The sequence below is a fragment of the Hyperolius riggenbachi genome, chromosome 3 (assembly GCF_040937935.1).
Source record: "Hyperolius riggenbachi isolate aHypRig1 chromosome 3, aHypRig1.pri, whole genome shotgun sequence".
Lineage (NCBI taxonomy): Eukaryota > Metazoa > Chordata > Amphibia > Anura > Hyperoliidae > Hyperolius > Hyperolius riggenbachi.
In genome coordinates, this window is record NC_090648.1 from 249,137,950 (window position 1) to 249,262,482 (window position 124,533).

The window sequence follows — 124,533 nt, forward strand, 5'->3', positions numbered from 1 at the left end:
ATGTGCGCGTGTGACGTGTGCTGCCAGCTGGCCGGCAGCCTATCAGAGAGGCTGCCGGACCAGTGCAGGGCTTCGGGCGGCCATTTTCCCGTAGCCCTGCAGTGTAGTGCAGGCAGAACGTGACGTCGGAAGGAAGAGGAGCCGAGGGAGTTGCGTGCCACAAGGAGGTCGGGACAGGAGGAGATCGTGACAGGAGGAGATCGTGACAGTTCTTCTGACTAGGTGAGTAAATGGGTTTTTCTTTTCAGATCTGCTTAAGGATTTGTGCATATTGGGGTCATATCTGCATATTGGGGACATATCTGCTAACGATTTGTGCATATTGGGGTCATATCTGCATATTGGGGTCATATCTGCTACCGATTTGTGCATATTGGGGTCATATCTGCTACCGATTTGTGCATATTGGGGTCATATCTGCTAATGATTTGTGCATATTGGGGACATATCTGCATATTGGGGTCATATCTGCTAACGATTTGTGCATATTGGGGTCATATCTGCTAATGATTTGTGCATATTGGGGTCATATCTGCTAACGATTTGTGCATATTGGGGACATACAGTGGAGGAAATAATTATTTGACCCCTCACTGATTTTGTAAGTTTGTCCAATGACAATGAAATGAAAAGTCTCAAAACAGTATCATTTCAATTGTAGGTTTATTTTAACAGTGGCAGATAGCACATCAAAAGGAAAATCGAAAAAATAACCTTAAATAAAAGATAGCAACTGATTTGCATTTCATTGAGTGAAATAAGTTTTTGAACCCTCTAACAATAAAAGACTTAATACTTAGTGGAAAAACCCTTGTTTGCAAGCACAGAGGTCAAACGTTTCTTGTAATTGATGACCAAGTTTGCACTTATTTTAGGAGGAATGTTGGTCCACTCCTCTTTGCAGATCATCTCTAAATCCCTAAGGTTTCGAGGCTGTCTCTGTGCAACTCTGAGCTTGAGCTCCCTCCATAGGTTTTCTATTGGATTAAGGTCCGGAGACTGACTAGGCCACTCCATGGCCTTAATGTGCTTCTTCTTGAGCCACTCCTTTGTTGCCTTTGCTGTATGTTTTGGGTCATTGTCGTGCTGGAACACACATCCACGACCCATTTTCAGTTTCCTGGCAGAGGGAAGGAGGTTGTCGTTCAGGATTTCACGATACATGGCTCCGTCCATTTTCCCGTTAATGTGATTAAGTTGTCCTGTGCCCTTAGCAGAAAAACACCCCCAAAGCAAAATGTTTCCACCCCCATGCTTGACGGTGGGGACGGTGTTTTGGGGGTTATAGGCAGCATTTTTCTTCCTCCAAACACAGCGAGTTGAGTTAATGCCAAAGAGCTCTATTTTGGTCTCATCTGACCACAGCACCTTCTCCCAGTCACTCACAGAATCATTCAGGTGTTCATTGGCAAACTTCAGACAGGCCTGCACATGTGCCTTCTTGAGCAGGGGGACCTTGCAAGCCCTGCAGGATTTTAATCCATTGCAGTGTAATGTGTTTCCAATGGTTTTCTTGGTGACTGTGGTCCCTGCTAATTTGAGGTCATTCACTAACTCCTCCCGTGTAGTTCTAGGATGCTTTTTCACCTTTCTCAGAACCATTGACACCCCACGAGGTGAGATCTTGCGTGGAGCCCCAGAGCGAGGTCGATTGATGGTCATTTTGTGCTCCTTCCATTTTCGAACAATCGCACCAACAGTTGTCACCTTCTCTCCCAGCTTCTTGCTAATGGTTTTGTAGCCCATTCCAGCCTTGTGCAGGTCTACAATTTTGTCTCTGACATCCTTGGACAGCTGTTTGGTCTTTCCCATGTTGGAGAGTTTGGAGTCTGCTTGATTGATTGATTCTGTGGACAGGTGTCTTTTATACAGGTGACTAGTTAAGACAGGTGTCCTTAATGAGGGTGACTAATTGAGTAGAAGTGTCTAACCACTCTGTTGGAGCCAGAACTCTTAATGGTTGGTAGGGGTTCAAAAACTTATTTCACTCAATGAAATGCAAATCAGTTGCTATCTTTTATTTAAGGTTATTTTTTCGATTTTCCTTTTGATGTGCTATCTGCCACTGTTAAAATAAACCTACCATTGAAATGATACTGTTCTGAGACTTTTCATTTCTTTGTCATTGGACAAACTTACAAAATCAGTGAGGGGTCAAATAATTATTTCCTCCACTGTATCTGCTAACGATTTGTGCATATTGGGGTCATATCTAACGATTTGTGCATATTGGGGTCATATCTAACGATTTGTGCATATTGGGGTCATATCTGCTAACGATTTGTGCATATTGGGGACATATCTGCATATTGGGGTCATATCTGCTAATGATTTGTGCATATTGGGGTCATATCTGCTAACGATTTGTGCATATTGGGGACATATCTGCTAACGATTTGTTCATATTGGGGTCATATCTGCTAACGATTTGTGCATATTGGGGTCATATCTAACGATTTGTGCATATTGGGGTCATATCTGCTAACGATTTGTGCATATTGGGGACATATCTGCATATTGGGGTCATATCTGCTAACGATTTGTGCATATTGGGGTCATATCTGCTAATGATTTGTGCATATTGGGGTCATATCTGCTAACGATTTGTGCATATTGGGGACATATCTTCTAACGATTTGTGCATATTGGGGTCATATCTGCTAACGATTTGTGCATATTGGGGTCATATCTAACGATTTGTGCATATTGGGGTCATATCTGCTAACGATTTGTGCATATTGGGGACATATCTGCATATTGGGGTCATATCTGCTAACGATTTGTGCATATTGGGGACATATCTGCATATTGGGGTCATATCTGCTAACGATTTGTGCATATTAGGATCATATCTGTTTTATAATGGTTTTGCGGCTCCCAGTTTTTTTTCTCTTTTCGGAAACGGGTCCAAGTGGCTCTTTTATTCTTAAAGGTTGCAGACCCCTGCTATAGGATAATTCAGGCAGTTCTTAGTTTTCGTCAGCCATTAAAAAAATAAAAATTAACAAAAGAAGAAGAATAAATGAACACCTACCTGTAACTGTACTTGGAAGCTGATTTTAGCATCGGTGTCTATGGTGGCTGACACATTTTCTTCTGTCTCCTCTTTGGGAGCAATAGGCACTATGTGCAGCTCCACACTGGGAGGTTCAGTCACGTCTACCGTTTTGTTTTCAGGGGTTTCTGCATGCTGGACAAATAAAAGTTCAATCAACAACACTATTCAAAAGCAGGAATATTGGTGGCTAGCTGCAAAATGCAAAGTATGAACAACAGCTGCCTGCTGAGATCACTCTCTGCCCTCAGTGAAGGCTACTGAGTCAAGCCAGCAAAGCGAGGCACAGAGGAGTCCAAGTGACGGGGTAGTGACTTACAGTGCTGCCCATAATTATTCATACCCCTGGCAAAATTTGACTTAAAGTTGCTTTTATTCAACCAGCAAGTAATTTTTTGATGGGAAATGACATAGGTGTCTCCCAAAAGATAATAAGACTATGTACAAGAGGCATTATTGTGGGGAAACAACATTTCTCAGCTTTTATTTACATTTGAGCAAAAAGTGCCCAGTCCAAAATTATTCATACCTTTCACAAATTGTCAGTCTGTGGGAAAATCCAAAGTTCTATACCATTCCAAATAGTCCAAGCTGTTCTAAAGCATCCTAATTACCCTAATTGGAAACAGCTGTTTTAATTAACTCAATAGGTGAAAAACAGCAGCTCTCTGCAGTTGGTTTGCTGACAGAGGAGTTGGCTAAGACAGAGAAGCTCAGTGAGGACCTGCAGCTGCACATTGTGGCTGCTCAAAGGTCAGGAAAGAGCTACAAGGCCATTTCTAAATATTTTCAAGTTCCAGTGGCTACAGTGCAAAGTATTATTAAAGAAAACCCTGTTACTCTTACCGTTAGCGGTATTTCTTCGAGTCTCTCAGGATGGCCACACGAGAGATTCCATGTCCCCCCCCAAAGGAAATACAAGCCCAAATTAAGAAAAAGACACCAAGAGCCCAATATGGTGTAGTATGTTTAGAACAATAGTGAATAATGTAATGTGAGAAGGTTATACTCACAAACAAGGGTGTGAGTATAACACTGAATGCAGGTGAGGAGATTAGACCTGTCCTCACTCAGGGTTAAGAAGTCGCTCTCTGTAGATAGAAGGTAGGGGTGGGTCCCCCTTCCAAGGGTGGACACTATAATGACTTTGAAGAACAGAGGTGCCAGCAGAATAAAAACAATTAAAAGTTTTAAAATATGCTGGGGAGGAAGTGGGGACTTACCTCCGCAAGCAGATTAGACTACTTGTCTGACATAAACACTTTATACTAATAATAAAGTATTTATTTACGTCAGACAAGTAGTCTAGTCTGGTTTTGGAGGTAAGTCCACCACCATATTTTAAAACTTTTAATTGTTTTTATTCTGCTGGTGCCTCTGTTCATCAAAGTCACAAGCCCAAATTGTTTAAATAGCCCCTCCCCTTCCTTTACCTTCAGTTATAAAAAAACAAAGAACCACCCAGTAAATACATGAACATAAAAATAAATATGCAAATATTAAACAACATCACTTAAAGCAGAATATAACCCTGCATTTCAACTTTGCTCTAAAACATTATTTACAGTATATTATATGCAACCAGCATTTTTTTTTTACTAGACCAGCATTGGAAGGGTTACACAGGGCTTTAAAGTCCCTGGAGATTTCTGCAGACACATCCGAACTTGAGTTAGATACTTTTTGTTTACATAAATGTATCTAAGTGTTGAATGTGACTCATCTCTCTCACTGAGAAGGAGTTGGAGGACAGCCAAAGAGTGTGTAACATTTCTAAATATATACATATAACTAAATAGAATGTAACTATCTGAACGTCTGCACGGAACTTAAAACCTCTGTGTTTAACCCTTCCAATGCTGGTCTAGTAAAAAAAAAATGCTTTTTGCATATAATATGCTGTAAATAATGTTTTAGAGCAAAGTTGAAATGCAGGGTTATATTCCGCTTTAAATAAAATCATACTGCACTAATTGGGTGGGAAAATATAGGCCATCCTGAGGGACTCGAAGAAATATCGCTAATGGTAAGAGTAACAGGGTTTTTCTTCCAAACGTCCCTCAGGATGGCCAGACGAGAGACAAGCGAGAAACTCTTACCCCTAAGGTGGGACAACAGCTTGAAGCACTTTTCTTCCGAACGCTTGATCTTGATTAGACAAGATGTCACTCTATAGTGCTTAATAAATGTATTAGGAGAAGACCAGGTTGCCGCCCTACAGATCTGATCAACAGTTGTGCCTGCCGATTCTGCCCAAGACGTAGAAAGAGACCTTGTAGAATGTGCTGTGACTTTATGCATAAGCGTATGTCCTGATTCCCTGTAAGCCAATATAATAGCTACCCTAATCCAACGTGAAATTGTTGCCTTGGATGCTTGCAAACCTTTATTCGGCCCCGCAAACAGAACAAACAAATGATTAGATCTTCTGAAGGATTTAACTCTTTCCAAATAAGATAGAATAGCTCTTCTCACATCCAAACAGTGCAGAACTTTTTATTTAGTATTTTTTCAGAGAACTGCAAAAAGGTGGCAAAACAATCTCCTGGGATCTATGAAAACTGGAATTGACTTTGGGAAGATACCGTATATTCCGGCGTATAAGACGACTGGGTGTATAAGACGACCCCCCAACTTTTTCAGTTAAAATATAGAGCTTGGGATATACTCGGCGTATAAGACTACCCCTCTTCCAACGTACACCAAATTTAAAAAAAAATCATATACTGGTGCTGTACTGTATGTGGTACTCAGTATATAACAGTATATAGTCAATTGACTAGATTGGCCAGCTCTCGTTCTCCCTCAGTGGATTGGTCAGCTCTCCTTGTCTACCTGTTTATCAGAGCAGTATGGAAGAATAGATCGTGCTGTGCCCATAAAATATGCTTCTTTCACCCGTCTGGCCCACCCTTGTATCCTATTTACCTCCCTCTCTGCCTCTCAGAGCTCGCACATATGCGCCTGTGCCGCTTCACTACAGTCCTCAGCAGCAAGATCTGAGAGGCGGTAACAGACTAGGGCGTATCACCCAGCATCAATGATACCTGGCGTATAAGACGACCCCCAACTTTTCAGAAGATTTTCAAGGGTTAAAAAGTAGTCTTATACGCAGGAATATACAGTAAGTCAGATCAGGCTTCAAATTTTTTTTATCTTCCAGCACGGTCATCAAAGGATCTTTTACTGATAAGGCATGTAGATCACTGATCCTCCTTGCAGGTGTGATTGCAACTAGGAAAACAACTTTGAATGTCAAAAGATTTAATGAAATTTTATCCAATGGCTCGAAAGGAACGTTCATCAAGGTTTGTAACACCAGCGGAAGATCCCATGGTGGAACAACTTTCTCCGGCACAAGTTTATCTGATTTAACAACCTTCATAAACCTCACAATCAAGAGGTCTAAGGCCAACCTCTTATCAAGAAAAACAAAGACGCTATTTGAACCTTAATAGTCCCAGGTGCAAGGCCAATGTCAACTCCTTTCTGTAGAAATTCTAAAATATCTGGTAAAGAATTTCCTCTTTTTGTCTTCTTTCTCCAAGCTTCAAAAGGTTTTCCAGACTCTGAAATAAATCCTTCTAGTAAATGGTTTCCTACTTCTCAATAGAGTATTTATCACTTTATCAGAGATTCCCTTTTTTCTCAACAATTCCCTCTCAGGATCCAGGCAGACAGTTGTAACCACTCTGGTTTGGGATATCGAGCTTGTCCTTGAATCAACAGATCCTGACGTAGAGGCAGAATGAAGATTTCGTCTATTGATGTATCCTTCAGCAGAGGAAACCAACATCTCTTCGGCCACCAAGGTGCTACTAATATCACATGAGCCTTTTCTCTTGCAATCTTGCAAAGAACCTTTTGGACCAGCTTGAACAGAGGGAATGTACACATCAGTCCCTTCCCCCAGAAAATTGAAAAAGCATCCAGCCGATCTGGAGGTGTTCCTGCTTGTATAGAAGAAAAATCTCGAGTTTTTGCATTCTGTGTTGACGCGAATAGGTCCAGAATTGGACGACCCCAACGAGTCACTATCATTTCAAACACCTCCTGATTCAATTCCCATTCGCTTTCCAAAATTATTTGGCGACTCAACACATCTGCCCAAACGTTCAGTTGTCCCTTGTGTACCGCCACTACTGAAATCAAGTATTCTGACCATAGAAGAATTTCCTGGGCTGGCTTCATCAAGGATTCTGACCATATTCCCCCGTTTGTTCAGATACGACACTGTTACCATGTTGTCTGAGAACAGGAGCACCTCCTTCTGAAACACATTGTCCTGGAAATGTATCAACGCCAACTTTACAGCTAGTAATTCTCTGAAATTCGATGACTTCTTTGAAATCTGATTTGACCGTTGTCCCTGAGCTTGCAGGCACTGGCATCTGTTGTGATCTTTATTGGGTTTTCCTGTCTTCATTTTCTTCCCATGAAAAAATTGTTTAAATTCTTCCACCATTCTAGAGATATTTTCACTTCCTTGCTCACATTGATGGATTGGTCTATTGAATATGGTGACTTGTCCCAATTTCTCAGAACATGCCACTGGAATGTCCTTGAATGAAACTGAGCCCATTCTACTGCCGGAATTGCTGACGTCATAAGACCGAGTACTAACATCAACCTTCCGTTTGACAACACGTCTGCTCCTTGTACCTGCTCTGCCGTAGTCTTCAATTTTAGAATCTTTTCCTGTATGAGGGAAATGGTTTCCATTCCTGTATTTATCACATAACCCAAAAATTTCATTTTTCTTGTTGGGGACAGTTCCGACTTTTCCTTGTTCACTATCCATCCAAGAGATTCCATGATCTGGATGCACTAAGAACAGCCTTTCACCAATAAATCCTTGTCCAGGTTCATAATTAGGAAATTGTCCAAATATGGAATGACTCTCAAATTTTTCAGATGCATGTATTGAATCATTTCTGCAACTACTTTTGTAAAAATCCGAGGAGTCGAGGTTAGTCCAAATGGGAGCGCTCTGAATTGGTAATGGGCAAATGACGCTCCCTTTCTGATTGCAAACCGTAGGTATTTTTGATGACTCACATGAATGGGCAGATGCAGATAGGCATCTTGAAGATCTATAGATGTCATGAACAGATTCTTTATTAGTACATTCCTCACAGAGTAGATGCTTTCCATCCGAAATTTCTTTTCTTTTATGAGCTGATTCAATATCATTCTGCGACCTCCCAAAGCTTTTTGAACTAGAAAGACATGGGGAAAAAAAATCCCCTGTTTTCCTAACCCGGAGGCACTCTGCACACAACTTGTTGATCAATTTTGCTATGGCTTCCCATAAAAAAATTGCCTTTTTTCTGTCTGAGGCTAGATTTGTAATTAGTCTTGAATTTGGGGGCAGGGATTGAAACTCCAATCGATAACCTTCTTCGATTAGATTCAAAATAAACCTGTTTTTTAAAATAAGTGACCATTGGTCCACAAACCTCTGAAGTTTGCCCCCTACTGGACCTTGGTTGTCACTTTTCCTCAGTAGGTTTGGGATTTCCTGGCCTAATTGGCCCAGAAAATCCTCTTCCTCTACCACGAGAAAAAGTCCCTCTACCTCTAACTGACGCCTGGGCTCCTCTTCCTCTACCTCTGACAAAAAAAACTCGATTTGCCACGAAAAAGCTTTTCAGTGACAATTTTCTTCTTTTTATCTGGCAACCCTTTACCTTTTTCAGCGGATCTCGTTAAAACTGATTCAAGCTCTTTGCCAAAAAAGAAGTTCCCCCTCAAATTGCATGGCGCACAACCTCTGTTTAGATGTTAGGGCACCTTCCCATGTTTTCAACCAAATAGACCTTTGGGTAGCATTTTCAATTGCCTCTGCTTTAGCTGAATAGCGGAGAGCTTCAGCTGCTGCATCAGCAAGGAACACCACGGCTTTATAAACTAAAGGGATAGCCTGGAGAATAGTTTAATGGAGGTACTCTCTTAACAAGATCCTCCTCTATAGCTTCAATCCAAGACATGAGATTGCGTGCTACACAAATTGAAGACATTTCAGGTTTAAAGCAGAATGTAGTAGCTTCCCAAGCTCTATTAATAAGTACATCTGATTTTTTTGCCCATAGGATCTTTCAAAAGACCAGAGTCTTCAAAGGAAAGATCCGATTCTTTTGAATACTGGGAAATGGCCGCATTGATTTAAGGACATTTAGCCCTTGGTGCTTCGTCTAACTCAGTGAAGGGAAACCGTGGCTTAAAGGGAACCTAAACAGAGGGATATGGATGTTTCCTTTTAAACCAAACCAGTTGCCTGGCTGTCCTGCTGACATCTTTCACTGCAGTAGTGGTTGAATCACAGACCTGAAACAAGCATGCAGCTAATCCAGTCTGACTTCAGTCAGAGCACCTGATCTGCATGCTTGTTCAGGGGTTGTGGCTAAAAGTATTAGAGACACAGGATAGGCAGGAGAGTCAGGCAACTGGTATTATTTTAAAAGGAAAAATCCACGTCCTTCTCAGTTTAGGTTCCCTTTAAAAGAGTTTGGGATAAACGGTCTATGTTCTGGGTCTTTCCATAGATCCATTACAATCTTTCAGTGAGGAGTGTACTGGAAAAGACCTGCATGGTTGTACTTTCAGACCTTTATAGATCTTATCGTTGGCTAAAAGGACTGGATCTGAAATTTGTATGCCCTCGTTCTCATCCACTAGATCCTTTACCACTGATGTATTAGAATCTACCGAGGCAACACAATCTTTACAAATCTTATTTTTCCATGTAGAAGATAATTTTACACCACAAACATCACATCTTCTAGATTTGTCAGATCTCTTAGCTGAAGTCACTGATTTTTATTGTTTAGAACGATTTGATCCCTTAGATCGATCCTTCTCAACATCATCCACTTTAGATACACCAGACTCCTCCAAAACATTCCCCTATGCTTGTTCCTGGATGAGTTTATTCCTTTCTCTGGATATTTATTCTGAAAAACACCAGAAGAAAAGAATAATCAAAAACAATCTACATAGAAAAGAAACATGCAATCGAGCAAAAGTGAGTGCACCTTATGTTACCTGGGCTGTCGACAGAGGAGAGCTCTGGGCGCTCTGTGCAGCATCAGTAATCTGAGACCTATCAAGGGAAACACCAGCCTGCTCTATAATACACAATTGCCATAGAGTGTCCTGGAGCATTGAGAACAAAATATCCTTAAATACAAAAAGCTCCACCTCCCTAATCCCCACATAATAAACAGTTTCACCTGGAGACAAATTTGCTCTGTCCACTCGCTGAATTGTATTCATCACCGTCGCCACCCGGAGGACGCCAAGAGCACGAGGGAGGTATCGAACAGAAACCACCAACCGGAGCTTCCTGAAACCATCCACCGGAAGTTCCGGTATGACGTCACCTGATGCGCCCGAAAGCGCGCTTTAGACAAACTTCCGGCCAATTCGCGGAGATCACCACTGCGCTCCCTGACGCCGCTTAGACCGGCTAACTCTCCACGTTTGCCGCAATCTTCACCCAGAGACCAGGGGAAAATAAGAAGGGGAGCCCGGGTCCCGCCAGAACCTCCGGACCAAACTATCAAAAAAACTAAACGTGGGCTGCAAGATGGACTTGTGCACCCGGGTGGTCCGGGAAACACAAAATAACTGAAGGTAAAGGAAAGGGAGAGGCTATTTAAACAATTTGGGCTTGGGCGCATGCGCGGCGCGAACGGAGCATGAAGTAGTTCCTGTAGCTCCGCTTTCAGGCTGCCACTCTTCAGCTAATAGCAGCATCCAACTAGCGACTGGACACCCCAAAATTGGTGTAGAGCACCCCTGTTATGTCGCGGAGAGGAAAGGCGAAGAAGGAGCAAGAAAACCTCTCTCACTCGGCAGCTACACCTAAAACAAAGACGGCGGCGCCGCGCGCCACAAAAACCAAGATGGCCGACGGATCTCCGGCATTCCCTAAGCAATCCTCGCCCAAGACGGCCACTCTCCCGCAATCTCCTGCTAACATGGCGGCAAGCGACTCGGGCCCTGCTCAGACCCCATCCCAGGACACTCTACTCGCAGACATAATGCGGGTCTTCAGAGCGGAGCTAAAAGAGGCCGTCCGAGACTTCACTATACAAATCAGAGAGCTGGGCGGTCGTGTGGCAGACCTTGAGAAACAAACAGACGCCATCACTGATGCCCTTGAGGAGGATAAGAACGTCATAGATGACCAATCAGCTCAAATCGAAACCCTCGAACTAAAACTGGAGGATATGGAAAATAGAAGCAGGCGGGCGAACATAAGGATCCGCGGCCTGCCAGAATCCATAGAAGACCTGAAGCCGACCGCCTTAAATCTCTTTGGAGCTCTCCTTCCACAAATGGATCCCGCATCCTTTTGCATGGTGAGGATACACAGAACGATGGCTAGACCGCGCAATAAAGACCTTCCCCGCGATGTTATTTTGAAATTCCAATACGAGGAAGTACGGGACATAGTCCTAGAAGCATCCCGCAACCTCACAGCCTTACCGGGAGTCCCCAACTCGGTCCAACTATATGCCGACTTGGCCCCCACCACCATACAGCGGCGGAGAGCACTTAGGCCAATTATCGCATCACTCCAGAAGGCCTCTATCAAATACCGGTGGGGATTTCCCTTCTCGCTCAACTTCACCCACAGGGAGAAACTTTACACCGCTCGTAACCTGGAGGAAGGCCGCAGACACCTGGAGACTGCTGGGATCCCGATTGAGCCCGTTGCCCAAGATCCACTTCCACAAAGCGCCCCACGGCCTACTCGGGTTTGGTCCACTCAAAGCTCGAGAAAGCGAACATCGCAGGCCTCCTCCTCGGACGCATAATTCCAACGGAAACTACATCATGACTGTTGCCGGCGCCATATTGGCGTGAGTATGATACACAATTCCTGGAACATCCCGCACTATTAGATAAACTCTGCATCCCTTTTTTACCTCTATGGTTCAGGCTCATACTTATATCTCTACCCCACAAATACATATATTCCAATAGAGCATATACTGGACCCCGCAGACTTAACCTGAATAGCAGCGTATCCCTTAATACACTCACTAGCAGGGATTGGTCCTGCCCTTGAGGAAAAGCCCCATGAAGACCAAGCCTTATACCCCTACAATGAAAGGGGAGGATTAAACAAACTGCACCTAATTGCATACTACTCCAATCGGACACATGTCCTTTAACCTGAACTGGGGATACCCCTTATCTCTTAGTCATTTTTTCCTACCTATACAAAACTGGCAAAATAACATTGCGGATACCTCATGCCACTTGCCTAGCAACTAATTGCATTTGTAGTTTCCTTCTGTTTTAAGAATTGGCTATCTTGCCCACTAGGTAGTGCCGTTGCACTTCATATGTTATATTAACAATTATCCTGAATGTCTTCATAATATGTAAAAAGGTTTAGAGTGGTAGCCTGAAATACCCAAAGTGCTGACCCCCACTCGATGGAATGCACACTCAGAGCCTTAATAACTCTGTCTATGCAATCCATACCTGTAGGCGTTTTGCCTAAATTCGAGAACCAAGTGTTTTCGAAATGTTATGATTTAGTTAATTTTCTCTTTTGTTGTTGTTATATGTTTGGTACTACATGCATCACTACTGATATGCCTACACTCTGTGGTAACCCTTCAAGTCATACAGCCCTAATTTACTCTCTGCAACTCTGCCCGGGCCGGAGAGGTACAATGGCGCTGACAAAAAGATTAAACTACCTTAAAGAGAACCCGAGGTGGGAATTACTTTTACTATTGGGGCACAGAGGCTGGTTGTGCGCACTAAGACCAGCCTCTGTTGCCCCATCGTGTGCCTCCATGTCCCCCCTGCTCGCCGCTATACCCCCCGCATTGCTGGCTGTGTCGCCAGCTCAATGTTTACCTTGCGCTGTCAGTCAGCGCCGCTCCCCCGCCTCCTCCGCATCGGCGCCACCCGCCGCGTCACTTCCCTCCTATCAGCGGGAGGGAAGGGACACGGGCGGGTGCGCTGATGCGGAGGAGGCAGGGGAGCAGCGCTGACTGACAGCGCAAGGTAAACATTGAGCTGGCGACACGCTGCGTGTCGCCAGCAATGCGGGGGGTATAGCGGCGAGCAGGGGGGACATGGAGGCACACGATGGGGCAACAGAGGCTGGTCTTAGTGCGCACAACCAGCCTCTGTGCCCCAATAGTAAAAGTAATTCCCACCTCGGGTTCTCTTTAAATCCAATGTCCTCCTTTAGAATACTATCCCACAATGTCAAAGGGCTCAATTCGCCAATAAAACGGAGAAAAGCATTCAAAGACTATCAAAAATGCTCTCCGGACATTATCTGTCTCCAAGAGACCCATTTTACTAAAACTTCCCACCCTAAATACTTCCACAACCACTTTCAGCGCTATTTTGCCTCATCAGCCTCCACTAAGCATAGAGGTGTAATCACCCTCCTACATAACTCCCTACCCTTCAGAGTAGATAAAACGATAACAGACGATGATGGGACTTATATGATTCTTTATGGATATATCCAAAACAGCGAAATCTGTATAGTCAATTCATACTCCCCTCCCGAATCGCCTGTTGCTACTATTAAAACAATCCTCAATAAACTTGAAGAATACCCCAGAGCCCAAATAATCTGGGCTGGGGACTTCAACATAGCCCCTAACCCTGTACTAGATAGATCAACCTCCTCTTCTACTCATAGACAAACCCAGCATTCAAAAACCCTTCAAACCCTCATGGCTTCGCTCCATTTAGTGGACACTTGGAGAGAGTACAACCCTCACTCTAGATCCTACACTTTCTTTTCACATGCCCATAAAACATACTCGCGTATAGATGCAATATACGTTACTTCATCCCTTATACCTAACCTGATTTACTCAAGAACACACATAAGCTCATGGTCAGACCACGATATGGTGGTGACCGCGTGCACCTCCCTCTCAGTGCCCTTGACACGACCGCCATGGAGACTGAACGAAAGCTTACTAACCTCTCCTGAAAACGAACTAGACATTGAAGAAAAAATATCAGACTACTTTAGAATCAACGACCTACCGTCAATCAGACCTTCAACAGTGTGGTTTGCACATAAGGCAACAATTAGGGGACAACTAATAAGACTAGCAGCACAACACAAACAACATAAGCTCGAACAACAGTCCAACCTGGAATTCAAACTCACTAAACTAAAAATAGCTCATGCCCGTACCCCAACTACATACCTGCAGAGACAGATCGAATCGACCTTGGCCCAACTAAATATTAATCTTTCCTCGCGAACTGAAAAGGCGCTTAGATGGACGAGATCCAAATTATATGCTCAATATAATAAACCTAACTCCTGGCTGGCCAAAAAACTCAGAGAAACCCAATACCTCAATAAAGTCCTCCAAATTAGAACCAAACAAGGCTCTACCACCTCAGACCCCCTAAAAATTCACCAACAATTTGCTGAATACTACACTAGCCTCTACGCCCAAAAACCCCCCACTTTACCTCACACATCACCAGCTGCCTACTTACAACAACTACCACTTCCTTTCCTTAGACCTGAAAAAGCACAAGAACTTAACTACCCTATTAATGAACATGAGATAAGAAATGCAATTAAGCGCCTTAAAAATGGCAAGGCCCCTGGGCCAGATGGCTATATATTATACGAAATTTAAAAACCACCTCGTCCCACACCTCCTTAAATTTTTTAATTCTATCCTCCAGGGCAACACTCCCCCGTCTGAATTTCTCCAGTCAATGATTACGGTAATCCCTAAACCCAATAGGGACCCCCTCGATGTAAAAAATTATCGCACCATCTCACTCCTCAACTTAGATTACAAACTTTTTACGTCCATTCTCGTCACTAGATTAGACAAATTTTTGTCTCCACTAATTCATAAGGATCAGGTGGGGTTCATTCCCTTCAGGCAAGCGCCAGATAATGTGAGAAAAGTCGTGGACCTTCTTCATGTCACTAAAAAATGAAAAGAACCTGTGGCACTAGCTGCGCTAGACATGGAGAAGGCCTTTGACACCATAGACTGGGACTACATGCTACAATCTCTACAGAGAGCGGGTATTGGCGGAAATTTTCTGCAAGCAATCCAGGGGCTATACTCATGCCCTACGGCTCAGCTGAAGTTACCATCTACCTCTGCTATTAGCATACCAATTAGAAGAGGCACAAGACAGGGATGCCCGCTCTCACCGGCGCTGTTTGCACTGGTGATTGAGCCTCTGGCAGAAGAAATGAGACAATCTCCCGATATACAGGGCATAAAAATAGCGAACAAGACCTACAAAGCAAACCTTTTTGCAGATGACTTGTGTTATAATTTAAGTAGGCCTCAGTTATTTGGACTGAGTTAGTCAAAAAGGCTTGGAGTGCAAATCAGCCCTTTAAGGGGATTTTCTCTGAGAGAGAAAATCTGCAGTTCTGTCAGCAGAACTAGAACATACCAAGAAGCTGTTCTAGTACAAGGCCGCAGGTCTCCCTGACCTGCGCATGTACCGCCACTAGAACAATAAACATCAGCCATGTTATGTAAATATCTACATTCCTGCATATAGGTCAGAAGCCTCATTGATTATCAATCAAGTAGGTGTGTATGATGACACCACGAGTGGGTCCACCAATAGTCTGATCTAGGGGGTGGCGAAGATGATGTCATATTTAACTCTTTCCTAGTCAGTATTAAAGGCTGAGGGAGCTATGGGAGCTCATTCTGCTCTTTACTTTCGCAATAGCTTGCAAGGCTGACTGGGACCTCTAAGTATGTTTTTCCTTTCTGTAATCTGATATAATGTATGCTGTACATAGGTAGTCTAGATGTAACATAGAGTAGATACAAGAAGACCTGGGTATCTTCAGCAGGAAGGTACTCAAGCAGCTGTAACGCAACATGGAAGTCTGCTTTGCCAGGAGATGATAAACTGTATCTATCTGTATTTCTGTTACTTGAATAAATAACGTAAACATTGAAGAAGCCTGAGGAAGTCTATCTCCTACTTGCTGTGTGGAGAGTCAAGTGATCTCACCGTCTGTGAGACGTAACTGTAAGAAGTTACTGGTGTCGAAGCAAGGTGATATAGAAGCAGGTTCTAACAACTTGCTCCTCACACTGACCTCCCCACACACATCAATCCCCAATCTACTGACTTTAGTAAAAAACTTTGGAACCATCTCGGGTCTCCAACTTAACGTAGCCAAAACAGAAATTCTGTTTGCTAACTTTCCACGCGCCCAAGCTGAACACTTGACATCCGCCCTGGGTCTCACCCTCCAACGCAAATATATCACATACCTAGGCATTAAAATCTCCACTAATCCAAATGACCTATACAACCTGAACTATAAGCCTATGATCTCACAGCTCCTTAGAGATTTAGCGAAATGGAACCTCCCAATTATCTCCTGGACTGGTAGAATACAGGCAGTCCGCATGAACCTTCTCCCCCGCTTACTATATTTATTTCGTACCCTTCCACTCCTAGTTACCCAGCAAAAACTTAAAGACCTATAAAATGCAATCTTTAAATTTATCAATAACAAAAGAAGTCGCATAAACCAAACACTAATGTACCTCAATAGGACAAGGGGTGGACTTGGTGTCCCTAAGCTTGTGTTATATTACAGAGCAGCCCAGATCGCACAACTTGCGCAAATACACTCAAAATTTAACGCACCACTATGGGCACAACTTGAATCTGACCTTTTGCAACCGTTCACCCTGCCAGCACTACAATGGTCCCTGATACCTCTACCCACCTCAGTAAAACAAAAATCTCCTTTATCAGCTCACTCCCTATCTATATGGCGATCTGTTAGATACAAAAAAGAACTACAAACAAGGGTTCCCCTATCCCTCCCACTGTTTGGCAACCCTATGTTCCTTCCAGGATTAAACCCTAAAGCCTTCAGATGGTGGAAAGCGAAAGAAATTACCCATCTAAAGCACCTAATAGTGAATGACAAGATCCCCACATGGGAGCAATTTAAGTCTAAGCTTGAACCACCCCCGTCTGAGTACTTTGCTGCAATGCAGCTATACCACTTCCTAACATCTGTGGGCTTAAAGGGGACTCCTGTCCCCCAGCGTTCGCCATATGAGGCATGGTGCGACCTTAGACCTTTAGAAGGAGGCCTTATATCTCTATTATATTCCATCCTATCACAACCCCCACAGCCCCTGAAACTCAAAACTATGATAGCCTGGGAATCAGACCTAGGAGTTACTCTTACTCCAGAAAGATGGTCAAACTGCTGTACTACTCTATCCAAGGGAAGTAACTACTACTCCCACATCGAAACAAACTATAAACTCTTTCACCGTGCATACATCACCCCCTCCAGAATGCATGACATTGATACTTCTAAATCAAATCTCTGTTTTAGAAAATGTGGGAGAGTTGGTGATATGGCGCACATATGGTGGTACTGCCCAAAGGTCCAGAACTTCTGGGCCAGAATCAATACTGCGCTAGAAACATCTTTAAGCCCTGACCCAGCCCTTCTCCTGTTTGGAGACAAACCCCCGAAATGGAAACATCCTCCACACCGACTAGCCCAGCACATTGCTAAAGCCGCCAGATCGCATATTGCCCGCCAATGGCAGCAACCAACCCTTTCAGTCCAAATGGTAGACAAAATTCTATTAGATATCATAACTTCCGAACGACTACTTGCTATCACTAATGACACCTTTGACACCTTTATGAAAACATGGCAGCCCTGGATGAGCGTCTCCACACTATTAGGACTCCGCTCCTGTGCATTCTCAATTTAAATTATACACTATCTGCTGCCCTTATCCCTGCCTGGGCTACCTTATTCTCTATGTATAATTATAATGTAAGTGCATTGTATATGTAGTACCAATATCTCTGTTTACAACATATTCTGTTATCTCCAGCATTTAGCCCCTCTAGGGGCAATATTTCAAAGCTGTATGATGTTCTCAATTTTATTTCAATAAAAATTTTGAAACTAAACAATTTGGGCTTGTGTTTCCTTTGGGGGAGGGACATGGAATCTCTCGTTTGGCCATCCTGAGGGACGTTTGGAAGAAATACTAGTTATTTCACACCATGGAAAATCTCAGAGGATGTGGTCGGAAGCCAAAAGTGACGCCGTGCTGGCCATTTGAAATAGGTACTTGAGAGCATGCAAGCAAGAGCAGGGACGAAGATTCCTGGATAAGACAGGGGCGGCCTAGATGACCCCAAAGCGCTGTTAACCCGCCCTTGCAGAGGGTCTATGAAAAGTGTGAGTGCCCCTTCTTACAGGGTGAGGTGGTGGTATCATGTTAAGGCCTAAAGACCACCCCTTGAAGTTGTCTGTCTGGAGTTGATCAGCACCACGCTTGTGATATAGCAGACTCATACACTTTTTCACTTGGTTTTTACTGCTGTTTGGATAATAGAAATGCACCACCATTCAATTGTATTATATACCCTTTAATATATGCTACATGTCAGCGCAGTATTGCACTTTGTAGTTTATATAAAATGTCGTAACTACTCAGAACACCAAATACAGTATATCCTGATATTCAGTATCAATTTAAGTTGAACTTTACATTCTTAGAACTGTAAAACAAAGATAAGCAATTACTGTTCTGCACCTTTACACAGTTTGCAGGTCAAAAAACTGAATTATGTGGCTCTTCATATACCTGTACATCTTCTGGGAAGTTAAAGATACTGGGTATGACATCATCTCTTAGTCTTTTTGTCTGCCCGGTAGTGTCAAAGCAACTCTGCTGGAAGTGGAGGCTGCACAACCTCTGGTACCTGGATGGCATCCATAACTCCCCTGTGCTTGTGGCTCTTCTCATTGCACGACACCATTTATCTAATAAGGCAGGATTTGACCTGGGAAATCTGTGATAATATACTGAATATTAATTATAATAGATAAAGGGCACTGTGATACATGTGAAAAAATGTAGCAAAGAAAAACTGTAATATGCTATTCAACAATTCAGCAAGCATGCATATTTAAGAGGAATCATTTGAATGGAGAGTTCCGAGACATAGCCTGGTGAATGCAATAAGAACCCCCCGTATTCTAAAGTAAATGGGGCATGTACTGAGATTTTAAAACAGGAGGAAAATGAAATGCCTACTCAGTGTCTGGCAAACCTGAAGAGGTATTACATCTGTTATTGGGTAGCAAAAATTTCCAATAAAAACATACTGAAGAGTCAGAAATTAGCAGTAAAGCAGCTGCAGTCGTTAACCGCACTCGCAAGAGAACTTATTTTTAAGGCTGTCCTAAAGTTATTAAAAGGACATCAGTCACTAATATAAAAATAATAATAAAGTGTATAATATAAATAGCAATGAAAAAAGTAGTAAATAGAATTTTAAAGTAATAAATGGTCTTCATAAAATGTAATTAGAACGTCAATGTAAGATAACAGAGTTGCCAGTACCAGGTGAAAGTGGAGCATGAAACAACTTTGGATATTTTTTTTTTTTTTTTTCAAATAAAGTGCTTCAGACCTGTGGAGGATGGTACATCCCCGGCTCTTGTGAGACACTGCTAACTTGCCATTATTTCTAACTTTTGTAGGCTGAGAGCTGTTACACACTGGCAGAGATTTTGCCGGGATTGCAATTCCAAAAGCACAGCATGCAACATTTCAGGAGCGATCGTGGCAAAATCTCAGCTTTTCAATGTGAAACAGCCCTGAATCAAAAAGTAATCTGTGGGAGATCCTCACAGAGAGGACCCCTCAGATTGTTACAGACAAACATCGGGCATTCGCACTGACAAGAGAGCTCTCATTTATCTGTGCAGCTATGCCACACACTGCCAGGGATACGCAGACCCATGGCAACGATGCACATGTGCACTGCGTGTAACTATCTGCGGGGTCTTCCATTAGGATCTCCTACAGATTACTTCCTGATTCAGTCTGCGGGGGCTGCTACTGAGCCGTTATGTTGATTCAGAGAAAAACAGTTTTACAAACCCGGCAAGCCAGGTAACAAAAAAAAAAAAAAAAGAAAAAGAAATGCAGAAATGAGTTTTAAGCAATTCCAAACACTTTGTCACTACAAATGATACATTTCCCACAATACGATTTTAAAAATAAAAACTAGGGCTTCCGCAGCAGAATGTTGATGAAAAAAAAACACTTCAAGTTTGCTAGATTACTTAGGATATTCCTACTGGAGATTCCAGTAGATTAGGCCCAATGGGCCTGACTGATGCATGTGACTGCAACTGAAGGCCACTGAGGTTTATCATTTGTAATCTTGCTATGTTTACTATATACACAAAATATTTTAAACAATGTTCGAAACTGAACCTGTTATATAGGAAAACAGTTGTATGTGAAATAAATTATGAAAGATATTAATACCTGTGAAAGGTAATTCCTTTCTCTCTTGCCTCCAAAGTATATCGTGATTTGCAACCTGAGGCAGCACAAGACACCGGCATCTTGATATTCTCCTGTAAAATAAATAAGCATACTTGTAAATGAGACTGTACACAGTTAACTACTGACTGTACACATACTACTTTGTGAACTACCAACTAACAGACTGGTACTTCTCCAATCTGTGCTGAACTCAGCTGCTCGTCTCATTCATCTCTCTTCTCATTCTTCCTCTGCTGCCCCTCTATGTCAAGCTTTTCATTGGCTACCAATTAACCAGAGGATCCAGTTTAAATTGTTAATCCTAACCTTCAAAGCTCTCCACAATCTTTCTCCCCTGTACATCTCCTCACTAGTTTCCAACCCAATCGTAATCTCAGATCTGCACATGACCTGCTGTTGTCCTCCTCTAGAATTACCTCCACTCATTGACTGTTACAAGATTTTGCACATGCTTCACCCTTCCTCTGAAATGCCCTCTCACAATACATCTGCCACTCTTCAACCTTTGTTACCTTTAAATGGTCTCTAAAAACTCACTTGTTCCGATAAGCATACACTCTACCTTAGACCTCTTCCCCTTGTCCTAAGGCCTACTAGATATCCTAAAACACACTGCCTCGAAGTAGGTTTATTATATACTATCCTACCTTTTGTTCCCCCCTATTCCTTTAGATTGTAAGCTCGCAAGGGCAGGGCTCTCTTCCCCTTTTGTGTCTTGAAACTGATTGTACATTTTATTCATCATTTTACTTTAGTCACTGTCATTAGCATTTCTGTATTTAGTATCAATTCTGTATTTTGTATATTGGTGTATTCCATTTGTCTGTATTATTATGTATCCAATGTTGGTTTCTTACTTTGTACAGCACCACAGAACATGTCGGTATGTTATAAATCAATAATAATAATAATAATAATGTATGTGGTCTTGTTTCTGTAGAGAATGTCAGAAACTGCAGTTTGCTATCTGGACACAAGATGTCCTCAAAACCAACATTTGTACTATATAAGCAAATATTTGGCTGTGTTTTAGCTAACATTAGGGCAGGTTACCATTACAGTGCTGCATCCATTTCTGAATCAGTTGCAACACCCATGCAGAGTTTCCCCGTCTGGCTCGCATGCGGGGAACCGCTGCGTATACGGAAATAGTGGAAATGTGCCCATAGTGTGCACTAAAACCCTCGCAGCTCCCCACTGTGTTATTGCACACAGCACGTGTGTGAATGATGATATAAAAAAAGTCTATGGACTTTCAATATGTCCGTGCAGAATGCACCATGGGCAGCAGCGCACATGTGTGAATGAGCCCTTTGTGGCACAGCCAAACCTAGGGCTCCAGGTTGCTATTCAAAGCAAGTTGAAAAACTTTCAGAAGCCTTGTGTTATAATTATTATTTATATAGCACCACGTATATTATTGTCTTGTCACTTAACTGTCCCTCAAAGGGGCTCACAATCTAATCCCTACCATAGTCATATGTCTATGTACATATCGTGTAGTGTATGTATGGTAGTCTAGGGCCTATTTGGGGGATGCCAATTAACTTATCTGTATGTTTTTGAGGTGTGAGAGGAAACCTGAGTGCCTGGAGGAAACCCATGCAGACATGGGGAGAACATACAAACTCCTTGCAGATAGTGCCCTGGCTGGGAATTGAACCGAGGACCCAGCACTGCAAGGCGAGAGTGCTAAACACTACGCCACTGTGCTGCCCACACACTAGCCCGCAGTCAGGACGGCCTCTACCGAGAATCGAGCATGTTTACGGCAGCCTAGCAAAACATCCTTCCTCTCTGATTACCTTGTCCAAGTACAGGCCAACGCTACTGTTCTACTCCTTATCCCTTCTGCTCCATTATGCGCCACACCATGTTCCCTCACCTCCTTCCATAGCAACAGAATTTGTTGCTAGTTAGAATCTACTAATTGAAGACTGTTGCTCACTATCCAATCATCAATATCACATGACTAGAGATAGTGACTCGCTATGGAAGTCGCTTATTGGGGAAGGAATGGACAGGCACAATTTACAAGTCCGCATGAAGTCTCTCTCCCTAAACATTTTATCACGGGTTCACCTTAAGTATAGGGCAACAGTACTTTGTTTAGAGAATTGAGATTGCTTATTTTATAGTCAAACAGACAAATTGGAAAACAATACAGCAATCCTGCGTGCTTATATCTTCCATCATCAGGTATCTTCCCTTCTCCTGTGGAAAAATTCTAGCACAGTCTCTCCTGCAAGGAAAACTCATGAACAAGCACATAACTCATTTATTACAATTTGTACATTCCTGTTTAGCCGCCCCAGGTTAGCCTGCATAGGGAGCATAACTGAGATATCAACTAGCCAAACAGTCTTAAATACTCCTATTAGACCTACCGGTAATGGAGTTTCTAAGCGTCTTCCGGGACAACAGGAGATCCGGTCCCTCCTCCGGATCTGGGAAACGATCAATCAAGAAGCATTAAAAGCCCCCGCCCACCCTCATTCCTCAGTGCATCCATAAGTAAAACCTACTAGAAACCACCAGAAATGAAGATAGCAGAAAAATATATACACCCAACAGTGATTCCTCTAACTAGTATAGGGCGAAAAATAGAAAGGTGTACCCAGCAAGGGCCGGGTTATAGGCGTTGTCCCGGAAGACGCTTAGAAACTCCATTACCGGTAGGTCTAATAGGAGTATTTCTCTAACCGTCATCCGGGACAACAGGAGAGATAGACAAGAAGTCTTTTTTAAAAGACAAAAACTCTCACCTAGGGAGGGACAACTGCTTGGAGCACCTTTCTGCCAAACGACTGGTCTTGCTGAGATAGCACATCCACTCTATAATGCTTGATGAATGTGGATGTCGTCGACCAGGTTGCTGCTTGACAGATCTGCTGTATAGTTGCCCCTGCTCTTTCAGCCCAAGATGTGGATAAGGAACGTGTGGAATGGGCTTTGACATTGGTAGGTACTGGACAGTTACTAGTCTGATAGGCCAAGATTATAGTCTGCCTAATCCATCTAGCTATAGTTTGTTTTGATGCTTGCTGCCCCTTCTTTTTACCTGTATATAGTATAAATAAATTATTCGACTTCCTGAACTCCCTGGTCCTAGTCAGGTATGCTACAAGAGTGCGTTTCGCATCCAAACAATGAAACTCCCTTTCCCTGTCGTTGGAAGGTCTATCACAAAAAGAGGGCAAAACAATCTCCTGAGTACGATGAAACTCCGAAGAAACCTTCGGAATATAAGATGGGTCTAATCTTAACCGAACACAATCTGGACATATTACCAAAAAGGGATCTTTAATTGACAATGCTTGTAGGTCCCCTAGTCTCCTTGCCGATGTTATAGCTATCAAAAAAGCTAATTTAAAGGAAAGGAGCTTAATGTCAATTTTGTCGATAGGCTCAAAAGGAGGCCTAACGAGATGATTGAGAACTAAGGGCAAATCCCATTGAGGAAAAATCTTTTGTCTAACCGGAGTCGATCTTTGAATCGCTTTAAAAAATTGTTTTACTAACTCCTCCTGAGCTAGATGCCTGTCTAATAAGATAGACAGCGCTGAGCATTGGACCTTCAGGGTACTGGGTGCCAGCTTCATCTCGAACCCATCATGAAGGAAATCTAGAACTGAACTAGTCAGACTACAATCCTTGTCTTTAGAAGTACACCATGATAAAAAAAATTTCCAGACTTTCCGATAAATCTTCTGAGTTACTGGCTTCCTACACTTCATGAGAATTTCAATAACCTTCTCTGAAATACCCTTCTTTCTCAGAATTACCCTCTCAGGATCCAGGCTGCCAGTTTGAATAACTGGGGCTTGGGATGATACAGAGGACCCTGCCTCAACAGGTCCTGTCGATCTGGAAGAGGAAAAGGATCTCTCTCCGACAACCTCAACAGGGTCGCATACCAGGGTCTTTTTGGCCATCTTGGGGCCACTAAGACCAATCTCACCTTTTCTTTTTGTAGTTTTACCAAAACCTGAGGTATTAAAAATAGTGGAGGGAAGGCATAACATAGATTGTATTGCCATGGGAGACTGAGTGCGTCCAATCCCAGAGATCCTGGGCTACTGTGCAGGGAGAAAAATTGATCCACCTTTGCATTCTCTGAAGTCGCAAAGAGATCTATTTCTGGCGTGCCGAATAACTCCGAGATCGAATGAAACACCTCCGGATGGAGACTCCATTCTGACTGGATTATCTGTTGCCGACTCAAAAAATCTGCTTCCAGATTCAACGTACCCTTTATATGGACTGCAGACAAAGATAGTATCCTGTGTTCTACCCAGCCGAAGATTTGTGAGGAAAGAAACATCAGGTCCCTGGACCTGGTTCCTCCCTGTTTTGCCAAAAAGGTCACCGTCGTAATATTGTCGGAAAAAATTAACACATGGTTCCCTTCTATCATTTCTCGAAATGCTAGAAGTGCTTCCCAGGCCGCCCTGAGTTCTCTGAAATTGGACGATTTTACTCTTATGTCCTGAGGCCAGGAGCCTTGTGCATGTTGTCCCAGAGCTGTTGCACCCCAGCCCCAAGAACTCGCATCTGTGAAAATCTTTATTGGATTTCTTTGTCTCCACCATCTCCCCCTTTGCAGATTTTCCTGCTGTAACCACCATTCCAGACTGGTCTTCACTGGATCTGGAATGGAAATCCGCAGATCCAGAGAATCCTGGGACTTGTCCCAATTTGTCAACAGAACCTCCTGTAACAGCCTGCCGTGAAACTGAGCCCAAACAACAGCCGGAATTGTGGCTGTGAACAGACCCAGAAGTCTCATAATGAGACGCAGAGAGCACTCCTCCAGCCCCAACATCTGTTCTACCTGTGACTGGATCTTCAGCACTTTCTCCTGAGGCAAAAAAATCTTTTGTAATTTGGAGTCTATCTGGTATCCTAAAAAGGTAATCCTTTGAACAGGGGTCAAAGCTGACTTGGCATAATTTATTATCCAACCCACACGCGTCAGAGTGGATAAAACGATTTCCCTGTGTGCCAGAATCAAGTCTTCTGTCTGTGCAAACACCAGGAGATCGTCCAAATAAGGGACTACTGAAATCCCCTGCAGTCTTAGCTCCTTCATCACCTCGGCAAGTACCTTGGTGAAAATTCGAGGGGCTGATGCAATGCCGAAAGGTAGAGCTTGAAACTGAAAGTGTCGAATCCGAAATTGGTCTCGGATTGCAAACCTTAAATATTTCTGATGGCCTGAAAAAATCGGTATGTGCAGGTATGCGTCCTGAAGATCTATTGAAATAAAAAATTCGTTGCCCTGGAGGAGAGCCCTCACAGAGTAAATGCTCTCCATCCTGAACCTTTTGTACACTAAGAGCGGATTGAGAGATTTTAGATTCAGAATGAAACGAAAATTTCCGTTTGCTTTCTTTACTAGAAAAACGTGTGAATAATAACCCTGGAACTCCTCTATCTGAGGAACCTGAATTATTACTTTCTTCAACAAAAAACTTGAAATTTCTGAATCTAGACCCAGAGCCTTTCCAGGGTCTCTTGGAATCTGGTTCACAAATTTTCTGTGGGGGGGGGGGGGGGGAACTGAAAATTGAAGACGGTAACCCCGCTTGATGATTTGCAAAACAAAGGGATCGGGAGATAATCTCTCCCATTCTGTCAGAAAAAACTTTAACCTGCCCCCCACTGGCAGAACGTCATTTGTTCTGTTTAGTAGGGTTGGAATTTCCAAGAGTAAAGGTGCCTTTCCCTTTACCCTTAGGAAAGGACCATTTACGCTGCACCGTCCGATTTTTATTAGGCCCTGAACTTGAATCGCTGGCTGTCTTTTTGGCTACAAAGGGTCTTTTACCCTTAAAGACCTTCTTTTTATTAGGGAATTGTTTCCCCTTCTCTGCAGAACGAGATAAAACATTATCTAATTCCGCTCCAAACAGAAGATTACCCTCAAAGGGAATAGAACATAGTCTATTCTTGGAAGTCAAGTCCCCCTCCCAGGTTTTCAGCCATATCGCTCTTCTAGCAGAATTAATAAGAGCCGTCGTGCGAGCTGTGATACGAACCATCTCAGTAATTGCGTCCGCCAAAAAAGCAACTGCCCTGAGAACAACCGGCAAAGAGGCCGTATAATCCTTAGGCGGGGCCCCTTTCTCAATCTGAGAAATCAAATAATCCATCCAGATTCTTAAATTACGAGAAATACACGTGGCTGAAATCCCAGGAAGGAAACCGAAGGCTGCTGACTCCCAAGCCTTTTTAAGAAGACCCTCCACCCTTTTATCCATAGGGTCCTTTAGGGTCCCTGCATCCTCAAATGACAAATCTGAATCTTTTGAATATTTTGCCAATGCAGCATCTAATTTGGGACATTTGATCCACTTATCAATGTCCGATTGAGAGAAAGGATATTTCCTTTTAGAAGACTTGGGAATAAACAATCTTTTCTCCGGGTTTTCCCATTGAGAGGAAATGATTTCCTGTAATGATTTGTGAATAGGGAACACCCTCCCTGCGGGCCTAGCTAAACCCGAATAAACCCGATCTTGCGGAGTTAGTTCAGCCACTGTCTCTTTAATTTGCTCCGTAGCATAAACTGCTTTAAGTAACTCAGAAGATTCATCGGGTGAAAACAGAAATCTCGGAGTTTTAAGTAAATGTTCAGACTCAGAATCAGACTCTGGGTGTTCCCCCTCTTCAAGGGATATCACCTCTGACTGCCCCTCCCCCTCTTCTTCCCCCTCTTCAATTTCTTCCCCCTCCTCAGCTCCTAAAATATCCGATAAGGAAGACTGCTGAGAAGAACACCCAAAAGGGCCCGGGAAAAAAGTCGAGGAAGAACCAGGTAAAGGTTCAGGGGTAGGAGGAACAAAAGATTCTTTAAACTTATCCAATGTTTCCTGCATTCTAACATTTACAGATTCCATAACCCCTTTCAAAATATTAGAAGTTTCTGAAGCCACTAATGTATCTATACAAGCCTGACAGGCATTTTTAGGAGCTTCCAATGGAATCTTAATGCTACAAAAACCACATCTCTTATATTTCCTCTCTGGGGCTGTAGCAGAAGTTTTGGGCTCAGCTTTTGCCTATAATAAAATATATAAAAGGCAATTGTAAAAGCACTTACTCAGACCGAAAATGAAGACAAACCACCTCCAGAACGGAGGACTCACCCCACCGGAAGCTGCCGCTTGGGTCTGGGTCTGTCCAGAAGGCTTTGCCGCTGCTTGGCCTTCCATGCCGGTCTGTGTGTGTGTGTGCGGAGGACGCCAGGACTCACTTCCTCCTTCCTGGTCCTCCGCTTTATCCTCCCCTTTCCGCCGCGCCACGGATGACGTCAGTGCGCCCGTCCCTCCTCCTGCGGCTGACGTCAGAAACCCGGAACTACTGCGGCGGTGATAGACGCTAGAGCTATAGCCGTGAGCCGGCGTCTAAAAGGCAGGAGGGGGAAAAAGCGCTGTTCACCTCCACCAAAGCGCATTTCTCCCAAAAGAAAGACAGGCCCCACAGGAATCCTCCTCCGGAAAATCGACCAGGCCTGTCCCTCGGAAAACCACCTCACCCTCCGGTAAGGTAATAAAAATAATAAACGGGAGCTGCTTCTTGAAGGTGTTTCCTGGAGGGAAACACAGATGAACTGAGGAATGAGGGTGGGCGGGGGCTTTTAATGCTTCTTGATTGATCGTTTCCCAGATCCGGAGGAGGGACCGGATCTCCTGTTGTCCCGGATGACGGTTAGAGAAAAATGGATGCCCTGATAATAAAATTGACATCTGTGGGGTAGAGATAATACCAGGCCCAAAGGGATAAGGTTTAGAATTTGAACTTGCATGGGGAGCCAACAGAAACCCTGAAGCCTACCATGTATGGGGTCCCCAAACATTTTATGGATTCTAGTGACAATCCTACTTGATCAATAGAGCATGTGCTACCCCATGATTTTTCCTTGCATTTGAAGTTCTCCTAGAAAAACGGATCCACCAGACTAGATTTTCCCATACTCAAGCTACTCCACTTTTTCAAACTAGGAGTTCCTCTGCCTCATCCCTTCATAAAGATAAACAAGCATACGTGGCCAAGCCCAGCTACCTGTTCATATGCTTGTCTGGCATGATGTTGGCCATCCAGAGTTAGAATAGAACTACAGTCTGACGCAGCACATTGTAAAAACCTGTCTCCCACCTCTTTATTGACTAAATAGAAGTATAGTCCCGTGTTAGTCACGGAGTAGATACCTTGACTTCAAACCAACAAATAGTGATTCAAATAATAACTTTTTTGACTTTATGACTAATGTGCATAGTTAATGCAAGTTTTTCAAGCTTAGGTACAGTTCTGATCCAGTCTGGTCCTTGCCTAAAGAAGAAACAACGTTTTGAAAGCTTGCAATAGACTATGTACAGTTAGCCATTAAATAATTACCAGAATCCTTTGTTGGTTTAATGTTGGGATGGCTGTATAAAAACATAAATTTGTGTGCCTTCTCTTGAATTCATAAGACCAACCCAGCTGATACTCAATTTTCTATTTCATGGATTCGGCAAAATAGGTTCTTAAAATAGGTTCCGTTTTGTTTTTGGGGGGACCACAGATATATCTAAAAAGTACTGGAAATGAACATAGCATATCATATTAGCTGTTCTATCTATGAATGCATCTTCTTGGCAAAAGCATACTAAATGGAAGGAGTGGTTGCAGCCAAGAACAAACCATGGGGGGGAAAAAAAGCATTATTTCCAATATGGAAACTGTCCATGACAAGGCACTCATGGATGAACAAGCACTCCCTTACAATAATCCTTCTTCACAGCTGTATTATTTATTTGAGTCCTTAAAAATACAATTTTATTGTGTACTTTATGTGTGGTAATACTGTTTACCAATGTATTAGCAATACTATAACCAAACTACAATACAGTACTACTAGCTAATCACTATGATATTGGTGTTCTAAGTTTTGTGTAAAGAACAATGTTACATGTTTGTTCAGGAGTCTTTATTGATTTCCATGTCTCCTTATTTGCTTCCGACATACTGTTTTGACCATTTTTTTCAATAAACATACTGTTTAACCACCAGGGCCAGATTAAGCGGCATTGGGGAGTCAAACGCACCCTCCCCCCCTGATAGTCTCCCTCCCCCCCCCCAACTGCTTCCCATAGCCGCTACACAATTTGTGGCTTCATTGTAACTTACCTGTCAAATGGCACTGCTCCAGTCTTCATCCCTGCTGCCTGCCTCTATTCCATGCGGTGCGTGTTATGTGTAAATAGCCTGCATCAGGCCATACATCAGGCCATAAAGAAGAGGCAGGCAGTGGGGCTGAAAAAGGAGCAGCAAGCTGGGACTGTAGAGTTACAATGCAGTTACAAATCATGCAGAGGACCCAGGAAACAGTCAGGGGCAGACCACCTGGGGGGGGGGGGGGTTAGAACAAGTAGTGTGCAATGTTGGCAAGATAGAAGACTCATGCAGGGAGCTGTTACAGCCAAGCTCTGTAAACTGTTCAATGAGGAGAGGGGACCATGGTGCAGCGCATGAGCGGCTTCCAAAGGCCAGGATAAGGAGGGGAGCACTGCACTTGTCTGTCAATGTAGTTTAAAGATCCAGTTTGCCAGAATTTTAATTGAGGTCATGGGGCAGCCGTACATGTACTAAATTCTCAGCTGACATGGCCTGAACTGCCACATCAGCTGAGTTTCACCACTTAGTGGACCAATGAAAATCCTCCCTGGGGAGAGAGAACTCCCCTTGGTCTGTTTCATCCCAATGGGGAGCCTCGGCAGTTATGCACTTGCTGGGGCTCCCATCGTTAACCTGCCACTTGTTCCCAGTGGCTGTGGATCAGAGCGGTGGAGGCAGAGGCGGATACAGCGGGTAGTGTGAACGAGTTGACACACATTGCTATGGGCACAGTGTATCCACACAGAATATGCTGTGCATCTTGAGTAGTGTGGACCATGCCTTACTTTGTCTCTGTCTTCTGTAGGCCTGCTGACAGTCTACAGGCAGAAAGTAGTAATATCTGAGGAAAGAGACCCAAACAGCAGTATGTAGCTACTCAAATATCAGATGATAACATACAAACATTATCTTACACCTTTTAATAAAAAAACAAACAAACAAACAAAAAAAGACATCCAGAGATCAGGTACCCACCAAAGTAATAAAAAAAACAAAAAAACTAAAAACCTTGGTTCATCTTATGATCCCCAAGAAGGTTAATCTAGCTTACCAAAGCTGATCTTTGGCTGCGAAGAACTGTGGTGTGGATATTAGACTCTAAGCTTCTTTTATATACCCTAAATTACTTATTTTCTGTTCTTGATTAGTGGCTAATTCCAACAGCAGAATATCTGTAATGTTTACCAATATTCTACTATCGCCTAACCTAAAGCCTGGTACAGACTTTCAATTATGATTGGCCAATCACTGACCAATTTTGCCACTGCCATGTAGTATGAGGTTTTACCTACACAATCTGCTCATAGTTATTAATACCTGCTGACCTTCATACTACATGGAGAGGGTAAAATCGGTCAGTGATTGGCCAATCATAATTGAAAGTGTGTACCAGGCTTTAGCCGCCTACCTAACACTAACCAACTCCCCTGTCGCAATCTACTGATATTTTACCACTAAACCTAATCTCTCACTAAGGGTGCATACACACATCCAATTTTGATTGGCCACTCACTGGCCAATTGTACTACCTCCCTGTATTATGAGGATCAACACATTTTGAAAACTATGAACAGATTGGGCTCTATTCACAAAGAGCCAAATTTTCCGCAAAATTTTACCGCTATATTCCCGCCAGCGGTAAACTACGCATTTTTTCCACATTCACTAATATTTTCCGCATGTTTTCCGCATGCGGGAAAAAAAGATGCGGAAACAGCCATTATTCATGCGGGAATCATGCGGTAAAAAGGTCGCATGAAAAAGTGTTTAAAAAAAAAAAGTTAAAGTCCAGCAAGCACAGCCCTTAATGGGATGCGGAATATATCACCTACTACTTGTAGGTGATAAAAAAAATCGGTAATTAACGACGAAATGGTGCGCCTGAACATTTTTGAGAATTGATCTTTTATTGCGGAAAATACCGACTTTTGCGGAAATTTTTCCGCATGAATCCCGCACTTTTACCACACTTTTTCCGCATGCGGAAAAAACATGCGGAACCTTTTGAGAATTTTAATGTGGCGGTGTTTTGGTCGGTAACTTCCCGCATGCACTTTACCGCATGCGGGAAGTCTTTGAGAATAGAGCCCATAGTGTAGGTAAGCTCTCATATTGCATGGAAGTAGTAACATTGGCTGTGCAGATCAGGCTAAACCCTCCCTCTACCAATGCCTAACACTAACCTATGCCCAAGCAAAAATCTCCGCCAGTATAGTGCTACCTTCGCTGCTAAGAACTCCCTCTATTTTTTTGCTGGCTACTGCCAATATTGCTCAGGCACCACCTATGCCTAAGCACTGTATAAAAATTAAATAAATTAAATTAGTGTGCAGAATAAATGCACGCACGCGCGCGCGCACACACACACACACACACACACACACACACACACACACACACACACACACACACACACACACACACACACACACACACACACACACACACACACACACACACACACACACACACACACACACACACACACACACACACACACACACACACACACACACACACACACACACACACACACACGTTGTGCATCATAAAACATAAATCTGGTCTCCAAATGCAGAAGATGTTAAATACTTTTCCCCAGACTGCTATGCCCAGGTGATCATTTGTGCAGATTGCCCAAACAATGTCCATCCAACTTCCCACCATACTTCTAGGAGATGATTTTAATGGCATTCTTTCATACTTTATGCAATAACAGACATACATTTTCAGCCTGTATTTCACAGTTTCATTGCATACTCATTTCTACAGTCTCACTAATACCTGTACTGACAGTTGTTAGGCTTATAGCAGAGAAATACTGTCTGTAGTCCCAGCAAATTTACCGCAAACAACTCCCTGTATCTCGCACACTACATCTCTCTCTCTCTCTCCCCCCAGTACACATGACAAAACAAACATAAATCGTTTTCAAAACAGACCTTGAATAAGAGATTCAAGATGTTACCAACCAAAAGATGGCCGCCGTTCTCCGCGTACAGGGAGGGCAGCTTGCCTTAACGCAAACCATTTCACGGCTTCCTGCCAGCAGTAAACATGGCGCTCGTTACGTCACCGCAGCCAATCGTTTCTATTACTTGTGCCTAATCATGCTTATAACATTCATCATATTAATGTAAGAGGCAGGTGACATACGATGTATTACTGGGAGGTTGTCACTCATTGCTGGCTAGTCTTGGATAGAAATGCAATATTCATTACATTTTGCGCTAGAACTTATCACAAGTCTGCAGACTGGCGCCAAGAAAGATGACGCACTGGTTGTGGGCGGAGTTTTCGTTGAACGTTTGGCGGGTGTTCTGTGGGGTCATTTTGCTGGGAATACGGAGCTGGGCATGAGAGCGGGAATTTCAGTGGGTTCTGTGCTGCGGACAGAGTTCGTTGCCAAGTGACAGTCCCTCTGAACGCCCACTGGTACCGGGGAGCTGCAGCCTGCACGGATTACTGGGTAAGGCGCGTTCACACACCATGCCACACAACAAGGGGTTGATTGATGGGGTAGTTATTAATAGAGGAATACATAGGGATGATTGTCAAGCTTAGTGCAACTGTAGTAATTGTACAAAACCAGATGAAATCCACTTATGTGTTGCAAACATATAATGGTATGTTCCCTGCCTGAGCTCGTCACAGGGACCATGCTAGGTACACCCCATACCATTTTTGTGTTAGATAGATGGTTCGATAAGTCTGTGAGACTGGCCACAGTATACGTGGTGCGATGGAAGTGCTTCGATCAACGCAGACTCTGCAGTGTGTTGCTGAGCTGTATGGGTGGTACTGCACAGTACATGATTGCACTGGAGTCAATAGCACTGCAACCAGCTTCAAAGATTATAGCGGTGCGCATAACAGCGAAGTTGCGTGACACACCTAAGGTAGCCATACATCTAGTGATGTATGGGCAGATTCGGCCAAGAGACAAATCTCTCTAATCGAATCTGGTAAGAGAGAGATCTGTCAGCTGCTGCTGAAATCGATCTAAAATTGGCCCTATGCGCTGCCTCACTGCTGTCCTCCTAATGCCCGCCGTGCCAAAGTGTATATAGTGTATATACATTACGCTGAGTGGATCGTTCAGAAACAGCCTTATCAGTCTGCAGATAGACTGTACACACGCACTACTGTCGGGAGAACGACCGCCCAGCAGGAGGGTCTGACGGACCCGTCGTTCTCTTTAGTAGTGCGTGTGTACGCACCTTAACACATAGTAAGAATTGATACTTATCCAGTGCTTCTTCCAGCCCCATAAACGCATGTGAGTCCCTCGCCGTCCTCCTGCGGTCTTCCGATCAGCCGTGCTAACAGGCTCAGTCGTGTCCAGTCTAGGTTTGATGCGCATAAGGCACTGACTGACGTGACTGAGCCTGTTAGCGCTGCCGATCGTTGCTAGACTGCGGGAGGACGGCGAGTCACAGGTGGTTATGGGGCTGGAGGAAGGGCCGGGTAGGTATAAATTTTTACTATGTCTTAGTTTCTGGTTTACTTTAAGGGTACCTGAGGCATATTGGGGAAATAAGAGATACTTAGGAAGATGGCAGCCTGTGGATCCTGCAGATGTTTCCCATATAATCCTGGCCCCTATGGTTGCTGCGCGTGGACCCTTAGAACATATCCAACAAGTGCTTGTCTGATATGTTCTCATGGCCACACTCCCGGCGTGAGTGTAGCTGTACTACAGTACAGCTATGCAGTAAGCCGGAGCTGCTTGTCCGCGTGCGGCTCTGTGCTACTGCACAGACTCAACCGTCTCTCATGCAGGATGGCCGAACTTGTGCACAAAGAGTAGCGTGACCACAAGCTTCTAAAGGGTCCTAGTGAGCAATGGTGGGGGCGATGAGGAAACGGGAAGCCTCTGGAAGGTGACTGCACTGTGCTGACTTGAGGAATTCCATTTTTGACCTGGAATGGTCCCTCTATCTCAGGGGTCCCCAAACGTTTTGGGTCGAGGGCCGGATCAACATACTTCAGATTGCTGGGGGGCCGGAGTATACATAAAATGATGTAGAAGTCTTTTCGGGACAGACAGTAAAGCATACCCAGGTGACAACCTGCAGTCCAATTGGACATTAGTGTCACCTGATGTGGAATTTGGAAACCAGCGAATTATTGCTTTATATCTTCCATGTGGATGGGTGGTGCCAGCATTTCTATTGTATATGCGGACCACCAATATTTAAAGATGTAGCTGACCACATCTATAAGTAATACATTTTGTGTGTGGGGGCCAGTAAAAAAAGCCTCAGGGGGCCACATTCGGCCCACGGGCCTTAGTTTGAGGACCACTGCTCTATCTGTATGCTGGGTTTGCCCTTTCTTCCCTGTGTACAAACAGGCAAGCTTATCAGCATCTTCTGTGAAAAAAACCTAACCCCCTTCCTCCTCCCCTCTGACTCTGAAATCTCAGGCTAGTAATACCTCCCCCTCCTACTGCTCAGACTGAGCTCCCATGAGCCCTTGCTACTGCCAAGGCTCTCTGAAAAACTGTGGGCGAGGCTTGTTTAGTTTATAGGGAATTAGAGTAATAAAACAAAAAAGTATTTGGCTTGAGGAATGCCATATAAACAATAGGAAAGAAACACAATTATGCAATGAGTAAAAGTTCACCTCGGATCATGCACACCAAAACCGCTAGCAGATCGTCAAAACGCTAGTGGTTTTGGGAGCAGAGAGCCGATATTTGCCGGGTGCACACCGAGCGGATTTTGTATGTGATCCGCCATCTGCATCCGCGTGGCTAATGTATCTCTATGGGCTGGTGCACACCGGCGGTTTGAGGTTTTAAGCAAACCGCAAACGTGCAGCAAGAGGCACGTTTGCGGCTTGCTTAAAACCTCAAACCGCCGATGTGCACCAGCCCATAGAGATACATTAGCCACGCAGATTTTCAAGCGGATGCGGCCGGCGGATCCGCCCAGTGTGCACTGGGCCTCAGACTGGCTTCTGTCTAAAGCAGTGGTTCCCAACCCATGTGTCGCGGCAGCTTCAGGTATGTGTCGCGGCTCTCTCGGAGGGCAGCAGCGCAGTGGAGGGAGAGCTGTGGGCAGCGGCAGAGAAGGGGGCCATCTCACCCCCTTCTCTCACCTTAGGGTGCTCTGCCTCCCTCGCTCTCCCCTCCGATACAGTGTGGCGGCGCTTGGCAGCGGGCAGGACTTGCCTTCCGTGTCGCTCCAAGCGCCGGCTGGAAGTTCTGGTTCTGCAGCCGCTGCTCTGGTCTGGATCAGGCCAGAGTAGTGGCAAATCATCCCGTGACGAGACCAGACGGGACAGAGACACGGAAGGTAAGTTCCGCCCCTCTGCCAGCCACCGCACTTCGTTCCGGAGGAGGGAGGGAGAGCACCCTGAGGTCCCGCTCTCCTTCCCTCGCTTTCTCCTCCTGGGGGGTAGGGGGCACCTGGCTACATATACTGGGGACATCTACACCTGACTACATATACTGGGGACATCTACACCTGCCTACATATACTGGGGACATATACCCCTGCCTACATATACTGGGGACATATACCCCTGCCTACATATACTGGGGACATATACCCCTGCCTACATATACTGGGGACATATACCCCTGCCTACATATACTGGGGACATATACCCCTGCCTACATATACTGGGGACATATACCCCTGCCTACATATACTGGGGACATATACCCCTGCCTACATATACTGGGGACATATACCCCTGCCTACATATACTGGGGACATATACCCCTGCCTACATATACTGGGGACATATACCCCTGCCTACATATACTGGGGACATATACCCCTGCCTACATATACTGGGGACATATACCCCTGCCTACATATACTGGGGACATATACCCCTGCCTACATATACTGGGGACATATACCCCTGCCTACATATACTGGGGACATATACCCCTGCCTACATATACTGGGGACATATACCCCTGCCTACATATACTGGGGACATATACCCCTGCCTACATATACTGGGGACATATACCCCTGCCTACATATACTGGGGGCATATACCCCTGCCTACATATACTGGGGGCATATACCCCTGCCTACATATACTGGGGGCATATACCCCTGCCTACATATACTGGGGGCATATACCCCTGCCTACATATACTGGGGACAACTGGCTGTTTGTCATTATGTGCATTTACTGGTGAAAAGCTGTCTCTTATGTGCATTTACTGGTGAAAAGCTGTCTCTTATGTGCATTTACTGGTGAAAAGCTGTCTGTCATTACATGCATTTAGTCTACATGTCACGGAGATCTCCAAAAAGTTGGGAACCACTGGTCTAAAGGAATACACTTTCCAGTATAGCTGCCTATTGCACACATGCTAGGGCCACTGTGGTCAGTTTATATATAGGAGGTCACCCACACAAATACATAAACATTTATGCTTGGTGGTATTTGATCCAGAACTTTAGGAGTGCCAACTAGAGATGGTCAATGAAATGCAAATCCGGCCTGCGTGCAAATCATATCCAGCTTAAAGAGACTCCGTAACAAAAATTGCATCCTGTTTTTTTATCATCCTACAAGTTCAAAAAGCTATTCTAATGTGTTCTGGCTTACTTCAGCACTTTATACTATCACTGTCTCTGTAATAAATCAATGTATCTTTCCCCTGTCAGACTTGTCGTCCTGTGTCTGGAAGGCTGCCAAGTTCTTCAGTGTTGTGGTTCTGCTATGAACTCCCCCTTCCAGGCCCCTCTATGCACACTGCCTGTGTGTTATTTAGATTAGGGCAGCTTCTCTCTTCTCTCTTATCTTTTACAAGCTGGATAAATCGTCCTCTGAGCTGGCTGGGCTTTCACATACTGAAGAATTACAGACAAGGGCAAAGCTGTTTGCAGGAAGAAACAAGCAGCCTGAAACTTCAGTGCATGAGAACAGGGGGAAAGAAACACACAAATGATCTCTTGAGATTAAAAAGGAAGGCTGTATACAGCCTGCTTGTGTATGGATGTATTTTCTATGTGTGGACATACTGTACATCAACCTACTTCCTGTTTTGGTGGCCATTTTGTTTGTTTATAAACAAACTTTTTAAAACTGTTTTTAACCACTTTTAATGCGGCGAGGATCGGCGAAATTGTGTCAGAGGGTAATAGGAGATGTCCCCTAACGCACTGGTATGTTTACTTTTGTGCGTTTTTTTTTTTTTTTTTTTTTTTACAATACAGATTCTCTTTAAGATGGTCCGATTAGATCTTCATCACCTTCTTTCAGTTTTGATTGGTCCAGTTCCAAGCTGCATACAATGTACATTAAATTAGTATGCAAGCTAAAAGGATACCTGGGGGGGATTAGATTCACAGTCTATCAGGTCCCTCGCTGTAGTTGAGCTGCCTTTCATGGGTGCTGCTGTCGTCCACTTTGAAGGATCGCTGACCACAGCTGTGGTCGTGGTCTACTGCACATGCATTTGTGCTTCCATGTGCCTCTCTCCATCGTACTCCTGTAGCTGGAAGCGTTCTGCGCTTGTACAGTTAATAAGGACACAAATTGTGCAATAGCAGAATACTCAAGGCCAAGGGACTGCAATCGAGAGAGGCATGCACAGTTTTATCAGCTGTTATCTTTTATTTGTCTGCAATTAAGATAGGTCAGCAGATTGCAATTTGTGAGGTTTTTTTTAAATTGATTTGTTTAAATATAACTGGAGATCTGCTTCCACATTCATATATCTGATTTATTGTTATGCTGTTTCTTTGATGTTCTAAGTATTTACATCTCTTTATTACTTATTAGATTTCAAGCTTGGTGAAGACCCAAACTCCAAAGTCATGGAAGGTAAGCGCTCTCAAACTTGGTATTTTGGTAATATTTGTTTTTCAGACTCTACAAAAGGGAATCTGAATTCTGTACCCCAACAGTCTATGGATACAATTGCGGGGAGAATGGGGGATGAAGCTTGAAGCGAACCTAAACTGAGAAGGATTTGGAGTTTTCCTTCTAAAATAATATCAGTTGCCTGACTTTTCTGCTGACCCTGTGTCTCTAATACTTTTAGCCACAACCCCTCAACAAGCATGCAGATCAGGTGCTCCTGACTGAAGTCAGACTGGATTAGCTGCATGCTTGTTTCAGGTGTGATTCAGCCACTACTGCAGCCAAAGACATCAGCAGGATTGACAAGCAACTGGTATTGCTTAAAGAGACACTGAAGCGAAAAAAAATTATATTATGATTTGTATGTGTAGCACAGCTAAGAAATAAAACCTTAAGATCAGATACATCAGTCTAATTGTTTCCAGTACAGGAAGAGTTAAGAAACTCCAGTTGTTATCTCTATGCAAAAAAGCCATTAATCTCTACGACTTTCAAAGTCGTGGAGAGGGCTGTTATCTGACTTTTATTATCTCAACTGTAAGTGAACTATTTACTTTTTCTCTGCCAGAGGAGAGGTCATTAGTTCACAGACTGCTCTGAAAGAATAATTTTGAATGCTGAGTGTTGTGTAATCTGCACATATTATAGAATGATGCAGTTAGAAAACACACTGTATACCTGAAAATAAAAATATGAGAATATTTTCTTTGCTGCTAATCTTCTAGTAATTATTCATAGTACACAACCAATTCATTATATCATTTTTTTTTTTTTCGCTTCAGTGTCTCTTTAACCAGTTCGGCCTATCTGGACGAGCTTCCTCGTCCAGATAGGCACTGCTGCTGCCGCCGCCTCGTGCGCCCCCCCCCCCCCCGCGCGCTCCCGCTGCCCGCCGCTAGCCCCCGATCAGTGAATGGGAATATAATTCCCATTCACCGATCTATCTTCCCCGCAGAAATACCGACGCTTTCTCTCCAGAGAGCGCGGTATTTCTGCCCCCAGGAAACATTTCCCCTGCTTTTAAGTTCCTAGATGCGAAATCGTTCGCATCTAGGACTTTTTTCACTGTGGCCATCTTGTGGCCGAATAGTAAACTGCACCACAATTCATTTTTAATAAAAAAAATATATATTTTACATTTAAAATTAAGTTTCCCTCCCACACCAAAAATTACCCACATACACTTTTTTTTATTAAAAATAAAAAATACAATTAAAAAACAAAACAAAAACAACATAAATAGTTACCCAAGGGTCTGAACTTTTTAAATATGCATGTCAAGAGAATATGTTATATTATTTAAAATGATAAGCTTATAAATAGTGATGGACGCAAATTGAAAAAATGCACCTTTATTTCTAAATGAAATATCGGCACCATAAATTGTGATAGTGACATCGTTTAAATGGTGTAATAAGCGGGACAGATGGGCAAATAAAATACATGAGTTTTAATTACGCTAGCGTATATTAATTTCAAACTATAATGGCCAAAAACTGAGAAATAATGAATTTTTTTCATTTCTTTCTTAATCTTCCTGTTAAAATAGATTTAGAAAAAAATAATTCTTAGCAAAATGTAGCACCCAAAGAAAGCCTAATTAGTGGCGGAAAAAAACAAGATATAGATCAATTCATTGTGATAAGTAGCAATAAAGTTATAGGCGAATGAATGGGAGGTGAACGTTGCTCGGATGCATGAGATTTTCGGAGAACACTGAGGATAGTTAGCCAGGTATAGTGTAGTTAGGTGTGGGTGGCTTCATGATAGTTAGCCAGGTATAGTGTAGTTAGGTGTGGGTGGCTTCAGTATAGTTAGCCAGGTATAGTGTAGTTAGGTGTGGGTGGCTTCAGGATAGTTAGCCAGGTATAGTGTGGTGCCTTCAGGATAGTTAGCCAGGTATAGTGTAGTTAGGTGTGGGTGGCTTCAGGATAGTTAGCCAGGTATAGTGTAGTTAGGTGTGGGTGGCTTCAGGATAGTTAGCCAGGTATAGTGTAGTTAGGTGTGGGTGGCTTCAGTATAGTTAGCCAGGTATAGTGTAGTTAGCCAGGTATAGTGTAGTTAGGTGTGGGTGGCTTCAGGATAGTTAGCCAGGTATAGTGTAGTTAGGTGTGGGTGGCTTCAGGATAGTTAGCCAGGTATAGTGTGGTGCCTTCAGGATAGTTAGCCAGGTATAGTGTAGGTAGGCGTAGGTGCCACTCATCTCCCTCCAGTTCCAGCGGCGGTGTCTGGGGCTCCTCCTGGTCTCCCCTCCTTCAGCCGCGCTGCAAGTGCAGATGGGCACTCTAAGGAAGACTCCGGAGTTTGGCGAGCGAAGGGGGCAGCGTGCATTGTGCCCACTGCCCAGCGCCGCCCCCAGCTATGACGTCGACTTCCTCCTCTCCCGCTGTACCGCCCTTCTCCTCTCCACCTCTCCCGATTGGCCAGAGGCTGGCAGCAGATTTTACATGACGCGGCCTAACGGTCGCGATCTACCAAATAGGCGGTCGCAATCTACCGGTAGATCGCGATCGACCTATTGGGCACCCCTGCTTTACACAGTCTATTCTATTGAGCTCCCCATCAGATAAAAATCTTTGCAAGATGCTGTACACATTCAAAAGATCAGGATCTGCAAAAGATCAGTTCCTGCAAAATGCATTCATAGTCTGATATCTGCAGATCTCATACATACCTTGCATCTGCAGATCTATCATCTGCAGATCTAAAGATCCATCCTGGTGGATCTGATCTGCAGATGAATGTCTGTTAAACAAGGTGTGTGTATGAGATTTGCAGAAATCATAGATTATGAATGCATTTTGCAGTAACTGATCTTATGAATGTGTACAGCATCTTGCAAAGATTTTATCTGATGGGGAGTTCAGCTCAATAGAATAAACTGTGTAGGCATGGCTCTCATACTACATGGAAGGGGGTAAAATTGGTCTGTGATCTTTCATTAATCTTTTAAGTGTTGGATCATTTTTGTACACAGCTCTGGACCACAATATCAGCCATATAGACCCCCCCCCCCCAATTATTTATTCAAGAAAATATAAATGTGTTTTTTTTGTGGGAAAGGGGGTATAGGCTCATCTTCTATTTTGTGTGTGTGTGGGGGGGGGAGGAGGAGAACAAAAAAATAGTAATGTAAAAAAAATAAATGTGTGTGTGTGTGTATTGTATTGGTGATCCAGTGAATATTCATATAATTTATAGATGATGCTGACTTAGAGCTTTTGACATCCTTGCTGGAGGAAAATGAAGCAGCAGAGAGCAGGGGTTCAGGTTATCCTGATTCCTTAAGTGATCCTGATGCCTATGATGAATTATTTGATGCTGATGAAGAAGGGTCTTACCATGAAAGTGACAGTGCAGCTGATGGGCAGGACCATGAAAGTGACAGTGCGGCTGATGGTGGACAAGATCATGAAAGTGACAATGCAGCTGATGGACAGGACTTTGGAGGGGTGACTGAAGATTTTAACACGCTGTTTGGTGATATTGATGATCTTGAAGATGATAAAGCCAAACCCCACACTGCTGTGCAGACTCCTTCACCCAGCCAGGAAAAATCTAAAAACGAGCTAGAAGGTATGTTTCACTTCTCCAGATGACATACCTTCCATGTGCGTGAACTTGTATGTGCTTACGTTAACATGATTGTCAGATCAGTATTGCAATAGAGTTACATTACAGTTCTAAAATGCTGTACAAGCATAACTTTGTCACTATTTACATTATAAATATGAGTTCTCAGTAGTTTATATTTCTATGCTCTGTCTAAAGATGCTATCAGGACTTGTAAACTGATGCTTTACATCAGCCCTGTAGAAGCAATGGCACTAAAGTACATTGTTCAGAGATCAGCCAGGGCTTTAGCCTGCTTACTATTCCCATAAGCACAGTGTAAAGCTATGGTCTCCTGCTAGATTCAAGTCAATTGAGGAGGCCAATAACGACCACCTCAGCCTATAATTCGGCATTTGTAAAGTGGCCCTCAATCACCCCTTGGCAAATGATATTCCAGGCGGATCGACTTGCTCAAGCGACGGCTGATACCTTTGGGCACGTCCTTTGTCCTGTTGTGTGACGTCAGGCCTGTGCCGCTCCATCCTCCCTCCACATAGCAACAGAAGGCGTTGTCCACGACAGGTGACATTTGTCACGTGCGTGCGTGTGCCCATGCGCCTTAACAGCTTATTCTGTCCATGTGGGAGATAACGCATATCTGTATCTCTGTAGAAATAGGAGAGAAGTGGGGGAGGGGGTGCAGTGGCTCGCCACTTGAAGGCCATAGACACTGATTTAATTATCAGCCGACCCAATCATGTGTAAGGCAAAGGAAAACTGTTCAGATCCCTTGCACTTGGCTGGTTTGTGTGTAACTTTTTGTTTTCTTTATATTACATATCTTTTTGAAAAAATCAATTTTATCACCCAAAAATAAATAAAAAATAATGCATTCGCCAAATATTACTAAAGTGGGATATGGAAGCTGCACATCACGAGGAGTGGATATTATATATGTTTCCATTGTCTGTACAACACCGATTTGGAGGGCTGCACAGAGAGGCCTAGTGCACACCAGAGCGTTTCGGCTGCGGTTTGCGATCCGCTTGCGGGTGCGGATCCGCTTGGGTAATGTATTTCAATGGGCTGGTGCACACCAGAGCGGGAGGCGTTTTGCAGAAACTCATACTCCCGGGCTGCTGCAGATTTTGGATTGCGGATGCGTTTCTGCCTCAATGTTAAGTATAGGAAAAACGCAAACCGCTCTGAAAAACGGCACTTCAGAGCGGTTTGCCAGGCGTTTTTTGTTACAGTAGCTGTTCAGTAGCAGCTTTACTGTAACAATACATGAAATCTAATACACCAAAAACGCTTCCCAAAACCGCAAAATGCTAGCTGAAACGCTACCTAAAAATAAGAAAAAGCGTTTCAAAATCTGCTAGCATTTTGCGGATCTGCTAGCGGTTTTTGGTGTGCACCAGGCCTAAGAGCTTAAAGACCACATGCAGGGTATCAGGATTATTTGAAACCCAAACTGGTTGTACTGTGTGTGGAATGATTGTTGTAAGATGGTGAGATTCTTTACAGGGGAGATTGATGTGAAAATGTTTTGTGCCACCTTACATCTCTGTGCTGTATATGCCGACATACAGTATATATTTTACATGTATGTATTTATAGTTCACTTATCACTCTCTATTAGAGGAATTGAGGAAAATGCAGGAACAGATGAGAAAGCTGCAGGAACAGCTTCAGCAAACTGAGATAGCTCGCTCGCCAAGCTCTGCTCCACCTCGGAAACCGCCCCTCTCCAAAACAAGGACTTCAGGTACTGTAATTTGTGCAGATTCATTTTAGGTTGTATATTTATCTACATATCGGCAGCCATGCCTCTGTAAAGTATTGGGGCCCCAAACAGTTGCTAAATTATTATCCAGGAAGACGGTAGAAATGTGTTACTAGACTGATATACAATTGACTCATGTATGTCATTGTTTTGTGCTTGTGCTTTTTATGAGATGACATATTTGTGTTCTGCTTAACAGTATTTAAAACATTTTACTTGTTGCATTAAAAGTGTGAATCTTTTTTTATTTTTTATTTTTTTTAATATAGGATCAAAACCACAATGCAGTCCTTTAAAGGAGAGAAATATTAAACCAATTTTTGAGTCCAGTGCCTTTGCTGCCCAACTTGTCAGCCCATCTTCCTCACAAAGAAAACCTCAGGAATCTACTAAAAGAAAGCTGCCAATGTCAGGTAGCAGAAAAAGCCTCTGTGCCTTTATTATGGCTTTCCTGAAAAAGGCCAGAAGTATTAATTGTGCTACTGTCTTTTTTTTTTTTTTTTTTTTCTTTAGAGAATAAAAGCCCCCCTCAGAAGAAAATGTCAGATTTCTTACCTCAGGGTGGAAAACTTGCCAGTAAGCCTAGCCCCGCACCTGTGTCTACATCTCAGCCTACACCCAGCAGATCTCCTGCCCATCAGAATGTGTCACTTGAAAAATTCTCTGGACTACGACTCAGGTATAATAGTAGAGGCAGGGCAATCATGGGTTGGACAATAGTGAGCCCGTATCAGTGACATGCAAACAGTACTAACCCGTTTTATCCCCTGCAACCTCGTAATTTTCATGCAGTAGCTCATAACACACCTCAATAAGCAACCAAAGTCTCTTACTTTGCCATAAATGTTTTGAGTCTTTTCTTCATTCATGATAGGTGAACAGGTGGCTTTGTGCTACTGCGCAGGTGCGGCTGTACTCACCTCATATGTAGTACGACCACACTCGTACGAGAGTTTTAAAGAAATGGGGGATTTTTCATAGGTACACTCATTACTGATTCTGGGTACAGTCACAAGTTGAATTCTTTAAGAATGGAACTCTATGGGGAACACCACTAATCAAACGTACATCGAGATCACAACAATGTATTTGGCTCATATTTAGTACTGCTGCCATCCAGGGCCTCTTAGCATTATCCTCTGACAAAGGATTTCCGAAACAGCACTGTACCATGGGGTCACATTGCTGATTATCGCTCAGCACTTAAAAAGACACTGAAGTGAAAAAAAATTATGATCTAATGATTTGCATGTGTAGTACAACTAAGAAAAAAACATTAGCAGCAGAGACACAAGTCTAAAATTGTTTCCAGTAAAGGAAGAGCTAAGAAACTCCAGTTATCTATGCAAATTAGCCATTGAGCGCCACGACTTTCAAAGTCGCAGAGAACTCTACCAGACACTTGAGATAATAAGCTTTAAAGAGTAACTGTCAGGCTGCAGAAGCTAATTTAAACCTCTATTCTCCTGTGTTAAACAGTTTAGAAGGAAGCCAAAAAGGCATTAGTGAAGATAAAAATCTCTCTTACCTTTGATGTGTGCTTATCAGCAAAGCTGTTAGACCAAGCAGGACGCAAGCCGCATACTATACTGCAAAGCATTCTGGGGCCCTCCCCTTGGCTGCTAATGAGACGTTACAGCAGCTTGTAATCAGTCCAGCGCGTAGCACTGATAAATCTCCGGGCAGAGTACACTGCAGGAGTCAGCTATTGTTCCTAGCCACATGGCTAATTAATATTCACTGCACACTGTGTTATTCAGTACGCGCTTTTCTGTGATCAGGAAGCAGGCAGGACATGACGACACAATTGGCTTCATAGAAGACAGAAAAACATGGAACCTGCCATGAGCTGTCAGGAGCATCAATCTCTGCATATACTATATAAAAATTCTGTGAAGTACAAACGTGGACAGTGAAATGCATATGTAATGTAAGTACAGCCAATCTTTAGCTACTGATATGTGTTTATTTTCTCTGAGACCTTATACCTAACAGCTCCTCTTTAAAGAGACTCCGTAACAAAAATTGCATCCTGTTTTTTATCATCCTACAAGTTCCAAAAGCTATTCTAATGTGTTCTGGCTTACTGCAGCACTTTGTACTATCACAGTCTCTGTAATAAATCAATGTATCTTTCCCTTGTCAGACTTGTCAGCCTGTGTCTGGAAGGCTGCCAAGTTCTTCAGTGTTATGGTTCTGCTATGCACTCCCCCCTCAGGGGGGAAAGAAACACACAAATGATCTCTTGAGATTCAGAAGGAAGGCTGTATACAGCCTGGTTGTGTATGGATGTATTTTCTATGTGTGGACATACTGTACATCAACCTACTTCCTGTTTTGGTGGCCATTTTGTTTGTTTATAAACAAACTTTTTAAAACTGTTTTTAACCACTTTTAATGTGGCGGGGAGCGGCGAAATTGTGACAGAGGGGAATAGGAGATGTCCCCTAACGCACTGGTATGTTTACTTTTGTGCGATTTTAACAATACAGATTCTCTTTAAAGACTTTGGCTTCAATTCATCAAAGGGTGTTCGATAACAAAATCCCAGTCCTTAAAATACCGCATTCGGTATTTTACACTTCACTGTGCTAATTCATCAATATTTTCACACATGTGGTAGATGTTCGGTAAGTTACCGAAGAGGTCCGTGCAGTGAGGGCATTACAATAGGAAAGAGGCAGCACCGACATCCCTATACATGTGCCTTTTATATTTGTTGTGCTGCCTCTGCTCTTGCTGAATCTGTCTCATTAGTCTTAAGTATCTATTTACTTGCCACAGCTTAGATGAACTGCTGAGAAACATTACACATTCCCTGCTTAGGTCATTTTGCCACGAACTCCCACTTGCATCCCTGCATATTTAAACAGGCACTCGAGGGGTTACACTACCGAAGGGTGCCTAGAAAAGAAGGGTGCCTGGAAAATGACTGTAATTCTTTTCTCTCCCCTGGCTGCCTGGGGGGGGTCTGTTCCACCCGAGAAGCCTGGCCAACCTATCAGCAGCACTTGCAGGGGACAGGGGAGGTTTCTATGGTCCTGTCACACACGGAGAAGGCATTCCAAGCTCCTTATCGACGGGAGAGCTGGAGATAAACACCGCACATGTTATCGAATGCTGTGAGCTTGATGAATTAACATTTGCTGACATTTTACTGACGTGTTGAGGTAGTCACTTAACAAGTCGGTAATTTATCTCTCTGCTCGGGAATGTCTGCTTCTCATGCGGTAACTGCTTTGATGAATTAACATTTTACTAAGTGCTCCGTAAAGTCAGCTGGTTTTCAGCATTACTGAATGCGGTAATGCTTGATGAATTGAAGCCAATGTATCTTTTTTTTTTTTTTCCCCTCTGCAGGGAAGATTTTTCCAGAGCAGGCTAGTGAAGTTTTGAACCCATTTAGAATGCTGAGTAGTGTCTAATCTGCAAATATTAGAGAATGATGCAGTGTTATAAAAACACTAACTGAAAATAAAAATATTAGAATATTTTCTTTGCTACTAAAATTCTATTAATTATCCGTATTACACAACCAATTCATTATATCATAACTTTTTTGGGGTTCAGTGTCTCTTAAGTAGCCACTTTGCCTGTTTGTATCCAGGTTGATTTATGCCTATTGTTGCCAATACATTGTTGTGATCTGGATGTATGTTTGATTTGTGGTGGCCCCTTAGAGTTACATTCTATCCCTATACACTGTGTATCATTGTATCTGATACTGTATGGATTGTATACTCTTGTATGTACTTTCTTGCATATTGGAATCACCATTGCATATTAACTTCAAACTACTGGTGTGCGAGTCAATTTTTCTTACGTGGTTTTGTAAGGCTGTTCTAGCCTGGTTTATGAACTGAGCACCCACTATGTAGCTTGTACTTGTATTGGTTGGGAGGTGTGCATACCTTTTACTTAAATTTGAGCCCTGCACTTGCCTCCCTGGGATCCAGCGCTGCAATTCTCCCTCCATCCTCCAGGTGGCATTGTAACCCTGTAGTGGGATTGCAGTCTGCCATGACAACAAACTGCGATCTCACCAGAGGGATCCAGAGCCTCCAAGGACAGGAAGGAGAATGGCTGCCAGCGTCTGGACCCCGGGGGGAGGCGAGTTAAAATGCCCGCTGTGCTTAAAGCAGGGCTGTGGAGTCGGTCCAAAAATCCACAGACTCCGACTCCTCAGTTTAGGATTCCTCCGACTCCACGACTCCGACTCTAATTTGCATATTACAATTTTGTTGATTAAAAGTATGTAACATGAAATTCGTCTCTTAACTGCCAACGCTTAGGAATTTTACAAGACAACTGAAGTGAGAAGGATATGTAGACTACTATATTTATTCCCTTTGGACTAAAACTAGTCCTTGGTAAGAGTACTTGTAAAAGGTACAAACTGGAACAAAGAACATCTATCAGGCCCTAGGCAATGTAACTGTGGGTACATGTAAGAATGATGTGCAGGTACTCTGCAGGGGAATGAGGAGATTGTAAACAGACAACACCTCTGTGTTCAATGTGCACAGCATTCTCAGTGGATTCCCTGCAGCTCTGTGGTGAGTGCATATGTAGAGTATAGTACTACTGTGTAACAAAGTAAACCTGAGACAGATGAAATTAAAGTTTTATACATACCTGGGGCTTCCTCCAGCCGCCTTCAGGATAATCAGTCCCTCGTTGTCCTCCTCCACCACCTGGATCTTCTGCTAGGAGTCCAGGTACTTGAGCCAGTCAGGCGTAGTGCGCATGCACACACTCCGCCGCCAGGAGCATACTACACCTGTGCAGCACTGTTGCGCAGGTGCAGAATGTTCCTGGCTGTGGGAGCGGCATGCGGCTGGACAGCGCTGACTGGCTAAATTTCCAGGACTCATAGCAGAAGATTCGGGTGGTGGAGGACAGTGAGGGACTGATTAGCCTGAAGGGGGCTGGAGGAAGCCCCAGGTATGTATAAAACTTTACTTTTCATCCGTCTCAGTTACCCTTTAATTTGTAGTCACCAAACCAAATTTTAATAACATATCAAATTATTTGATTTCATCAGCAAAGGGAGTGCATACATTTGCATAAATCAGCATCAATGCGGAATTATTTCCATCTCATTGACTATCTCTATTAGTGACATAGCTACGCATCAGGCTTTATTCTTACAGCATAGATGTTATTTAGTATATATAAGAGATTCCTGTGTACACATCATATATACAGTCACAATCAGATATGTATATCTGACCTTAAAAATACGGGGACTGCTTTATTGAAGCAGCACAAGTAACTAATTTTGATTGGTTTATTTCATTTTTGTGGACAAAGCACAGCTATTACTGTATATATACTGTATATATACATTATTTTTAATGACTATTATCTGAGAAATAGAACATTTTATCATATTTTCTATTTTAATTACAGTTACAAATTCATTAGGAGTCGGAGTCGGTGCATTTTTTCCCGACTCCGACTCCAGGCACCCAAAATTGCCTGACTCCACGACTCCGACTCCACAGCCCTGGCTTAAAGGGAACCTAAACTGAGGGGGATATGGATGTTTCCTTTTTAACAATACCAGTTGCTTGGCAGTCCTACTGATCTTTTTATTTGCAATAGTGGCTTAATCATACACCTGCAACAAGCATGCAGCTAATCCAGTCTGACTTCAGAGCACCTAATCTGCATGCTCGTTGAAGGGCTGTGGCTAAAAGTATTAGAGACACAGGATTAGCAGGAGAGTCAGGCAACTGGTATTATTTTAAAAGGAAAAATTCATATCTTTCTCAGTTTAGGTTCCCTTTAAGGCTCTGCATAGACCTCCCGGTGGCTACCCCAAGTCAGGCTTGGGCTTACTGCTCCTGGCTTTTTTTTCCACCCCGAGTCTGACTAAGGGTTACGGCCAGGGAGGTTAATGTCATTATTATTTTATGTAACGCCAACATGTATATATTAATGTAGTGCTTTTTAATTTGGTCAAGGAATCCCAAAGTGTCATCTACAGAAATGGAGAGAAAAATGAATGGTAGAAAGCTGATCAGACTCGTTCAGTTAAAGCACAAAATTGCTACAGAAAAGCTGGAGGACCAAGACTGGGTGACATTTGGTGTGATGATAAAAAAGATCACTCCTCAGAGCTCTAATAATGTAAGGAAGTGTTGTTTTTTTTTTTTTTTTTTTAACATAAGAAAACCACTTGTCATGAAATACTGGTAGGGCTTCATATGGATATATCGATTTTTCTTCTCATACTGTTGTATGCCTTTTGATTATGTTGCTTAGTCTTTTTGGAACAATGCATTTGTTCAACAGTTAAAATTACTACTTTCTACCCCTTATAACACCATTTTAAGATCTGATTGATTTGGAATACGGTCTCTTTGTGTCCATTTCTTTACTGACCTATCTTCTTCAGTAAGATGTTACGGTGTTGCATGATTGTTGCTATTTGAACTTGTTCCTGAGGACTCATTACCTAACATTAGCCCAGTTTCCTGACCTATACTGTGTTCTGTATCTGAGCTGTTTTTTTTTTATGAAACTCTAGATGTCCCTTAATAAAAACTTTTTGAAAATACAATAAGGGCTGTTTACAACTGCAAATCACCAAACTGTATACAGCGCACAATCTTATTTCCTCTCCATTTGCTATGCGATTTATTTTATTTTTTTGTGTGGATGCAAAGTCTTAATTCAGTTGTACTGAATGCGGCAAGAATACAGCAGGCAAGTACAACTGTGATTCCATCAGAATCGCATTGCACTAGTAGAAACTGAGCAGGAGCACCATGATTCCAGTCGTAAAGCAGAGTCCTTGTGGTCAGCAAAGCACATGCCCTGTGAAAAACATAGTTGAAACTGCATTTAAGCATACAATGCTCAATATTGTTTTCCCAACAGAGCGGTTTTTATTGTGATGCATAACATGACATTGTATTAAAGGAGCACATTTATGCTACATTTCCTCCATAGCTTTATACTGTACATAATGGTGTTGGATGTTGAGCATGTTAAAATTATTGTAGGAATCTTAGTTGTGAATTACATTATAAAGAATTTACAGTGTTGGATAGCCTTTATCTGAACTTCCAGTGTTTATTGGGAAATTAATACATACCCTTTGGTATCTGTTTTTATCCAGGGCAAAACTTTTAGCATCTGGAGGCTAAATGACTTGAAGAATTTAGATACATGTGTATCTCTGTTTTTATTTGGTGATGTACACAAGGAACACTGGAAAACTGACCAGGGCATGGTCATTGGCATCTTAAATGCTAATCCAATGAAACCCAAAGAGGGCACTGATGAGGTATGTTGCATTAAGCACATGTGAATGTTTTATAAGCATAGTTTCCACTAACCTCCTTTCCCACAGAGATTCCCTGTTTGTCTGCTGGGCCATTCAATATTTTCATTAGGAATTGGAGGTGGTCTGAGCTTCTATAGCGTCTAGTCTAGAGTGATTTTTGTTAGTAACCCATCTCAAGAAAAATGGACAGCCAAATTGTGGTTCAGACTGGTTTTCCAAAGTTACAGAGACAGCCACTGTACAAATGAAACCACTAGCTGTTTGTTAGCTGAAATTAAGTGGGCTGATAGGTTCTGTCTCTGCACTGCCGAGACCGTGCGCATGCGCAGTATGTCCTTTCAGTTGTAGATGCTTGCTGGTCTACCATTTTGTGACTAAAGTATGTCGAGTCTGGCCATTTAATGACATGAGATTTTCTCAGCATTTATTTTAATTACAATGCAGAATATGAACAAATTCCTATTTTTCCTTTGAAGACCACCTAAAAGCAGGTCTTGGCATGCTTTTTTTTTTTTTTTTTTTTTATCAGCTCTTCGCTCACAGAAATAGACGGTAGTGTTTCCACAAGGCAGGCTGTAAATCATTAGCCTGTTAGAAATTATTTATCATATGCTGAAATTTTGATACACAAATTGCTGTGACTTGTCCCTGCTCTTGCCTTACCCTGCTTAGTGCTCCCGTAGTCAGATAAAGCCAGGAGCTGTCACTACACTTTGAGCTGAAGACCTTATTAATGCCATGCTTAAACTTTGTATGATCTGCTCCATTATACAGGTGTGTCTTTCTGTTGACAACCCACAGAAGATTTTGTTAATGGGCGACGCAATGGATTTGGGAACATGTAAAGCTCGCAAAAAGAATGGTGATCCTTGCTCACAGATGGTTAACCTGGTCAGTGATCCTCATGATTTATGTCTGTTAAATGATATGAACATTTTTATGCTGCATTGTTGCTATTATTAGCACAGTGCATTGCCTCAGTTCTAGATGTGCCGAGCAGCAGGTCAGGTAAAATAAAGAAAACAAAAACACAATAACTGATCACACTTAGAAATCAACCTCTTATATTAATTCATTTAACTTTGCATGTAATAATTAGCTGGCAGTAGTACAGGTAGTCCCCGACTTACGAACGACCCGCCGATACGAACGGCATGGATTCAGTGTTTCGATGGGAACAAGCCCCCCAAAAATTTTCAAATTGGACTTGTAGTTTTTGAGAAAATGGATTTTAAAAAATTCAAAGAAAAAATGGCTTTGAAACTTGTATAAGCAGGCACAGAGGGCAGAGGTGACACAGATGGGGACACTGGAGGCATAGGGGGGCACAGAGGAGGTATAGGGGATAGAGAGAGCACATTGTTCCGACTTAAGAACAGATTCTGGTTAAGAACGAACCTGCAGTCCCTACCTCGTTCGTTAACTGGGGGACTACTTGTACTAGTCACTCAACTTTTCACTCATTTATTTTCCATACCAGTTTATGATTTAAAAGGGAAAAAAAGTCTTTCTTGCTTCCTAGTATTGTGTCCTGCCAACTGATGAGGCTCTTTGTGTTTTTTCTGTTTTAACTGAATAGGCTGAATGCTAAACAAATCTAATGGTGTGTACACACTTGAAAGATTAATGAAAGATAACAGACCAATTTTACCACCTTTCATGTAGTATGAGAGTATACTCTACACAGTCTATTCTATGGAGCTGAACTCATCAGATAAAAATCTTTGCAAGATGCTGCACACAAAGATGCTGTACACATTCAAAAGATCAATATCTGCAAAAGATCCGTTCCTGCAAAAATGCATTCATAGTCTATATCTGCAGATCTCATACACACCTTGTTTAATAGACATTGATCTGCAGATCAGATCCACCAGGATGGATCTTCAGATCTGCAGATGATTGTCAGATATGCAGATGAATGTCTGTTAAACAAGGTGTGTATGAGATCTGCAGATATAGACTATGGATGCATTTTGCAGGAATAGATCTTTTGCAGGAACAGATCTTTTGCAGATACTGATCTTTTGAATGTGTACAGCATCTGTGTGTGCAGCGTCTTGCAAAGATTTTTATCTGATGGGGAGTTGAGCTCCGTAGAATAGACTGTGTGTAGAGTATGGCTCTCATACTACATGGAAGGGGGTAAAATTGGTCTGATATCTTTCAAGTGTGTACACACAATTATACCCCAATTTAGCAGAAATACTATTTTAGGAAAGGTGCTAAATATACTCTCTAAAACATTGTCTTGGCTAAACATGTATAGTTTCAAGCTGCTTTTAATGTAATGTTCATTAAGTAGCTATGTGATTTTTAGATGTAATATTTATTGCATCACTTTCCTTCTATGTAGAATGACTGTGAATTTTGCCAGTATCATGTACAAGCCCAGTACAAGAAAGTGAGTGCCAAACGAGCCGATCTCCAATCCAGCTATTCTGGGCATATTCCTAAGAAAATGGCAAGGGGAGGAAATGGCCTGAAGGAGAGGCTCTGCCAGAATGGCTTTCACTATGGTGGGGTGTCATCCATGGCGTATGCAGCTTCACTGTAAGTAAAGCCTTGCACTGACAAGTAGTAACCTGGAGTGATAGTTTTGGAATGATTGTTGTACAAATACACTGATTGCCTATCGGCCAATAACCTGTTCTGTGGCAAGCAGGAGGAGGTAGTTTGTGGGACAAGTTTCCAAGAATGTAGTAAAGATTTTAGTGTATTTAGGTGTAACATTCTCTGGTCCACTAGTTCTTTGTTTGAATCCCCATACATGCTTGCAGTAACGGCTGTCTGAAGCTGTGAATCTTAAACGGTGAGAGGGATATGGAGGTTGCCATATTTATTTCCTTTTAAACAATACTAGTTGCCTGGCTGTCCTGTCTCTCTAATACTTTTAGCCATAGACACTGAACAAGCATGCAGCAGATCAGGTACTCTGACTGGTTTTACTGAATTGGCCATATGCTTGTTCCAAGGTTTTGAGTCAGCCACTTCTTATGCCAGAAGATTAACAAGGTTGCCAAGGAAGCTTGCACTGTTTAGAAGGAAATAAATATGGCAGCCTCCATATCCTTCTCACTTCAGGTCCCTTTAAATTAAATGTTTTGGACAGCCTTTCCTCATACAAACTCCATATTCAGCAGTCTACTTTTAGTGCTCTCCACTGTGGTGGAATTAGAATGCAGAACAAGTAGGATTGACCTGCCAGGACTTGTGATGGTGTTTAACAGCATCTATCTGGCATTATTTTCCAGTGTGCTTATCCTAATGAACATCTGCTGGGCGTCGGGTGACACCTGTACTTACTTAGAAAAGGCTCCTAAAATTAACTTAAATTATAATTTCAGTCAACCTAATTTGCACTTGTGTATTGGCCTTTGCACTTGTTTATCTTTGATTTACGAATATTTGGCAATGCAATAATTTAAAGATAAACTTCTGCCAATAATCTTACCTGCTAACATAAACAGAAATATATTTCTTCATTCTGACTGTCCACGTAGTTTACCATTACTCCAAAATTGTTCACTCTGCTACTAAGGGGTGACTTTTGTGTTGGAAATGGATATAGCTTTCCCTGATGGCTGAATCTGCCCTGAGATGTACACTCATCCTCATACATTTACCTACTATTCACTATGGGACTCTGTTGAAATACGGTATGGGTGGGTCAACACTAAATCTTTGCAACAAACACTTAAAGTAGAACTGAACTGTAAAACCCGAGGGGTTGTTATTGTGACAGATTTTACTTGGTGCCAGCAAATACTGTGACCAACAGAAATGTGGCAGGTAGTGTATTTTGTTTCACTCATAGCATCATTCACTGTGAACTCTCATGCCCAGGTTGGTGTTCACACTGTCTCTTGCCAGGCTTCCTTTAGCTCGTCCCTTCAAGATTTGGTACAGACAAGCTGTACTAGTGTGAGGCTTGCACTGCTGCAATAGTCTAGTGTTATATTATGCCATCGGATACATTCTCACTTCCTCTCTAGTGTCAGCTGCACACCGTGGAGTGGGAGTGGCTATTGCCAATCCTATACTAGGAGCCAAACTACAGGCTGAGACATAACACTACATAATTAGTTGCCAGCCATCTCTTTACCTGCACCCACCAGACCCCCCACCTTCCTCCTTGCATGTAGTGGGCAGTCATCTCTTTACCCACCGGTTGCTTGTGTCTTACGCCTAACTCATCCACAGAGCCAGCCTGCATATTTCCTCAGCATACCTTCTGAAAGTCCTTGGTGTGTGTGTGTGGGTGTACAGTATGTGGAACTGCTTATCTTAGCACAAATGTTTTTCATGCTTGGACTATAGAGCTTTATCTTTGTACTATTGAAGACCCTTTATTTGGAAATTTTGGTGCAAAATGATGCACAGCTGTCAACTGTGACATGGTGAATTAGGGGGCAAGGCAAGTTCTGGTTGAACTTTATGAATTTTTTTCCCCAACCCAAATAACTATAACTATGAGGCCTCATCGACTGATCATGTCCAATAGAATGGACACATGAATATTACTTACAATTTGAGAAATCTGTAAAATATCTAACTGTAACTTCTGCTTTTAACAGTGCAGCAACTTCAGCACCCAAGAAAACTGTTCAGACAACTCTGTCCAATATGGTGGTTAGAGGTGCAGATGCCATAGCACTGGAAGCAAGACAGAAAATAGGTAATTGACTTATTTCATATTGTTGCACTTTGTACATTATAATGGTTTGCAAGTTTGAGATAAGTGCAACCAAATGCCTTTGTCTTGCAGCTGCTGCAAGGAAGAACTCTGTGCAGTGCTCAGATGAGTTCAAGGAGCTGCTGACTGTACCAACCCCAGGAGCACTGAATCTGAAGAAACATTTGTCTGGAATGAAATCGCCAGGTAGGCAGCTCTTCTGCATTGTCACATTTACTTCACCTTGCAGGGAGGCAAAAGGCGTGCTTTCATTTTGCACCAAGAAGTTTTGTTGTTAATGTCATTTTTGTATTTGTTTTAGCCTCTGCTAATCCAGGCCCGTCAATTCAGTCCATATCTGCTTCCGAGCTTTTGAAACAGCAGAAACAGCAGATGTTGGCTGCAAGAAAGAAAAAGTCAGAGGAGATACAGAAAAGGTGACTCTTCTAAAATCATTGCTGTTTGCAGTTCTTGTACTGTATTTTCCAGAGGAATGGAAGTGTATTTGGGGCATGTGGTGGTATAATCTAAAATTATTTTATCAAAATGTGGCTTTGCTACTTACTTAACTGGAATGTTTGACTTGGATTCTACTTTCCTGTATTTTAGTTATGAGAATGAATGCTTAGAAATGCTCACATGCTTAATAAGCTGGAAGCAGTTTTAGAGTGCCTAGCACCTGACTCACAGCTAGTGAACAAATATCATACATGGTCGTGGAATGGAAGTTTTCTGTAAACAAGGGGATCATTTTAAATTTGTTGTTAGGTTTCTTCAGACAAATAATGCAGAACAATCCAGTGCCGCTCCTAGTACTGGGCTGACCACATTTCAGTCTCCGAAGCAAGCTGCCGAATTCCCTATGGCCCAGAAGATGTCCGCTCCCAGGTTAGCCCGTGGCTTCACAGAAGGAGAGGATGTCCTCTTCTTTGATGTGTCTCCTCCATCTCACTGTAAACAAAGTGCTTCTGCTGAGGCCAAGAAGGTATGTTGTTGCAATGAAAGCATGCACTTACCAATAAATTTGTACACGTCTTCAGTATATGTATAACCAGTAGTTTCAGCTAACTGGCTGTTAAGCAGGGAAGACATGGGGCCATGCCTCTCTGAATATGCAGAGCAGCACACAGTAGAAACCAATTACAAAAGTTTCGGACGCTGGTCCTCCTCACTTCCTGCTGCATTCTCGTATAGCTCCTGATGTGCCACCTGACGTGCATCAGGAGCTATGCAGAGGATGCAATAAACCAGCAGGCAGCTGCAGGTAGCTAAGTGTCTACTGTAACTTTGTTGGACCAGAACTGATGCAAGAACTTTATTATGTTGGGCATGTACCATTTCTTGTGAACATTGGAAACCAGATAGCACAGGGCTACTACTGTCAACTGTACATATGTTTTAGCAGTTGTTTTCAAGTGAAGCAACAAGCCTGAGCTGCTTTTTATGATTGATTTCATAGCTTGCTGCTATTCGCAAACTACAAGCAAAAGGACAGTTACTTTCAAAGCAGGATCCAAATAGCATTAAGAGAAAGCGGGCTGATTCAGTGGACTTGGATCTAGTCATCAAAAGAACAGAGATGGATGCGGCATCACCTGAAGGTAACTCACTATATTCTGCTTTAAAGAAGGCATTAATCTGCTAGAAAAACTGTCCTAATCCATATTGTTTAGAGATGGTCAATTAGTTTGCCTGCAAATTTAGTTTGACGTTTTCATTGAGCTATCACATGTAGGAGAAATCAGTAACAGCAGGTTCGAACCCTAGGCAGGGGATAAATTGTCTATTGTTGTGACTAAGATGAATAGATCACAATCAGTCTGCTTAAACTAATACCACACAAATAATTCAATGTTTCCATGTTTTTATTGAACACACAATGTAAACATTCACAGTGCAGGGGAAAAAGTATGTGAGCCATTGTATTGAATAACTTATTGAACCTCCTTTGGCTGCAGTAACTTCAACCAAACGTTTCCTATAGTCGCAGATCAAACGTGCACTGTCATGAGTAATTGTTGACCATCCCTCTTTACAGAATTGTTTCAGTTCAGCAATATTCTTGGGAAGTCTGGTAAATTGCTTTCTTGAGGTCATGCCACTGCATCTCAATTGGCTTGAGGTCAGGACTTTGACCAGGCCACTCCAGAAGGCGTATTTTCTTCTGTTTAACCACTTAAGCGTCAGCGGTCTCTGCCTCCTTAAAGTGAACCAGAGACGAAGCACCCTCATGTATTTTACCATATATATCAGTGGGAACATTAGAGAAAACACCTACCCTGCTCTTTCATTTTTAACTGTTCCGCTTGCCTCTAATCAGCCCTGATAAGAATCCCAGACTGAGCATTCAGTCTGGCATTGCAATGACTCAGCTATAAAGATTCATGAGCAGAGCCACAAGGGGGCAGACTTAGGCTTGAAAAGACATCTTAGAACAGTGCTGTCCAACTTCGTGGGCATGGAGGGCCGGTTTTTTTCCAGCCCACATGGTGGAGGGCCGGCAGACCCCCCCCTCCCCCTCGCACGGGGGGGGGGGGGGGGAACTAGCAGCAGTTTCCCCACAAAATTTAATCAGATTGGGAGCAGATTTCTCCACAAAATGCAATCAGATTGGCTGCAGATTTGCCCACAAAACACACTGTGAATTGGCTGCAGATTTGCCCACAAAATGCACTGAGGGTTGGCTGCAGATTTGCCCACAAAATGCACTGAGGATTGGCTGCAGATTTGCCCCCAAAATACACTGAGGATTGGCTGCAGATTTGCCCCCAAAATACACTGAGGATTGGCTGCAGATTTGCCCCCAAAATACACTGAGGATTGGCTGCAGATTTGCCCCCAAAATGCACTGAGGATTGGCTGCAGATTTGCCCCCAAAATGCACTGAGGATTGGCTGCAGATTTGCCCCCAAAATGCACTGAGGATTGGCTGCAGATTTGCCCCCAAAAATGCACTGAGGATTGGCTGCAGATTTGCCCCCAAAAATGCACTGAGGATTGGCTGCAGATTTGCCCCCAAAATGCACTGAGGATTGGCTGCAGATTTGCCCCCAAAATGCACTGAGGATTGGCTGCAGATTTGCCCCCAAAATGCACTGAGGATTGGCTGCAGATTTGCCCCCAAAATACACTGAGGATTGGCTGCAGATTTGCCCCCAAAATACACTGAGGATTGGCTGCAGATTTGCCCCCAAAATGCACTGAGGATTGGCTGCAGATTTGCCCACAAAATGCACTGAGGATTGGCTGCATATTTGCCCCCAAAATGCACTGAGGATTGGCTGCAGATTTGCCCCCAAAAATGCACTGAGGATTGGCTGCAGATTTGCCCCCAAAAATGCACTGAGGATTGGCTGCAGATTTGCCCCCAAAATGCACTGAGGATTGGCTGCAGATTTGCCCCCAAAATGCACTGAGGATTGGCTGCAGATTTGCCCCCAAAATGCACTGAGGATTGGCTGCAGATTTGCCCCCAAAATGCACTGAGGATTGGCTGCAGATTTGCCCCCAAAATGCACTGAGGATTGGCTGCAGATTTGCCCCCAAAATGCACTGAGGATTGGCTGCAGATTTGCCCCCAAAATGCACTGAGGATACAAAATGCCGTCAGATCGGCTGCTATATATTTACAGCCCCCCCCCCCCTCCGCTCCCCTCCCCTTGTTCCCCCGTGCTGCTTCCGCCGCCTCACCTCAGATCGGCTGCTATATATTTACAGCCCCCCTCTGCTCCCCTCGTTCGCCCGAGCTGCCGCCGCCTCACCTCAGATCGGCTGCTACAATGGAATCGTTACAGCCCCCCTCCGCTCCCCTCCCTTCGTTCCCCCCGTCTGCTGCCGCCGCCTCACCTCAGATCAGCTGACAAGAGATGGCAACCAGCCAGACCAGCGCACGGCAGCCGTGCAGTGAATTTAAATGCAGGAAGTGACATCTGTCACGTCCAGCATTTAAAGTCCCCAGTGCGGCTGCCATGCGCCGGTGTGGTTGGTTCCTATCTCCTGCCCGCCGCCAATCTATTCTGAGGTGAGGCGGCGGTGGCAGCACGGGGAGGGGGAGCGAAGGGGAGGGGGGCTGTAAATTCAAATTACAGCAGCCAAGGTATGGGGGAAAAGATTGGGAAAAAAAGAAAATCCCCTCAGCTCTGGGGACCCGGGAACTAACTACCAAAGCAGGGGGGCCGCAGCAGAAGCCCTGGCGGGCCAGAAGCGGCCCGCGGGGCGCCAGTTGGACAGCTCTGTCTTAGAAGACAGACTCTGCTATAATTCCTGAGCAAAGCCAGACTGAATGCTCGGTGGGGGATTTTATCAGGGCTAATAAGAAGCAAGCTGAATAGTGAAGTATGAAACAGCAAGGTAGGTGTTTTCTCTAATGTTCCCACTGATATATATGGTAAAATACATGAGGGTGCTTCGTCTCTGGTTCGCTTTAAGGATCAGAGACCACTGGTACAAGAAACTGCAGAATACCGACAATTTGCCGCACATACCTGCTGCAACCGCCACATTCCGGGAACTACAGGCCACCCATTCTGCCACCTCCTATGACAGCAGATTCCTATGAGCCGGTCAGGAGCCGCTTTCATTGGCTCCTGACAGTGCCCATCAATGTAAGACAATGGGAGTTGCTTACATTGATAGACAGGGTCAGGAGCCAATGAAATCTGCTCCTGACCTGCTCACAGGGCTCTGCTGTTTATAGAGACAGCAGAGCGAGTGAGCTGCAGCGGGGAGATAGCGACATGATCGGCAAGAGCAACCAGTACAAGCGGTATGTGGCAGCCACATCAAAACTAGGTGTAAAATGTCAATTAGCGCCTCCCTTAAATGTTTAAGCCATTCTGTTTGTGATTTACTAATATGCTTTGAGTTGTTTTCCTGTTCCAACACCCATTTTATGCTGAGCTTCAGCTGGTGGACAGATAGCCTTAAAGCGGAATATAACCCTGCATTTCAACTTTGCTCTAAAACATTATTTACAGTATATTATATGCAACCAGCATTTTTTTTTTACTAGACCAGCATTGGAAGGGTTACACAGGGCTTTAAAGTTCCTTTAGGGCTGGTTCAGACGGACGTCTGCGTAGCGTCGCGTCTGGGGGCGTTGCGACGGCTGCGCGGTCAGGCTTTCAGTAGCCTTCGGTCGCGTCGTGATGCGGTTGCGTTTTTTTTTTCCCGTAGGGGAACATTAGCCGTCGCGGTTGGCCGCTCCCTGGAAGCTACATGTTGCTTCCAGGGGCAGCCCGAACGCTCGCGAAAATCGGGACCCGAACGCCGCGTTCGGGTAAAAGCGCGCAAAAGCTTGGTGTAAACGCTCCCATTCACTTGAATGGGAGCGTTTACCGCGACGGTCCGAACGCTTGCGGTAAACGCTCCGCAAGCGTATGTCTGAACCAGCCCTTAGATTTCTGCAGACGCATCCGAAGCTGAAAAGAGATACATTTTGTTTACAGAAATGTATCTAAGTGTTGAATGACTCATCTCTCTGACTGAGAAGGAGCTTGGAGGACTGCCAAAGAGTGTGTAACTGTTTATCAATAGATACATAGAATGTAACAATCTGAACTTCTGCATATCTCTCCACGGAACTTGAAACGTCTGTGTTTAACCCTTCCAATGCTGGTCTAGTAAAAAAAAATGCTTTTTGCATATAATATGCTGTAAATAAAATTTTAGAGCAAAGTTGAAATGCAGGGTTATATTCCGCTCCTGCAAAATGTCTTGATAAAATTTGGAATTCATTTTTCTTTCGATGATGGCAATCCGTCCAGGCACTGATGGAGCAAAGCAGCCCTGATGCCCCAACCGCCATACCTCACAGTTTGAATGAGGTTTTGATGTTGGTGTGCTGTGCCTTTTTTTTTCTCCACACATAGTGTTGTGTGTTTCTTCCATACAACTCAACTTTGGCTTCATCTGTCCACAGAATATTTTGCCAGTACTGCTGGAGAACATCAAGGTGCTCTTTTGCAAAATTGCAGCAATTTTTATTTATTTATTTTTTTGGACAGCAGTGGCTTCCTCTGTGGTATCGTCCCATGAACTCCGTTCTTGTTTAGTTTTTTTTTTTACATATCTTAGATTCACTAATATGGATGTTAGCATATGCCAGAGTCTTTTGTAAGTCTTTAGCTGACGTGCTAGGACTCTTCTTCACCTCACTGAGCATTGTGCACTGTGCTCTTGCAGTCATCTTTAGAGGACGGCCACTCCTAGGGAGACTATCTCCATTTATAAACCATTTTGTCTTACCGTGGACTGATGAACTGCAAGGCTTTTGGAGATACTTTTATAATCTCTTCCAGCTTTATGCAAGTCCACAGTTCTTAATTGTAGGTCTTCTGAGAGCTCTTTTGTGCGAGGCACCATTCACATCAGACAATGCTTCTTGGGAAAAGCAAACCCAAAACTTGGTTTTTTTTTGTTTGTTTTTTTTTGTAGGGCAGAGCAGCTGTAACCAACAACTCCAATCTCATCTCATTGACAGTCTTGCTGTGATTCAAATGACGCTTAATTGGCGCATGTGTGCGGCAGGGATACAAGGGGTTATTTACCCATAATTCTGCCGTCCGCCCTGCGTTCCAAACAGCTTGCACGCGTCCTATTGGTCGCATTGCAAGCCTCACACTGACGCACTTCCTCCTTCCGTCTTGAAGCAGGAAGTACGCCGGTGTTCGGCTTGCAGCGGATGGCGGAATTATGGGTAAATAACCCCTTCTATCCCTGCTGCACACCTGCACCAATTAATCCTAATTTGAATCACGGGTAATCACTCGTGATTACTCATGAGAGCAAGCCTGCTCATTGGTTGGACTCCATCTGGCTGACACCTCACTCCAATTAGCTCTTGGAGATGTCATTAGTCTAGGGGTTTACATTTTCCACCTGCACTGTGAATGTTTACATGGTGTGTCTAATAAAAACATGGAAACCTCTAATTATTTGTGTGGTATTAGCTTAAGCAGGCTGTGATTGTCTATTGCTGTGACTGTGAAGATTAGATCACATTTTATGACCAATCTGTGCAGATTTCCATATAATTCCAAAGGGTTCACATAGTTTTTCTTGCTATTTATTATGCTAAACCTGGTGCGTCCAGGGGTGTCTTATGGACCCCAAACGCCCTCCCCCCCCAATTATTGTCCCCCTTGTCGGCTGGATTATCAGACAGGCACATCAAGCACCTGATTAGGGCCTCGTTCAGGGTCTAAGGGCCCCATCAGCATGCGATCCTTCTTGTAGGTTTTCTTTGTCTACTGCTGCTCTGTTATCGGTTCAGTTTCCAAAAACTAGCTGAGCTGCTTCTGTTGCCATGGTGAGGAGACGCTCTCCAACTCGCAGAGAATCAGTGGGTCGCATCAGCGTGCTGCTCACTGTGGCTGGCTGACGCTGGCTGCTGACCTCATTCTCACTGGCCCTCTCTCTCTTCCTGAACTGCCCTGCTATCTTCCTAGCTGCAGAAAGAAGCCTGTTCTGGTCACGCTGTGGGGGAATGTGTCCTGTCCCCTCAGTGAGTACACACCATTCACACCATGCTGAGACTTTCCAGCTGACAGACTTCGAGTCAGACACCCTAGCATGCACTGCAGCTAGCTAGAGCAACCTATATCTTAGTTATTTAATGTTCTGACCTGTGCCAGCGTCGGCTACTTCTATACTATAGTAGCATTTGCACATTTTGGCATTTTAGACTTTGGTGTGTGTATATGATAGATAGATAGATAGATATCAGGAGGGGTCGAGGGAGAGGGCCCCAAGTCTGCTACTTTGCTTAGGGCCCCATTTGGCCTTAATCCGGCTCTGGCCTTGTGCTTTCCTTGTACCTCTTGTGTCCATGTCCTCTGGTGCCCCATCCTCGTGTGTCCGCTGTCACCCTGTCCTCCAGCCCCGCCCCCCCCCCTTACCATCCCCCCCGTTTTCTCCGTTGTGCTGTTTTTCACCCGCCTGTTCCCTCCAGTGTGCGGTTTCCTCTTCCCCTTCTACATACTGTACATAAACATATGCTGCACGCTGCTGATTTGCCGCAGGTTACCAGGAAGTAAGGTATCTTCACGGCTAGCACAGCTTGAGAAAGTACCTATGAATCAGGCAGGTTGCGCTGTCCACCGCTCCCTCTTCTTACTGGAGCCGATGGCCTCGAGGGTGGGACCATGGCTCCGTCATTGGGGCAAATCACTGCACTCCCTGCTACTTAGGGCAGAAAAGTGTGTGTTTTTTTTTTTTTTTTTTTTTTTTGATTTATTTATTTTTTTATCCTTCATTCCTTGAATCCCACACTAGAGTTACCACCTAATAATGCACCTTCTCTTCTAACCCCTAATAGCACTGCCGTCTACCTCTCCTTTTCATTCCTGCTTTTGTTGAGGCTTACCTGGGTGTTCAGTGGACATTTTTACTTATGAACCTTCATTATGTATTACTCATTCTGTTTTGAACAGAGCCTGATGAAGTTGAACCAGCTATGAAGAAGCACAAGGAACAGCTTGCTTACCTACAGTCTGAAGAGTTCCAGAAGATTTTAAAAGCCAAATCAAAGCACACCGGTGTTGTGAAGGAGGTAATCCCTTTGTTGGCATTAAGGCTACTTTCATACTATGAATGTTGCATTGTGCGTCCTGAAAAACAAGACCACAATGCAGCTGTGTTGAAATGTCAAATTGTGCAATACTAGTGTGATGTACATAGAAGTGTATGATTCACTGCAACTATAAATGCACATATCATCCTGTAAATGCACAACATGTTGCTGATGTGGGTATCATTACAATGTAATTATATTACGTGTTGCACCACACCGCAATGGATGCAGTGTGAAAGTACCCCAAGGGTCTGAATTTCTGAGTGTCACTAGATGTCATGCTGATCCACTAGTTATAGTATGTTGAAACATTGACCCAGATCAATACAGAGCCGTCCGACTTCACTAAATTTGTTTAAAGAGACACTGAAGCGAAAAAATATATATGATATAATGAATTGGTTGTGTACTATGAATAATTACTAGAAGATTAGCAGCAAAGAAAATATCCTCATATTTTTATTTCAGGTATATAGTGTTTTTTCTAACATTGCATCATTCTATAATATGTGCAGATTACACAACACTCAGCAATTAAAAATTCTTTCAGATCAGTCTGTGAACTAATGACCTCTCCTCTGGCAGAGAAAAAGTAAATAGTTCAATAACACTTGAGATAATAAGTCAGATAACAGCCCTCTCCACGACTTTGAAAATCGCAGAGCTTAATTGCTTTTTTGCATAGAGATAACTGGAGTTTAACTCTTCCTGTACTGGAAGCAATTAGACTGATGTATCTGATCTTAATGTTTTATTTCTTAGCTGTACTACACAAACAAATCATAATATCATAATGTTTTTTTCGCCTCAGTGTCTCTTTAAAGAGAACCCGAGGTGTGTTTAAACAATGTTATCTGCATACAGAGGCTGGATCTGCCTATACAGCCCAGCCTCTGTTGCTATCCCAAACCCCACTAAGGTCCCTCTGCAATCCCTCATAAATCACTGTCAAAAATATTTAATCTTTATTATCAGGTTGTCATTAGGTAAACTGAAATAGTGTAAGCACTATAATTAGAGAAACATGCATATCTTATGGTATATGACTAATGTAACTGTTTGCATTATTATATCATGTGCAGTGTGTGTTTAATAATCCTATTATATCTGGTGTGCTGTGAATTATAGTAACCGTATGAACTGCTTATGAACTATAGATACCCTCTCACCTAGTAAGCTAAACTGTTGGTGAACCTTCACCCAGTAAGCTCAAACTCTAGGTGAACTCTGTGAATTCAACTCTCACCTACTAAGAATGAACTTTAAGTGACCCATTCAACTGTGCATAAACCCTGGAGTCGTAAATTTCAAGTTGGCCCCATCCAAGGCCAACTCCCCCTCACATGTCTGTCTCTTGTGACGACTGTGGAACTCACGTGAGTGAAACTTGGTTTAGGTACGATGTCCCCTATAAATATAGGTCAAGGCTCTGTTCAGATAAGACATTTGCTGAGATATGCTTTAAGGAGAGGTGGTACGTATCCTTTTAATTTATGTACTCCTGATGGCTGAGAAATGTTGCTAGATATTTTTACTATTGCCTTTTTTATAATAACCCTGTTCTATGTGATCTTTGTATATTCTATGTTTATTATTACAAGAATACATTTATTTTAAGACAAAAAGTGATCTTGGTCTGAGACTCATTATTTCATTGGGGATATATGTGATACTAAAAATATATATTGTTGGTATGACTGGTTAAGAACCCATCTGACCGATCTGAGGAGAACTAACGCTTCACTGAGTTAGTATTCTCCATAGTTGGTTACCTATTTTATATAGGAGCTGGCAATTTTGGCGCCCACGTGATTTATATCCCCTGAAATACTAGAGTACAATAAAAAAACTTCTTTCTGTATTAATAGAGAAAAATACAGTTTTTTGTGCACAAACTATAAAAAAGAATCATGGCTACTGCATCTGAGGATAGTATAGATCTTACAGCACTAGTAGCAACTATGCCAAAAACAGCACCTACACTAAAAACAGGAGGGCTGCAAAGATTATACGAGGAACTTAGATCACACTATACTGAACTAGACCAAATTGAAGATCTTGTTGGATTACAAGGGTTTTTACAAACAACTGTGAATAATGAAATAATATATATACCACTCCGCATAAAATACTCTGAGGAAGAAATCTTAGTTTTTCTTGCATTGCCAAAGCATAACAGGATAGATTTCATTTGTGAAGTGGATGCAGAAGTTCTTAAGGATATATTTGAAAGCAGTATATCAGACTTGCTGCCAGCCACTGCTTTAATGGGACCTGTACTTCTGAAAAAGAAATATTCAGATATAGACATCTCATTGTTACAACATGTCCATATACCTATATATGATGAAATTGAGCATTCTACCATGCAAACAGTATATACTTTTATTCGTGGATTGCTGGAAAATAAGCTAACTGCAAATATGAGGATTAATCCTTCAACCCCACTTCTACATGTACCTCCTGCTACGCAAGCCTTTACACACAGACCTGCTGATGTTTTACCTACGCCTTTGCGGCCAGTCAATCAACCACTCTTAAGACGCAGATTGACACCATCTATGCCAGCCTTGACCCCACAACAGTCTGTACAAAGCTCATGGAACACAGGAGGTGCAATGAGTGATTTGAAAACGAGACTGGATGTATGTCTTAAAATGATGGGGCCACTGCATAATAAAACTCCAAAGGAACTGGGACAAAAAATAGCTTTGCACTCAGGACAGCTTGATTTAATTTCAAGAGACTTGAATATTGTTGACTTTACAATGCTCACACAAATGTTGTTACCACCAGGACTTTTGGGTCCCAATGAGACTTTTTCAAGTTGGGCTGGAGTATCGGCTGCAATTCAAGAACGGGCAAGCGGACAAAGTGGAGTTGTTGACTTATCTACTAAAGCTAAAGAAGTACTAAAGACATCAGGAATCTTATCAGCTGTGGATATCATTGTGGCTAATACTGCAACACCATCACAATTTCTGGACTTTTTATGTTCAATAATTGAGGACAGTGGGGTGAAAGGAGCTCTCACTATGAGATTGGGCTATGGATTTACTACAGAGGATGTGAAGTTGGCAATAACTAACGTCTGGAGATCATTCCGCATGCCGCTGGTGCCAGAACCTAAACCGGACAAGAACAAACAGATAAAGGAAAACTCCAGACTCACAACTCAGAAACCACCACAATCACATCAACTGCAACAGAGAAGAAATCCACCTCGTCAGGCTCATCCCTTCTTCAATAATAGATGGCGTGATGATCGGCGAGGAAGTCCTAATGATTTCCAAAGCAACTGGAACAGACAACCGAGAAGGTACCAGACTGAAAGGTTTGATGCCCACCAACCGTCTGACCACTGGCAAAGGAACAATCCAGGACACAGCAAGCCTCAATTCTCAGGAGAGCGACCCCAACAGCAGCGAAATACAGAAAATATAAAGAATAAAAAGCCACAAGCTCCTGAAGACAAGAAGTCTAATAAAAGAATTCAGGAGAACACTACAACTGCTCCTTCCCACATCAAGAATGGACAAAAAGCACCACCTGGAGTTCCAGACAGCACCTGGGCTTGAGTGGAAAAAAGCACTTATTGACACAGGGACTGAAGTTACTATACTTACACGACACTTTTCATCATGGATACCGGATGGTACCTTTGTTTGGCTAACTACGATGCATGGTACTAATGAAAAGCACAAGCAAGGTAAAATAACTCTATTTTCCCGGATCGTCACTCGGACAGCACCCCTGGATGAGACTTGTCTCCCTCCCCACCGTGGACAGGAACTGCAAAAGAACAAATTTGCATAAGCAACAGGCAGCCTGCTATATAAGCCACTTACTTTGCTGCTATACCTCAGTATAGTTTCCTGTCCCGGACGGAACGGAGGGAGAGGTCTCCAGGGTGCCATCCATGTCAGTCGGCAGGGGCAGCGTGTAGCAGGACTCCCATTAGAGCTGAGCAGTGATCAGTGGGGAGTCCTGCAGCGAATGGGAGGCTTCTCCAAGGAAGGCAGCGGTGTTATGCACGCAGGCGCGCGCATGAAGAGGTCACTTCCGCTTTACCCGGAAGTAGTCACGCGCTGGCGTCCCGCGTGATCTGAGGTCTGCAGAGCGCGCCGGGCCAATCAGGCGGCAGGGCCGCGGCGGTGAGAGGGAATCAGCCTAGGCTGATTATTTAAGGTATGTGAGCTGATTTGCATAATTTATGCGGCAGGGGCGGCATTAAGTGTTATCAGCTGGGTCTGTTAGAGGTATTTATTTGGAGGTGAGTCCATGACTCAGATGTTACTGGAAGTCATGGAGGACGCTTCAGGTTCAGCTCCTTTGCAGTCTGCTAAGTCTGGACAAGACCCCTCTCTGGCAAGTAGATGTGGTATCTGAAATACTCCTGCTTGTTATTATTATTTACTAGGGAACCTCTAGTAATATTTGTTCCTTGTTTGTGTTTTTTTGTAGCCTAAAAAACATGACAAGTCGGACAAATCTGATAAAAGTGATAAAACTGACAAATCTGCTGCTCAATCCGGTCAGCATGGGTCAAGCAGGTCTGAGAAGAAGTGTGCAATTTGTAACAATCGTTTTTCTTCATCATCCTCTAAGAAGTTATGTCAGAATTGTACAGAGAAGGTTGTGAAGGATGAATCACCTGTCATATTTAAAGATTTAATGGGCTGGATGGGATCTGAGATGTCTTCAGCAATTAAAGAGATTAAAGACTTTGCCATTGCTTCACAGTCTATAGTTCCTTCTGATGTTCCAGGAACTAGTGGAAATATGGATTCAGTGCCTACAGTTGTTGTTCCGGCATCCCCTGTTCTGAATTTGCCCCAGCCGGGTCCCTCCGGATCTAAGCGTAGAAGAGAGAGTGAAATAGAAGGTTCTGAATTATCTGAGGGAGAGATTTCTGAGTTAGATCAGCCATCAGATATGGAAGAGGAGGTCTCTAATGTTGACAAATCAAAATTTGCTTTCTCAACTGATTTAATGAAAGATTTATTGGGGGCTATGTATGATACAATGGGTATCAAGACAGAGAAAAAGTCTTTGACACCTTTGGATGAGATGTACAAAACTTTGGCGGATCCCCAGCCTCAGTTTATCCCAGTTCATTCCACCCTAAAGGGTATGATTAAGAAGGAATGGGATAACCCTGAGAAGCGAGCCTTTTGGCCTAGATCCTTATCCAATCGTTATCCTTTCTCTCCGGAGGACCAGGGATTTTGGGGCCCTCCGCCTAGGTTGGACCCATCTTTTTCAAGGGTGTCAAAGAAAACGGATTTATTATTTGAAGACTTTGGTAGTCTGAAAGACACAATTGACAAAAAGATGGACAACCTTCTGCGTAGAGCATGGGAATCCTCTTCCTTGACTTTTAAACCCGCAGTAGCATCCACTGCAGTGAGCAGATCATTAAGATCATGGCTAATAGAAATGCAAGATAAAATTGCTTCTGGGGTTCCTCGAGACGAAATTCTTAATGACTTTCCTAAGGTTTTAAATGCCTCCAATTATATGGTGGATGCATCGGATGACACTGTTAAGCTTACGGCTAGAACAACTGCCTTGGTTAACTCAGCTAGAAGAGGCATATGGGTTAAAACTTGGAGTGGTGATAATGCCTCAAAATCTAAATTGTGCGGAATACCATGTGAAGGTGGGCTTCTGTTTGGATCCAAATTGGATGATACACTAGATAGAACTTCAGATAGAAAGAAAAATTTTCCAGAGAAGAAAAGACCATTCCAGTATAAGCGGCCATTTCGTCCCCCTAACAGGTCAGAGCAGGACTCCAAGTCCTCCAAGGGTAAGCGTTGGGCTCCATACAGACCACAGAAATCAAAACCCAACTTTAATCCGGCCAAAAGGCAGGATAAGCAATGACGCCAGAATTCCAGTGGGGGGGAGGGTTGCAAATTTTTTAGAGGAATGGCAGCCTCGGTTTACAAGTCAGTGGCTGCTAAAGATTGTATCAGAGGGATACCGGATCGAATTCAATCAGCATCCTCCTCTGAGGTTTTGCATTACTCCCCAACCACAAGACCAAACAAGGTGTCAGGCATTACAGAACGAGGTCCTATCCCTACTAGACAAGGGGGTAATAAGATATGTCCCAAGTTGTCAGAGAGAAAAAGGCTTCTATTCTACAGTGTTTCTGGTGAAAAAGCCGCAGGGATCTTACCGGTTCATTCTGAACCTGAAGAGCTTAAATCTAAATGTAAAATACAGAAAGTTCAGGATGGACAATATAAAATCTGTGATTCATCTCTTGCAGAAAAACGATTTTCTTGCCTCCCTAGATCTCAAGGATGCATACCTTCACCTACCCATCCATCCGTCATCTCAACAGTATCTAAGATTTGCAGTCCACATGGAGGAAGAGGTAAGACATTTTCAGTTTATTGCTCTTCCTTTTGGACTCTCATCTGCCCCTTGGCTGTTTACCAAGGTCATGTCTGAAGTTCTAGCTGACCTTAGATTAAAGGGAGTCAATATCCTCGGATATTTAGATGATTTTCTGATTTGGGGACCTTCAGCAGAAGGGGTAAGATTGCAGACAGAATCTACGTTAGATTATCTTCAGCAGTTGGGTTGGCTCATTAATTGGGAGAAGTCTTCCTTAGTTCCATCCCAGGTCATAGAATTTCTAGGTTTTAACATTGATACTAGGAAAGAGAAGATCTTCATGCCTGATAGAAAAATTACTGCAATTCTAAACGCTATTTTTTCCTTTCAGAATGCAAAGACAATATCACTGAGAAGAGCAATGGCAATACTCGGGCTTCTAACAGCCTCATTTCCCGCAGTACAGTGGGGACAATTCCACGCAAGGGTTCTGCAGTTATGGATACTCAGATCATGGAACAGGAGCCTTACGGTATTGGACAAGAGGATCCCTATCCCTCACAACATAAAAGTATCCCTGCTTTGGTGGCAGCATCAAGTTCATCTTTCGACAGGCCGTTTATGGAAGTACCCAGATCAAAGCATAATCACAACAGATGCCAGTTTATCGGGTTGGGGAGCACATTTGGATGCTCTTCCGGCTCAGGGACAATGGTCTGTACAGATGAGCTCAAGGTCATCGAACAGCAGAGAGCTAGAAGCAGTATGGAGGGCACTGTTACACTTCAGGGATCAGATCAAAGGAACGCATGTGATGATAAAATCCGACAACAGAGCGGTAGTAGCCTTTTTAAACAGACAGGGAGGCACGAAGAGTCAGATGTTATGGAAGCAAACATCAAAAATTATGTTTTGGTCAGAGAACAATGTCAGATCGTTACAGGCACATCATCTAAAGGGGACATCAAACCAGGTGGCGGATTATCTAAGCAGGGAGAGGTTAGACCAGAACGAATGGTCACTCAACCCAAGGGCTTTTCAGATGATAAGTTCTCAATGGGGATGTCCAGAACTGGATCTATTCGCCAGGAAAAAGAACTCAAAATGTCAAAGATTTTGTGCCCTGTATCAGGAGGATTCTCCTTGGGCAGTGGATGCGTTCTCGATAAGTTGGGGCAACATGATGATGTATGCCTTTCCGCCAATTCCATTACTTTCAAGAGTACTGAAGAAGATCATTCAGGACAAAGCAAGGGTCATATTGATTGCCCCATTGTGGCCCAAACGTCCTTGGTTCACATTACTTCAATCTCTAGCGATATCAGAACCAATAGTCCTACCGCTGATGCAGGACTTGTTATCGCAGGGCCCAGTGTTGCATCCAGATCCGAGTCTACTTCACCTATCAGCCTGGAACCTGAGTGGGTAATACTGAAATCCAAGGGGTTCTCAGATGGTCTTACAGAGACATTGCTCAATAGTAGAAAGAAGGTAACTAGAGTAATTTACCAGAAGGCATGGAGAGTCTTTAATGACTGGTGCACTAACAGATCTTTCAACAATAGATCACTTAGATCAGTTTTAGAATTCTTACAGTGTGGCTATAAGAAGGGCCTCAGTATTAGTACTCTGAAGGTTCAGGTTTCAGCATTAAGTGTGTTTCTGGAAAGGAAATTAGCACAGGAAGACTATATTATCCGTTTTTTTCAGGCGTTAAAGAGACTAAAGCCATCTGTAAGATCAAGAATACCTGCTTGGGATCTTAATGTGGTTTTACAGGGATTATGTGAATCTCCATTTGAACCTTTATCTCAGGTATCGGACAAATTCCTGACATTAAAGACCATATTTCTTATAGCTATTACTACAGCAAGAAGGATAGGAGAGCTACAAGCGCTATCCATAAAAGAGCCGTACTGTGTTATTTCAGAGGATAGAGTAACATTACGTCCGGACGCAGCATTTCTACCGAAAGTTGTTTCTTCTTTCCACAGGAACCAAGAAATATATATCCCATCATTTTGTGAAAATCCAACAAATGATAAAGAGAAGAGACTACATCTACTGGATGTAAGAAGGAGTCTATTACAGTATTTGGAAAGGTCTAATTCTTGGAGAAAGTCAGACGCAATGTTTGTCCTATTTGCTGGGAAGACAAAAGGAAATAGAGCTTCCAAGACAACCTTAGCGCGCTGGATCAAACAGGCAATTGTAGCAGCATACCAGGTGCAGGGGAAGACATTAACATCCTCGGTCAGAGCTCATTCTACGAGAGGCATTTCTACTTCATGGGCAGAGAGGGCAGGGGCCTCCATTGAGCAGATATGCAGAGCTGCAACATGGTCGAGTCATAACACCTTTGTAAAACATTATCGACTCAATGTATCTGCAAGCACAGATTTATCCTTTGGAAGGAAGGTTCTGCAAGCAGTGGTCCCGCCCTAAACCTGATCTCTAGTATATCGTCTCATCCAGGGGTGCTGTCCGAGTGACGATCCGGGAAAGACAACTTTACTTACGGTAACGTCTTTTCCGGTAGTCAGGAGGACAGCACCCCTACAACCCGCCCTTTTTGGGTGGAGCATCAGAGGTTTGTATAAGCATTTTAGTGTCCGTATTATCTTTTATATTAACTGAGGTATAGCAGCAAAGTAAGTGGCTTATATAGCAGGCTGCCTGTTGCTTATGCAAATTTGTTCTTTTGCAGTTCCTGTCCACGGTGGGGAGGGAGACAAGTCTCATCCAGGGGTGCTGTCCTCCTGACTACCGGAAAAGACGTTACCGTAAGTAAAGTTGTCTTTTTAAAGGCATAAAACTAGCAAGGACAATCACTGTTTTGTTACTTGAAAAAGATGAATCTGAAGAAGAATATGATCTTATCCTGAAACCTGAAGATGCTTGTCTTTTACCTACATTTCAAAATTCTAGAGACTTGTTCCTATCTAATTTTTCTGAAGACATGATGAAGAATCACAGTCGGGACATTACAGTCTTACTGGATAACTTGGATAGGCATGATGCATTACAGTTATATGCTGAACACAGTGGATTTGACTTGACATGTGAAGAGGTTCCACAACACATCAAAACAGAACCGATACCCCAAAAACAATATCCAATTAAAAAGGGACTTTATGCAGCTGTTAAACAAAATATTGAGCTACAGGTACTACAAGGTATACTTGAAAAAAGACCAAGTTCCTATAATAGTCCTTTAACGCCAATATTGAAGCAGAATGGAAAACTGAGATTAGTCATTGATTACAGACATTTGAACCGCTGTACATATGGAATTAGTACACAGAACCTGCATGCAACAGCTACAATTGATACTCTGCCTAGGAAAAAATATAAAGCAGTCCTAGATTTAGCAAATGGCTTCTGGTGTATTCCCTTACATAGAGACTACCGTGAATATACTGCATTTTCTTTTGGAGGATCATCATATGTCTATAATCGTTTACCCCAAGGCCAGAAGAACTCACCAGCGCTCTTTGCGGGCAGATTAACTGAACTCCTGGCTGGGATTAAAGATACAGTAGTCTACATGGACGACATATACTCGACTGCTGATACTACACTTGAACTGTTGAATAATGTGACTTTGATTTGCAAAACTTTGGCTATCAATGGATATGTTATTAACCCTACCAAAAGCAGGATTGGGTACTGCAGTGTGGAATTTTTAGGATTTGAAATCTCCTCAGAAGGGAAAACATTGACTAAAAACTTTCAGCAGAAACTTGTGGACATTGCTAAACCTGAAACTGAAAGAGAGCTGCAATCACTGCTGGGATTATGTAATTTTGTTAGAAGAACTACACCTGTTTTTGCTTCCCTTATCCAACCTTTTTATGAACTTTTGAAAGGCGGATATACAAAAGAGAAGTGGACAGAGGATCACAATAGAAAATTAGCAGAGTTGAAACGAACATTGACAAGCCCAGAAGCTTTAGCATCAAGGAAAGATGATACTGATATAGAAATACACATAATGACAAATAATAATTTCTTCATGGGAAAAATAACTAACAGACATGAGACCCAACCAATCTTATGGTTTTCTAAAGAAATGACGCCTGCTGAGAAGAAATTTGCAAGAACAGAACAAGTACTAGCATGCATACAATATGCACTGGCTAAATATACAGATATAGCTGGAGGAAAAGACATTTTTATTTTTTCATCAATTCCAGAATTACAAGCAGCAACTAAAGCATCAGTAGGTGGCGCTAAAGCTCTACATGTGAGATGGGTGCAATGGGCGAATTCTCTGAATAATGAAAAATTACATTTTGTATACTCTACGCATGAAGACTATTCTGAGCTACCATTATGTGTCACAGAGGAGGTGAATGTGGACAGTTTTGATGTTATTTATTATACAGATGGTTCTGCAAGACACGCTTTAGGGACACAGTCAGCTTATAAAGCAGCAGGAGGATTTATAAAGGGAAGATTTTTACATGGACAATTTGTTGAGGACAGCAGAGAAATAAAATCCTTGGGTGACAATACTGCACAAAATGCTGAGCTTAAAGCGATGGAAATGGCAGTGATGGATGCCACACATACCAAAGGGAAGATTCTAATATGCTCAGACTCATACTATGTGATAGAAAGTATACATAATAAAGACACATGGCTGAATAATAATTTCCTAACATGCAAAGGTGTTAAAGTGAAGAACATTGATATCTGGAGGAAGATATTCACTCATATGACAGACAACATGACATTCCTGCACGTGAAAGGACACAGTACAGAGGGCATACATTCACAGGGAAATACTTTGATTGATGAAGGTGTACAAAGCATTACTAGAAGAATGACACTACGATCATCCATGCAAGATTTTGAAAAAGTAATTAAAGGTGAACATGTTAAAGGCTACCCTAGAGACTTTGATTATGTTAAAGATAAAGATACACTAAATCTCCTAGTGGGTACAGATGAAGGCATTAAGACATGTCCACCACCGGACCACAGAGATGAGATACTGCTGAAATGCCATACCTCTAATACTCCACATCTGAATGTACAAACAATGAACAAAATGTTGTTGTCTTACTGGTGGCCCGGAATAAAACAAGATGTTAATAGAACTGTCCGATCATGTTTAACATGCCAAAAAGTCACAACCCAATACAAGAAGAAAGGTTATGTCGGCAGACTTGAAATTGGAAAAAATAATTTGTCTCTACTGTATGCTGATCATATAGGGCCCTTAGAACCTATTAGAGGCTTTTCCTATGTTCTTACAGTTGTGGACTCTAAAAGTAGATATCTTTTTGCATTTCCACAAAAGAGATTAACAGGAGAAAAGACAAGTGAATTACTTTCACAGCTATGGTCCATAGTACCCTTTAAGAAACTTGTAACTGATAATGGTCCAGCATTCTCTAACAAAATGTTACGTGATTTATCCTCTAAACTAGGATTTACTCTTGAACATTCTGTTCCCAATGCACCAGAAACTAATGGTATGATTGAAAGATTCAATGCTGAACTCAAGAAGACTTTACAAAAAATGAAATTAGAAGAGAATTCTGATTGGTTAAGCCTTCTGCCAAGAGCAATACAATACATTAACACTAGACTAACTAGTACAAAAGATACTTCTAGTTTTGATAGTCTTTTTTTAGAGCAATATCTCAGCCATCAGGATGTACATAACCACCTCTCTTTTACTTTAGGTCTTGCTAAAAGTGACCTTTTACCTCCAGTCGGATCATCTGTACTTGTAAAAAATTTACACAAGACAGCACTTGAGCCAGCCTGGAACGGACCTTTTTCTGTGATTGAGCACATTGAAAACAAGGCTGTTATTGTGACAGACTTCTGGAAAAAGAAGAACTGTATTTTTTCAACATGTCAAGCCATTTGCCTCATAGCAAACTCCTGGATGTTATCTTTACTACAGATGTGAACACTTCTACCCAACTGAACAAGGACTTTCCAGGTGATAATTCAGAGATTTTTGCTTCAGCCTCTTTACGTACATGTACTATTGAGCTGCCAGAGACTAACATGCATAATACTGGTAAGAAATCATTCTTACGAAGAGTTCTCTGGTTAACCAACCCTCTTGACAAGTACTTTTTGAAGCTACTAATATACTGGCTGTGGCTATGGTTTGGACTGATTATAATTTTTGGAATACATGTCTTCTCGCCAATACATGGAGAATACAAAACAAGTACAGCTGATGATCCAAAATCACAAGGGATCTTACACAGGAAACTGCGCTCTACAAGAAATATAGCTTTTGTGAAAAGTCCTGCTGTGATTTATGACAGAGTAGCTAAACCTCTGCACTCAACTCCGGAGGAGATAGTACAAAAAATGACGCTGCGATTCAACACAGAGGCACTTTTTCCTGCTTCCAGTGAAAATAAAATCAGCATTTTACCAAGTGTGTTGCAAATACTTGAGAACTTGAAACGTACAGCTATAGACAGAACTCGGACATCATGGAATAAAGAGGACTATTTCATGTCATGGTGTGATAAAGAATATGGGACACTTTACCTTTCCAAACAGGATAAACCATTTGATTTAGGAGAGGACTTGCCAATCCAAATTTGTGCGAAAAATTGGAGAGATGGTACCCCTGGTTTATTTCCATGGCAACAACATAATGTGTGGCCCAAAATTACAGACTCTTTTGTGCCTTTGGTCCTTTTTGATTCCTGCCAACTAGATTTATCCTGCCCTATACTTCCACCTAATGGTTCTGCTGCTGTTCTACTACTTAATAAGACTCTGCACAAGACTAACTCTGCAGAACTACCATGGATTGAATTATACTGTAGATATCCATATCTTATGCAACACCTAAGTCCTATACTCCCTTATGCTATATGTGACAACTTTACCACTGAGGCTCTTCGATTTAACCACTTCCCGACCGCCCACTACACAGGGGCGGCGGGGAAGTGGAGCCCTGCAGGACGGCCTCACCCACAGAGGCGGCGGTCCATTTAAGGGCATGGGCGGAGCGATCGCGTCATCCGTGACGCGATCCTCCGCCGGCGCCTGTCACCGCTCGCTCGCCGCAACATCCCGCCGGCTATACGGAAGCGCCGGCGGGATGTTAACCCCGCGATTGCCGCATACAAAGTGTATAATACACTTTGTAATGTTTACAAAGTGTATTATACAGGCTGCCTCCTGCCCTGGTGGTCCCAGTGTCCGAGGGACCACCAGGGCAGGCTGCAGCCACCCTAGTCTGCACCAAGCACACTGATTTTCTCCCCCCCCCGCCCCAGATCGCCCACAGCACCCATCAGACCCCCCCCCTGCCCACCCCCCAGACCCCTGTTTGCACCCAATCACCCCCCTAATCACCCATCAATCACTCCCTGTCACTATCTGTCAACGCTATTTTTTTTTTATCCCCCCCCCCTGCTCCCTGCCCCCTCCTGATCACCCCCCACCCCTCAGATTCTCCCCAGACCCCCCCCCCAGACCACCCCCCCCTGTTTACTGTATGCATCTATCCCCCTGATCACCTGTCAATCACCTGTCAATCACCCGTCAATCACCCGTCAATCACCCATCAATCACCCGTCAATCACCCCCTGTCACTGCCACCCATCAATCAGCCCCTAACCTGCCCCTTGCGGGCAATCTGATCACCCCCCCACACCAATAGATCGCCCACAGATCCGACATCAGATCACCTCCCAAATCCATTGTTTACATCTATTCTCTCCTCTAAACACCCACTAATTACCCATCAATCACCCATCAATCACCCCCTATCACCACTTGTCACTTTTACCTATCAGATCAGACCCTAATCTGCCCCTTGCGGGCACCCAATCACCCGCCCACACGCTCAGATTGCCCTCTGACCCCCCCTTATCAATTCACCAGTGCATTAATTACATCTGTTCTTCCCTGTAATAACCCACTGATCACCTGTCAATCACCTGCCAATCACCTATCACCCATCAATCACCCCCTGTCACTGCCACCCATCAATCAGCCCCTAACCTGCCCCTTGCGGGCAATCTGATCACCCCCCCACACCAATAGATCGCCCACAGATCCGACATCAGATCACCTCCCAAATCCATTGTTTACATCTATTCTCTCCTCTAAACACCCACTAATTACCCATCAATCACCCATCAATCACCCCCTATCACCACTTGTCACTTTTACCTATCAGATCAGACCCTAATCTGCCCCTTGCGGGCACCCAATCACCCGCCCACACGCTCAGATTGCCCTCTGACCCCCCCTTATCAATTCACCAGTGCATTAATTACATCTGTTCTTCCCTGTAATAACCCACTGATCACCTGTCAATCACCTGCCAATCACCTATCACCCATCAATCACCCCCTGTCACTGCCACCCATCAATCAGCCCCTAACCTGCCCCTTGCGGGCAATCTGATCACCCACCCACACCATTAGATCGCCCGCAAACCCGCCGTCAGATTACCTCCCAAATGTATCGTTTACATCTGTTATCTTCTCTAAACACCCACTAATTACCCATCAATCACCCCCTATCACCACCTGTCACTGTTACCTATCAGATCAGACCCTAATCTGCCCCTTGCGGGCACCCAATCACCCGCCCACACGCTCAGATTGCCCTCTGACCCCCCCTTATCAATTCACCAGTGCATTAATTACATCTGTTCTTCCCTGTAATAACCCACTGATCACCTGTCAATCACCTGCCAATCACCTATCACCCATCAATCACCCCCTGTCACTGCCACCCATCAATCAGCCCCTAACCTGCCCCTTGCGGGCAATCTGATCACCCACCCACACCATTAGATCGCCCGCAAACCCGCCGTCAGATTACCTCCCAAATGTATCGTTTACATCTGTTATCTTCTCTAAACACCCACTAATTACCCATCAATCACCCCCTATCACCACCTGTCACTGTTACCTATCAGATCAGACCCTAATCTGCCCCTTGCGGGCACCCAATCACCCGCCCACACGCTCAGATTGCCCTCAGACCCCCCCCCCCCTTATCAATTCGCCAGTGCATTAATTACATCTGTCCTTCCCTGTAATAACCCACTGATCACCTGTCAATCACCTGCCAATCACCTATCACCCATCAATCACCCCCTGTCACTGCCACCCAACAATCAGCCCCTAACCTGCCCCTTGCGGGCAATCTGATCACCCACCCACACCAATAGATCGCCCGCAGATCCGACATCAGATCACCACCCAAGCGCAGTGTTTCCATCTATTCTCTCCTCTAAACACCCACTAATTACCCATCAATCACCCATCAATCACTCCCTATCACCACCTGTCACTGTTACCTATCAGATCAGACCCTAATCTGCCCCTTGCGGGCACCCAATCGACCGCCTACACGCTCAGATTGCCCTCAGACCCCCCCTTATCAATTCGCCAGTGCAATATTTACATCTGTTCTCCCCTGTAATAACCCACTGATTACCTGTCAATCACCTATCAATCACCCATCAATCACCCCCTGTCACTGCCACCCATCAATCACCCCCTGTCACTGCCACCCATCAATCACCCGCTGTCACTGCCACCCATCAATCAGCCCCTAACCTGCCCCTTGCGGGCAAACTGATCACCCACCCACACCAATAGATCGCCCGCAGATCCGACATCAGATCACCACCCAAGCGCAGTGTTTCCATCTATTCTCTACCCTAAACACCCACTAATTACCCATCAATCACCCCCTGTCACTGCTACCTATCAGATTAGACCCCTATCTGCCCCTAGGGCACTCAATCACCCGCCCACACCCTCAGAATGCCCTCAGACCCCAGCCCTGATCACCTCGCCAGTGCATTGCTTGCATCCATTCCCCCCTCTAATCACACCTTGAGACACCCATCAATCACCTCCTGTCACCCCCTAGCACACCTACCCATCAGATCAGGCCCCAATTTGCCCCGTGTGGGCTCCTGATCACTCGGCCAAACCCTCAGACCCCCTTCCGATCACCTCCCCAGTGCATGGATTGCATCTATTTTCCCCTCTAACCACCCCCTGAGACACCCATCAATCACCTCCTGTCACCCCCCTAGCACTCCTATCCATCAGATCAGGCCCAATACAACCTGTCATCTAAAAGCCCACCCTGCTTATGACCGGTTCCACAAAATTCGCCCCCTCATAGACCACCTGTCATCAAAATTTGCAGATGCTTATACCCCTGAACAGTCATTTTGAGACATTTGGTTTCCAGACTACTCACGGTTTTGGGCCTGTAAAATGCCAGGGCGGTATAGGAACCCCACAAGTGACCCCATTTTAGAAAAAAAAGACACCCCAAGGTATTATGTTAGGTGTATGACGAGTTCATAGAAGATTTAATTTTTTGTCAAAAGTTAGCGGAAATTAATTTTTATTAGTTTTTTTTCACAAAGTGTCATTTTTCACTAACTTGTGACAAAAAATAAAATCTATGAACTTGCCATACACCTAACGGAATACCTTGGGGTGTCTTCTTTCTAAAATGGGGTCACTTGTGGGGTTCCTATACTGCCCTGGCATTTTAGGGGCCCTAAACCGCGAGGAGTAGTCTAGAAAACAAATGCTTCAAAATGACCTGTGAATAGGACGTTGGGCCCCTTAGCGCACCTAGGCTGCAAAAAAGTGTCACACATGTGGTACCGCCGTACTCGGGAGAAGTAGTACAATGTGTTTTGGGGTGTATTTTTACACATACCCATGCTGGGTGGGAGAAATTTCTATGTAAATGGACAATTGTGTGTAAAAAAATCAAACAATTGTCATTTACAGAGATATTTCTCCCACTTAGCATGGGTATGTGTAAAAATACACCCCAAAACGCATTATACTACTTCTCCTGAGTACAGCGGTACCACATGTGTGGCACTTTTTTACACCCTAAGTACGCTAAGGGGCCCAAAGTCCAATGAGTACCTTTAGGATTTCACAGGTCATTTTGCGACATTTGGTTTCAAGACTACTCCTCACGGTTTAGGGCCCCTAAAATGCCAGGGCAGTATAGGAACCCCACAAATGACCCCATTCTAGAAAGAAGACACCCAAAGGTATTCCGTACGGAGTATGGTGAGTTCATAGAAGATTTTATTTTTTGTCACAAGTTAGCGGAAAATGACACTTTGTGAAAAAAAACTATTAAAATCAATTTCCGCTAACTTGTGACAAAAAAATAAAAACTTCTATGAACTCACCATACTCCTAACGGAATACCTTGGGGGGTCTTCTTTCTAAAATGGGGTCATTAGTGGGGTTCCTATACTGCCCTGGCATTTTAGGGGCCCTAAACCGTGAGGAGTAGTCTTGAAACAAAAATGACCTGTGAAATCCTAAAGGTACTCATTGGACTTTGGGCCCCTTAGCGTACTTAGGGTGTAAAAAAGTGCCACACATGTGGTACCGCCGTACTCAGGAGAAGTAGTATAATGCGTTTTGGGGTGTATTTTTACACATACCCATGCTAAGTGGGAGAAATATCTCTGTAAATGACAATTGTTTGATTTTTTTACACACAATTGTCCATTTACATAGAAATTTCTCCCACCCAGCATGGGTATGTGTAAAAATACACCCCAAAACACATTGTACTACTTCTCCCGAGTATGGCGATACCACATGTGTGGCACTTTTTTGCACCCTAAGTGCGCTAAAGGGCCCAAAGTCCAATGAGTACCTTTAGGATTTCACAGGTCATTTTGAGAAATTTCGTTTCAAGACTACTCCTCACGGTTTAGGGCCCCTAAAATGCCAGGGCAGTATAGGAACCCCACAAATGACCCCATTTTAGAAAGAAGACACCCCAAGGTATTCCGTTAGGAGTATGGTGAGTTCATAGAAGATTTTATTTTTTGTCAAAAGTTAGCGGAAATTGATTTTAATTGTGTTTTTTCACAAAGTGTCATTTTCCGCTAACTTGTGACAAAAAATAAAATCTTCTATGAACTCGCCATACTACTAACGGAATACCTTGGGGTGTCTTCTTTCTAAAATGGGGTCATTTGTGGGGTTCCTATACTGCCCTGGCATTTTAGGGGCCCTAAACCGTGAGGAGTAGTCTTGAAACGAAATTTCTCAAAATGACCTGTGAAATCCTAAAGGTACTCATTGGACTTTGGGCCCTTTAGCGCAGTTAGGGTGCAAAAAAGTGCCACACATGTGGTATCGCCGTACTCAGGAGAAGTAGTATAATGTGTTTTGTGGTGTATTTTTACACATACCCATGCTGAGTGGGAGAAATATCTCTGTAAATGGACAATTGTGTGTAAAAAAAATTAACAAATTGTCATTTACAGAGATATTTCTCCCACCCAGCATGGGTATGTGTAAAAATACACCTCAAAACACATTATACTACTTCTGAGTACGGCAATACCACATGTGTGGCACTTTTTTGCAGCCTAACTGCGCTAAGGGGTCCAAAGTCCAATGAGCACCTTTAGGCTTTACAGGGGTGCTTACAATTTAGCACCCCCCAAAATGTCAGGACAGTAAACACACCCCACAAATGATCCCATTTTGGAAAGTAGACCCTTCAAGGTATTCAGAGAGGGGCATGGTGAGTCCGTGGCAGATTTCATTTTTTTTTGTCGCAAGTTAGAAGAAATGGAAACTTTTTTTTTTTTTTTTTTTCCTCACAAAGTGTCATTTTCCGCTTACTTGTGACAAAAAATAATATCTTCTATGAACTCACTATGCCTCTCAGTGAATACTTTGGGATGTCTTCTTTCCAAAATGGGGTCATTTGGGGGGTATTTATACTATCCTGGAATTCTAGCCCCTCATGAAACATGACAGGGGGTCAGAAAAGTCAGAGATGCTTGAAAATGGGAAAATTCACTTTTGGCACCATAGTTTGTAAACGCTATAACTTTTACCCAAACCAATAAATATACACTGAATGGGTTTTTTTTTATCAAAAACATGTTTGTCCACATTTTTCGCGCTGCATGTATACAGAAATTTTACTTTATTTGAAAAATGTCAGCACAGAAAGTTAAAAAAATCATTTTTTTGCCAAAATTCATGTCTTTTTTGATGAATATAATAAAAAGTAAAAATCGCAGGAGCAATCAAATAGCATCAAAAGAAAGCTTTATTAGTGACAAGAAAAGGAGCCAAAATTCATTTAGGTGGTAGGTTGTATGAGCGAGCAATAAACCGTGAAAGCTGCAGTGGTCTGAATGGAAAAAAAGTGGCCGGTCCTTAAGGGGGGTAAAGCCCTAGGTCCTCAAGTGGTTAATACAGTCAGAACCTCTATTAAATGGCCCAAGACTATGACTTGTCTGGAACCTTGTGATAATACAACTCAGCTCTGCAAAATGAATTTGATTGGTGCAACTGAAAGCCAATGGTTAAATCAACCCAATGCGTGTAGAAGAAGACAATGGTTCCCACAAGAAGGTGGCATATGCACAGGTACCTTATATAGAGACTATTCTAGTGCTACTGTACTTCCATTATCAACAGTTTGTAAACATAATTTTAATGGGACTTTTACAATCAAACAAGGAGAAAAGGTAAAGTCACTTATGAATAACCTCTTGCAACAGACTTTGTTACATTTAAAGATTGTTGATAATGACGTTCTACCTACATTGCCTACTCCAATTCAGACTACAAGAAAACCAGTTCTTTTGAAACCACTGCTGGATATGGTTTCATCCGGGGGTAAAGGTCTTCCTTCGTCTGAATTAGCTGCCACATATATACAAGAACAAACATCCCTGCACCAAGCAATGATCTCTCTTTTTTCACTAGCAGATAAAAATGATATACAGCTAGCTGATGCAATCCTAACTAACAGGAAAGCGCTAGAAGTAACACTGAAAGAATTAATAACTGTCAGGCAAGACATAGAAGAGGAACTTCAAACTCTTATTTTATGGGATAAATTTCAATTAATGCTTAATGATGTTATTAATGGTAGAATACCTTGGCAATTAATTGAGCAAGATACATGGATTTCTGAACTGTCATCCAATACATTAAAACAAGCTTATATGAGACAACATTCTAAGACTTACATAAGGCAAGTGAAACTAGTAAAAACAATGGGAGATAGGTTCTCCGCTGGTCTTGCATATACATGTATAATTGATATGGACATTGTTATTCCAGTTCCGAATATATTTTATGAACATTGCTGGGAAATAATTACACCACCACTCTACAACCTCAAGGAAAGAGTTAAGTTTCAACTACAAGTTGATGCCAGCCACGTCTGTCTAAAGGACCTTGAGCCAGAATGGATTCTCACGGGAGAATGTACTTCTACAGACACACTGAGTTGTATGAAAGCTACATTAATTAGCCATTCGTGCCTCAAGGATGAAACTTGCGGAACACAAATCATTCCAACACACAACATTGCAGAAATGCAACATAGACTATACAATGGAACTTACTTAGTCTTAATTGGGGAGGCAGCCTGTGGATTAGAAGCAGGTGTCACATATCTAGTTAACAGTTCCTTTAATTCAGTTTGTGATAAAATTCACCTTTTGCCTATTTCTAGAGAAGAAGAAATAATGTTGGACTTGAGCCAATTTGTACCCCATGTCCTCCACAAAGATATAAAGCCGATCTATACTCTGCTAGCAAATTTACAGAGAAACCAGATTCTTCTGAGCAATCTAACAGAAGCAGCTGTGCTAGAGAGCATTAATTTAAGAAGACTAACCTCACTCACAGGAGCTCAGTTGGCCCAAGTAGAAAGATTGATCCGTGAGACTACTGCCCTACCTGAAGTACTACAACCTTTAGCTAATGGACTTTTGACACTTGCTACAAGTATTGGTACTGCAGTTACAGACGGTGTTTCAGGAATAGGAACATTTCTGCGAGGATTATTTTCAATTGGGACTCCAATATTGCTAATCATAATAATTATATGCGTGGTTATTCTCTTCAGAAAATAATGGCAACATACACCCTTAAGCCCTGCAATACTATGGAAGGCTGGGATGAATTTGTGCCTGATGCTTTTAACAACTGGATCTCTTGCAATGCAGGACTCGAACCAGTCTTACAGAAAATGCAGTACTGGACACTCAAGATTGCAGTTGATTGGAAGGTGGATGCACTTCTAGGAAAACCTAATGAAGTTGCCTTATACCGTTTTGGAATTAAACACAATCACTGTGGAACCATGCTCTGGGATAATCCTTGCCTTCCTGCTCCTACTGCAAGTTCATGTTATGCCCAAAGGAGTGGAAATCCATATGAACAATACATCAAGGAACACTGGATGCAATGCAAACCATATGAGTGGTATGAGCCAATATTCCCAGCTGTTTCCGTACTTTCATTTGGAGAACCAAGACAGCCTGATCCTACAACTTATAACATGCTACAAGAACTTTCGTCCACACCTGGAGATAATACTGTGGAAATGATAGAACTGACCAATGACCAGGGAGACTACAGGATGAGACAGTTCAACCTGGTTACTATCCGTCAAGCAAGAAACATTTCCAATGCATCCCAAGAAGAAACCCAAGGGATTATACCTACTCCAACACTACCCATTACTGTTGCAAATAATGATCCTTGTTTCAACCTGAGTGACGGATTATCGTTTGAAGAAGAAGAGGAGGAAATCGATCGTCTTCTTATCTCACCTATCACTCCGATAAGTATTGACTTTTATGCCAACATGCTTAACAGTGTATGGTTTGAGCAGTTCGAAGAGACTGAACAAAATGACCATACCAATGTGTATGCTACTGAAGAGTGATATATAAGATGACCCAATGACTCCCTGAAAGCGGGGTGTCAAAAATATTTAATCTTTATTATCAGGTTGTCATTAGGTAAACTGAAATAGTGTAAGCACTATAATTAGAGAAACATGCATATCTTATGGTATATGACTAATGTAACTGTTTGCATTATTATATCATGTGCAGTGTGTGTTTAATAATCCTATTATATCTGGTGTGCTGTGAATTATAGTAACCGTATGAACTGCTTATGAACTATAGATACCCTCTCACCTAGTAAGCTAAACTGTTGGTGAACCTTCACCCAGTAAGCTCAAACTCTAGGTGAACTCTGTGAATTCAACTCTCACCTACTAAGAATGAACTTTAAGTGACCCATTCAACTGTGCATAAACCCTGGAGTCGTAAATTTCAAGTTGGCCCCATCCAAGGCCAACTCCCCCTCACATGTCTGTCTCTTGTGACGACTGTGGAACTCACGTGAGTGAAACTTGGTTTAGGTACGATGTCCCCTATAAATATAGGTCAAGGCTCTGTTCAGATAAGACATTTGCTGAGATATGCTTTAAGGAGAGGTGGTACGTATCCTTTTAATTTATGTACTCCTGATGGCTGAGAAATGTTGCTAGATATTTTTACTATTGCCTTTTTTATAATAACCCTGTTCTATGTGATCTTTGTATATTCTATGTTTATTATTACAAGAATACATTTATTTTAAGACAAAAAGTGATCTTGGTCTGAGACTCATTATTTCATTGGGGATATATGTGATACTAAAAATATATATTGTTGGTATGACTGGTTAAGAACCCATCTGACCGATCTGAGGAGAACTAACGCTTCACTGAGTTAGTATTCTCCATAGTTGGTTACCTATTTTATATAGGAGCTGGCATCACAGCCATGCTGTGAGGCTGTGTTTACATCTGTAGTGTCAGTCTCAGCTGCTCCCCCGCCTCCTGCATAGCTCCGGTCCCTGCCCCCTTCCCTTCCCTCCAATCAGCAGGGAGGGAAGGGATGCAGGCGGGGACTGGAGTTCTGCAGGAGGCGGGGAGAGCAGCAGACTGACACTATAGAGATAAACACAGCCAGCTCTGACAAGCTGTTTGTCAGCAGCATGGCTGTGATTTATGAGGGATTGCAGAGTGCAGGGGGACCTTAAGGGGGTTTGGGATAGCAACAGAGGCTGGGCTGTATAGGCAGATCCAGCCTCTGTATGCAGATAATATTCTTCAAACCCACCTCGGGTTCTCTTTAAACACAGGGTAAAGCCAGAAGGTTATCATGAAAATAAAGATTGAAGTATTTTTATAGGGTAAAGCTGATTATGTTGATTATTAATTATATCGTGCCATTATCTTCCCTGGTGCTGTGATAGCTGCCTCATTTCTATGGCGTGTCTGTATACATGCCAATAAGTGGATCATATACATAAATTCTGTGTTCCCAATGTAAGAGATTACACAAGGAGTTATAAGACCTGGCTCATTTGTCCAATATATTTTAATCTTAAGTTTGACATGGTGGCAGCAATCATCTGGAAGCCACACATGGTGGCAGCAATCATCTGGAAGCCACAGTTGCTCACACAAGAGGATGTGGGACATGTATCCTTAAGGTCTTCCACTGTTCTTCACCTGGAAATGGTTTCAATATAGTCACTGGACAAGAAGATCTTTGTCCTCTGGCTGTCATTCCTGGGTTGGATTGACATACTGATGTCACTTGTTGAGTGAGGCTGTTCAATAACGCGTACATGCTAATGGGATTTTTGTTTTCTAGGCTGAAGCAGAAATTCAGGAGCAGTATTTTGATCCTCTTGTGAAGAAAGAACAAATGGAAGAGAAGATGAAAAGCATTCGAGAGCAGAAGTGCCGTGTAGTGAGCTGTAAAATGGTAAATCTTGCGATTGGAGCAAATGTTTCCATCTTATCTGGTACTAAATATTTACCACCATATAAACTAAGCCTTCTCCCAAAAGATGTCAACTTTTTTTCTATTCGCACTGTTTTTTGATTCATTTTCATCTGTCACATTATTTTATATAGCTTACAATGAAGAGTTTAGACTTCTTTTGTGCTATATAGATTTGCTTTGTAAATTTGTAATGCTGGGAATAAACCATGAGTTGTTTTTTTTCGGCAGATAGATGGCTTGATAATTTAATTTCCAACTGGTCCAATCTGATTTCGAACGTTTTTCTATACAAAATGATCAGAAAAACGATAAAAAAAATCCGATTGGACCTGTCGGAAATGATCTATTTAGCCATCTATCTGCTGAAAAAACTCATTGTGTATTCCCAGCATTAGCCAGATCCTCTTGTAGTATTTGGAAAAATGAAAACCTAATACTGTTATCTTTTTGTTGTTTGTAGTGTAAATACACACACTTTAAACCACTGGACACCTGTGTGAGTGAAAACCATGATTTACACTGGCATGATGCTGTAAAACGTTTCTTCAAATGCCAGTGTGGCAATAGGACAATTTCCCTAGACAGACTTCCCAAGAAGCACTGCAGGTATGGTTGTCATCATTTGTATGGATATCGTAGTACTTGCTTCTCTAAAGTCAGAATAAATGTATTACTGCACTCTGGAAAGTAACCTTGGATTGGGTGTATTATATTTTCTGTTTAGAAGTGTTTAACCTGTGTGGGGTAGTTAGATGACCTCATGCTTTTGTAATGCATTTATGCTAACGGCACAGGTTACGAGAAAATAATCTAGTTAAATGCACATAATGGAATTGCTATTTCCGCCTGTGGTTTCAGAAGTTTTTTGCCCGCTGCATGTTTTCCATGTTTGCATGTAATCTTTTTATATTGTATGACTGCATGCACTTAATGTGTTTTTGGTTTCTTGGAAACATTCTGACAACTTCTTATTTTTCCTACTTATCAGAAACTGTGGATTATTCAAATGGGAACGAGATGGCATGCTTAAGGTGAGTAAACTCAGTCATAGCTGGCCTTTCTGCAAATGGGGATAATCGATTAGATGCAAATATTTCTCAGGACCCAGGTCCCACCATGGTGTAAATTGATTGGTCCATTTTCAATCTGCATACATTTCCATACAAAATTGACATAATCCTTCATGAACTAATATTTGCATCTCATTAATCATCCCTATCTGCAAACACCAAGCAGACTTTCATGCATCCCACTTGGGAGGAGCTTTGTTCTAGCCATTTAAAGTTCAAATGGGTGGTGGTTTGTGTTTGTATTTGTATTAATGAATGTGCTTTACCGTCTGTGCCTTATTTGGACAAGTTTTCTCGCTGACCTTGTCCAGTCAGTTCAGTTAACCACAGATGGACTCTGTGAATGATTTGAAGAAACGGCTCAATGACTTTAGTACACAGTTTAACAAGCACTGTACAGACTGCTCTGCTCCAGGCTAAGCAGCATGTACTACTCTATGGGGAGTAGCTTTCCGCTGTAGTAATAGACATTGGGCAAGAGCAGTCTGTCACAGCAGATCACTTTAGGGAAAGCAAGTTAGATAATTGCAAGGAAATGTGACTATCTTTCTTTGGGGTCTCTGCAGTTGCGCCTAGTTCCTTCACCTATAGCCACTTATTTATAGGTCCGTGCACTGCCAAGAGGCCATCTTAATAAAACTGCAGAGTGATGGAGGCTATAGGCAACAGTTTTCTTACCACGTGCATGCAGCACGTTTTTGTGATGTGTGCAGATCACAAGCAATGCTGTTAGAATGATCCCGTAGGGATACATTTGTCACAGAGCTTTGCTGATTGCTGACGAAACGGTCCCAAAAAGCGCCCCAGTACAAACCGGCCTTTATATAAGAACTGTTGTTCTTCCCAATGTTTGTAAAATATTCCTGTACATTCTTCTTAATCCTGATAAATGGTTTTAATATTTTTGTCATTTTATTTTCTCCAACAGGAAAAAAGTGGCCCAAAAATTGGAGGGGAAACACTGCTGCCACGAGGAGAGGAACATGCCAAATTTCTTAACAGCCTTAAATAAGGCTTGTCAAAGAAGCGGTTTCACAACTTGTGTGTTTAAAGCTTGACAAGGAACTCTTAGATCTCCTCAAACCTGACAACGTTCACAGTGCAGCTAATGAAGATGTGTTTTCTGTAATGGAATCGGCTTGCATCAAGCTTGTAGTCAATGTGGGGAAACTTTCTTTATACTTCATTACATGCCATACTTGCTGCAAGTATAGGCGTAACATTTTGCAGTAGCACTGAGTTAAAATGTCAGGTCCCTGTTGCCGTCTGTAGATTTTCACCCCCTGTAACGTGCCTGGAACCCATAGACCGGAATACCAAAAAACCCTCTAACATTCTGCCCTCTTTATACTCTAATTGTATCTTTAGACCAGCAAAGTAAAAAGCTTGGAAACGTTTGGTAGCACTCCAGACGCTTCTGCAGATTTTTATTTCCGCTGCAAAAATTTTGCTTAGGGCGACTCCTCCTCCGCCTGCCTTCATTGGTGGTTAATGAAGATGGCCTAGTAAGGCGGCATAATTGGAGTGGCCTGGGCAAGCCCCACTTCAGTATTTGCTTTTTAGTGAGCTCAGTGTTTACAGGTCCTTAGAGAAAAGGCAGACACCTCAGTGACTAGTTTGCAGGTCTGCAGTCACGTTAAAAGATTAAAAGTACAAACTAAAGGTGTGTACACCGTCTACAGGGGATACAGAGATAACAGAGCGATGCACAGTGAAGCGGTGTTCAGCGGGTGGGGTAAGCCACCCATCTGAGATGTTCCGGATCTTTTAGTGACAAATCAGAGCGACTACACATACTAGATTCTCAGCACAGACTGCTGTGACCACTCACCCTCCTTGTGCTGAGAACAGAGAAGTTTTTGCTTTTTTATAATTATTAGTGCAGAAGATAAATTGAGACAAACCTACCAAACTCCTGTCTTGTTTATAAAGCTATAAATAAGGACCTCTCCATTTGTGGCTTGACTATGTCCCCAAATGCTGTCATTGGGTTGTATGCACAAGCTAATGACAGTGAATGGTGGACTTGGTCCAAGCTGATAATTATGGAGGTAAAATTTGCTTTGCTGTCAGTAGAAACAGGTTACAGACTCTGCTAGTGATCATGCTGCACAGGCATTTAAAGTGAGCAGGTTTTTTTTTTTGACTGTGGAAATAACTGCTAATGAGTTTTCAGTTTCTTTGTGATAAATGAATGTCTAAAATGTGATGTACAAGCTACATGAAGATGCTTTGAAAAAATATTACAAGTGTGTTTATATTCAGTCAGCAAAACATACCACATCACAGAATGCTTAATACTGTGAAACAATTGTCTTGTTTTTAGAGAAACCTCTGTAAATATGTATATGTTTGTAATGCTTTTAACTTGTTACTCATGTATTGTATGAACGATAAATAAATGCACTGCTCCTGGAGTTGTATTCATGGAAAACATTTGGTAAATTAAATCAAGCCAAGGGTTTTACCATTCTTTTTGGAGGGGTGGGAGTTGCATGTCATTCCAGTGATGATCTTGGAATGTCTGTGCTGCTCACCCATTCCACAAGCAATGGGATCTTCTCCATGCTTAGTTGATAAGTGGTTCTTGGGGGTTCCATTTATGTAAACATGAGTTTGTTGTTTTTTTTTTTTTTTCTGTCAGTCAAATTGAATGGGTATGTGGGCATAATTAAGCAGGAAATCACAAAAGGGGGTCTCTCATTCAGTTGGACAATCTGCAACTTACAAATAAGTTCAACTGAACTATTCACTAGATCTACACCTGATTTCCAGCAGCTCTTTCTTGGTTTGCCACTATATCGACAGGTAGTTCTATCAAAAGTGCACATGTCCGCTTTATGCTTGGTTCACATGGGATGGCTGCTGGCATCCACTCCTTTTATTTGCCACTGGGATCAACTGAGTTGTGTATTGATATAAATGGGAGTGTTTATCTCAATAAGTTTACCTATCTACCTTCTGCTACTGCTGATGTGAGAAGGTCTATAACAAAGGGACTTTTCAAGGATGGATTAAAGGGAACCTAAACTGAGAAGGATATGGATGTTTCCTTTTAAAATAATACCAGTCGCTTGACTCTCCTGCTGATCCTGTGTCTCTTAATGCTTTCAGCCACAGCCCCTGAACAAGCATGCAGATCAGGTGCTCTGACTGAGTCAGACTGGTTTAGTTGCAGGCCTGTTTCAGGTGTGTGATTCAGCCTCTACTGAAGCCAAAGAGATCAGGACTGCCAGGAAACTGGTATTGTTTAAAACGAAACATCCATATCCCTCTGTTTAGGTTCCCTTTAACTACAAGATGACATTCTATACGTATTCAATACCAAAAAAATTAATGAAAGCACTCAAGGAAAATATAACCAAAACTAGTTCCAACCAGAAAAAGCCCCTAAAGACGCACTAAAATATAACTTCTATTTAGTTACTGAAATTGAGGGCAACTACATTTATTAACTACTTTAGCCTTTTGGACATAGCTGCTACGTCCAAAAGGCTGCTGCCGCGTGATCCCGTGCAGCCGCCTGTTAGCCCGGAGATCAATGAATGGGAAAGCGATTCCCATTCATTGATCTAAGTCTCTGTTGAAAGACCGACGACTTCTATTAGAAGCTGCAATCTTTCTAAAGAAAAAAAAGTTTCACGGCCACCCTTCACTTCCCGAGAGTGCTCGCTTACAGGAAGAACAAAAAATTACATCTACATACATTTTTTTTATTTTTTTAATAAACCCACAAATTGCATTTAAAATTAGTTTACCCCCCACACTCCCAAAAAATACCAAAATAACATTTTTAATTAAATTACAATTAAAAAAAGAAACAAATAGGTACCTAAGGGTCTAAACTTTTTTTAACCAGTTCACCCCCAAGGGTTTTTATCCTAACGGACCAGAGCAATTTTCAGTTGTCAGCGCTCCTCCCTTTTATTCCCTAATAACTTTATTACTACTTATCACAAGAAAATGATCTATACCTCGTTTTTTTCGCCACCAATTAGGCTTTCTGTGGATAGTACATTTTGCTAAGAATTTTTTTATTCTAAATGCATTTTAATGAGAAAAACAGAAAAAAAAAGAAAAAAAATCATTATTTCTCAGTGTTCAGCCTTTATAGTTTTAAAATTAAACATTCTCCTGTGGATAAAACAAACACGTTTTATTTGCCCAGTGGTCCCGATAATTAAACCGTTTAGATTATGTCCCTACCACAATGTATGGCGACAGTATATTATTTTGAAATATAAGTGGTTATTTTTCTGTTTGTTCTGGCCATAATTACAAGCCCCTATGTAATAAATTAAAATTAATTTTCCCCCATAAAATATAGAATAAAAAAAGCTGAGTCCCTAAGGTAACTATTTATTTATTTTTTTTAAGCTGATTTTTTTTTTTTACAAGTGTTTTTTTTGGGGGGGAGGGTTGGAAGTGTAATTTTATTAATGATGTGTATATACTTGAAAATGTATGTATTTTGTAAGTGTAATATACTTTTTGGCCACAAGATGGCGTTGGTGAACACTTATAGGACGTGTTCACTTTTTTTTTTATTTTTTTTTTTACACACTTTATTAAACTGTTACATTTCCTGTTTATGTGAATGGACGTAGCCGCTGTTCGCGGTCACGTCCATTCACTCCAGGCACTGCGATTGGGTAGAGGACTGTTCAGTCCTCTTCCCCAATCGCCCAGCACGGGATCCCGACGGTAATGGCGGCGGTAGCGGCGGACACACGGCGGTAGCAGCGGCGGGAATGCGCGACGTATTAAAACGTCATGTTGCTGTTAATAGCGGTAAGCATGACGTTTTAATACGTTAGGATGGCGGTAAATGGTTAATATTGCATGTCAAGAGGGTATATTACTAATATTTTTAAATTATAAGCTTGGAAATAGTGATGGACGCAAAACTGAAAAGCACCTTTATTTACAAATAAAATATTGGCACCATACGTTGTGATAGGGACATAATTTAAATGGTGTAATAACCGGGGCAAATAAAATGTGCGTTTTTATTATGGTAATGTATTATTTTAAAGCTATACTGGCCGAAAACTGAGAAATAACAATTTTTTTTCCCGTAATATTCCCATTTAAAATGCATTTAGAAAAAATAATTGGCAAACTGTACCACCCAAAAAAAGCCTAATTGGTGGTGGGAAAAACAAGATATTAATCAATTCATTGTGATAAAGTTATTGGCGAATGAATGGGAGGTGAAAATTGCTCGGATGCATAAAGTGAAAAACGACTGAAGGCTGAACTGGTTAAGTAATGGGAAATACATACTTGGTGGCTAGTACCTATGGTCCAATTGACCATTGCTGTATAGTGTGTAGGGCCCACGTCTATACAGCCTAAAGAGTGGTCTGTATCGACAGTAGATACAAGGAGGATAAGGGCCTCAGTGGGGTTCAAGGTATTTACCCACAAGCATCGCCCAAAAGTCAATGATAAAATCTGTACTTTTTTTTGTTGAACAATATGTTAGATAACAATAACATTTCTATAGCACTTTTCTCCCACAGAACTCATGTGCAGACACTACAAATACAATAGCATCTCTGCAAAAAATATTGAATTCACATTCCAGTCTACACAATGAGGCTTTACAGTCAATGTGTGTACATCATGGACCTCATGAGAGTTGAGTAGTTCATTGTTGTAAATATTTAAATTTGTCAGGTCTGTATGGTACAGGTGTGTGATGTGCACACATTGTAACATTGCTGTGTTGAGTTAAGAATGTGAGATTCAATTTTTTTAATTTATTTATTTTTGTAGAGATTTTATCGTTTTCATATTCTGTTGAAGTATCTATAGCCTGTATAGTTATGTTCCTCTTTAAGGAACTTAAAACCCATTTCCGTTATATTGTTCTTTTAGCTATACTGTCTCCTCCCCTTAAAGAGAGCCCCCAAGGTGGGCTAAAAATAAAAAAGTAGGCTACCTAATCTAGATCAGGTAGCTGAAAAAACGCTGCTCCTGTGGGCCGCACTGGCCCACTTTCAGTTTTGTGACTATAGGTCACGAGGCTGCAAGCAGAGACTGTGTCTCTCATAGCGTGCAGGGGGTGTGACCAGAAAAGGAAATGCTGCAGGAACGCTCCTGGCGGACGTTTTGAACAGGGAATCCCTCTTCCTGTGTTTACCTCCGGGATAGCAACAAATATTGTTGCTAATCTCTGGGGGGGCTATAGCGCACAGAGGCATGTCATGAGGCAGAGAAACATGCCTCTGTGTGTCCCATCTGCCCACCTCGGGTTCTCTTTAGCTGACTTAATACTGCACCCCTTTTTCCATTCCGAAACCTGTCCTTCCCCATCAAAAACTCACACACCTTGCATAACTCCCCTATTCTCTTCAGCTTTAGAGACTTCCTCAACCTGTAGGACATCCATATTGATGAAGCCTCTTTGGCTCTAGTGAGTACTACACTATACACTCCCACTTTATCATCTTACGAAAACCTATCTTCAGGGAGGGAGTAAATGAGATCAACTCCCCCTCACATATCACAGTGCAGTAGCCAACTTCCAGAAGCCAGCCATATGAAAGCTTCAGCATGATGCACCCCAGAATGTTTTGGTGGTCCAGGTGAGTATAGGGGAGGCTATGCAGGATGAGGTTGGACCAAAATTAAGTTAGTTGGGCAGGAGTGCTACAACTGCAGATGTGCTTTCAACAGGCCAAAATGATTTATTGTGATTGTTAGACTGGCAGTTTGATGTCTGTACAAGCATTTACCAGATTCTACACTTGTCAAAACACACAACAGGCAATTGGTTTTGGCAAAATGTTTTGACCAGCTTTGCTTTCCTGGTGTGCTGTGGGTGGCTTCTTACTTTTCCTCCCTTTCCTGTCTTCTCCATAGGACAGTACATGCCATAAGGGAATGAAGATGGCTTCTTCTGCATTTACAGCACTTTCACTGTAGGACATTGAGCTGCAAAGGCTATGATACAACTTTACATCACCGTTGCTGTATTATTTTTCAGGATAGTGGGAAAGCCTAAGAGGTGTACTTTGAAAGTCTGTGCACACACACTAATACATCAGACTGGTGCTAATTGCTCCTGTCTTCAGTGGAATTAATAAATTACTTCACAGAACATCAACAGCTTCTTAAACAGATGTCACTTATATTTATAAACTGTTCATTTCATTACATCATCATTAATGACACCACTGTTTGAATTGTATTAATCCCACCCATACAAAAACACTGCTGTGTAATGCTAGCCAAACATATCAATTACTGCATGTGTTCTCATGTAATGACAATTAGAACTGTATCCAAGAAAGTAACGCAAGGTCACCTCATACAGATTTTGATGACATAAGCCAAATGACATCAGTTAGATCTTAGGCCTAGTACTCATAAGCCAACCTTTTGGATTGGTAATTGTTCAGACTGGAATTTTAGATCGTTATTCTTTGGGTTTGGTCTGTAGCAATTCAGAAGGGATATTTGCTCATGTGCACTAGGCCTTACAATTATAACACATTCTACAATTAGATTGTACTAGAAATATAAAAACAAATGTTAACTATTCATTATGTTGTTTTCTTATGTTACAATTGTATATTTATCATAGTCTTGCATTGTGTGTGTCCTCAAATATGTTGAAGACCCTGTGTAACTGGTACAACAAAATTGGATTGCACAATCCGGCTGAAATGTGTGTGGGTATATCCGTACAAAATATGCAAAAAGGCAAGCAGTTATCAGGCAGAGATTTTTTTTTTCCCTGCAGAAAAGATAAAGCGAAAACAAATCTTACAAAAGGAAAAGTAGCTTGTAAATAATACAATAAAGTGACAAGCAAAGTACAGCTTGTGCTCCTTGGTATTAGCACTGATCGGAAAGGAGGACATTTGCTGGAGGTGATCCAAACTGTTATGTACATTCAATCTACTTTCTCCTAAATATTTTGACGCTGGTAAAGGTAGGAAGGAGAGAGTCCATCATAATGCCACTGGCGCCATTGTTCAACTTGTTCACGTGTGCGCTCCTCTTGCTCTACAAGAGATATATTAAATGTAGTATTAGTAATTCATACAGCCAGACGTGACACCACAGTTGGGGGAGGAGCTACTTATTTTCAAATATACAAACCGCAAGTATGCAAACACTTTTCAGAGCATTAATCCTAAATGCCATGTTATACGTCTCTGTAAGTGGCCAGACTCTTTTGCAATATAGTGCGTACAATGACTAGCAGATAAGAACTACTATGAAGGTTAGGTGGTTTCCTGATGCCTCCTCCTCCAGTAAATTTCAATGGCATGATTCATATAAGCGATGAGCAGGATGCGCTGTTGAAACAGGTGACGTTGGCATGCATAATGACAAGCAACATGCATGGGGGGGGGTAAGAGGGCAGGGCTATACCACACACAACACTAGCCCATGTGTTTCCATAGCACATGGTCACCATGCTCTCCTAGTGTGAATTTGTTTTATTTTGGTGCTACATCTAGTATTTATTTTTTATAAAAGTGTGTTGCCTTACTGTTGCATTATTATTATTTATACGCAGTAAAAAAGTCTGTAGAGATGGCCATACACAGGTCAGTATTTCTAGCGGTTTCAATCACCTGAAGAAGCATTGAAGTTTGGAGAAAAGATGGATATTTAAAACAGGGCCTGTTGAAGCCACAATGGAGCCCCAGTCAGTGTGCTCTCACCTTCATCCTTGCAGTGGCGCCTCTTGTCAGTGACCCAGCACGTTATTGTGTAATGACATGCAACGGGTCATGTAGAAGAGGAAGCCAGCGGGGATGAAGACGGGGAGCATGGATGGAACAGCGTGCCAGGACAGATGAGTTGCTATGCTGCCAAAAGTTTGCAGGGACCCTGAGGAGCAGGATGTCATAGGGAGACCTGGGGGGGGGGGGGGGGTAGTGGCCCTGGGGAAATTGACCCCTTTGCCTCTATGGTAGCTTTGACCCTGAGTGAAAATTGTTCCTGAAATTTAGCTTTAAATGTATTGTGTATATACAGGTTGTCTAAGCACCTAAGTCTAGTTCAAATATTCCTCTGAACTTCAGCTTTCAACACTACTATATACATTAACTACCTAACGACCGCCCTAGGACAGCCTACGGCTAATTGCCGTCAAGAACTGGGTCGGCTACTGCAGGAGATTGTGCGCAGGCTGCATGCGCATCTCCTGCTTGGGGGACACGGCTGTCCACCTGGGACATACAAGAGCGATTGGCAGATCGCTATGATTGGCTGACTGGGGGAGGAGGGAATGTAAAATTGTTAAAAATAATGTAAAAAAATAATTGAAAAAAACAAATCTTTATTAAAAAAAAAAAAAAACATCTGGGGGGTGATCAGACCCCACCAACAGAGAGCTCTGTTGGTGGGTGGGTGGGGGAATCACTCGTGTGCTGTGTTGTGCGGCCCTGCAGCTTGGCCTTAAAGCTGCAGTGGCCATTTTCACACACAAAAGGCCTGGTCTTTAGCAGGGTTAATCACTGTGGTCCTCAAGTAGTTAAAGTGAACCTCCACTCCAGACTAAAAATTTACTCAGCAGCGCTGAAAAGGCTCTGTGGTTCTTTAACAGTTTCGCAGCAACAGCATCAGAACTTTTTTTTTTTTTTCTTACCCAAGCCTCATTTTTAGCTGCACAGAAGCTAAGCTCCACCCCATCAAAGAAATCTGCCCGGGCATTTTCCCCCTGATGCAGTGCAAAGCATGATGGGATTTCGGATGTTCGCGTTGCCTAGCGCGCGCAGCTGGGAGGGATGATCAGGACAGTTGGAACTGTGTCTCATGCTCCCTGTCAGTGGCGTAGCTAAGGAGCTGTGGGCCCCAATGCAAGTTTTACATTGGGGCCCCCCAAGCACTCTATACATGGTTTAAATTCATTATAGACTTGGGAGGGAGACAGTGGTAGTATTGTGTATATGGAGGATTCCACTTCTTTTCAAATGTGTCCATTTTGCCATCCATAATGGCTTTTGTCATAGAACACGGCCAGGGTTCATCTTAACCACATGGAAGCTAAGAGTCAGGGTTTTCCAAGTCCTTGCAATTGTTTAACTGCGGCAAAAATGTGTGTTATTAGCCGATCTGGTCAGGTTTAAGGCCAAGGAGAGCCATTTCAAGGGTTTTCAGGACCTGATTGCCTACTAGTGCATGATTTGGTATGTTCAGTGCCACAGTCTACATACCTTGGGGCATTGACCACCAGGTATGAACAGAGCGCAGAATTGCGGAGCACTGCATGGGATTGCCATGCCCTGTCAGGTAGGGTTGTTAATTACCTTGCAGGTGTGTTTTTCTTCTCTCCCAGCAGGTTCACGCTTTTCCCCCAGTATTTGGGGAGAGCTCCTCAGGTGTTAGGCTGATTGTGCTCAGGTGGAAGGAAGCAGCCAATCAGCGTCGAGTGCATAGTATAAAAGAAGGAGCAGGTGGACGGCTTCATGCGCACTTTCTTTGAAGAGGAGCTGCACGAATGGAGGATATCGTGGCCGCTGTTATGAGGAGAGCCGGGGCGGAGGACGGAGCGGAATGGCTGGCAGCACTTATGCGGTGTGGAGGAGAGGAAGAAGAGGCTGCTGTAGCGGGACCTTCTGGTGAAGCAAGCGGCATGGCGGAGAACAGAAGAGGCGGACGCTATGCATTGCGCATGGCGGGGCCGCGTGTCGTAGAGGCGGGCCAAGCGGAGGAGGAGCTGGGAGGCCATTTCTCGCGTAGAGACACGCAAGAGGATTTCACACAGCCGGATTATGCAGAGTCTGAGGGGGTGGCTGCTCCAGTCGGGGGCGGGTCTGGTAAGAGGCCCAAGAAATCCAGGAAGCGCTCTTCCCCTCCTGTTGCGTCAAATAGGGCGGCCAGTTGCCGGCCCATTGTTAAGCAAGGACGGTTCCAGCCTGCTCAAGCAAGGGAGGTGGCACCACCGGTCGACATTGAGCCACAAGCGGGTCCTAGCCAGGGCACCCTTGGGGGACAGCCAGAGGACGTCAGAGCACCGGTTCTCCCGGGTGAGTTTCCTGCAAATTGCAGCTTGAATTCTATTAATTTACGTTTAAATGAGATGTCTTCAGTGATTGATTCTTTGGTTAAGTCTGTGCATTTGCAGCAGAAGGTGTCATGTAATGTCAATGATGTGGTTAATGAGGCTGCTAGTCTGCAGGCTGTTAGTGCAAGTGTGTCAGTACAGACATCTCCAGCAGCTGCTTGGAGAAATGTTGATTCTGTCACACAATTGAAGCAGCCTAATGTTGCTCCTGTTTTGAAGCCTGGTATAGCGGAGTCTCATTACAAGGAGGCTTTACCGTGTGCTTTATCCCCGCTGGGTTTTCATTTAAGTATTTCAGTGAAAGAAAAAATATGGAGTGGGGAGTATATTGATTTACTATCTTTGCTGCCGTTTTATAAGGAGTTCACGGTGAAGGATAAAAAAGATGGTGAGGAGGACAGGCGCCGTCCTGTCTTGCGTACTTTTAATAATTGGCAGCAGGCGTTCTGCATATTTGCAAGTGTCCTCGGCGAAAGAAAACCGGAATTATGTACCAGTTTATTTCAATACCTTGATGCGATTAGCGAGGCTTATAGACAATTTGGAGGCTCGGCATGGTTTCAATATGATGAAGCTTATCGTCAAAGAATGGCCGTGCAATCTTCATTGTCATGGGGAGCAAAAGATTTAGGCCTGTGGCTGAGTCTGATGCTCCCTCAGCAAAAGCAATCGCAAACAACGGTTCAGTCCGGGTTGTCTGTCAAGAAAGGCCTATGCTTTGCCTACAACGAGGGCACTTGTAAATTCTTACAGAACTGCCGGTATAGGCATGAGTGTAATTTCTGTGGCGGAATGCACCCTATGTCCCGCTGTTTTAAGAAGGTGGGGTTGCAAGCGCAGAGTAGCACGAAGGAGCTCTTTCATAAAAGCCTGGACGCCAGTGAATCTTCAAAAAATGGCCCCGTGGCTAAGAATCTATCCAGACAGGCCGAGCAGCCACCTAATCACTGATGGTTTTGAGAATGGCTTTAAGTTGCCTGTATTTGATGGTCAAGGGTGCGTTACTGTCCCGAATTTGAGGTCTGTTAATTTGCATCGACAAGTGGTGTTTGACAAAATTGCAAAAGAATTGCGTTTAGGTCGGGTGGAGGGCCCCTTTGTGGCACCTCCTTTTGAAAATTTTAGAATCTCACCACTGGGTGTAGTACCGAAAAAATCTGAAAACGAATTCAGATTGATTCACCACTTGTCTTTTCCTCGAGAGAATTCTTTAAATGACAGCATTGATAAATCTCTAGCATCAGTGTCTTATCTAACATTTGATAAAACACTGGATGAAATTAGAAAATTTGGGAGTAACGCTCTCTTAGCTAAAGCGGACATCCAGTCAGCATTCCGCTTGTTGCCTATCTGCCCGGATGCTTTTAAATCCTTGGGTTTTTGTTTTGACAATCAGTTTTTCTTCGATAAATGTCTTCCGATGGGATGTGCATTGTCGTGTTTTTATTTTGAGACCTTCTCTAAATTCATCGAATGGTCGGTGAGGCAGAGATCGTCTGGGGGTGCATTAGTGCATTACCTGGACGATTTCTTGTTCATTGGACCAAGGGATTCCCAGACTTGCCAGGCACTGTTGCAAGTTTTTTGTGTAAGCATGGAGGAGTTTGGTGTGCCCCTGGCACACGAAAAGACGGTAGGCCCTTGTACGGCATTAGTTTTTTTGGGCATTACAGTAGATACGGTTCGTATGGAGTTTAGATTACCGAATAAGAAGATCAGGATTTTAAAAGCATTGTTGAATGGGTTGCTAGTGAAAAGAAGAGCTACAGTAAAAGAAATCCAATCCTTATTGGGTCATTTAGCGTTTGCTTCTAGAGTAATGCCGATGGGTAGGGTTTTCTCAAGAAAGTTAGCAGCAGTTATAGCGGGGCTGAAATCCCCGGGTTTACATGTTACTTTAGATAGGGAAGTTAAGGAGGATATGTTGGTTTGGTATAGCTTCCTTTTAGGTTTTAACGGTAGGTCGTTATGGCAAAGTGAATTCATTTTGGATGAAAAAATGGAATTTTTCACTGATGCTGCAGGTTCCGTTGGGTACGGAGCATTTTGGCAGGGCCGGTGGTCTGCTGAGAGCTGGCCTCAATCGTGGATTGATGGAGGAGTGACAAAAAATATTTTGTTGCTGGAGCTTTTCCCGGTTATTGTGGCGTTAACTTTATGGGGAAAAAGCTTTCAGAACAAGCGGATATTAGTTCAGACAGATAATAGAGGTGTCATGTTTGCGATTAATTGCTTGTCCTCAAAATCTAGCATGGTGGTTAAGTTACTGAGACATTTGGTTCTTCTCTGTTTAAAGCTAAATATTTGGATTAAGGCGAAATATTTACCTGGTAGATTAAATGTAATAGCTGACTCTTTGTCTCGGCAGCAATGGGATACTTTCCGAGCAGTGGCAGTCGCAGAGGAAGAAGGACAGAGTTCCCCAGAGCATTTATGGAGAATCATTTGGTCCTAATTTCGGGCTTAGTGAAAAGGTCGGTTGCCCCCCGGACTTGGATTGAGTATAATAAGGCCTGGTCTTCTTGGTGCAAAGTCTCAGCTGAGTATAATCAAAATCCTGTATGTGACTCGAGTGATTTGTTTCTGGTTTTTATATCTATCTGTGTGCAACAAGGGTTTTCAGCAAATAAGTTATTTAAACTGTTAGCAGGGATTTCTTTCTTTAGACGTTTGGCCCGGGCTCCTGGGCATAACGAGTATCCGCTGGTTAGGCAAATGTTAAAAGGCTTCGCTAGGGGTTCTAGGCAACCGGATAGTAGAAGGCCTGTGTCGTTTGAATTATTAATGAAGTTAATGGAGGTGCTGAGCTCGATTTGTTTGGATAGTTATGAGCTGGCTTTGTTTAGAGCAGCTTTCAGTCTAGCATTTTTTGGAGCTCTGAGGATTTCAGAGGTGGTTGCTCCCAATAAGGCCTCTCCTTCCCCTCTGGAAGCCGAGCATGTGCGCATTTTAGTTGATAGAATGGAGCTTTTTATTCAGCGCTCAAAGACTGATCAGCTGGGAAAAGGAGTGTGGTTGTCCATTTCAAAGTTGGAAGGGCATTTGTGTTGCCCAGTAAGTTTGGTGGGTTTGTTTATGAATATGAGGACTCAGGCTAAGTCTTTCCTGGTGCATAGGAATGGGTCAGCATTGTCGGCTTTCCAGTTTAGGGCAGTTTTCCGTAAGTGCCTGGTTCATCTGGGTTTGGGGGACATGAAGTTCTCGTCGCATTCTTTTAGGATAGGGGCTGCATCTGAGGCAGTTAGGCATGGATTATCAGACGAGGTTGTTCAACGTATCGGTCGTTGGGAATCGAATAGATTCCGATTATATGTAAGACCTCATTTGTTTATGTGTTAATGTTTTGCAGGAAAAACTATAATTTGGATTGTCGGCCACTCATTTATTTACTGGGCCCAGAGGAGGGCTAAGAACAGGCCTTATTCCGAAAATCTACTGCTAAGCAAGGATGAAGCTCAAGTTTATTGGCTGGGTATCAGAGGTCTTCTATGGGAAAACCTCAGTTCCGCTATCTATAACAAATTGCATGGGTGGCCGGTCCCTGATATCCTTCTGATTCATTTAGGCGGGAATGACATTGCTAAATACAGCACGGTAGATCTCTTGAATCGAATGAGATCTGATCTGTTTGATTTGGCGAGATTTATGCCAAGTGCGAAAATAATCTTCTCTGAAATAATTCCGAGATTATCTTGGTCTCTTTATCCGGATCTCAGATTCATGAATAAGATCAGGAAGAGAATTAATAGGTCTCTGGCTAAATTCCTTCCCGCTCTGGGAGGTTATTCATTCCGCCACATTGAATTGGAAGGACGGGAACCTGGCCTATTTAGGAATGATAAGGTTCATTTGTCAAGCATTGGTCTAGATATACTGAATTCCAACCTGCATTCAGCCATTGAAAAGGCCGCGGTGGTGGGGTGGGGCCAGCCTAGGTTCTAGGCCGGCTGGTGGAAATGGCACCCAGGTATGGGTGGTCCTTTTGGAGTGACCAGTAAAGATTACTGGCAGTTATTATAAGAACTTTCGTTTTAGTTTGTATCTCTGAATAAAGAATATTTGGTTTATTATTATTTAATAAAGTTATCAAATTTATGCAATTTTTAAACCCCAATAAAAATGGCCGCGGCCTTTACTCCAGCAATGGTTGTATTTATTGTAGTATTAAGCGGGTTAATGGGCATGTGCAAATTCCATGAACAGAGCGCAGAATTGCGGAGCACTGCATGGGATTGCCATGCCCTGTCAGGTAGGGTTGTTAATTACCTTGCAGGTGTGTTTTTCTTCTCTCCCAGCAGGTTCACGCTTTTCCCCCAGTATTTGGGGAGAGCTCCTCAGGTGTTAGGCTGATTGTGCTCAGGTGGAAGGAAGCAGCCAATCAGCGTCGAGTGCATAGTATAAAAGAAGGAGCAGGTGGACGGCTTCATGCGCACTTTCTTTGAAGAGGAGCTGCCCCGCCCACCCTCCCCGTCGCTGGCCGTTAATTTATTGGGGTCATATGCCTATCCGGTTAGGCGAAGTGCATGGGAAATGGCACCCAGGTATGGGTGGTCCTTTTGGAGTGACCAGTAAAGATTACTGGCAGTTATTATAAGAACTTTCGTTTTAGTTTGTATCTCTGAATAAAGAATATTTGGTTTATTATTATTTAATAAAGTTATCAAATTTATGCAATTTTTAAACCCCAATAAAAATGGCCGCGGCCTTTACTCCAGCAATGGTTGTATTTATTGTAGTATTAAGCGGGTTAATGGGCATGTGCAAATTCCATGTAAAAGGTGCCTTTTTTGCCGCATCAAAACATCAATCTGTGTTATTATTTGGGACAACCTGCCAGGGGTTAGATAATGTGTTTCTACCACCTTGGTACAGATTGAACTTTTAGATATGTTTCCAAATGGTATGTTAGGCCTCTTTCACAGTGCAACGTTAAAGTCGCACGTTAGAAAATGTTTTAACGTGGACTAACGCACAGCAATAATAAGTCTGTGCAACATTCACAGTGCACACATTGCGTTTGTGTGTAACGTGTAGCATTATTAGAAGGTGCTGCATGCTGTGCGTTATTAACTGCATTGGTCTGTTTGCACATGCTCCGTAATAACCTGGAAGCATAGTTTTCATTGCCTGTATGCCCTACTGTAACGACTTTAACGTCGCATCAAAACGCAACGCCCCACTGTGAAAGTAGCCTAAGTCCTCCAGTTCAAAGGTTATATTCAGATCCTCCGATTTGCAAATGTATTTAGGCTTGGAGTTGAGTTTTGAGTACCTTATGCATCTGTTCACTTCTGGCAGTAGGCAGGTGACTCAACATAATCCTCTCTTGCAGAGCATCAGACCACACTTTAGCCCTATACTGCAAGCAATAATCTAACTCCTTGTTTCTCTCTCGGCATAAAGCTGAGTCTACTGAGCTTGTCACTGTACAGCAGCACTATTTCCTCATTCCCATCAGCGACCAATCATAGCTAGAAGAATACAGCTGGAATGACACTTCACATAACCACATATTGCTCTATTCACAAAACTTCTCATAAATGACTTATCACCTAAGTGATCAAAATAACCTTTTAGCACATTTACTAGCAAAATAATCACTCAAAGTAAGTTGTTTCTGATTTACTTCATTTCAATATTACTTTTCTTACCCTAATTATATTATATTTTTGCTCTTTGGGAACTTAAAATGTAACAGATAAGGTGAAAATGCTTTGTGAATCATGCCCATTGTCTTCTGTTTCAGACAGCTTTCTCCATGAGAAAGGAAGCACAGTAAGGCCTAGTGCACACCAGAGCGGTTCGGCTGCGTTTTACGATCCGCTTGCGGTTGCGGATACGCTTGGGTAATGTATTTCAATGGCCTGGTGCACACCAGAGCGGGAGGCGTTTTGCAGAAACGCATACTCCCCGGCTGCTGCAGATTTTGGATTGCGGAGGCGTTTCTGCCTCCAATGTAAAGTATAGGAAAAACGCAAACCGCTCTGAAAAACGGCAGTTCAGAGCGGTTTTGCAGGTGTTTTTGTTACAGAAGCTGTTCAGTAACAGCTTTACTGTAACAATATATGAAATCTACTACACCAAAAACGCTCCCCAAAACCACAAAATGCTAGGTGAAACGCTACAGAAAAGTAAGAAAAAGCGTTTCAAAATCTGCTAGCATTTTGCGGATCTGCTAGCGGTTTTTGGTGTGCACCAGGCCTTTGGGTTGAAACAGCAGTAAGACTTATAAGTAATGAACACCAAATGCTTACCATCCTGCTCCTCTTCCACATAGTTCTCAAACTCATTCCTCTGCTCTTCATAGTATTCTCTTCTGCGTTCATCTGCTGCAAGCCTCTGTCTGTTTTCAGCTGGAACATACATACAGAAATGCTGGTAAATAGTGTTCTCATCTTCAAAATAAAGGTGTCATAACAGAAAAGTGGAAACTGTGAATTCCGACTTTTCATGTATTTATTTAATTTTAGAAGTTGCCCGTTAATGGGCTGTCTGTTTAATGGTTTCACTATTATAAAGTGAAAAAAAAAATTCAGTTTGGAAGGAAAACTTTTTTGTTGATGAAAAACTCTCAGTGGCCAGCCTTGGCCATGCCCAACACTCCCCATGCTCAGCACTCCCTAAACCCAACACTTCCCATGCCCAACACTCCCCACGCCCAGCACCCCCCATGCTCAGCACTCCCTAAGTCCAACACTTCCCATGCCCAGCATTCCCCACACCCAAAACTTCCCACACCCCACATTTTCCATGCTCAGCACGCCCCACGCCCAGCAATTCCCATGTTCAGCACTTCCTAAGTCCAACACTTCCCATGCCCAACATTCCCCACACCCAGAACTTCCCACACCCCACATTTTCCATGCTCAGCAATCCCCACATCAGCACTCCCTAAGCCCAACACTTCCCATGCCCAACACTCCCCACGCCCAGCACTCCCTAAGTCCAACACTTCCCATGCCCAGCATTCCCCACACCCCACATTTTCCATGCTCAGCACTCCCCACATCATCACTCCCCACGGCCAGCAATTCCCATGCTCAGCACTCCCTAAGCCCAACACTTCCCATGCCCAGCATTCCCCACACCCAGAACTTCCCACACCCCACATTTTCCATGCTCAGCACTCCCCACATCAGCACTCCCCACGCCCAGCAATTGCCATGCCCAGCACTCCCCATGCTCAGCACTTCCTAAGCCCAACACTCCCCACGCCCAGCACTCCCTAAGTCCAACACTTCCCATGCCCAGCATTCCCCACACCCAAAACTTCCCACACCCCACATTTTTCATGATTAGCACTCCCCACTCCCAGCAATTCCCATGTTCAGCACTCCCTAAGTTCAACACTTCCCATGCCCAGCATTCCCCACACCCAGAACTTCCCACACACCACATTTTCAATGCTCAGCACTCCCCACATCAGCACTCCCTAAGCCCAACACTTCCCATGCTCAGCACTCCTCAGATCAGCACTTCCCATGCCCAGCACTCCCTAAGCCCAACACTTACCATGCTCAGCACTCCTCAGATCAGCACTCCCTAAGCCCAACGCTTCCCATGCTCAGCACTCCCCACAAGCAGCATTCCCCACATCCAGCACTGCCCAAGCCCCGCACTTTCCACATCGAGCATGTGCGACACTTAGCACTCCCCATGCCCAGCACATCCCACACCCAGAAACTTCCCATGCCCAGCAACTTCCCTTGCTCAGCACTTTCCATGCCAGCACCCAACCCTGCATTTCCCATGCCCAGCACTTTTCACACGCAGCACTTCCCATGCCCAGCACTCCCCACGCCCAGCACTTCCCACACCCAACATTTCCCAAGCTCAACCATTACCTACCCATGCTACGCACTTCCCATGCTCCGCACTTCCCACACAAGGAAGCCCCACCCACATATACAAAATCCTGAACCTGCACGGTAAATATTTACATGGTGTGTTCAATGAAAACATGGAAACAATTATTTGTGTGGTATTAGTTTAAGCAGATTGTGATTGTCTGTTGTGACTTAGATGAAGATCAGATCACATTTTATGACCAATTTGTGCAGAAATCCATAAAATTCCAAAGCGTTCACATACTTTTTCTTGCTACTGTAAATATGATTTACGGTTTTAATAAATAATTGTAAAAAAAAATAATGTTAAGAATAATTAGTAAAGAGGTCTTTGCACCCCATACTAATTGGTCTGTGATGGTGAGGAAGGGGTATTGTGCTCCATCCACTTCACCATTTTGACAACTGGAAGGCCTGTCCACCCCCCATGCTCAGCACTCCCTAAACCCAACACTTCCCATGCCCAACACTCCCCACGCTCAGCACTCCCCATGCTCAGCACTCCCTAAACCCAACACTTCCCATGCCTAACACTCCCCACGCCCAGCACCCCCCATGCTCAGCACTCCCTAAACCCAACACTCCCCACGCCCAGCACTCCCTAAGTCCAACACTTCCCATGCCCAGCATTCCCCACACCCAGAACTTCCCACACCCCACATTTTCCATGCTCAGCAATCCCCACATCAGCACTCCCCACGCCCAGCAATTCCCATGCTCAGCACTCCCTAAGCCCAACACTTCCCATGCCCAGCATTCCCCACACTCCACATTTTCCATGCTCATCACTCCCCACATCATCACTCCCCACGGCCAGCAATTACCATGCTCAGCACTCCCTAAGCCCAACACTTCCCATGCCCAGCATTCCCCACACCCAGAACTTCCCACACCCCACATTTTCCATGCTCAGCACTCCCCACATCAGCACTCCCCACGCCCAGCAATTGCCATGCCCAGCACTCCCCATGCTCAGCACTTCCTAAGCCCAACACTTCCCATGCCCAACACTCCCCACGCCCAGCACTCCCTAAGTCCAACACTTCCCATGCCCAGCATTCCCCACACTCAGAACTTCCCACACCCCACATTTTTCATGATTAGCACTCCCCACTCCCAGCAATTCCCATGTTCAGCACTCCCTAAGTCCAACACTTCCCATGCCCAGCATTGCCCACACCCAAAACTTCCCACACACCACATTTTCCATGCTCAGCACTCCCCACTCCCAGCAATTCCCATGTTCAGCACTCCCTAAGTCCAACACTTCCCATGCCCAACATTCCCCACACCCAGAACTTCCCACATTTTCCATGCTCAGCAATCCCCACATCAGCACTCCCTAAGCCCAACACTTCCCATGCTCAGCACTCCTCAGATCAGCACTTCCCATGCCCAGCACTCCCTAAGCCCAGCACTCCCTAAGCCCAACACTTCCCATGCTCAGCACTCCCTAAGCCCAACACTTCCCATGCTCAGCACTCCTCAGATCAGCACTTCCCATGCCCAGCACTCCCCACACGCAGCATTCCCCACATCCAGCACTGCCCAAGCCCCGCACTTTCCACATCCAGCATGTGCGACACTTAGCACTCCCCATGCCCAGCACATCCCACACCCAGAAACTTCCCATGCCCAGCAACTTCCCTTGCTCAGCACTTTCCATGCCAGCACCCAACCCTGCATTTCCCATGCCCAGCACTTTTCGCACGCAGCACTTCCCATGCCCAGCACTCCCCACGCCCAGCACTTCCCACACCCAACATTTCCCAAGCTCAACCATTACCTACCCATGCTAAGCACTTCCCATGCTCTGCACTTCCCACACAAGGAAGCCCCACCCACATATACAAAATCCTGAACCTGCACGGTAAATATTTACATGGTGTGTTCAATGAAAACATGGAAACAATTATTTGTGTGGTATTAGTTTAAGCAGATTGTCTGTTGTTGTGACTTAGATGAAGATCAGATCACATTTTATCACCAATTTGTGCAGAAATCCATAAAATTCCAAAGCGTTCACATACTTTTTCTTGCTACTGTAAATATGATTTACGGTTTTAATAAATAATTGTAAAAAAAAAAATAATGTTAAGAATAATTAGTAAAGAGGTCTTTGCACCCCATACTAATTGGTCTGTGATGGTGAGGAAGGGGTATTGTGCTCCATCCACTTCACCATTTTGACAACTGAAAGGCCTGTCCACCCCCCATGCTCAGCACTCCCTAAACCCAACACTTCCCATGCCCAACACTCCCCACGCTCAGCACCCCCCATGCTCAGCACTCCCTAAACCCAACACTTCCCATGCCTAACACTCCCCACGCCCAGCACCCCCCATGCTCAGCACTCCCTAAACCCAACACTCCCCACGCCCAGCATTCCCCACACCCAGAACTTCCCACACCCCACATTTTCCATGCTCAGCAATCCCCACATCAGCACTCCCTAAGCCCAGCACTCCCTAAGCCCAACACTTCCCATGCCCAACACTCCCCACGCCCAGCACTCCCTAAGTCCAACACTTCCCATGCCCAGCATTCCCCACACCCCACATTTTCCATGCTCAGCACTCCCCACATCATCACTCCCCCCGGCCAGCAATTCCCATGCTCAGCACTCCCTAAGCCCAACACTTCCCATGCCCAGCATTCCCCACACCCCACATTTTCCATGCTCAGCACTCCCCACATCATCACTCCCCACGGCCAGCAATTCCCATGCTCAGCACTCCCTAAGCCCAACACTTCCCATGCCCAGCATTCCCCACACCCAGAACTTCCCACACACCACATTTTCCATGATCAGCACTCCCCACGCCCAGCAATTGCCATGCCCAGCACTCCCCATGCTCAGCACTTCCTAAGCCCAACACTTCCCATGCCCAACACTCCCCACGCCCAGCACTCCCTAAGTCCAGCATTCCCCACACCCCACATTTTCCATGCTCAGCACTCCCCACATCAGCACTCCCCACGCCCAGCAATTGCCATGCCCAGCACTCCCCATGCTCAGCACTTCCTAAGCCCAACACTTCCCATGCCCAACACTCCCCACGCCCAGCACTCCCTAAGTCCAACACTTCCCATGCCCAACATTCCCCACACCCAGAACTTCCCACATTTTCCATGCTCAGCAATCCCCACATCAGCACTCCCTAAGCCCAACACTTCCCATGCTCAGCACTCCCCACGCCCAGCACTCCCTAAGCCCAACACTTCCCATGCTCAGCACTCCTCAGATCAGCACTTCCCATGCCCAGCACTCCCCACACGCAGCATTCCCCACATCCAGCACTGCCCAAGTCCCGCACTTTCCACATCCAGCATGTGCGACACTTAGCACTCCCCATGCCCAGCACATCCCACACCCAGAAACTTCCCATGCCCAGCAACTTCCCTTGCTCAGCACTTTCCATGCCAGCACCCAACCCTGCATTTCCCATGCCCAGCACTTTTCGCACGCAGCACTTCCCATGCCCAGCACTCCCCACGCCCAGCACTTCCCACACCCAACATTTCCCAAGCTCAACCATTACCTACCCATGCTAAGCACTTCCCATGCTCTGCACTTCCCACACAAGGAAGCCCCACCCACATATACAAAATCCTGAACCTGCACGGTAAATATTTACATGGTGTGTTCAATGAAAACATGGAAACAATTATTTGTGTGGTATTAGTTTAAGCAGATTGTGATTGTCTGTTGTTGTGACTTAGATGAAGATCAGATCACATTTTATCACCAATTTGTGCAGAAATCCATAAAATTCCAAAGCGTTCACATACTTTTTCTTGCTACTGTAAATATGATTTACGGTTTTAATAAATAATTGTAAAAAAAAAAATAATGTTAAGAATAATTAGTAAAGAGGTCTTTGCACCCCATACTAATTGGTCTGTGATGGTGAGGAAGGGGTATTGTGCTCCATCCACTTCACCATTTTGACAACTGGAAAGCCTGTCCAAATTCTTATTTATATAAAATACAATCAGTCAGGGACCCCATTACTAGTTGATATTAACATACTCTATGTATATTTTTATAATGAAATAAACAATACATTTTGATTAAGTAAAAAGTATTTAAAGGACACTTGAAGTAAAAGGGATATAGAGGCTGCTATATTTATTTTCTTTTAAGCAATACATATTGCCCGGCTGTCCTGCTGAATATCTGCCTCTAATCAGGTGTTTCTGGTTGAAGTCTGAATGGACTAGCCACATGCTTGTTTCAGGTGTGTGTTTCAGCAGGACAGCCATGCAACTGGTGGTGATTACAATGAAATAAATATGGCAGCCTCCATATCCCTCTAACATGAAATTTTCTTTAAAACGTAGAAATATTAGTATCCTTAATAAATGCCTTGTATGTAAGAAAAAAAATCCACACTGATAGCACAGCTCCCCCAAGTGACCGCTTTTATCCAAGAGATCATGCCACATATGGGAGGGAGGGGTATCTTACAGCAACCCAGTAGGTGTGGTTGGGAGGTTCTGTGCTTTTACCTGTACCTCTGAGTCTATAGTAGATTAGACAGGCGAATAGAAAAGGAATGGAGCGCTAACTACAGTATTCTGTGCCAGCCGCAGTATGGCGAACTCGAGAGCTGCCACTGTGCGTCTCTGCTGCTTAAAGCAGACCCAAACCAAAGATTTTTTTAATTCAAAATATTTAGTTGCACCACTCTGACACATACAAAGATAAACACTCCTTGAAGCCTACGAGCATTTCAATGCATGCTTTTCACCCTTCTCTTTTCATAACTAGGGTTATACAGGTGGCAGCCATTACTTCTGAACTTAGTAGGACGTTTTAGATCATGGGTGTGTTTGTCATCAGCTACTCTCCCTCACGGGCGTTGTCTATGTGAAATCTCACACAAGCTGAGATCACCTCCCCTGTGACATCATCAGTAGCAGCCTGTGTTTTGTTTTTTATCTCATCCACCAGTCTGCTGGATTCTGTCCCGGCAATATGAAAGAAAGGGAGGGGTTCCTCCAATAAATGTAAAATATTTTATATTTGTCATCATGTAGCTGAAAGGAGGCTGCTATTATTATAATTTAGAAAATAGATTTTATTTCTGAAATCTTGTATTTTTAATTTGGGTCCACTTTAATGCAGAAATCAGACGATGCTGTTTTGCATAAAAAAAGAGGGTTGGGATTTTCATTTATTTGCCACTATAGAGGGTGCAGCATGAGCAGTGAGACTCCTTGCTGCAGTAAAAAACAAAATGGAAAAGTCTACAGTGGCAGAACTGGGCTGGCCAATGGGTAGATGTCACACCTGGAACCTCCAGATGTAACAATGATTAAGTTAAACAATACCACCCTCAGCCAATTAGCTGAAGTCACCCTTTGAGGATATTTAGGAATTAGTTAAGCCTCATTTAAGCGCATGCATTTTACCATGCCTGGAAAGTAGTGTATCTGTGCAGATCTTATACTGCTTTGACTCTTTCACAGATAAGCAATGGAGGGTGGTTGATGTTTAATGAATGTCTGTAAGCTGAATTAGTAATTCCTTTTGGCCACCTTGAACCTTGCTACATTTTAGCTCTTGTGTGTACTGGAACACAGCCATTCATGGGGAATTTATAGAGCATTTAGTGTTGTAAAAAAACATCTGTGAAAATAAGGCCTTAGACAATAATGTCCATTAGACCTCTGCTTCATATCTCGATAAATTACTTTGTAGAGGATCAGATACAAATTTCATACACGTATTAAGGGATTCACAAAATATTGCATGAAGGGAATAAGAGAAATGTGCATTCAGCCTACATGCTTTAATTGCTCTGTTCCATGAAATCACAGGTATAGAAACAGAGAGGGACTTGGAAGGAGCTGCGTGGTGCTTGTGCAGATCCTGGGAGCTGTGTAATGTGAGCTGAGGTGAGAGCACTGAGCAGCCTTTCTCCATGCTGCCCTGTACCTCCTGCCCAGCACAGAGCACACACTTCTCTCCAGCAGGAGAAAGAGCCCTTCATTGTACAGTGCAATGCAAACAGCCCTGAAGATGTAAGGCAACGGCTTCCATGGTTATATCACCATGCACAGCCTGTCAACATATCCTGTCTGCAGTACAGATGAGCTCTGTAGTTTACCCTATTCTGGCAAATAAAAGCCCATGAATACATTCTTTCTTGCAGATCATTTATAAGTATAGAAGATGGTATTTGGCTCATCCTCTAATGTTATCGGTCTCATGGAAATTATGAAAATTACTGGTAGATTAAACTGGGCTTATTGCTTTGTGCAATGTTATTACATAAAACCTGGTCTGCTGCACATAGCAGCCTAATTTTATTTTTTCATTTTTAACATTAGAATAGTGACAGCTACAATCTACAGCTCCAATTTCTTAAATGGAATGTAGTAAGCTTGAATTTCAAGCAGTTAGCCACTGGGATCAGTATATGTGTAACAATTCATAAACAACAGACTATAGCAAACAGAATAGATTACTTACAGGGTAATAACCACTTTAAGTGTACCTAATGGTACCTGTTTTTAACAGATACTTTCCCTATTGTTGCTGTCTGCTCTAGGAGCCCGACGCTGACAGCTGCTACATGCAAAATACCAAAATCTCTGAGTTTTGGTATTTACTAGTGACCTCTAACCCCACTTGATGACAATCAGGCCAAGAAGCAATTGGTCAATCGATCACTGAGCGTCATGCTGGTGGGAGGACCTTCCTGCAAACAGTAAGTGACTTGGTTCTGGTTGAAATTATGGAAAGCACCAAAGCCACCATATGTAACGGACAGTAGCTTAGCCTACCATGAATATGCTGTGAATGGAGGGTATTTTGTTAGTTTGGGGTTTCTATAAGATATTCAGATATGAATAAACATAAATGCAGTTGTAGCAGTACACGTCTATCTACTGGGTATAGTCTGTATGGGATAATGTGCTGTCTATTTCTACAAAGTCCAGTGATAGTCCACACATCAGCAGCACTTCATCCTTTGGAACAATACGTTATTGTGTGGCATGCTTTGAAGACAGCGCCGTGATTCTTTGACCCTGTTCTTACTACTATATTCCTTTAGAAGCCTGTAGGTATTCAGTGGCAATGCTGTCCAGTAACGCATCCTAACAGTGACTGCGGGAATCATGGTCTACAGTTTCAAGGAAAGTGTGGGATAGAAAAACAAACCAGTATCCATAAGACAAACAAACTCACCATTTATTTCATCCTGAGACTTGGTTGATCTCTTGCCACGTTTCTTGAAGAAGTTTGAAGCCTCAGATTCCGGCATGAAAATCTTCCTCAAGCCTAGGGAGAGAGGTTAGTTATTAGGATGAGTGTGTAAAGTGCAGCATCCCACAAACCCTGTCATTTAGTATCTAACCTTGGCTTCATGCCTGTCGTGTATGTACTCACCCTGGCTCCATCAAAGAAATTGTATAAATTACTTTTCTCTGTATTTTTTTTAATGTAGCCAAATACAAGCAACTGCCCCAATGGTGACTGTTGTGGTTTGTCCATGTACTTACTGTCTTTCTTGTCAGCTGCCCCATCTTGAGCACTTCTTACTGCAGCACCTTCACCAACCTGCAAAACTAGAGCAACATCAGCCTTCACTAGATATTGTACTGCAAATAGTGTATTAATACAACAACCTTCTCAGTAACTGATGGAAGTGTATCCTCACCAGCTGATCACCAACATACAACTGTTTATGTGACGCATTTATATTCCTGGACTTCACTTGGACTACACTGCAGTCATAAGGCTTGCTGCTTTTAACCTGCAGCACAATCAGTCTGAGTATCCCCATTGGAAAGGTGGGAAACTATACAATGGATGAAGAATGCTTCGGTGCAGATATAGTCTTGCTGCAGTGCATAATAAGTAAGAATGTATGTGTATCCCCATTCTAATAACCAAAGAGAATGTGATACAGTATAATCCCTTTATAGTAAACTCCAAGGGACCTGGCCAAGTAGTTTACTGTATCAGAAGTTCGAGGTTTACTATATCAGAGTTTACTATAATGAGATTCTACTGTAATATCCCCATTGAGTGTTTTTAAGATAATAAAGTTGTCTGAATTAGTTGAAGCATGTCCTGGGCATACTGATACTAACAATATTTTCAGGAGATCTGCGGTATCTTGTCAACAAAACCATCCCAACCCCTATCTTTGTTAATGAGAAGGCATATATTTATTTGTCTACCCCAAACGTAGATTTTTTGCACTTAGCAGACATCGATGGAACCGGCTTTAGGTCAGGACGGTCATAGTTGCCAGTCAGGAAAATCCAACCTAGATGATCAATCCCCCATCAGGGAGATTGCAGAGTGCCCATAAGCATGCAGATATCCCCTAATGCAACCAAAATTGGTCAGTCTAACAATTATTTTACGTCTATAGGGATCACAGATCAGCTGGAGGTAGTTTATTAGAATGACCATAATACATCCTTTTATCTAGAAATATGTATTTTCTATTGTATTTTACTGTATAATAATGATATACAGCAAAGAAGCATAGAACACAGCAACAGATTTCTAAATCTGATACATAGACAAAGATTCCTTTTGTCAAACAAGTCCCACATTTCAAACCAAAACAAATCAGTCTTTTACCTGCTAGAAAGACAACTGCTGCAGCAAAAGAGAGAAACAGGACTTGCTTCAAGTTCATCTTGGCTGAAGTTTCTTGTCTTGTCAGAAGGCTGCAGGGCACTGAGGAAAAGCTGCAAATTCCTCATGTGTCACATAGGAAGGTGAGGCAGGCAGCTGGGATGTAGGGGAGGAGGAGGGGGTATGACCAGCTCAGTACGTTTGGTGGACCTGACATGTACTAAACAGCAGACAACCTGCATGCTGGCAAAGCAGAAACAACATACCCAGATCCGGCTTCGTTTGAATAAAAACTTCATAAAATATCATTTGCTTTGTGGCATCTACAAGAACATTTAATATGTATAGTTAGTACAGTGATTATTCACATAAATGTATAACCATATTGTATTTTCAACATGCATGCTTTATTTGTACATTATAATTATGTTGCTGTGGACACAATGTTTCATAACCCCCCTCTATTCAAAAGTGTGGGTTTCATTTTTTTTCAAAACAGAACTAATGTTTCTCTGGACAAAAGCGCTGCACACTCCTCCCTTTAGGGCAGGGGTGTCAAACTCAAATACAAAGTGGGCCGAAATTGAACACTGGGAAAGAAGTCATGGGCCAACCTCAATGTCTAGTGGCCACCTCCCTCTCTTATAAAGTTCCCTGGTGTCTAATGCTATAAAGTTACCTGGTATCTAGTGGTCCTTCCTTCCCTATACTTCCTGGTGTCTGGTCCCCCCCCCCCCCCCTCTACACAGTTCCCTGGTGTCTAGTGGCCCAACCCTCACCTATACAAATCCCTGATATCTAGTGGTCCTACTTCCTCCCCATACAGTTCCCTGTTGTCTAGTGGCCCCCACCCTCCCCTACACAGTTCCCTGGTGTTTCGTAGCCCACACCCTCCCCTATACAGTTCCCTAGTATCTAATGCTTTCCCTCTCCCTCCCCCAAATGGCTTCCCTGGTGGATCTAGGTCTTCACCTCCAATATAGCTTCCCTGGTGGTCTAGAGTGGGCCAAACATAATGCCAAGTAGAGAAACCACTTGGGGGCCCTCAGGCAAGAGTTTGACATGTATGCTTTAGGGTAAAACCACAAATCTTTATACCAATTTTCCTGGTCTATAAAACTTTATTCTAAAGAATAAAGCTACCTTTATGAACTTGTGTGCAATTATTTTTATACAGGCATACGTATAAAAAAAAAGTCCTGCTGTAAAAAGGGTGCTAGTTGTGAAAATACAGCTATTCAATCAGTTTATTTTCCGATAATGTTTACTAATATTTTACTATGACCTAACCTTACCCTAACACTAGCCCTCTCTCTCGATGCCTAGCATTAACCAATCCCCCCTGACACTGCCTAGCCCTAAAACTCACCTGGTGGTGCTTAACACTATGGACTCCCCCCGGCGGTGCGTAACACTAAGGATCGTCCCCCCCTCCCCTGGTGCTGCTTAAGCCTACACCTCCGGCAGTGCCCAACCTTAAACCACCAAAACTACCCCCCCCCCCCCCCCCATGGGTTACTTTATCTGCCAATATTTTCTGTTTTAATAGCCATGATTAGTGGCTATTGCCAGTAATTTGGGCTTGATTAAATAGCGGGCACCTATTGGCGCCCACTATTTTATCATCTGCCGCCAGCAACTAAATTATGGGAATGGGTCCCTACCATTCTCCATTGTTCTGAATGGCCATACAGCACATTTTCCTGTTATTATATGTATGAGCTGATCAGAAAAAGATGCAAATCATTGAACGCCCATAGATTTTTAAAGAAAATTCTTCCAGTGTTAAAGAAGTTCAACTGCAGCACAAGCTACATTTAGCTAAAATGGCACGGCCCTAATTCAATTCCCTTTTTCTCCTAAACTTTCTCCTAGGAGATAATTTTTCATCTTCTGTTAAAAATTACTTTTCAGAACTCTGCAATTCAAAAAGTACCAAAAGGCAGGTCAAAAAGTGCTGTCAAAATTATTCTCTTATTTTCTTGCTTGCAGGTGGCTGAAATGGTGCTTTATTGAGCCTGAGGCTCATCTGTGCCCAGCACCCACCATCACCGCGCAGCCTTCCATATGGTATGGTTACCTCTATTGCACCCATGAACGTGATGTGATATGCTACCTCCTTTTGAATAAATTACAGTTCACAGCAAGTGCCGACTGATCCATTTCCTATCTCAACCTGCTTCCCTTGTACATTCCTAGTCTGAGCACGCTGTTTGTACCTAAGGACCAGAAGGGTTGCCATCCTGCCATTGCTCCTCATGCCACGCAGAAAGAGCTGTAGTGCCGACTCCTCCTCTTGTTTTCCTATCTGAGCCATTTCCTATGGGAAGTTAGATTATAAAGCATGCTAGCCACTACTGCTCGCTCTGCAAAAGTGATGAGTTATAAATTTAGGTCTGACTCGAGTACAATTCGACCCCTATACTTTTATTTAGTGAGTCAGACATACATTTCTAGACTTATAGTCGAGTATATACAGTACCTAAAAAGCTGTGCTCATTGGATCCAGCTCTCTCACAGGGCCCTTACTTATATCAGACTTCAGGGAAGGGGAATAATTGCAAACCTAATGCAGGTTTGTGGCAGCTGAAGCAAGGAGTACTTCAGTGAAGATGCTTAACCACCCTGGTGTTCTGATTAAATCGCCAGGGTGGCTGCGGGAGGGTTTTTTTTAAATAAAAAAAAAACTATTTCATGCAGCCAACTGAAAGTTGGCTGCATGAAAGCCCACTAGAGGGCGCTCCGGAGGCGATCTTCCGATCGCCTCCGGCGCCCAGAATAAACAAGGAAGGCCGCAATGAGCGGCCTTCCTTGTTTTGCTTATATCGTCGCCATAGCGACGAGCGGAGTGACGTCATCGACGTCAGCTGACGTCCTGACGTCAGCCGCCTCCGATCCAGCCCTTAGCGCTGGCCGGAACTTTTTGTTCCGGCTACGCTGGGCTCAGGCGGCTGGGGGGACCCTCTTTCGCCGCTGCTCGCGGCGAATCGCCGCAGAGCGGCGGCGATCAGGCAGCACACGCGGCTGGCAAAGTGCCGGCTGCGTGTGCTGCTTTTTATTTCATTCAAATCGGCCCAGCAGGGCCTGAGCGGCAGCCGCTGGCGGTGTTGGACGAGCTGAGCTCGTCCAGACCGCTCAGCTGGTTAATTAATGCAAGCATGTATTTATTCCACCACATAAACAGCCACCTGGAGATGTGAGGCTTCACCTCTTCCCTATGATAATAAATATTGATCTGAAGAGGTTTCTACACTCTATAATCATACGTTCAGCATACTGTAGTAGTTCAATCTGTCAGTGGCAAAAAGACATGAAAAAATGAGGTAAGTTTCACTCTGCTTTTCTCTTTTTTGGGGGGAGGGGGGGGGGGTGTGAAGTAATAGAATATAAATGAACATGTTTATGCAGACAGCCTTAATGCCTCATTTGTGCACTTCTTCCCCACCCCTCCTTCGGCCAGGTTTCACTGAATGTATGGTTTGTATTCGGGGTGTTGGCACAGATGTTATGCACTCAATGTGAGACTGTGAAGTCACTCATTCATCTAAAATTGACTAAACTTCCAAGGACATATCATCACAGTATCAGGACCTTCTGCTAATTATTGATCAAGAACATGTCATTTATCAGTGTTTTTACACTTCAGCCTTCATATTATATAGCTGACACACTCTCTTTCTTTCCAGCAAACAAGTTTAAAAGCCCACCTACCTCATCTGTGAGCGCTTGCCTCACTTCCTGTCCAGACTGAAACTAGGGAATCTCTCCAAGAGTGACAGAGACAGAAACAAAAATATTTTGTAGAGAGTGGAAAAGTAGAATGTTACGCAAGTTTCACACTTGCGTAACACTCCCACTTACAGTTTTTGTACTACATTATTAGATGTAAGGTCTTGAATCTAACGTAAAATAAAAATGAGGGATTCTTTAACATACTATACTTTTACCAGTTAAACATTAATCGGAAAAGCTGTTGTTTAGTAGGTTAAGAGGATGGGAGCATGGGGGACCACACGTGGCAGCAGTACAAGAATAAGACCGCATTAACTTTCTAGTGTAGGGGTCAGGAACCTTTTTGGCTGAGAGCCATAAATGCCACATATTTTAAAATGTATTTCCGTGAGAGCCGTACAATATGTTTCAAACTGGGACAGTGAATATGCGCAGCAGAGGGCTCACGTCCCTGCTCCTCCAGGCGGCGGAAGTATCACACGTCTTCAGCTTCTCTTGGGTTTCAGCAACATCAGCAATTTCCCCAAGAGCCAGACAGGAGAAATACCAAGTGAAAGGCAGCCTATTGGACTAATCAAAGTGCAGGGATCTCATCCTACAAAGTCACTGGACCTGACGGTCCAGGTTGGGACAGTTGGAGCAGTTGTTAGTTTTGGGGGTAGCGCGTGTAAGTTAGTAGTGCATGCTACAGCAGTAGTGTGCCTACTTTGAAAATGTTACTTGCGCTGCCACACTAAGCTGAGCTGCTTGAGCAGTGTAGCTTAGTGAATCAACCCCTTCTGATTTGTCTGTGAGCCAGAGCTAGCCATCAAAAGAGCCACCTCTGGCTTCGGAGCCATAGGTTCCCTACCCTTGTTCTAATGTATCAAGCACTGTAGCATGAATCCAGAGGAGGAAGTGGCAGGCCGCCGAGAGGAAGGGGCGGTGTCAGAGCAGAAAGAGGAAGAGGTCGCGGCAGAGGAGGTCGGCGGGGACAGGACGGAACCCCAGCACCTCGTCCGCACACCAGGAGCCAGCAATAATGTGCCGATCCGTACAGTCGCCGGTGAGCATTAACCCCTCCACCACCACCGCTGGAAGTGAGTATATCAGCGGAGGGGTGGTGAGGAATGGGGAGCCTGTTGACATTAATGTGGGTCATATAGCTGCAATTGAGAGCATTAGATCTGCGGAGACTTTTCTCAATAGAGATCAGAGAGTGATTAATATTTCACATAGACAGCTGTCCCCATTAGAGAACGCAGTGTTAAATAAAGGATTGGGATTCGTTCCAACCTGTGGGATCAGACTATTTGATGCTAAGTTGGATCTATACAGGTTTACAAGAAACATCAAATGGCGAGCTTGGCATGCCCTGAATAGATCTACTAGGGAAGCGACCATAAGCAGTGTCAGTAAAGGGCTGGACGTCCCTATTAAACTGAAATCTAGAAGTAAAGCGGATGCTCCTATCAGCAGTAACTCCCTTGATCTTTTTACAAAATTAGTATTGACGGAAACTAAAAAGGCTATATCTACTGGAAAGCAGTCTAAGCCAGGGAATTTGTCCAGAGCTGAGCAGACAGCACTAACCAATCTCAAGAGGGACACCTCCATTATATTTAAGAAGGCAGATAAGGGGGGGGGGGGGGCAATTGTCGTCCAGAATAGAGTGGACTATGTCGCGGAGATTAGACGACAATTGGCGGACACTAAAATGTATAGAGCACTTCCTAGTGACCCCACTTTACAATTCAAGAGGGACATAGATGGGCTATTGGATGAAGCTATGAATGAGGATGTCATCAGTACTGACTTATGTGCGGCACTTAAAAAGGATCATCCGAGGGTCCCGGTGTTCTACACACTACCTAAAGTCCATAAAGATTTGTTGCACCCCCCTGGACGTCCGATTGTATTGGCAGTAGACTCCCTCTTGGAACCTTTGGGGGTTTATGTTGACACCTGGCTCCAGCCTATTGTTAAGGCTGAGGAGAGGTGCCTGAGGGACACCACTCAGTTTCTGAGGTTGTTGGATAAAATTAAGGTTGATGAAATCAATTATCTGGTCAGCATGGACATGATCAATCTATATAATAATATAGTTCATGGAGAGGCTCTGAATGCTGTGGGAAATAGACTGAAGTCTAGAGAAGAGATCAGTAACCGGTTGCTCTTGTTCATTATTTCTATATTGGAGTTCAGCTTAACACATGCCTATTTTAGGTTTGGTGATGATTTTTATCTGCAGACCCTCGGGATCCCCATGGGGGCCCCGTATGCCCCCACAGTAGCTAATATCGTTATGTCTGATTTTAAGAATATTCATTTTTTTTGGGGGGGGGGGGGCACCATGGGAAGATCCGAGGCTACTGCAGATTTATAGATGATTTTTTTTTTGGATGGACAGGATCAGAGGGGGAGCTGCGTCAGTTTTTTGATGAGTTAAATTCTGTACATGAGACACTTAAATTTAAAATGGACTACAACGAGAAGGTTTTACATTTTTTGGATGTGGAGGTTCGGGTGAAAAATGGACAGTTTGAGACTGACCTTTACAGGAAGGAGACTGATAAGAATGGCTTTTTGCTAGCTTCCAGTTGTCACCCGAAACCCCTCATCAATGGACTCCCTAAGAGTCAGTAAGAAGAATTACTTCTACAGATGAGCTCTATTGGAAGCAGTCGCAGCTCCTCACTGAGGACTTTGTTGAAAAGGGGCTACAATCGCAAGAGATGTGAGGAAGTTGCCAGTGAGGTGGGTGGAATGGAGAGAGAAACACTAAGGGTGTACAAAACTGTTAAGGATGAGGGTAGTGGTGACGGAGTGAATTTCATCACCACTTTCTGTAAAGAATCATCTATCTTGAGAGACATGGTCCACAAGTTTTGGCCTGTGGTGGAGGCGGATCCCCAGCTGGTGTCGGTCTGCAGGACCCCACCGAGGTTTGTATATAAAAAGGGTAAATCCCTCCGGGACCATTTGGTACGGGCTGATATAGGTAGATTGAGGGGTGCTGCACAGTTGTTCCTGGGCACACCCAAGAAAGGCACTTATCCCTGCCCACATTGCCAACACTGCAATAATATTTTGAGAGGTGAACATGTTTTTCACCCATGGAAAGGTGAGGACATCACACTCAGGGATTTCGCCACCTGTGACACGAAAGGGGTTGTGTATTTGATCAAGTGCCCTTGTGGTCTGGCCTATGTTGGACAGACCACAAGGGACATTAAAACGAGATTAAATGAACATAAAAGCAACATTAAAAAACCCCGTAAGGTCACCGATGGCGAACAGACTGATAAAAGGAAGGATCCTCCGCTTGCCAGACATTTTGCCGACAAAGGGCATAATGTCAGCCAGTTACGGTGGCAAGTCCTGGAGGTTGTGCAGAGGCAAGAGGGCAGGGATTATGTGAACGAACTCTTTAGGCGTGAGTCCTGGTGGATCGACAGACTGGGTACGCAGTCCCCGACAGGCCCAAACGAGGACTTTAGTCTCAAGTGTTTCCTTTAAATATATAGCTGTTCTAAGGGTTAAACTACATACTACAGCTAAGACCCACCCCCTAATGTTGGGTGTGGTGTGGTCTAGCTTGCTGTTATAATGGAGTATCCTGTGATAGAATCCAAGCACTTGATAAAGGGCATCCCGCCCAAAACGTTGTGCTGGTTTGTTATACTGTATATACCGCAATGAAGCATTAATAAAGCTAAGTATTGGAAAAGTTTCCGCTGAGGGTAGAGTTCCTATGGAATGCTTTTTGTACTAATGTATCAAGCAGCACAATGCTAATAGCTACGGCTATGGCACTGCCAATGGTACTAGATCAGATTTCTGCTGAGGACTGATCTAATATTGTGTGGGGCAGAGTGGTAAACGATCAATAGTAGGTAAATATTCATCTTTTACCACTTCTGTTTCAAAAATGTTT

The 124,533-nt window shown here is 43.3% G+C and overlaps 2 protein-coding genes across 2 annotated transcripts; one reads left to right on the forward strand and one right to left on the reverse strand.

The window, feature by feature from the left end:
• The first annotated feature begins 32,873 nt into the window (after nt 1-32,873).
• On the forward strand, nt 32,874-90,619 carry MCM10 (minichromosome maintenance 10 replication initiation factor). The gene is made up of 20 exons (XM_068276136.1): nt 32,874-33,067; nt 38,362-38,403; nt 41,644-42,018; nt 43,640-43,765; nt 44,053-44,196; nt 44,297-44,462; nt 49,753-49,918; nt 50,913-51,080; nt 51,855-51,971; nt 53,437-53,633; nt 55,658-55,758; nt 55,849-55,962; nt 56,078-56,192; nt 56,524-56,740; nt 57,215-57,356; nt 64,188-64,306; nt 88,191-88,304; nt 88,786-88,931; nt 89,314-89,356; nt 90,324-90,619. Exons 2-20 carry the CDS (start codon nt 38,397-38,399, stop codon nt 90,405-90,407), a joined length of 2,661 nt encoding a protein of 886 aa, XP_068132237.1. The 5' UTR covers nt 32,874-33,067; nt 38,362-38,396; the 3' UTR covers nt 90,408-90,619.
• Nucleotides 90,620-95,904: 5,285 nt separating this feature from the next.
• UCMA (upper zone of growth plate and cartilage matrix associated) lies at nt 95,905-117,156 on the reverse strand. The gene is made up of 5 exons (XM_068276135.1): nt 116,889-117,156; nt 115,793-115,858; nt 115,479-115,571; nt 106,685-106,783; nt 95,905-97,414 (listed from the first exon to the last, which is right to left on the reverse strand). The coding sequence occupies exons 1-5, from the start codon at nt 116,944-116,946 to the stop codon at nt 97,317-97,319; spliced, it is 414 nt and encodes a 137-aa protein (XP_068132236.1). The 5' UTR covers nt 116,947-117,156; the 3' UTR covers nt 95,905-97,316.
• Nucleotides 117,157-124,533: the final 7,377 nt, after the last annotated feature.

Excerpts from the sequence above, each read along its gene's own strand:
- MCM10 (XM_068276136.1), top strand. Across the intron at positions 53,634-55,657 it reads ATGGCGTATGCAGCTTCACT|TGCAGCAACTTCAGCACCCA; the intron begins GTAAGTAAAGCC and ends TGCTTTTAACAG. Across the intron at positions 89,357-90,323 it reads AACGAGATGGCATGCTTAAG|GAAAAAAGTGGCCCAAAAAT; the intron begins GTGAGTAAACTC and ends TTTCTCCAACAG.
- UCMA (XM_068276135.1), bottom strand. The coding sequence starts at position 116,946 with ATGAACTTGAAGCAAGTCCTGTTTCTCTCTTTTGCTGCAGCAGTTGTC. Across the intron at positions 115,859-116,888 it reads AGCAGTTGTCTTTCTAGCAG|TTTTGCAGGTTGGTGAAGGT; the intron begins GTAAAAGACTGA and ends ATGTTGCTCTAG. Across the intron at positions 97,415-106,684 it reads TGTGGAAGAGGAGCAGGATG|AGCAAGAGGAGCGCACACGT; the intron begins GTAAGCATTTGG and ends TATCTCTTGTAG.